Genomic DNA, 109784 nt, shown 5'->3' on the forward strand with positions numbered 1-109784 from the left:
AGATTTTATTTTTTTTTTAATGCAACATGCTTCCATTGTGTTATATATTGCAGATGACAAACTTCCCAGCTGGTAATTTCCAATCATTTATAACACTGTCGTGAGAGTCCATATTTTTATATCATACCATATATCTGAAATACGTTGGAAAATATAAAATTATATGTAACTGATAATAAATACATCTCTACAGACAGACCCACGCATGAGAAAACTTTCAGATTTTCTTCTCTGCCATATTATCTATTCTCCACATATCACTCTCCAAGGCTCTTGCTGGGAGATTGCCACTGGGAAGCCAGCAAAATGAGCAGCCTACGTTAGGTTACAGAAGCTGTTCTGCCTTCAACTCAGAAAACCTCAAGCTTTCATGAAGCAAGTCATAAAAAAAACTCTGATCTTCAATTGACATTGTCTAGGAAAAGAGAGATATATCCAACGTGCTCTGGTTAGAGGGGCAGCAAGAGGAAGAATCAGAGCAAAAGGCAGTGCTGGAGCACTCCTACCAGCTGGGGTAAAGCTTGTTCTGTAAAAGTGTCACCATTAAATGACCATATTTATGTCTTGCAAAAAAACATTGCACCCAGGACTGGTTGAATGGCAAGCTGTGTGTTTGCAAGCAGGAAAGGGAAGAGCAGCATGCTGAGAGCTGTTTATGGCATACATAAGTGCCAAATCACGTAGCATCCATCACTCCCGTGGTCCCCAGGCCCCACACAGACTCTAAGAAGCATATCCTTAAGGTAAGGGAAGTCTTAATATTCCCCCAGGAAACTGAAATACGGAAAGATGAAGCAATCAGACCCAACTCTTGTAGAAAACCTGTGTCAGAACATGGCAGCTGTTCTTGTGTGCAGTCCTACCAGCTCCAATCCTGTAACGGCAAATTTCCTGTAGTTTCATTATAGGGGGGGGGGGGGAATCCATCTATGAGACACACCAACGTTGTCCTAGCCATTGTTTCAGCAGGATCTTATCCTCTTTGAGAATTGGTCACAGTCAACTGACTGCCTCCTGCAATGATCATCACAAAAATGACATCACTGCAAATGGACTCAATCATCAGCTAAAAACCTGGGGTTCCCTCCAGCCCCACCCAGGAGACCTGCTAACATTGGGAAGCATCCCCATCACAGGAGGTTCAACAGACTGAGCTTAGCCCCTCATCAGAGCGTTCGCATTGCAAAGGGCACGGGGACAGCTGGAAACAAAATCTGTGTGACCCATTACAGACTTAAAAGGCTTCTCCGGGTCAGTGATGTTGCATTCACAGCAGGATAAATCAACATCATCACAGGATGCCCACTGCTCCCTAATGTCCAGCCCTGGTTTCCACCACCTGCTGCCACACCACCCATAGGAAAACATCCTAGCTGAGTTTCTTTCTCCCCACATTTTTTCTCTTTTTTTTTTTTTTTTGGTGTGTGTGTGTACTACAAAACATTCCCAGCAGGAGTCACCAGCCTGTGCTTGGGGTGGGAAATATTTCCAGATGCTCTTGGAAGCACCTTTTATTCACAGCATGCTCCTTTTTACAGCTAAGCGGGGGAAGAGAAAAAGCACCACCCTTCTACGGGTGTTTTTGTGAAATGGAAAAGCTATTCCGACTCCAGGGTGGAGATAAAATCTACCAAAGCATTATAGCTTTCTTGGATTTTACCCCGTTCCAGCTGCTTGCAGGTCCTCTGCCATCAGTTGTTGCTACCTCCTCCTCTCCTGCTGTGATGGAAAAACATTCGTGTTTAATACTGAAGTACCAAAAACTGACCATTGTGTTGCAGCTTGTTCTAATTCCTCCTTGAAAGACCCCCCCCAAAAAAAGAAAAAGAAAGAAAGTGGGCTTTATAACCATATTTAATGCATTTACAAACGTTTTTTTTTACAAAGAGAAGCCAGCAGAAAGACCTTCTAGAACCACTGGACTATTTTAGGGGTCTTCACATGAGCAACTTGGCACATGCCAACTGGACCAAAGCATGGGCTATGCCCCATGAGGACATTGCAAGCTTGGTATGCAAAACCAGAATTATCCATATGAATTCTGGAAAATCCTGGCTCTATTTTTTCCTGGTGCTCTGTTTGACTTGACTCAATGCCTTCAAATCACACTTCCCATTACAGACAAGAGATATTAGAGAAGCAGGAGACACTTTTGGTGGCTTCTTTGAGGTAGTCAGATATTGTTCCCATTGTATAGAAACTGGCCCAGGACTCAGGAGGATTTCCAGTAGTCACAGGCCATGTCACGCTGTCAAGTGAGCAACATAGCTTGGAAATGCTGGGGTTAAAAAACATATTAATAAAAATAAAAAGAAATTCCTAACTTTGCAGAAATAAACAGATTTTGAAGATACGGGGAAGACGTTTCACATCCACATGCACATGCAAACCAATATCTGTGATTTCCAAGTCAGCCTGGATGACTGGAGATGGCTGGGTCACAGCTGCTTCCCTGAAAATCCAGCACTGCATCTGTTCCTTTCCTAGGAAAAGGCCTCTTCCCTTTCTCCTACATGCATTAACCCATGAAGCTCAGCCATAGTCTTTTCCTGAACAGATGTGTCATGAGTGCCTATGGGAATTCAGAGATCAGCTTGTAGTTACTTTCCATGATGCTTAAACCCAGACCACTGGGGCTTTTCCAAAAAAATGCCTTCATGAACCATGTGGTTTCTACTGCGATTCAGTTAAGGATGAAAGTCTGTTCCTATAAGAGCTCATTGTTTGTAAGTAAAGCAGACATTACGGTTGTGAGAGTACGTTAATATCAAATAGAGCATATAATATTACTATTGTTTTGTAACTGGTGCACAGAGAAAAGTCTGGATTGGGGCAGCGCAGGTGATGGCAGCAATGCTGATGCAGATGCAGCCTCTGGGCCATATCCCAGCCTTGACTATGTTGGTAGCAAGCCAAAGAAACTTAATGAGTTTTATTGAATTACTTTACGTAGCAGAAAAAAAAAATTGGCCCATTGATTCTTTTAAAAATGTATTTGTGTGTGTATGCATATGTATGTTTCAGATGGCTTGATAAATCCACAGCTATCTGGATTTGGATCTAATCTTACCCTGTATGTTAACCAACATGCTGGAAAAATTACTTTATGGGCAGAAAGAGTAATTCTTCTTAGTCATAAATCAGAGCTCCTTAGGAGGGAAAGACGCATCATGGAATTTTTTTTGGTTCCTCTTACCAGAAAGCCTTACACGCATGGCCACATTAAAAGAGGTTTTCAAATGAAAACTGAAAATAGTTTCAGAAAATAAGGCAGCACAAAGCACATGGGGCTTGGTTTGATACTAAGGAAATATAGGCTGAGGGAGAATATTACCAGCTGTGATTCATCTGATGCAAGAGACTTTCAAAAATAAGCTCAGTACGGCGGAAGGGTCAAAATTGTACCTGGGATTTAGGATTATGTTATCTGCTGTTCTGCAACATGGTGGCAGAGAGAAAAGTCTCTCTGATAGTGCTGATAGTGGGAATTGGAGACTGAGGATTAAGCAACAGCACAGATAGCAACCAGCTTTCTTCTGTTTGCCTTTCACAGATTGCAAAAAAAAAAAAAAAAAAAAAAAAGAAGAAAAAAAAAAGAAAGGGTGCCAGGCCTTGTGAAGCAGAAATAAGCTCCGTGCCCTGTTGATGAGGCACTGGGCAGCAGACAGATAACTACCAAACTGGTCGCTTTATTATTTAAAAAGGAATGGTGGAGAGTTTCTGAGAAGAAAGGTGCAGGCTGGAGGAAAAGTTTCAAAAGCTCAGGAAACACAGATCTGAGGAAGAGAGTAAGGCTACGGCCGCTTCATATGCGGCCATATGGCTTCCATCATGGCCATCATATGGCTACGATCCGCTCAGCCTCAGCCACCCAAAAGGGTGAGGCCTGCATTGTGTTGGAGATGAGGTTGGGGTGGGCTGACATTTGGTTGTTGGTGTTACCCCCTTCAGCTGCTCAGCCCCATCCTTCTGGTGGTACAGCAGGGATATCTGAGGTACCTCTGCCCAACCTGTTGATAGCACAGGGCTTCATGGCAATCCAGATGGTGGCATCTGCCCCAGAGTAGGAGCTTGTCCTCACGTCCCTCAGCCATCTCTGCTCGATGCTGTGCGCATCAGAGCCCTCAGACAAAAACCTTGTCCTGCTGAGGATCCGCAGCCTTGAAATCTGCTCTGAATCAAATCGTTTTCCAGGCAGTTTTCCGTGGAGCAAAGGGGTGCAGATGAAAAGAAAGGAAAGGCCTTACTCTGCAGTTTGGCACCATTCAGCCCAATCAGCTGCTTGAAACTCAGAAGATACGCGGATGAGACAGACACTGGAAGGCATTTTGCAAGGAAACAATATCAAAAATTCAAAATGCACTTAACTGTCATGCCCAGTAAAGAAAGCTCTGCAAACTTGCAGCACAAACACCATTCTGAGCGGGAGGGGGTGGAAAAATGATCTTCAGAAGTCCCTTCCAACAACAGTTACTCTATGAATTCATGTTGTAATAATGCTTCAGTTAAGGTTCCCTTCATGGGTAAACCAGTCTTACATGACATTCCAAACTCTAAGCTGCACCACATCCCGTAGGATCATAGAATCACAAAACCATCAAACAGCTTGGGTTGGAAGGGACCTCAAATAGCATCTAGCTCCAACCCCCTGCTGCAGGCAGGGTTGCCAGCCACTAGATCAAGCACCAGATCAGCCTGTGCAGGGCCCCATTCAACCTGGCCTTGAGCACATCTGGAGACAGGGCATTCACAAGATCCAGCAAGACCAATTTGTGCATTTTAACAACTGCAGAAAAGAGCTTAAGGCTCTGCAGGGCTCAAGCAACAAATCCAAATCACACAGGTTAGGGACACAGACCAATTAAACAGTTCAGTGCTTACGCCTAACAATGCCATGCCTACCAGAACTTGAAGGGAGCTTACATGAAGGAGGTAGACCAACATTTTACATGGTCTGTGTAAAGTGAAAAGGACAAGGGGGAGTGGTTTTAAACTAAAAGAGGGAAGAAAGCACAGGTTGCCCAGGGAAGCTATGGGTGCCGCATCCCTGACAGTGCATAAGGCCAGGCTGGCTGGGCCCTGGGCAGCCTGAGCTGGTGAGTGGCAACTGGCCCATGACAGGAGGTTGAAAGTGAGTGATCTTTAAGGTCCCCTGCAACCTAAACCATTCTGTGACTCTATCATTCTATGTTTAAACACCACTGCCTCACTGGTTGCAATCCCAGCCATGACCATGCACCCCTTGGATACAGGTAGTCCTTGCTCCCTAGTCCTTCTCTCCTTGCAATCAGTTGAGAATTCCTCACCAGACCCCTGGAACCAACTGTGATGGAACACAGATGCAGAGCCACTCCCAACATTCTGCTCTACCACATCACCACCTAAATTGTTTCCAGCATCATCCTTGCTGATGATGAGGTGCGAAGCAGACACAACGCAGCTAAACTTCCCCGTGCCAGCTGGAAGAGGTGAGCTATGGTATACAGCAACATGCTCAATTCAAAAGGGCTCCATCAGTCAAGTTGAACGCCAGAAGTTCAAAATGCTTCTTCACAACATGGGAATTGTTTGGGTCTTGGATTTATCCTCTGTGCTATATAACATTATTCATTACCTTTACAGCAATAGATAGGAATTTCCAGGTTGAGCAAAAAAAAATTGCTTGAACAGCTGCCAACAAACCCAGAGCAACTTGTTTAGAAAGCTGACCTCCATCTATCTTGTGTGCCAGACCTACATCCATCTGCAACCTGCCCTGGTGCACTGGGGCCAACATGAAGGTGTGTGCTGACCACAGACTGGCAATGAGAAAGCCAATGGAAGCCAAGAAATGAAGAGTTTGGGGCATGCAGTGAAAAACTCAAGTGAAGGAAAGAAGTTTGTAGGCTCTTTTCCTGAAGCAAGACAACAGGAGCTGCTTTGGGACCAACATGAGTTGGAGGAGAGTGCTGGCACTAGCTCCTGTGTTGGTTAAGGGATCATAGGGAGGGAGCCCATGAAGTACTGCTCCAAGTAAGGATAAGCACGTGCAAGAAGTAGATGGGAAACAGGCATAAGAGAGAGCCAGGAACTCAAGGGGTAGATTTTGGCTGCTTGCAATGGGGTTACAAAGTAGAGGAGGGGCTGAGCTTGGGCCAGGACTTTCTGCAAGCTTTAGTCCCCTATGTAAACGTTGTTGACAGCCTCACAAACTAAGCTGTATGACAGGGTTGAAGGCCTGTTGGGAAGCCATTGGGTTTATCTAATTATTTTGGCAATGAACTGCAGTAGAGGGAAGCTGAGCTGTAAGAAAACACTGTGTCCCAGTTCTGTGCTCAACCAAAATGAGAATCGGAGGGAGGGTGCCCAGAGACATGACAGCACCCTGCACGTCATGCTACCATGCATGGTCTGGTATGGAAGAGCATCTCTTACTCTGACATCAGCCAACGGGTATTTGTGTGCCTTGAGAACAGTCTGCAGAGGGTGCATTTGTTGCAGTGGGCCAGATGATTGGATTAAGCTGGATGAAGTTCTCCAAGAGCAGGTGGTACGGCAGAATAAAGCAGACAGGACATGATCTCAGTGTTCCTAATGACTTGGCCTCCTCTGTGGAGACTGAATTTCTGATCCTGTCCAGGCTCATGTTTCATCAGTCTTATCCAAAGTATTCACCCACACATTATCTGCTCAAGCATCAGCTACAGCTGCTACTCCACTGGATACAACTTTGCTTGGTGAGAGTTTGCATACCTTCCAAAGTGGGTCTTGGCTGACCAGGACCATGAAAAGACAGAAAGGGATTTACAATTAATTAAGCACACATGCCTGTTCCGGGGTGCTTAGAAACACAACAATAGTGTAAGTGACTTTTGGAGCACTGCTATGACAGCCAGCAAATACCTCTGTACTGTCCCTTCTGTCTCATCTTCATAGGCAGTCACAGCATTGTGCAGAAAAACCATGAAGTGGTACCTCTGGCTTAGCTGGACATCAGTGCAGAACAAAACAAATACCCACATACCTACTAATTTATTGTATTATCTGAAGTTCTGAACACACACACACACGCCACGAGCAATAAGGCAGGGTGCAGATTATCTATAATCCACTGACAGCTATCGATCCACAAGGCTATCAACAAACCAGAATGATACATATGTCTTATTCAATGTGCAGACGCATGCCCACGATAGCACTGGCAGCAAGAAGACACAGATAAATTCTGTGAATAACACAGTATTCTAAATAAGACATCAAGACTCCTTCTATATGTCCTTAAACAGAATTAAGAAGAATAAGGTGCTTTCCCTGCACTAAGACTCAAAAGCCCTTCCCTCCACAAACTGGTTTTTCTACACACAGACACAGCCTTGTGCATGAAGGCAGGATGAACTATGGTGAGACAGCAACACAATAGTGAAGGAGTGTTCTTTCACATCCTTTTGTGTGTCTCCTTTGCAGCCATTCTACGTGCCAAGGAAGAAGTCTTTAATCAGGGAGGTACATCACAGCCATAATCTATAAAGCACTGGCACAGGTTGCCCAGGGAAGTGGTGGAGTCACTGTTCCTGGAGGCTTTCAGGAATCGTGGAGATGGGGCACTGAAGGATGTGATAAATGGTTATGGTGGAGAGTGGATTGGTGGTATCAGAGGTCTTTGCCAGCCTTAATGATTCTATGATTCTCTACAAGTCAATCTGCACTTGCATGGCTGAAGTTTCTGGTAGCAACTTTAATCTGGGACTTCTCCCCTCCAAAGTGCAGGCCCTCCTCTGCTGCTTGGCTCTGCAAAACCTCTTACTTCAAGTCCACAATTATATTTTATCAGCAAATTATTTCCTAGTGCAAACTACAGCCCTGAACTCACAGCCTTCATCAGCCATATCTGTTGTCCAAGCAGACACACTAAAAATCAATGGGACTGGTGCTATGAGAGATGACTGCAAAATGCAATAGAACTACAAAAATTGGTCTCTTTCTAGACACTTCCTTCAAGTTTAACTAGTTCCAGGGATGAAATTTTGGCATATGCAGTCAGAAGCAAGAAGGTTTGAATTTCATAATCCAGAGAGCCTGGCAGGAAGGCTACTAGGTCTCCCATAATACTCAAGTTTCAGATCTCAGACATCTCAAATCTGTACTGAACTTCCTGCCTGACAGGGCAGATGTGGAAGAAGTGCCACTTGCTGGTGAAATCTTTGTTGAATTCTCTTCATTCGAAGATATTAATGTGAATAAACAGCAATCCATAGGGCAGACAGGCTGTTGATATTTGTTTCCAGAAGAAATTTTTCTGTCCCTGTAAGAAACACTGTGCTCAATCTCCTCTGCTCTAGACTTCTGGCTAAGAACAGTTCCTCCACAGTATGTGGGATATTTTCTTCCCATTAAGTCTCTGTTTCAGCTGCCTCAGAATATTAGGCTTTTCACACTGGGATTTGCAGAACTTCTTCAGAAACAGATTCTTTGGACTCTCTCTTCCTGTTCTTTGGCTGTTCCAGTTCCTACAGTCGTATTTTTATTTTACTGGATGAGCTACCATAGCTTTTCCAGAATGTGGCTCAGTTTTCTGAGATCCAGAAACACCCCTTTAAGCTCAGAACACTGCAGAGTCTATACCTTCAAAATAAGTGAGACAAAGCAGAACTTCAGCCTATGTAACTTTGGGATTTTGCTTGACAGATGGACACGGTGCTCTTCAGTACGTGGCTCTTCATGACACCAAATACATTCTGGAAAATGTCCCTCCATTTCAGGTGTTCAAAGTGTCGGGTGGTCCTTGGATGACCAGATCAAGTGCCAGATTTAGTGTCTGGCAATGCAGCATTTTGTAACTAGTTGATCTTTGTGGTCCTTCCCAACCCAAGCTATTCTATAATTCCACAATTCTGTGATTTCTGAATCTGTAATTGCACATCCATAGGAAACTAGCACTCCTCACCATACAGCACACAGAGATGGTGCTTAGCAAACATCTCCTCCTTAACCACAGGGAAGGACAACAGAGAGAAGAAAAAGAGCCCAATCACCCACGTTCCTTTTGCAGTATCTAAAACAGTCAGTATCCCAAAGCAGAAAATTTTCCTTGTATAGAATCACAGAATCGTTTGAGTTGGAAGGGACCCTTAAAGGCTGATCCAACTCCCCTGCAATGCAGAGACACCCACAGCTCCGTCAGATGCTCAGACCCCATCCAGCTTGACCTTCAATGTCTCCATAGATGGAGCATCCATCACCTCTCTGGGCAATGTGTGCCAGTCTCACCACCCTCATTGTAAAAAACTTCTTCCTTATATCCGATCTAAATCTCCCCTCTGTTAGTTTGAAACCATTTCTCCTTGTCCTATCATAACAGATCCCACTAAAGAGTCAGTCCCCTTCTTTCTTATAGCCTCCCTTTTTTATATTACTGATATGTAATGCTGCAGTAAAGAAAGCAATGAATGTGGTGTCATGCTGCAACAGAATAGTGTCTAAACTGGGACAAAAAAGAGGTTTTCCTTTGTAAAGGAGTGGCTGCATCCCACCTAGAGAACTGTACATGTGATTCATGACCTTGTCTCAGATGACCTGTAATTACCCTGGAGGGACAGGGCTTTGGAGAATGATACAAAGCATTCAGGAATTCCTGGCTGTTGGTATGACAGAAAGTAAAGGAAGTGGGAGTTTATTTTCCCTGCAAGAGGCAGTTTGGAGGCAGTGATCTAATTGCCACCTTTGGAAATTATGAAAAGGCTTGAAATTCCTCCTTGCAAACTGCTGCTCGCTGGGAAAACACTGCAAGGTAGAAGCATGTGGTGTGAAGGCTGGTGTCACTTTCACTTGAAGGGTAATAAACATATGGACCATATTACCGAGGAGATCTAAGCACAGTAAAAAAAATAAAGGCATGAATGAGATCAAGAGGGAACAGGTGAAAAAAACCAACTCTGCTTGGGACACCAGCAGTTTCCTTTCTCCGGGGACAGGCTGCACCATCTTACATAAATGTTTTGCTCAGCTTTTCAAAAGCATTTCAGAGCTTTCCTGCCAGCTTGAATTTTAAGCATGATTTGCAACGGTGCTTCCTTCTCTTGCATGTAAGGAACAAGAAACTCTTGCCAATGGATTTTGCATCTAGTGCCAGATGAAAGGAGTGGGTCTTCACAGTCTGAGGCTGGAGCTACCCCAGTGTAGATCTGAAGTCCAGATCAGACTTGGCTGATTCCAAGTTTGCATTGAAAATTAGACTCGAGAGATGAAAGAGTATCCAACCCTTCAGATGTGTGTTTCATGAAGGAAAGCAATACGCAGCACTACACACAGATTACAGCCAGCTCTCTGCAGAACCAAGCAGCCAAAAAGAGCTTATTCTGCACCAGGCCATTTGGGAATTTGGAGGAGAAATAGCCAAGGAAAAAATGGGCTGGTGGAGAAACATGTCCCTAGAAACATTGGATCAATGGTGGAGTCTAGCCAGGAGCTCCCAGGACCCCATGCTACACAACCCAACACGAGCAGGGTGCCCAAGGAGAAGGCAGCAAGCAGAGCTGGAACCAGTGCTATGGGATGCATGCAAAAATGCCTCTCTTGAACCAACACTGGCTGCAGGAGGCCAAGCCCCAAGCACGGCTGTGGCCTGGCTCTTCTCCAGAAACCCGTTTGCCAATTCAGAGCCTGCTAACAGCCTGCTGACACGGGAGTAAGAAACTAATGAGGCTTTAACTCCTGGATAACTACAGACCAGTGCTTGGCTCCCAGTGTAGCCTGGAGCCTAGCCAGGCTGTGAGGGCAATCAGGAGCAGGGTGGTTGCGGTCACAGCATAGCAAGGCTGCTCCATGGAATGCTGAAGAAGTCCCCATGGTCATCTTCAGGCACTGGGGTACAAGCATCCCTCTACTGCTGCCCAAAACTGAGAGCCCAGCAGTGACATTCCACATTTTCCCTTCATTCCTCTCAATTTCTATCAATTTACAGCCTAATTTTCAACTGGCAGTGAATTAACAGCAATCTTTATTTTAAATGAGGGAAAGGAAGTGCTGTTTCTACACAGAGACCTCCTGCCAAAATCCCACTATTGCAAAGAAAGCAAAGCAAAAGGCTTGATTTTGCCCATCAAGCACTGCCTGACTAGTTCTGCTGAGTGTAAGGAAAGAACCGATGCAGTGTGACCGTAATCTGCTGTATCTTCACCATCAATCACATTTTAATGAGAGTAAATTGAAATTCCAGGCACACATTAATAATGAATGCATGAATTAACTCTGAGGAACCATCTGATGATGCTTTCACTGGGCTGTGAGGGTTACAGGCTAACATCACATTAGGTTACTTTCTGGACATGGATATGGAAAGCTTTGAAGAGAAACGTAGACCCAGATCTGCAAAGAGACTTATGTATCTGCACTTCAGCTGAACTAGAACTTAGGAAACCACAAAAACACAGTGATTGAGAAAAGAAACAACCGCCTGCCCAAACATCTCAGCACTCACAAGCATCGGAGTCATTGCCATAAAAGTTCCTGGAATCTCTAAATTTTCAACAGAAAGTCTCACCAAAGACACATTGCCCCTTAGGTCACATTGCTCAGGACTTACTTCTGGTATTTCTCACAGCAGTGCTGCATATCCACATCTCCAGCAGCCCACAGTTAACATCACAGAGCAGCTCCTACCTGTTTGGCCCAACATGAGATCCAACACAAGATCTTATTCCATCAGGCAATGGCTTCTCTGCACTCCACTGCAGCTGGAGATTTGTGGAGGTAGTGGAGGACACTGTGCTTTGGCATCACTTCCCAAAACCAAGCTCCTTCCCTTTGTGCCCTCACTGCTAACATCAGGAAGCCTTGTAGGAGATTTCCTCACCTTGCAAACACATTTCCAAGTACACAAGCCTCCAAAAATGCACTTCCATCCCTTAGAGCTACTCCAACATCTCATAACACTCCATTTCTTACACCATGAGAGAATGGCTCTCTTCAACACCCTCCAATTTTAGGGGCAAAATCTGATCTGCCATTTACTTCACTGGCTGTATCACCACAGTTACATCCACAACAGCCAGAAACAGTTTTCCTCTAACTCACAGCTGGAAACAGAAGAAGCCAAACATCCTTTCTCTCTCATTTTCCCTTTATCATAAACTTCCCTTTTGGGTCTCTCCACCTCCATCTTCATATCCTCAATATCCCTTCCTTCCCAACAGCTTTTTTTTTCTTCCCCAGCAGCCCGTTGACATGCCTCTTGAACTTATTTATAGCCTTATTTATAGCACAGCTTCAGCCACCTCACTTGTTAACCTGTTCCATATGTTTATTCCCTTTTGTGTGAAACAGAGCTGCACCAGCTCTCCTTTATCCCTGGACCTTTTTATTTTCAGACAGTGGCCCCAGCTGCCCTGTCCCTCACAGGAGATCTGCTTTTTGCTCCAGCAGCCAAAAGAACAGCCCGGATGTGGCCAAGAGTGAGAGGGACACGCCAGCTCCATGCCAGCCACAGCAAAAACAGATACCCAGCAGAAAGCCAGGTCATTCCTCACAAGCAATGTAGCAAGCTTTGCTCACAGGAACATGCCAAAGGGCTCACCTGTATCCAGAGGGATACAGAGACTGGGGAGAAAGGTCTCACCTTATTCTCTGCTTTTCCTTCAGTCAATCTCCAGAACTGTTTGCAAACTCTGTTCTTAATTTTTCCCATCCTCTGCTGGCTCATTCCAGAGGCTGATGCAATCCAACCTCCTAATCCGCTTGGAAGCCTCTGCTATTTCCACTATTTCTGGTGCCCTACAACTGACCAGTCTCCATAGAGCATTTCTTGCTATCTAGATCTCCTCAAAGCGGCCAGATTTGGCTGGCATTTCCTACTGTTGCAACTGCAAGTGTCTGAATCTCCAGACAACACCACCCCCATGACCAGCAGCAATTCATGCAATGAATGAGGACATTATTTCCCAGCTCCCTGTTTCACGTAGCTTGTCAACAGAGATGGTTGCTAAATTTTTCACTTTTCTTCTTCATGCTTAGGGTCTGGTGGCTGTGTGCCAGAGTTTGTTGGCACACAGGACCTCACTGAATGTCCATGTGCAGGCACAGCCATCCTTCCAACTTGTGGTCAAGTCCAAGTGCAGCCCGACTCAGAGAATCACAGAATCACTTAGGGTGGAAAAGACCTCCAAGATCATCTAGTCCAACTGTCCACCTACCACCAGTATTTCCCCACCAAAACATGTCCCTGCCAGAGCTCTGCTCTGCAGGGCAGATCCCAAGCCATGTCATACCATAAAGGCACGAGATACAGGCTTTCCTCAAGGACTGTGGTGAAAGCAGCCAGCAGCGCTAGCCTAAGAAGCAATGTGGAATACACAGCAAGTCTATGTTCAGCACTGGGGCAGCTTTAGAGGTAAACAAGCTAACACGGTGTTGAATCTATCTCTATTGACTGCAGCTCAGTTCTCACCGCAGCCAACAAATCCCAGAAAATCCCAGCCAGACTCTGGAAGCACACATTCTGGTTTGCAGCAGTTTTTTCCAGTCCTTTTCATAGGGTCCTTTGGTTTTCCTCTTTTAGATCTGCAAGGAATAGAGCAGTATGTCTTTATCTAGCACCTCCTCAATACTGGCAATTCTGCTTCACAGCCATCTTTGGCGTTACCACAAAGCCCAGCATCTCCCAGCCTGCCCTCACTGCTCCAGCAGCTCCTCTCTCTTTTCATCAGACTAGTTTTCATTCTTTTCAGTACATGACTGCAAACACCCTGTGCTTTTCCAATCTTATGCCCAAACACTCACTTCCCACTGATCTCGGGTGCCTTCAGAGCAAGCTGTGAGCAGTCCCGTTTCTCTACTCATTTCCAAAGGCTTTGTTAGCAAACTCAATAGTTGTGGTTCTTTTTTATGCAAAACAAACAAACGAACAGCCCCTCCAGAAGTGAACAGCTGACATATGTATCATTTTTTGCCCACCAGAAAATGTGGAAACAGCCACATATTTCCTCTTCTGTCTTCTTAACCCTTTTTTGAGGTCAGTTTTGGACCAGAAAAACTCAGGCCAGCAGTGGTGTCTCTAAGAGTCTCCCCCAGGACATTCATTATTTCATGCATGCCCCATCCCTGGAGGCATTCAGTGCCAGGCTGGATGTGGCTCTGGGCAGCCTGGTCTGCTGGTTGGCGACCCTGCACATAGCAGGGGTTTGAAACTAGATGATCATTGTGGTCTTTTTCAACCCAGACCATTCTATGATGCTATATGATTCTGTATCCTCTTGGACAGAATACTAAATCTGGGGAAAAGCCAGTCCCAGCCTTAGCAGTAAGGAACTTCCTAAATTGCTCTCCAGTGCCCTTGGATTCCTCTTCCATGACCGCAATGCAAGCGTCCCAGGCATCTTTTCTAATCCCTGTTCATCAACATAACCAAGGCCTGGCAAGTTTATAGCTAAAAGTTTGGTTCAATATTACAAGCAAACCATAATATAAGCAGGGGAAAGGGAGAATACACACTCTGCAAATTTACTTTACCTTTTCTATTGTAAAACACACTGGATTTTAATGATTTCTATTTACCAGGAGCCTCGAATCAGCTTTAAAGCATTTACTAGTAATTCATTTTCTACTTTTTTTTTTTTTTTCTACTGTGAGAGAAAAAAAAAAACAAAAACACCAACTACAACAAACCTGCAGGCTTTAAGTCAGAAAGTAGACAAGAATGCAAGGTCTCATTTTTCTGGAAAACCGCTGTGCAGGCAAAGCTAGAAAGAGATCGTTCAGATACAAAGAGGGGGAAAAAAAAATCAGATCCAAATATATCTGCAGATAAATATTTCATGCTCTTTCTGAATTGCTGGGTGGGATGAAGCCAGTCCTGCGCTGTGCAAGGCTGCCACCTCCTGGGATGGGCTGCCAGGCACTGGGCTGTCAGTGGGAGATTGGGTTGGATTTGATGTGTTTCACCTCAGAAATAATCACCTTGCAGGGAAAGTGAATGGACATCTCTATCTCTGGCTTTGACAGAGAGTGGGGAGGTTTCTTACGAAGTGGATTCAGAGTTTAATTTTATGGAGATGGTGTTTCCCCTTGTTATGACTCCACAAGATTATTGTCAGCCATGTCTGCTTTATCTTTTCCACCAGAGCCACCCAATTGCACAGAAGTTGACATCAAGTGTACAGCAGGTTTGGCTGGAAGAGCAATGGATTATGGAGGAAAGAGATGAGAGGTGATGGTGCTTTTGGAGCAAGTCCAGAGGATACAAGGATGCTCAGATGTTGGAGCACTTCTACTATGGAAAAAGGTTGTTTAGCCTGTAGAAAGCTCTGGGGAGATCTCACTGTGGCATTCCAATGCCAAAAGGAGCCTACAGGAAAAGTGGAGATGGACTCTTTGTCAGGAAGTGTGATGAGTGTGATGATGGGACAAGGGGTAACGGCTTTAAACTGTAAGATTTAGATTAGATGTTAGGAGGAAGTTCTTTACTCATACTCAGAGGTGATGAGGCAGTGGCACAGGCTGCCCAGAGAAGCTGTGGGTGCCCCATCCCCAGCAGTGCTCTGTGCCAGGCTGGGTGGAGCTTTGAGCAGTCTGATCTGGTGGGAGGTGTCCCTGTTCATTACAGGAGATGGGACTAGATGGGCTTTAAGATCTCTTTGCATCCAAACCATCCTGTGATTTTATGTCCTCATTACCTGCCATGAATACATAGCTCATGGTGTTCTCTGGGAGCCTTGGCTCCATCTACACGTATCTGTGATGAGGTTGGCTGTAGCCACTGCTTACAAGGACAGGAGCAGTCTGGGACCTCTTGCCATGGATCTATGCATCAGGCTAGGAAAGTAAGGGCACTATTTTAGTGCAGGAGCAGACTCCCCATTTTCTGCACAAAGAGAAATATTAAAAGGTGAAGATCTTCTCTTCACCTTGAGAATGAAGGACATGCAGGTTCAAGATGACAGGATGACCATTTGATGAAATAGTTTTCCCTCCTGTACATCACAGGTGCATCACCTCCCTATACATCACATACACGAAGTTGGATGACTTTAATTAAAGCTGAACATTTAGTCCTACTGTGTGCTGCAGAGGACAGGGTAGATGAATCTGCTGCCAGCCTGTGTTAGGAGGTCAAAACCAACCAGAGCCCTTATTACAAAGGACAGAAAAGCTCATCATCCCCCATTTTCCTGATAAACTAGGGAAATGATTGACATGTTCATGTGTAGGGTGTTGGCTGCCACCAATCAATCTTGCACAGCCACTATCTGGATGGGATGCTGCAAGGAGACAGCTTGAACACAGTGGCGTGAAATGGCCCCACATCCTGCTGATAGGTTTCTGCCTCCTTCCAAGGATCTTTGTTTACCAGGAATAGTCCCTGTAATCACTCAGAGACTGCTAGCAGCTCGCTGGGTTTCAGTGAAAAGAATTAAAAACAAATTAGAGGTAATGAGCTCTTAAATTGCTTCTGAATCCACTGTGTGGCTGAGAGCTTTGGTGAATTTGGACAATCAAATCAAGCAGGGCCCATGGCTTGTAGAAGAGTTTGAGAATACTTCCAAGCTTCCTACTAAATATTGGCTGCAACTCAACTGCCCTTTGTCGTTGAAAATAATAGTAAGAAATTCACTTGACGCTAAAGAGAAGAACAGGCTCAGCCAGAAGAAATTGTTTTCTCCCATCAAAAAATGCACCAAAACAGCTTTAATTGGCTTCTGTTATTAATTACTTCTTCTATTCTTCTAGAATAACTATGAACAGTTACTCATCTATTATTAGTTACTCTGGACCAAAACATTTACAAAGGATCTGCAGACCCGGGTGATGGGAACTAAAGGGCTCTTTGGATCTCTTCATCCTTTGCTGCACAATCATTGTATATTGGTTTTCAAGCAAAATTTTACTGTGGACTTTGGGTTTTACCTTTTCTTTACCTTTTACTTTTTCAGTTTTACCTTTCAGGAGCTCTTCTATATAGCCTGGGTGTTAACTGTCATAGAATTATTTCTTCCATGCCTGTTGGCTTCAAAGAAATTTCCTTGTGCAGTAAGGAAATGCTGAAGGACTGGAAGTGCCTCCCCTAGCTGTGAAGTTTCTGAAGCCTGGTAAGCAAGAATAGTCATGTTAATTTTGAGGTTAACTCAGAGACAACGGGTGGGGAACAGCATGAGCAGTGAAGATGGTGCAACAGGTAAAGCTGTTGAACAGGGAGCAGGGAAGCTGCCTCCAGCCTCCGAGGACTCCTGATGCATAGGGGAGCTCTGCCTCCTTTCTGGGGTTTCTCTCCGGCTTCCTTCACACTTAGGAAACAAAACACAGCCTGTCCCTGCAGAACAGAGAGCAAAAATTCATGGATCCTGCCCTCTCTGCTCCTGCTATTAACAGCTCTAAACACAGCTGGTCTGGAAATTGCTCAACCACACAGCTGGGTGCCACCACACATCCCCACCGCAATGTCTTCTGCAACATAGCTGGGGGCCTATTGCATAGTTGTTTATGAGGCTGATTTATGGAACTCGGGACAGACTTTCAGAGAGAGGATGTGCTATGCATGCTTGTACCACGGAGGGTACACCCAGGGATGGGGCTGTGCTGGATGGTTTGGATTCATGTCAGCATGGATACCCCACAGTCCTCCCCCTGCACCAAAACCACACAAGTTCTGAATGTCAAAGGACGAGGTGGGGGGACACGTCTTGCTGTTAGCAGATGGCTAAAAGCTTATCTGGATAAATTCATTTACTAATCAAAATCAACAGTTTATGTGCTTTGGAAGGTGAAAACAGCAGAAATCAGTATTTAAAAGCTGGACAGGATGAACCCTAAGCCACTTAGCACAAACTTGTTTGCAATGCATTACTATTCCTCTCCCATCCAGCCTTTATTCACCTTGTGTACACTGTACCTGTGCAACTGATAACGCAGCGGTGTTTGGAAAGCAGATTTTAGACTGCCCCACTTCCCCACCAATTGAGCCCATCTGGATTTAAAGCATTTTGTATCTCATTGCAAGTTTGGGGTTTTTCTTTGCCGAGAACTCTTAGAGAAACAGAGGTGGCCACCCCCTTGGGAAACACTGCCTTTGACATCTCCAAGGGTCACCTCTGCACAGCAGCTGAAATGTCCCTCTCTTGACCAAGCCCTGTCCTGATGCATGGTGGTTGCCCTCATCACCCTCCTGGTGGCAGCTCTGGGTGCTTACTCCCACAAGTGGATATACCCAGTTGAAAAAGCAGCAAGAAGGGATCTCTGCTGTTTTAATGAGCTTTGCTGCCTGTGGTGCAGTCTCATCAGCAGAGAACCCAGAACAAGGCTGGGAGCAGGAGGAAGATGCTTCACACTGCCTTGCAGCACTCAAATGTGCACAATGGATTTAGAATCATAGAGTCACCAAGGTTGGAAAAGACCTACAAGATCATCCAGTCCAGCCATCCACCAACCAGCAATAGTTCTCACTGAATCACATCCCTCTAGGCAACATCTAAATGTTCCTTGAACACCTCCAGGGTCGGTGACTCCGTCACCTCCCTGGGCAGCCCATTCCAGACCATTCGGCAAAGATCAGGCTCTGATCTGCATTCTTTTGAAGCCCAAGGCCACCTTGAACCTCAATTTAACATGTACTCATTCATCTGAGCCATACTGCTTGTGCAGGATCAGACCTGTGGGTGAGTACTGAGGCAGGTGAAAAGGCACAGTGAGTCCTGTATGCCCAGCTGGGGTGGAAACAGGCACGTCCCTAATAGTTCTCATATGAAAATAAGAGTTGCATCATCCCTACCCATGCCCAGACTCCCTCTCTCATTAACAAAAATGATCGCAATATTCAGGCTTTCTTTTAGCAAAGAATCTGTCACAGCCATAACATCCTCCCTCTGCCTTTGCAGGCTGAGTAATGGGAAACAGCTTGAGACACATACACATGCACACCTGACCTGTGCTGTCAAGCATTCAGGACTGATCCAGAATACCTTGCTATAAAGCACAAATGCAATACGATTTGGTTACCATGCTCTGCCTCCTAGGGAGAAGTCCTGGTGGGTCAAACACTCTATCAGACCTCCAGTCCTCTACTCCAGACCCACCTCCTGCTGCAGCCCATGAAATTTGCTTCTCCATCACAAGGGAATGCATGCCAGGCCGTCTCAGCAATGCTGGAAAAGGAAATTTCCCCCAGGACCTTACCCTCCTACATCCTATTTCCTCCTTTAAAACTACTTTTCCCATTCACTGGAACCAGGGCACTGGAGCTTTGTGCTCCCTGCAGTGTGGGCAAGGATTTTGTGGATCCAGTCCTTTGGCAGAAGTATAGCACTCACTCTGTTTGGGCCAGGATTAATATGAAGCAGTTAACTTAACTAGCAACATATGTCTGCATCTTTTCTCACACCGCCATTTAATCTCTCTTATCCACTGACCATGCAAGTCTCCTGTAATCACTGCAGAGTAATTATGTGATTATTCCAGCCCTTTAAATTACAGCTGCAGCTTGGACCCTAGCAATTGCAGGTGACACTGCAAGCCTGACTTTCTCAACTGTTAATTACAATTAAAAGGAAAAAAAAAAAGAAAGAAAAAGAAAAACAAAACAAAACAACAAAAAAAAAACCATAATAATTATAATTAAAAAACTGCCAGAAAATGAAACTTCTGTTGAGAATTTTCACCTCAATCTTTTTTATCACAAGGAAGATTAGAGCAGGAGCCATTAATAAGATGGCAATTCACATTAATTCATCAGCACCTAAGACTGAGAGTCTTAATAAAATCAGCTAAGGGGAAATTAATAACGAACAAAGGCGATTATCCTGTCACTATTATTACACTAGCTTTTTGAATCCTGTTGTGCTGGCTATTTTTTCTTGAACCATCTGGGCCATGGAGGAGAAGGATGGAGCATGCATCTCAAAGGTCTCGCTTAAGGAGGATCTGTAAGGTCTGTAACAAGACCAACCTGCAGTCCATCACATTCACCATCTATTTATTCCTGGGTGTTTCTCCAGTCTTGGGGTCTTTCTGGTGTTGTTTTGCTGGGGCTCAGATGTCCCCTCAGGGCAGGGAAAGGAACGAAGATCTCAGGGCAGGACAGAGCATGAAGGGAAGGAAACATCCCAAAAGAGTCATAGGCCTTTATTAATAGCACTGGAGCTTTCTGATGGGAATATTTAAAGCACAAATAGCTCTGCAACTAGTGGAAGAAATAGGGAACCATTAGAAATCAGCCTTTTGTTTCTCTCATTTTTATGACTGTTGACCAAGTGAGGAGTTTGTATGAACATTCTTCCTGAAACATCGCAATCTGGATATTTTCAGCCAACTCTGGCAGGCTGAAGCACCCTGGACTCCCTTCTTCTGCACACTAACTGAACTCCTCTTCTCTTCTCTTCTCTTCTCTTCTCTTCTCTTCTCTTCTCTTCTCTTCTCTTCTCTTCTCTTCTCTTCTCTTCTCTTCTCTTCTCTTCTCTTCTCTTCTCTTCTCTTCTCTTCTCTTCCCTTCCCTTCCCTTCCCTTCCCTTCCCTTCCCTTCCCTTCCCTTCCCTTCCCTTCCCTTCCCTTCCCTTCCCTTCCCTTCCCTTCCCTTCCCTTCCCTTCCCTTCCCTTCCCTTCCCTTCCCTTCCCTTCCCTTCCCTTCCCTTCCCTTCCCTTCCCTTCCCTTCCCTTCCCTTCCCTTCCCTTCCCTTCCCTTCCCTTCCCTTCCCTTCCCTTCCCTTCCCTTCCCTTCCCTTCCCTTCCCTTCCCTTCCCTTCCCTTCCCTTCCCTTCCCTTCCCTTCCCTTCCCTTCCCTTCCCTTCCCTTCCCTTCCCTTCCCTTCCCTTCCCTTCCCTTCCCTTCCCTTCCCTTCCCTTCCCTTCCCTTCCCTTCCCTTCCCTTCCCTTTTCTCTAAAATCCACTGAAATCAATGAAAAGAACCTCAAGGATTCAGATAATATCTGTACTCTGCCGCAGAAGCACATGTTCCTCCTCAAATCTAAATCCTCATCACCTGCAAAGCTTGATCCAGCATTTCTGTCTGGTTTCTGCTTTCCTCCTTTCCATTCAAGCTCACTGCCCTGCTCTGCAGAATTACAGAATGCAGGTCCTCCATCACACTTACATTTAGTTACTGGGCACATCGCATCGTCCGGTTGCTCCTGGGTTCCTTGAAGACTCACAGATGGGCAATGAAGTGAAAGCGTGGCCCAATCTGTAAGTGTAATTGATGGCATCAGCAAATTCAGTGCCACGTTTGAGGCTGAAATACTGCAAGGGGCCATGTGAAGAAGGAAATTGTGTTGAGGCAAATGCTTTATGGTGGTAACAAGTGGAGCCCTGCAGAACAGCAAATACATCTGTATGCACAAATACCCATGGGTCGCTTAGATTTTCCCCACGGTGACTCCAACAGACAATGTTATGGTTTTGTGACGTGACATCACAAGGCAATAAAAGGAAAGGCAGAAAAAAATCTGGTGATGAACTGCAAAATAAACTGACCTTCCAGCAGCCCAATAAAGGGAGAAGAATATCCTCCATTTCCAGAGGGAGGATGGAGAGTGGCAAAGATGCATTTTACAACCCCTTCTGCTGCTAGAAACTAGGGGTCTGCTGCAGAAAATGTTACGCATTCCTTTCTCTTCCCTCAAAAGAAAATTGAGCAAACCACTATGATTTAAGAAATGATAGCTCGATGGTCTTTCACTGCAGGCAACCTTCATCAAACATTAGCCTCTTGGCTGCACTGCAGAGCATCCAGTTGTCATCTGATTTAGAAGATCCTTATTTCATCCCTTGATGTTTATGATCAGAATATTTCAACTATTTTCACAAAAGCCTTCTGTCAAACTCGCCATTTAAGTGGGAATAGCAGGAGTCTCTCAGTGATATTTGGAGAATATTCATGAAACTTCAGAACACTCTGCTATTGACATGTTTTAAGAAGAGATTAGAATACATTTTTCTGAACGACAATTCAAAATAATAAGAGAGGAAAAGCTTCAGCTGTTTTTTTTAATCTGGTTTCACATTCTTAGTACTAATATGCAAAGTGTTTCTGTCTGAATTCATTCTAAGCAACCAGAGCAGTTAATGATTTTGTGTATAGAGTGCATTCGGGCTGTAGAGTTCAAGGACCTGAGGAAACAGAGGAACACCAAAATGCTCCCATCAGCCAAAGGTAACATGACTCACTGGTGCAAATGGGAATGCAAGGCAAGTCTTCTCATTTACCAAGACTCCTCTGAGCTACTGGCAATGTCTTCACTGGTGGCTACAGCCAAGATATATTCACAAGACGACCAAGTATCTCAGAAATGCTCCTGGCTTTATAATCAGATAAAAAGTGAGCAAGGAAACACCAGACACCTTCAAGACTTTACCTTTCTCATGAAATTAAATATTTCCAGACATGCCAAGCCTGACTGTATTTAGTTCAGCCCAAGTCTAACTGTCCACCTGTAGACCTTATGCACAATACCACAGTGCTGGCAGAAGATGTCATGCTCTTCTTAGAGCATAATACAGTGGTGGGACTATTCAGCCAGCATGTGGGTAACACAATTTCTGTTCTGGGTTGGTACAATTTTTAAGTACCTAGATGGTTTTTCTAAGCACCTGTTTGTAGATGGAGAGAATGTCAACTCTGACTTCTGCCAAAGGATGACCAAAAAGAGGCTTGTGAAGATCATGGCCACCTGCAAAAAGAGAAGCCACCAAGCAGGACAGGAGGAGGATCTCCATTTTTCACTCTGTTGCCTGCAGGGCAATTGCGCCCTTCTGTAAGCATAGCCTGCAGTATTTTAAGCACCTGCAGAAAATGATGCCTCCACCTAAGTGATTTGTTTAATCAGGCCTGAAAACAACCAGTCCTTGTCCTAAGGGCACAGTGAGGATGCTGCTACGGCCTCCATTATCCTTCCTTGCTCAGCTCACGCTGTTCTGTTTAAAAGATTAATGAGACATATATTCTCAATCAAGAAGCTATTTCAGAAGCTCTTACTTCCAATCAGTTGTACAGTTCAGTTAGTAGCATTATCTGCCTTTATTTTGGTTGGGAGTTTTAGCAAAATGATTTATGGATATTTATTTCCCTGAGTAGCATTTGCACGTTGATGGACTGAATATCGATGGTGCTAAAGCCACATAATCAATGCACATCTAATGGCGTGTGGAGTGTGCTAAATTGCCCAGCAGTAATCTGGGGAGGGAAGGTGCACAGATGAGGATACCTACGCTCCTTCTTTGAGTGACATGTGTGTTCTGCAGTTGAAGAACACGTGCGTGTTTCCAAGACACAACAAAATAAATGATATGTGAGTATCCTACTACCTACAGCTGTAAATAAGGGAAGATCCACAGATGGTGAATCTCACACTGGCTGAGGTCACCTGTCTGGTTTGAAGAGGACTTCTCCTGCTCTGTATTTATCTTGTTTCAATAACTCATAATTTTAGTCTAGTAGGTCTGATCCCACGCCTAGTAGTGCTTATTTCCCTTTATAATTTAGCATTATATCTGGCTTCAGCACAAATCTTTCTGCCACCATCAAGCCATGGCAACAAGATGTGCATGGGAACACCATTAGAGCTGTATATTTTTCTTTTCTGACTGTAGAGGAAGCAAAAACTGCCAGTTCAAATGTAAACATTGAGACTTTAGACTCCAAAAGTTGGGTTATGTGAATTGCAGCCAGAAGACTGGAAGCCATATGCCATGTCATGCTCTGTCACAAGTGTGGAATGCTCAAAGGGAAAACTTTGGAAGGAAGAACCAAGGCACCAATAAAGAGTCCAATCAGGAAAAGAACATGTCAGGCTTTCACAGAAAAGGCAAGATACAGTAAAACATTTACCAGAGTCCAGAAACCTCACAGCTGCTTTGTTGCCATCTCTGGTCAGTGTCACCTTGTTCCTTGTTCTAAGAATAGTCAACATCCTAAGTTATTCAACAGCAAATTAGCTCACATCGCAATTTGAAGCTAGAAATAAAACACATCCAGCTCCACTTTAACTGTTTTAACAGCACTCAGTAAGTTTCCTTGGAGCTCCCAGAAGCACAGTGTGTGCTGGTTGCTCTTCTTAGAGGCCCATCCATCTCTGTCTCTCTGCTCATTCCTTTACAGCTCTGCAACATTCTCGTTTTTTTTCTTTACTTTTAGGACTATTTCAGCAAGTTTCATAACCCTATTCTTCTTACTCAGAACGGCTTGCAAGTACACTCTGATTCTTCCACAAATCTTCCTCAGGAGTTTGTATCTTCCTTATCCTCTGCAGTAATCTGTGCCTCTGCAATACCAGCACAAACCCTAGGTTCCCCTCTCTTGACTTTGGTGTCCAGAGTGCGGACACCTCTGCCTTACAGATATCCTCCACCAGGCTTTGCATAGCTTTGCACAGAAAGGAGTGCTCTGAAGATGCAATTAATCCCTTCCTACTCGAGATACCTACAAAAGCTCAGATGAACCGTTTCTATTAATGCCTCTGTCACTGCCAGTGAAACCCAGAGTAGCTACTTGAGATGCTGTACCTACATCTACATTTTTAACGTTAGACAAAAGATCCCCCTGCTAGGCTTCAGAGTAGAATCATAGGATCACTAAGGTTGTGAAAGACCTCTAAGATCATCTAGCCCTCCCCCACCATGCCCACTGATCATGTCCCTCATTGCCACGTCTCCATGGTTCTTGAACACCTCCAGAGATGGTGACCACCACCTCCTTCAGCAGCCTGTGCCAATGTGTTACCACTTTTCCTGAGAAGAAATTGTTCCTAATAACCAAGTCAGACCTCCTCCTGAAACAATGGAAGACTGCCCCACTCCTTGTTCCCCAGGTGGGGACAATGTATGCCTTTCCTTTGGAACAACCAGATCAGATCTACTTTCAAGGTAGTTTTATCTAAAGTAGTCAACCTGGTTGTAAATTTTGCACTAAAGAGCATTTCTGCTTGTGAGAGCCCTGATTTTTCCAGTTATTTCTTTAGAGTCCACCATAGGCAGGCACAGATTGGTGTCAGACTCCACAGCCCCTTTAGCTGCCTTTTCATCTGGTCTTCTCTTTGCCTGCACCACTGGACTTTGGAGATAAATGAAACTGAATGTGACACTCTCAAATCTGTGACATTTCACGCATTTAAATCTTTCCTCCATCCATTTTGAGTATTTTGGCCTGAATTGTTCATTTTAAACATGCTTTTAGGTTCTTATAAGTGCATCTTCTTAGAATTCTTATATTTTTCTGAGGAATTTAAAAGAGCACAATACCTCTGATCCAGCGTTATCTTCAGTCTACCACAAATTGCACAAAGCTTTGGTTAGAACTGCAAATACAGGTTATGTATAATTCCTTGGCCCATCACAGTCACTGCCTTAATGGCCTTCTGTGTTGTCTGATCCCTTGCTACAGCTTCTGTAAATTTATTCCACATTGTTTTTGAAACAAGATAATTCTTTTTGATCAAATATGCATGTATTGCACTGTTCTCTGTACCAGTTTCAAGCATGGCCTCATCAAATGCTCTCAAGAGCATATCTACTATCAGTAATTGTTTTCTTCACTGACTCTCTATCTCCAGTCCTACAACAGAAATTGGAAAAGCAACATCTGTGTTATGGGAGTGATATCAGTCAGTACTTTTGGAGCTGCGAATATAAGGTATTTTTGCATTGAGGATTTTGCTACAGCCTGTCACATGAGAATTAAAATGTAAAATTTCTCATCTGAAGTCTCAGTGTCAAACTCTCTTTCTTGCATAGTGACATTCCAGTACAATAAGTTCAAGAAAGTAAGACTTTTTCCCCAAATTCCAGTGTTCATCTAAGAAATGCCTTATCAGGGCAGATGTTAGGTCTAGCTGAACCATCTTTTATTCCAACTTTTTTGGGCCACCCATGTTTTGTGGCAAGCACTTCAGGAACTCACAACATAGAATCATAGAATCATTAAGGTTGGAAAAGACCTCTAAGATCCCCAAGTCCAACCCTAGCCCATCCCACCATGCCCGCTGACCACATCCCTCAGTGCCACATCTCCACAGTTCTTGAACACCTCTAGAGATGGAGACTCCACCACTACCTGGGCAGCCTGATCCAATGTTAGCTCTCATCCTAGGTTTTTCTGAGTATATCACTTCGTAGTTTTCTGGGGTTTTTTCTTTCTTTCTTTCTTTCTTTTTTTTTTTTTTTTGGCACAATATTGTCCCATGTCCCCAAAAGATCTTCCCAAAACTCAGGTGAATCACAGAATCACAGAAACACCAAGGTTGGAAAAGACCTACCAGATCATCCAGCCCAACCATCTACCAAGAGACACAGAGCAAGAGGAATCACAAAAGCTCTGCTCTCTGGTTGAGAGATGGACTTCAGAAGGAAGCTTTGCAGGAGAGCCCTCTCCAGTCTACAACTTCAAGTACCTTTTCTGGGGCTCTGATGTTCAACTGGGTCAGCCATTCCCTCCTGGCTGGTGCTGCTGAGCAATCCTTGCTTTCACTTTGAGAAATCCTGCAGGGTGAAATTACACTCTTGAAGGTAAGTCTTGTGCAGCTGCAAAGAGAGAATGAACACCCATGAAAGTGTCTCCTGCTGTTGCGTCTTCTAAAACAAACATCTGCAAAAGCGGTGACAAAACCCTTTCTATCCTCCCACATCTCTCCTCCCATTTGCCTCTTTTGCAGGTCACTCATGTTTGTACTTCAGTCCTTTCTGTAGTGCCCTTTTTTCTCCTTGCTGTAACCTGTGCTCAATTGCTGATGTTTTCCATCCCCTTGTGGCAAATCATAGAATCATGTCATAGAATCATAGAATGGCCTGGGTTGAAAAGGACCACAATGATCATCTAGTTTCAACCCCCTGCTATGTGCAGGGTCGCCAACCAGCAGACCAGGCTGCCAGAGCCACATCCAGCCTGGCCTTGAATGCCTCCAAGAATGGGGCATCCACAGCCTCCTTGGGCAACTTGTTAAAATCTCTGTTTAGTTTTTTGTTTGTTTGTTTGTTTGTTTTTCAGCCCAGGATTGCTGAGCAAAAAATTAAATTCCAAACATCCATACATTTATTTCTGAAACGTTCCCTTGGGATTTCAAACAAGTAAATCTGTAATGTAAAAAGTAAACTTATCTTACTGAAACTGATCATTATTGATTTATTATGAACAATATATTATCATTATATATCACATAAAAATTTTGATTGAACTATTTGATTCCATTTTTTACTTCCAAATTGTGACAACTTCGCACTACGCATACAACAGTACTGCATATTAAAATGCTTCTATGTATGTTTTCTGCTTATAAGTAGTCCTAAAAAAAGATAGGGAAATTACAGACTTGCAAATAAAAAGTATTAAAATTGTTGACTCGACAAAAAAAAAAAAGAAAAAAAAGGTGACATCCTCTAATATTGTTATGTAAATGGAGAAGAAAATCATCGCTTAGGAGGAAAGCTTGGGAGAAATTATATGCATATATATTCAGAATGATGTAGTTAACAAAGCACTGAAGTATCAGTAGTAAAGTGTAAAACCTGTGGAAATCATTATTATTATTAAGCATTTTGATACGTGATGACATGGTTGGCAATATTTATTACTACAAGGCAGAAGTGCAGTAGAAGTAATATAATAGTTACTCTAAGAATTTCCAGCTAGCATTCTGAAGGTTATATTTCATATAAAGTGTTTTTTCTCTATTTCCCTAAATTTTCAAGTTTTCGGCATTAGATTCCAGATGGAAAAAAAAGTGGCACAGAGGAGGAGAAACTGCACAAGTCAGACTTTTTTTCCAGGCCTTGCCATCTCTTCTGACAATTCAGTACAGCTCTGGGAAATCAGTGCAGCCAAGTGCTCATGCATCTTTGTCCACGCTGGTGCAATGTGACTTTTGCCACAGATGGGCTGTGCAATGGTGCACCCATAGGGCATGTCTGATCAATCTGGTGGGCTTCTGTGAAGGAGTGACTGCATTGGTGGACAAAAGAAGGGCGACTGATGTTGCCTGGACTTGTGCAAGGCTTTTGACATAGTCCCCCAGCACATTCTTATCTCTAAATTGGAAAGACATGGATTTGAAGGCTGGACTATTAGGTGGATAAAGAATTGGCTAGATGGTCATAGCCAGAGGACTGTGGTCAATGGCTCCACATCCAGGTAAAGGTGAATCATGAATGATATTCCTCCAGGGCCCATCCTGGGGCTGGTGCTTTCAGCATCTTTATCATTGATACAGACAGCAACACTGAGCAGACCCTCAGCAGGTTTGCTGATGGCACCAAGCCGAGTGGTGCAGCTGACACAATAGAAGGAAGGGACACCTTCCAGAAGGATATGGACAGGCTTGAAAAGTGGGCACAGGAGAATATCATCATGAGGTTTAACAAGGTCATCTGCAAAGCGTTGCACTCGGATCAGGGCAATCACAGATATGAATATAGACTGGAAGAACATCTTGGGAGCAACCCTGCAGAGAAGGACTTTGAGGATCCTGGTGGATAAAAAGCTGGAGATGAGCTGTTGGTGTGCACTTGCATCCAGGAAGGCCAAATGTATCCTGAACTACATTAACAGAGGGCTGACAGAGGGCAGGGAGGGGATTCTCTTCCTCTACTCTGCCCTTGTGATGCCCCATCTGGAGTACTATGTCCCATCCTGGGGCCACCAATACAGGAGAAATTAGAGCTGCTGGAGCAGGTCCAGAAGAGGGCCACAAAGATACTCAGAGTGCAGGAACACTTCTTCTATGAAGAAAGGCTGAGGGAGTGGGGTTTGTTCATCCTGGACAAGAGAAGGCTCCAGGGAAACCTCACTGCAACCTTCCAGTATTGAAGGGAGCTTACAAGCAGATGGAGGAGTGACTTCTTACATAGACCAATAGTGGCAGGACAAGGAGGGATGGCTTTAAATTAAAAGAAAGGAGGTTTAGATCAGATGTTAAGGAGAAATTTGTTACTTAAATGGTGCTGAGACCCTGGCACAGGCTGCCAAGACACCATGGATGCCCCATCTCTGAAGGTGCCCAAGGCCACATCCATGGCAGGGATTGGAACTGGGTGGGCTTTAAGGTCCCCTACAACCCAATGATTCTGTGGTTCTATGATTCTGTGATATCTGTTTAGGGTCAACAGTTAGAGTTGATGACCTTGCTGGTCTTTTCCAACCCTAACAATTCTCTGATTTTATTCTTAATTCTAACCAGTGAAAAATTAGACAGCTGGTCATCATTAGAAAATAGTCCAGAATGGTGACCACCAGGTGGCACTCCCTAACACTGTACACAAAAATGCTCCTATCTCTTTGCAGCAGAGATTTTTAAAACAGTTTGCACATTGCACACAGTGCAGTTAATTTCTCATCTTGAGCCAGCAACACAAGATTTCATGGCACAGCCAGTGAATTCAAACTCATTTGAAGTAAATTCTCAGAATAATTTGCCAAGTCAACTGATTTTTTACTGGATATCCTTTAGACCTCCACTGTTTTTTTTTATTAACACATCTTAAGTAAAATACATAATTAATTACAGATAAAACCACGGCTCATTGTAACTTTTATTGCAAATCAAATTAAAATGTCATACATCCTCACACTGTTTTTAAAAAGGACTTGAAAAGCTTTTAATGATCTCCTCCAACCAAGATTAAGTATCCTTCAGGAAAATATGCTTTAGTCAACACCAGGTTTGGGGCTTCAAAGAGGATTAAATGGGTAGAACTCACTACTCTGTTCTACATCCAACCACGTCAAACAGTCCTTAAAATCTACAAATATAAAACTTCCCCTTCCCTTTCCCCTCCCATCTCCAAATCAGTAGTTAAAAGATGGAAAGCCACACAGTCTAAGTCTTGTACATTAATTACTTGTCTTATGTTTACGTATGAACCAAGTAGTTCAGTGTTGAATGTGCAGTAATTCAAGTATTTCCAGATGTGTGCAGTGATCCTACCGTGTTTTCACAGCCTGCAGTTATCGGGTGTTTTCTTTTGGCGGCTGCATTAGGCACAAAAGCTAACAATTTTATTTTAAATTGTGGTTTTTGAGTAAGAAATATCCCCGGATATCAGAGTAGTGCCCCGATAACGAGGGCTCTGATCCAGCAAAGCTCTCCAAGCCGATCTTAACGTTTAGTGTTTGAATCCCTCCGTGCTGACTGAAATCTCCAGAATAACCACAATCAGAGAATTCCAAACGCAATGTGAATCACGTTGCCAAATTAAAACTGCAGTAATAAAGCATTTCCAGTAAGATCTGCTAAGGTAAAGTTCTCATTTTTTCTTTTAAAATGGACTGGTTTTGCTTTTTTTTCCCACCTATCAGGCTATATATTATGATTATTTCTCATGCTTGTGTTTCACAACACAAACGAAATACTGAGGACTGTTGATTTCCAGACTTACTTTGCAGATGAAACACCAATAACGGCATTTTCAGCACATGAGTAAAATGTTCTCAGCCTGCAAAAAAGTGCAAAGTGAAAATCCAATCTCCACCCTGGCAACGCCTGAGCGCTCCTGCCCACCCCAGCAGGAAAATTGCCAATTGAGCAAGCGGCAAAAATGATAGAAGAGGTCTGTCATGCAGAGAGATGTGCTGTAAGCAAGGGAGCACGGCCGTAAAATCCTTAGGATGAATAAATTGGTGCATAATGCAAAAAAAAAAAAACCCACTAACTTCAGAAAGCTTAGCAGCAGCTAACAACTTGACAAACCCTTTCCTTTTCCTGATTTCGTTTTGATAGGCACTAATTAAAGTCCTGCCTGGCAACTTCCTGCCAAATCAGAAGAGCTTGAGAGAGTCATCACTCATGTTTTCAGACTTTTGAGCCATTCTCCCCCTTGCACACCTACCTCCATCCACATGTGAGATTAAACAGTCCAGACAAGATGAAATGCAGCGCTCATACAGTTTTATTTGATTTATTAAAAGGAGAGAAGTCACCAAGTGGGAGGAGGATAGGTCAAACATTATAGATCCTTACGAAAATCTACAAGCTTCGCTCTTGATTTTCAAACGTCCCTTTCAGATTGGCGCTGTGGTTGTTTTCAAGAAGATATGAAGGTAAAGAAGGGGGCTCGATTCATGCGAGGAAGCCCAGGAAACCTAAGGATGTTGATAAGCAAAGGAGAAAGCAAGAAGAAGTTGGCAAACCGAGCATCCCAGAGCTCGGAGTCACAGCACAGACACTCTTGGCCAAGAGGCAGGACAGCACCTTGAGGCTTTTTTAGTATATTCATTCTTCTGGGCATTATAAGGGATGTACTGAAAAAGAAAAAGCTCCATCTCCCTCCTTTATCCCTCTGGCTTCAGTGGGCCTCAGCCCCAGCTCTGTGACTTGTCACCATGCTCCTTAATTCCATTTATTTCCATAAAAACCTTGAGCTGTCTCAGAAATCTCTCTTTGCCATTTGCTTCTGTGGCCTCACTGGTTCTATTACTCCACTTAGTGTCACAAGCTGGTTCCCTAAGGAGCATGTCCTTTTCCTTCCAGGTGTAGACCTTGATGTAATGAGTGCTGGGATGTCCTGTAGGTAACATTGTCCTCTTAATTGATAACTGGTAGAAAATAGCTGGGGACCACAGATAGCTACTGAACGTGCATTCTGTGATTAGGGCTAGCAGAGTGCCTCTGTTTGAGCATGTATTTAATTCAGCTTTTGTGCCTGGGAGAAAGGAGCAATGACATCTGGTGGTTAGACACTGCAGCCAGGCTAGAAAGAAATTTCTGATGGAAATATGGAATAATTTCCTAAACATTTTCTACCTAAAAATACAACAGTATCTCTGTGACTGGGAGACATTAAATCATGATTTGGTGTGTGCTGGTGGCTTCAGAAAGGTCACCAAAGAATTAAATCTTGTAAATCCCTTGTAAGTCCTTTCCCAGCACCTTTGGTCAGGATTACAGCCAGTCCTCCTTGCTCTGGATCCTTGGGGCAGATGCTCAGATACAATCTGTGCATCTTATGTTCTCCTCCAATGCAACTCTACCCTTCTCCAGTTTCCCATCCCACTCAGCCTCCCCTCCTGCTTTCACCCTTCGGAGGACACAATGATAAATAAGCAAAAAGACATCAACAACAACAACAAAATCACAAATGAACATTTTAACCATATTTCTTCACTTTTAAAGAGCACTACAGATTCATTATCTTCATAAAATCACTGAAGGCTTAAGAGGATGCCTCCCCCTGGGCCCAATCTTTGCAGTATTTCCGAGGTCAGCAAGCTTCTTTGTCTTCAGATTAACCTTCTTGAATATGTTAAAGGATAAACTTCTTTACAGAGCCTTACACCCTCCACAGGTCCTTTGGTAAGCACATCCCTTCATCCCATGTAAGGTAGGGGAGAAAAATGTCCTCAAATTCATGGCAGTGATTTTCACGTTGAGCCAAATAAGAAAAATAAATCTAGGCCATGCTTTTGTTGGTGTCAAATACAAGCAAAATACTGTGATGGAAGACAACGTGTTAGTGCCTATCACATCACAAAGTACAAATCACAATTTCCTTTGAAGAACAACAAGTTAAAATGATTTTTCAAATTAGTGAGATTTTTCAACATTTGTGAACAATTTTAATTCAAGAGAGATTTTTCACCAAGTTTATTCTTGTCATCCATTATATTAGACTAACAGATACACGGGCATGCATTCCCTGTAGATTCTGTTTTGCCCCATACATACATATTTTTACAAAGAGATGCCAGTCAGTATCACTTTCATCCAGGTCATCACTGAACGATTATCTTGTCTTACTTGGGAACAACAAAAATTAAGACTACCACCCTTCAAAATCTGGTACATGAACAGAAGGCAAATGATGACATAGGCGAGCTAAACCCATTGACCCATCCAGTGGCTAAAAGTAATATTTCCTGGTGGCATTTGCATCCCAAAATGTAACATTTCTGGCAGCATCCTGAGCTGACATCAGGGTCATACAATGGTGTAGCAAAGATTGCTCTATGACCATCTCTCAGATATGTCGCAGCCTATTTGTTCCATCAGATTACTGACTGGGTGACATTATTCTGACCTTGTAGTGAATAGAGTGTAAGTATAATATAAACAGAAAACAATTTTAGTCCAAAGCTGAATTCATAAATGGAAATTGCAGTACAGTATTTAAGTCAACACAGAAACTGGGGTTTGTGATTTGATGCATCTACATTCAGGTTTGTCATATGAATGAATTTCTAAGAGATGTGCTACAAATGCAAGCAAAAATTATAAACTCAACACAGACATTAATGGCTGATGGTCTTTGCCCTCTGTTATGCCGAAGGTGAGACTGTATAATCATAGTGGTATCTTTAAAATCTCTAAATAAAGAACTCCCCTTATGATTAAAACATCACAGACCTCCAGGAGGAAAGGAAGTTATTGTCTCCCCTTTATGGAGTCAGAAATTAGGCACAGCTTTACACCAGCCATAATTATCCTCTCCACCTATTTGTTCCTAATGGCTCACTGTGTGGAAAACCTCCACTGTGCAAATAACTCGTGAAAACAACCATTTTTAGTCTTGACCCCATGACAAAATAGCCTCGAATGTGCAGTTGCAGGCGTGTCCTTTCAGATATCAGTGGGAAGCTCCCAAGATGGGGATGGAAGGAGAGAGTTCCAGGGTGTTCCAGGCGCTGCAAGCAAGCAGGCAGGTGGTTCTGCCATTGGCACTCTGTAGTGCTCTGAAACATGCAGGAGATGGGCTGTCCGTGAGCCAGAAGGACCATAGGATGGTCAGGTAGCTCCTGGGCCACCTCTTCTGCAGGACTTCATCCCAAGGCATGCTGAGAGCGGAGGTCTGAACACAAGGAGCTGCCTCTTATCACCGGGGGAAATTTCAGAGGGATTTGGTGCTTCACATAGCTGCTTTCTAAAGAGGAGAATGTGAGCTGTATAATTTGGATTTTGTATGCCAGACCTCTGCAGAGACTCTGGATTCTCATCAGAAATGCCTCGTAGAAAGAAAGCCTGCAGGGAAGGGCTATTTTATTTGCTTTTGAATTCTAATAGCAGTCTATTTTGTGCTGTTACCAAGCGCATGGAAAGCATCTAGATTCTCTAGAGAAAAAGATCCCTGGGAGATGCATTGTATTTACTTCTTGTGTAATATTCTGCGTGGCAATGGTGGCCTATAAACATCAATGTGTTCCAGCGTGGGAATGACCAAAAGCTGCTGTAGCTGGATTGGACTTCACCCATGTTAAATGGCACTGGTGATTGTAGCATTCTATTGTGAGACTGATGCACATGTTTTCATGGCAAAAAAGAAGGGTAGAGCAAGTATGAGGCAATAGGTCTTGGGAATATCTGGAATAGAGGTTTCAGTTCTGCATTAGATTTGAGATGGGGAGGATGTAGGGTTGGATGAAGAGAAATCTAGGGAATTAGAGCAGAAAGTGCTTTGGGCAGATGGGATTAAGCATTCCTTAGCACCCCTAATCTGGAAATTTCCAAGTGGAGGCAAGAGCAAACTCCCAAGGAACTCCGTTCCCACCTGCTTTTGCTATGGGAAATTTGGTCACCTCCAGAGCAGATCTTTCTTTAATTCTGTGGAGGAAGATGTTCACTCTGGCCATCATGCAGTCATATTGCTTTCTGGATTGCCTTTTCTCCGCCATGACCGTGATGGATGTCTCCATGCCCCCTGGTGGCCTCTACACAGCCTTCATACTTTCCACGCTTGTAACCCATCTGACCCAAATGAATAACCCACCCCAAGGATGGTGTCAGCATCCCAAGAAATGACAGCTCTTCCACTGGAATGGGATCCCAAGGAGTGAGATCGCTGCCAGTCTTCTGAAGTGCCATTTTCTTTTCCTACCAGCACAAAGCAGCAAAAGGAATCAGTCCCTATGTGATCAGAAATATAAGTAGGAAATAATAACAGCAGCATTCTGGTCACATTCTGCCCTGCATGGCTGACTCCTAGGAACTCAAGTGAATCTAGCAAAGGGTGTACCTGAAGCCTTAATGCTCGCAAAGCTTTCCCGTCTCCAACAAATGGCCCTATCTAACTAATCCTCATCTCCTATGTGGAAGATGGAAAGAAAACATCATGGACTAGGAAACGGGAACAACAAAAAAAGTTAAACATAATGCTTGAAGCTACCTGGTGAGTTATGATCCGACTCAGGACTGGAATTCTAGGACTCATGACTCCCAGCCAGTTGCTAACTCAACTTTGCAGCTGCGAGGCCATTTTACTGGAAATTAAACAGCACTGCTTCCTGACTTCTGTGAGTTTTGCTACCAGCTAGAGGAGCACAGCCTCCAGGGTTGCCTAAGTACCTTTTGCCAAAACTGAATCGTAATGTGGCTTATGCAGTTTTGCTTGATTTACTTTGTTCCTTTGATGTGCAAGGATTTAGTGACATGCTTAGTAATACAGTAGCATGAGAGACATTGCATAAAATCAAATCACTGCTGGGGCAGATGCTTCCAGATTTAAAGGCCCGATTGGTACCACAGACACGTAGCTGTCTAACTGCAGGCTGTTTCGCCTGAAACTCAGGTTGTAAGGGCTTCTCAGGACCCCTTTTAGTCCCCAAACTGCTGTAACAAGGCTTAGGAGTCATTACTTGAGCTTCAAGGTGACTGTTTAGATCAGCAGTAGCTGCTCTGTGACATTCAGGCTGTACCAGTGTCTCTAAAGGTCTGCTTTCAGCTCTGATTCATCAGCCAGTGTCACCCTTCTCCCCTCCCTTCCCTGCTTTGCCAGCTGTGGACATGGCCAGGGTGACCTACATGCTTGTCACCTCCAGGCTGGGTTTTACCTTCATTCACAGTTTCTAAAAGAGGACATGAAGCAGATGGACAGATCCTGGATGATTCACAGAGGAGCCACTTCATGGCCTGGGACATGTCAAGTGACACTGAAGTGCCAGTGATGCATCAGTTCCCAAACACAGCCAGGCTTTCCCTGTGATGCATCAACCCCATCTCGTAGGAACAGGGCAGCTCCCACATCTGAGGATGAAGCATGTGTCATCGGGAAAAATCTTAATCTGTAGGATGAGGTGGGGGTTTGTGACTATATAGCTTTCTCAATCTATCTTTCCCATCCTGTTCTACCCGAATCCATCCTACTCTCTTCCATGGGATTCAAGTGGATACACACTGGGATGCTCAGGGTACAGAACAAATGGTGTCTGAGTTTTCCTTCCCAGAGATGGGATTCATCTCATGGGGATCAGGATTTACTCTAAGTGAATTATCCAACTTGTCACTTAGCAGGAACAGTTAGAGCACAACACCAAGGAAACAATGTCATCTTCACTCCTTAATCCAGATGGAAAAGGAATGATCAGAAATGAAAAAGACAACTTTTATTTGTTTTAGTTTCCCTTCATAATGCATTACAGCAGTTCCTCAGACTGTGATCCTCCACAATTCAATAGGAGCACAAGGTCAAGGGCTGCAAGCCTGCACTGTACTGATAAGAAGGGATGCCCCAATCTATAGGTTATCACTGCCTTTGAGAGTAAAAATTATACTGCTGGGAAAACAAAGGCAACACACAATCTCTGCAATAAACAATGTGGAAGCTTCTTCAAGTTACTGGCAAGAAGCTTGAAATACTTCCAGTTTGGCAGTATCTGAAGGATTCAAGCAGTCTCAGTATCTCCTCTGCTCTGGTTTTGACAAGAACAAAATCCTGGGCCATGCCCAAGAGCTGCACGCACTGTAGATTGCTATTGGGGATTTAGGTTGGAAAATTTGGTACTGAAAATCCTCCTTGTGAAATATTGTCCCAGAATCTCCCATGAAACTACGAATAAATCACACGCAATGTTTCCTAAAGTGTCCTGGCCTCTGCTAAGAGCATAGCCAATATCCTCCCACAGAGTACCTTTGTGCAGATCGGAGACCTGATCCAGTGAATCATCAGACAAGGTCCATGTGCTACTGCAGAGCTTGTTGCAGGAGCACAGCCAGATGCAGACCCCTTGGTAGCAGGTAGAGAAACCAGCTATTAGATTGACTCATGTTTCTAACCCCTAGCATTTTCCTCCTTGTTACCTGCACCTGGTAAAGGCTTTTCTGGTAATGGGATCATTTATAATGAAACACATATTTTTTAATCCACTGTTCCACCTCTTATCTAGTTCTCAAATTAAGGTACCAATCCCCAGTTATCACAGAAAAGCCCCCCAGCCCAGAAGCCATCTCTGTGTCAGCAGGTGGTGCAGGAGCAGGTCTTATAGAGCTGGAGGGCGTTGCAGCTTCCATCTCTGCCTGCCTGCATCTCTGAGTGCTCCCACTGAATTCAGTGAGATGGGTAGAGTCCATCTTGGGAGCACGAGTTTAGAGCAAAATACATGTAAGAGAAATTCTTAAAGATACAATGCAAAGGGCAGAGGTGACGAGGCAGGAAATGAGATCCAGGTAGTTCCACACAAAAAGGTGGGAGATTTGAGTTATAGCATAGATTTGTATTTAGTCTGCCGGTGAAACAAAGAGATAAGGAGGTGTTAGAAGTTATCAGGGTGACTTGGAGCACCCAAAACTCTGTCCCAGCCCTAAAAAGAAGCGATATCAGCCCTGGTTCAGTGCAGTCCTTGGTGGTGTGATGTTATGAGACCTCTGCTGCCACCTAGTGACAAAAAGGAAGAAGTACCTGGAAAAAAAAAACTAAAGGGGAAAGGAGAAAGGGGAAAGGAGAAAGGGGAAGGGAAATCTTGGGATGAAAGAAATGCCAGAACAGGTTATGACAGGGGAAAGAATAAAACTGAGCAGCTGGAGCTCGCTAGCAGCCTCACCTGTACACACAGAGCCAGCTGAGATGGTTTTTAAGACATCCTCCTGCAAATAGAACAATTAGATTGCTCTAATTCTTCAAGCAGTGCCCATGGCCAACTCATCTCAAATGGGTGCCTCCCTTCTCCCCATGGAGGTTCTCTATTCGAGGCTGACACCACAAGCACCCCCTGTGAGCATTCACTTGGGCTATTTTAGGTGTCTGCTTCAAGATGGGATATCTTGCTCCGTAAGAGAGCTTATATGTATCCATGAGCTGTAAGGGGAACTGTGAACAGCATCCCAGATGTAGACACCTACATGGCAGGTGGCAGAAGGCTGCTGTCCCTTATGACAACTGGGAGGTGACATTCAACTGGAGAAGAGTCAGAATTTCTCCAGAAACCTTGTTATCTTTATCCTCATCCCCACTAGTTTTTCAAAGAGACGCTCAAACTGGCCGCACCACTGACGAGCAAGATGCAGCTTTGTCCTTCAGGTGGAGCAAGGAGCTCCTCCAGAGATTTGGGGACGTATTTGGTAGGGTGACATGTCCCCTGTGGTGACACACTGGAGGCATCAACGAGCATGGCTGGCAGCTGCGAGAGGTTGAGAGTGGCAGAAACTCCCTGGGCAGAAGGAGATGGAGGGAAACGAAGCGTGAGAAAAACAAGAGCCAATGGTGCATGCACAGAATGAGACATCAGGAGGTCGGAGTTCAAATCCCACGTGTGACCTTGGCCCTTTGTGTGATTTAGGACAAGCTGTTTCATCATTGTAGCTCAGCGGCACAAGAAGATACCGGTTTCCCATGGGATATCTCCAAAGGCATTAAAGATGATCAGCAATAAAACACTGCAGTGATGCTGGGCACAATAGTCTGCAAATAGTTCAGTTTCAAAGAAAGTTCAGGTTTGGCTTCAGCCACGCAGTTACTGTTTGGGTTCCTCTCCTTGCTCTTCAACTGCAGAGTAGTTAGAAAGGTTTGGTTTTTCCCCTTCTTAGCAGGGCTGAAGAAATTGAATCTGAATTTTGCCCTTGTTTGCCTGTCCCACACAGTATTCCTGAGCCATGCTGCAGAAGGAAGCCTATCAATGCTGCCCTGCTCTGCTGGTTCCAGGCTCTCAGTTTCCTCTGAATAACTTCATTAAGTTCACTGACCTGTCAAAAGATATTTCAGAGATTTTCTTTTAAGTCTTGCAAATAAAATATTAAGCACAATCAATCATTCCCCGCGACAGCTTCTTTGTCCATAAACTGTTTCCATTCATTAGAAACCATCTATTTAAACGTCACAGTGTGTGGGAGAGGGGTGGGCATTCCAAAAAAAGAAAGACAAAAAATAAAAACCACCACTTCTTAATCCTAATGCCGAACTGTTTTCGTGCTGGTGTCACATATTTGAGGGATAGCTGTGCCTTGAATAAAGCCAGAGCATTACGGGTGCTTAACAGCTGGAAGCTTAACCTTTAGTGGTGTGAAGAGCATGAATCTCCTCAAGATCGGCCAAGGTTGGAAGCCAGGTTGGGTATTAGCAGTGATACACCTTCACGCATCCAAGCAAATTCCTCCTGCTCCCTGAAAAACAGCAGAAAACCAGCTGCCTTCTCTGTATTTCAGGATAAGTGGGATATTTCTGAACAGGATTAAGAGTTCTTATATTCTCCTGCCAGTAAAAGCAAGCTGAGGATGAAGGCAGAGGCAGCATCTAAGCTCGCCTTAGGTTGGCTTGAACACTCCTCCACAGCAAGAAGCCATGTCTCTTGGCTAGGAGGAGGTTTTCCTCTACAAAGAAAGGGATGACATATGCTGATACCCCTCTGCCTGCACAGGGAAGGTGGCACACAGTAAACAAAGGCAACATTTCACCGCAGCATACAGTACAGCTCACCTCAGGTAAATATGCCATAGATTACTAATAAAAAGAGCCCAGGCTGTTATAAGGAGAGGCTGTCATGGAAACCCTGGCAGCAAGTGGTGGCATTTAGAGGACTCACTTAGGAGTGATAGAAAAAAGGGCATAGTTCCTTGGAAGGCAGCAGAACTCTGGGATTAAATACTGAGCGAGGCTGAAGTATGGGCAGTTCTACAGGTTGCCCATCAACCCAGACTTTCATTGCCTTCCTTGTAAACCAGGGGGATTTTCACCTGCTATGAGTCATTGAAAGGGTCTACATTTTCCAGAACAAGGAACATCTCTATGTGTTGGCAAAGAAATTGTACACAGGCTACCATAGGGAACCTCTCTGTAACCAGAAAGCTTTGGTGTGGGTATCCACCAAGAGGTTTGGCAACAGAGCCTGAAGGAATAGCAGCAGGATGACTGAATTCCCTCTGCACCACGGTCCAGAAGCCCATGGGTGATCCTGCAGTCTTGCAAATCAACTGGAGCACAGAGCAACTCCATGCTGCTCGTTTGATCTGAATTAATACTAACACTTTCAAAATGAACCGCACATTTTCCAAACTTGGTTTCATCAGGTGTGGGAAGATCACCACACACAATGCTGCTTTTGCTCCAGTGGTGTGCAAGCATCTTGTTCCTGGCATTCATATTGGGCTTTATGTCTTAATTGGCATCCCCCAGACCACTCCAGCACGAAGGCAGACAGTGTGATAAATGCAAGAACTTGCCCTCTTTGTGGTGCCTTTTCCATAGCAATTCCCCTTGCAGGCAGCCTGAGCTGCCTTTATCCCTGTCTGAAAAGGAACATGCAGCTGAGCCCCCAAACCTCACAGCAGCAGGGTGCTGGAGATAAGGCAGGGAAAATATTTCACTTGCAAGGAAACTGTGCTCATCTCACACTAACGTCTCCATCCTCTGGAATCCAAGGCAATAATTACAGCAATTTGTAGATAATTATTTGTTAATTAAAAACAGGCTTGCTGGGTACAGTTACCAATTTCTGCTGGCTGCATAGGGCTGCACAAGGAGACACTGGGGGATTGGTGATTTCGTAAAAGCATTCGTCTGTTCAGCTCAGAAAAAAAAGCCCCCAGTGGGTCGCCTTCCTCTCCCCCCACATCCTGGCAGGTCTGATTCATTCTCTGAAGACATCCCAGAGAAATCCATGCCTGGCTTCCCCTTAGAGATTTCCAGTGATGGTGACGGCTGCATCTCTCCATAGCAGCCTGTTTTCCTGGCTAATTTAATGACCCAGGTTCACACATGCATTTCCATCCACACTTGACTTAGTAGTTCCTAAAGGAGTTGTAGCCCTATATTGAGGCCATAAGGATGAGAAAAGCTCACTTCCATCCCATATTTATACTAGCAGTAATAAATGAATAATCCATAGATGATGTTAAAGCTGGGAGCAAAATGAAACCTCTGACTTACATAGTGCTGTTGGGCAGACTGTTGTTTTGGGTAGCTGCCTGAGCACAGTTTCCATGCCAGCCACAAGATAAAGCAATGAAAGGATTTCAGATGTCTTCCAAGAAATACAGCACGTGTATCTTGGAATGATTATCCTGACAATGTGCCAGGATTTGGGATCTATTTTGTCCTTTGCCTTACTTTCTCCAATGGAGCACATGTTCTCCAGGGCCCACCACCAGCCAGAAACCTCCTTCAGGGTTCCCCATTTCTCAAAAGGCTGGAGGAATTATTCAGCCTGGAAGCAGGGAGGTCACTGCTCCTCATCCGCTGCTGGACTGAGCTGGATCTCATCAGTCATTTTCATAGAATCATAGAATCATTTGAGTTGGAAGACACCTCTGAAGATTGTCTAGTCCAATTAGAATGCAATGAACAGGGACACCTACAGCTCGATCAGGTTGCTCAGAGGCCCATCCAGTCTGATCTTGAGTGTCATTTTGGATGTCCCTTCTTCAAGGGCACAGAGGAACCAGCTCATGTAGAAAAGTGCGTTGGATGTGTGGGCTGTGCACCAAAACAGCACCAGGAGCACCGGCCTCAACCCTCATAAATAAATCCTCCTGGCTGTAGCAGAGCTGCTCAGTGCCCTGGTGACAAGGACAGGACCAAGGAGTGACACAACCATTTTGTCATTTTGTCCAGAAACAGATGCTTCTCATTCCCCTTAGCAAAACAGCAGTGAGGAAAACAAGCCAGTGCTAATGGCAGGGAGCAAATTAGACTGTCAATATCCTCTTCATGGAAATAATCTCATGGATTGTTAGTCACACAGAGCTGCCTTCGCCCCTCTAATTTTCTCCTGTATGTGGGCTTTCGTGTTCCTCTCATCACCTTAGCAGCTGAGTGCCAGCACCATGTGCCAAGGAATCACAATTAAGCAAAGTGGTTCGATGTCATGATGTATGGGGTGACACCTCAGCTTCAGCAGCACAGAAAACTAGAGAAGAACTAAGATTAAACACTGGGTTAATTAGTACATTTAATTAGCTCTCAGTTATTAAGTCCTTTCAGACCCTCAGATAAATTGCTCAAAACATTCCTGAGAAATGCTGTTATTTATTCCGCTCTTCTTTCTCCAGGTGTGTGCAGGGCTGGGAAGCTTTAGCTTTCTTCCTACATCTTCATGCATCATGAGCTTCATGAGCATGGTGGTCCCTTGCTCACCCACCCTCTTTCTCTCTACTCACAGAGCTTCAGAGATCATCACAGCAGTATTGACAGAGGGGTTTTAGTTGCAGCAGGAGAATCCAGTTTCTCAGACAACACTGGAGGACCACCTAAAGTATCTATCATGGGGGTACTGTGAGGCCCTGAAAAACACAGGCTCTGGAAAGGCTGTGAAACTCCATTTCCACGGAGTCAAATCTGTAGGCTGTGCTCATAGAATCATAGAATCATAGAATCACTAAGGTTGGAAAAGACCTAAAAGATCACCCAGTCCAACCGTTCACCTATTCCCAATAGCTCCTACTAAACCATGTCCCTCAACGCAACATCCAGTCTTTCCTTGAACACCCCCAGGGTCGGTGATTCCACCACCTCCCTGGGCATCCATTCCAGTGCCTGACCACCCTTTCTGAAAAGTAATACTTCCTCATGTCCAGCCTGAATCTCCCCTGCCGTAGCTTGAAACCATTCCCCCTGGTCCTATCACTGATGACACGAGAGAAGAGGCCGACCCCCAGCTCACTACAACCTCCCTTCAGGAAGTTATAGAGAGCAATGAGGTCTCCCCTGAGCCTCCTCTTCTCCAGACTGAACATTCCCAGCTCCTTCAGCCTCTCCTCATAAGCCCTGTGTTCCAGACCCCTCACCAGCTTTGTTGCCCTTCTTTGAACACGTTCCAGGGCCTCAATATCTTTCTTGCAGTGAGGGGCCCAAAACTGGACACAGTACTTGAGGTGCGGCCTCACTAGTGCTGAATATAGGGGAACAATCACCTCTCTGCTCCTGCTTGCAACACTGTTTCTGATGCAAGCCAGGATGCCATTGGCCTTCTTGGCCACCTGGGCACAGTCGGCTCATGTTCAGCCGAGCATCAATCAATACCCCCAGGTCCATTTCCTCTACGCAGTCCTCCAGCCACACCGCCCCAAGCCTGTAGCGTCGCCTGGGGTTGTTGTGGCCGAAGTGCAGGACCCGGCATTTGGCCTTGTTGAAACTCATCCCATTGGCTCCAGCCCAGCTCTCCAGCCTGTCCAAATCCCTCTGTAGGGCCTCGCTACCCCCAGGCAGATCCACACTTCCAGCCAATTTGGTGTCATCTGCGAATTTACTGAGGGTGCACTCGATGCCCTCATCCAGGTCATCAATAAAGATATTGAAGAGGACAGGCCCCAGCACCGACCCCTGCGGAACACCACTCACGACCGGTCGCCAGCTGGATTTGACTCCATTCACCACCACTCTCTGTGCCCGGCCCTCCAGCCAGCTCCTTACCCAGCCAAGAGTGTACCCATCCAAGCCTCTGGCTGCCAGCTTCTGCAGGAGAATGCTGTGGGAGACAGTGTCAAAGGCTTTGCTGAAGTCTAGGTAGACCACATCAACAGCAGTTCATTGGGAAATAGATGTTTGGGTCTAAGAAAGGGAGTTTCAGCATCTTCAGCATCAAGCTTCCCTGTTCCTGCTTATTCACAACTGCGATGATGGGCACAGAATTCAGGTCCTCCTCTTGTTGGTGACCTCAACCCTTACAATGAGAATTAATAGGACAGAGGACTATCTTGGCCATGACATGCTTAGAAAAAAATAACAGTACAGGATTAAGCTGAAGGATATTTCCCACTGCACCATGGAAGTTATCCCACAGCAAGGATTCACCTAGTATTTGTCTGTGGTTCTAATAATTCTAAACAATTAGTAAGGAGAAAACAAAGCCTATGGGAAGGCATTGTTACACAGCAGACTAACATTTTGGGAACAAGAATGCAGCTTTACGGAAGATAATGCTCCTTCTTTTTTGACCCTGCACAGCTTTGAAAGAGAAGTATTTAATCTTTTTATAAATAAGTAGAATGAATTTGCTTCCGGAGTCTACAAAATATGTCTGCAATGAGGCAATGTGGAAACATTTGGGAATTAAGCAGCTAATTTGATTCTCATAAGAAACCATAACCATAGCTGAGGACTGTATCTCAGAGGACAGGGCTGACCTTTCAGCAGCTGATGCTAGTTCTAAAATGGCTTCTCATCACTGAAAGCCCAATCTAACTTCAGTTAAAATAAATTAAAAGCTATCAGTGGCTTCTGCAGATATTGGATTAGACCACATAAAACCCACTTGAATGCTGGGAACCCAAGGAAATTATCATGGTAAATCTAACTTCTAGTGAAGTCTTACAGGCTTTAAAACATCTCTCTGCAGTCTCATTAAGAATAGGTTTCCACTTAGCTCATGAATAATTCACCTTTCTTTTTCTTCTGATAGATGATGAGTCCCACAAGGAAGCCTAACTCCAGCACAAAGTCCAGCATTCCAGTTTCCATCTTCCCCACAGCAGATCCAGAATTCATTTTAATTGGAAGAGCAGTTCAGAGAGTTAAGGTCCAAGTTAGACATTGTGTCTTCCTAAAATCTTTTCCAGTTTCCTGCTGTTCCCATATTGCTGGGAGTGACCTTTCCCAAGATTTTCTGAACCCTCAATTTTCAGTCTCTTTCTCCAGGCCATGGTGATGGGCAACTTTGTTTATTGTGTTGTGCTCATTTCTGAAGCAATGGATCTTGATTTCAGAAGGATAAAAGCCTGTTACTGAACAGACCACCTTCTTGGTATATAGATCCATGCTTTTATTTGCACAGCAGAAATTTTCACTTTAGTTTTAACTGAAAAAAAGAGAGACAGAACCCTGGCAGATAGGCTGCGCCTCTCCTGCATCATCCTCCCTGAAAACTGTTCTTAGCAATGGGATCTATGGACATCATACGCATTCCTCATCCAAAACCATTTCTCAGGATGCCCTTTAGTCGAGACCAGCTGTCTTTAAAATGATCTCATTCTACAGCCATAATAATCTTTAATCCCCTTTTAAACCTCCCTTGGTGAAAGACCATCATGGAAGATGCACCTAGTAAAAGCATTTCATGACTTCTCCACCTCTGAGGTGAGTTCACTGCTCTAGAAATTGGCAGGAGGGTGCTTGCACTGGTTAATTTTCAGAGTCCTTCCCCACTATTTTCTGCAAGGTTCCTGTAGGTCGTTTCCTTCAGTCTTCGACTCATAGTAAAGATGTTAACTTCTCCAATCCATTTCACTCCTTCTCCCCCTGCCTCACTGCATTCACACCTACCTCCCACCATCCACTCAACTTCTGACGTCAAGTGGCTGCCAAACAGAGAGGTGGCAGAGGGGGACAAATATTATCCCAGCCTGCATATTTCTCCCTTGAATCATACCAGTAACAGAGCCACTCCATTCTGTTCTAGTGCTTTGTGACTGTCTCAGATCCACACTGGACACATAGAAACCCACATCACTGTCATGGGAACAGATCTGCTGGTCCCAGAGGAATCTGTCCAGGTGCCTTGCTTGCTGAGTGCCATTCATGTAGTAACACTCCTGTTTTGGATGTAGTAGGAAATGCTCTAGGGAAAGACACACAGAACAGGTTCAGAGTGGACACCTTGCTGCAGTTTTCTCCTATTCTCCAATAGCCAGGATCTCTGCTCACCTGGAGGATCTGTGCAAAGAGCCAGTTTTCTTTTCAGTGTATCACTGCCAGAGCCCCAGCACAGAAAGATCTTGAAGCTAGAAATTGCCACAGAGGTCACTGTTGCTCAGGTGGGTAAAATAAAACAGTTTTAAGAGAGAGATGGCTGGTAATAACCATATCTTTCCACAGTATGAAGTTCTCAGTGGAGGAAATCAAAGGACCCCTGAATGCTGAGGGAACTGCGCAGTCCCTCAGTGCAAATCCACTCAATAGCAGAAGTGGCAACATCACTGATAACCAAGCAGGAACGGGTTTAATTTCTTCCTTTCACCTTTCTTCTGGAGGAAGGCAGGTCGTTCCATCAACAGACACCAGAAACAAGCAGCATCAGAGAAGGACAGTTATCAGAGGTGCTCACATACCGCTGTGATCTCCCTGGCTCCATCCCTGAAGTGATATCTTCTGTCTGCCCCTTCCTGGGATGAAGGGGTAATCTCAGAGGACCATGATAAACCTTAAGCTCAGCACAGGGAACTTGCAGCATCTCTGGGTATTTACTCACTCATCAACCTGTCAGGAGCATGGTACCACCAGTACAACCCCAAAGTCATCCATATCAAGCCACGTATTATCCTCTGACAGAAGGATGTGTTCTTTCCTTTTCTTCCTCTGCTGGGAAATGTAAAGGAAAAAAAAAAACAAAGGATGGTCTAGGAAGCAGCTTTTGTGTCTGCTTTTGTTTCTTTTCAGTGAAGGGTTAAGAAAAAGAAAAGGAAAAGGAAAGCTGAGATAGAAAGAATGAATTATCTAAACCAGTGATTTGTTTAGGAAAATCATCTTTATTTATTGGAAAAAATGTTCTTTTTATTGTATCTCGTTTCATTGGAAAGTTACTGCTGTGAAACAGAGAAATACAAATTCTTTACTTTGGAATAAAGACAAATGTGCTTCATTTTGGGTTACCAGGATACTACTGGGAAGGAAAGGGAAAAAAAAAAGAAAAGAAAAAAAAGAAAGAAAGGGTAAAGAACAGCATTTTCTGATCACTGTGTCCCCTCTGCTCTTTCTGAAGCATTAGCAGGATGCTACCTATCTGGTGCATCTCGGTTTCATGCTAAGTAAGACCTTTAGGGGGACCAGGGGGCATCTGCTGATACAGTGAAATATCTCCATAAAGTGGGAAGTGTGTCAGGTTGAAGGACTGCATATTAACCACAGGTTAACAAGGATATTTATCTGCCTTACTCCTCTTCTTCTGGGGAGAGCATGCTTATGCCTTGCACACAGTCTTTTACCTGTTCAGAAAACACGATACTGACCTGCAACTAGAAAGCACAGGCTGATCTGATGACACAGTGAAAGGGATGCAAGACTTTCTTAGGGTTAGGATCAGGGATCTGCAAACAGTGGACACTCCTGATGACAAACACCCTCACTGAAATCAGAAAGAGAGGCCACTGCTGGGAAATACATGCTCTGGGCTGACAGAAGTAAAAAGATGGAAAAGATTTCCATAAAGCCAGATCTGAGGGCAGAGTTTTGCTATAATGGCATCTCCAGTTCCTAACTATGCCAAGAAAACATGTTCAGTTATCAGCTACTAGAAAGACAAGAGCCTTCTTGAAGGAGTCAGGGTTTGATTTTTTGCTTCACATCACTCCCACTCTGTTCCTTGTTATCAGTTCCACTTCCCAGCCAGATCTGGATGGCTTCCCTAGATGTTCTTGCTTGGGAATGCTCCATTTCTTTAATGGACTCTCTGGTACCTTGACTGAGAAATCCTCTCTCCCAGTTGCTCTTCTTGAGGCCTGAAAGAGGTCACAATTCCAGACAATTATCATGGGAATGTGCTAGCTAAAACCTCAGCATCAAAAGGAAACAGGGACAGGTTTACTTCAAAAGCAGAACTGCATGGAGCTATTCCTCCTCTACTCAGTAGACAAAATGAAGTGGGGGAACAGAAAGCTGTAGAGTGCATGGATGAGGAGGCTGAACTTTGAGATGGAGTAAAAGCACCAGGATGAAACATGCATAGAGGAGGCTTTTCAGAGCATTTCTCCTGCCAGGTGATGATGCCAACAAGGTGATGACTTACAAGCACATCACTAATTGTCCACTCCCATCCAAAAACTGATGCTCCTTGTTTGGAAGTTCTTCACCACCATCGTTTCAAACTTTCTCAGCAAACCCTACAACCAGCTGGGAGTGTAAGAGAATGATCATTACTCACCATTCTTTAAGCTTCTCTCCCTGCAGACATCCTGACAATTGGCTTTCTGCCTCTCAGCTCAGACTTACATTATTAAACTGGTGCAAAAACAACACTAGTGTCCTCTGGAGACCTTTTAGAACTCTTTTCTGCGGGAAGGAAGAAGAGCACAAATTTAGACACTGCTACATCCTTTTTAGATACCCAAACTGGCTCCAGGACACCCAGTTCAGGTACCAGAAAGGGAACAGACACGTGGGCTAGCTCTAGCACTGTATAGGCCCATGAGGATGAACTGAAACAACCTGCAACCTCTGTTTGTTACTGGGACTGTTATTCATGTTATCAACACTACAGAATATCTGTCCAGTAAGGACAGCAGCCAGCAGTGACAGGAGGATGGTCAGCTTTGAGAGGAACAAACTGATGTTTGTTGGAGAGCTTTGGGAATATTCTAACACCTGTCTGTCCCTGTGTCCTCTTAAAAAGCTTGCTTGGAACTGTATTCATTAGCACACAAATGTTATTTGCAGTCCAGGAGCCTGGAGCAGCTCACAGCAAAATGACTAATGCTTCATCCTCATTTTCTTTCAGGGATGATGGACCAAAGTCCTGCTCTCTCCAGTGAAACTATTTCATCTTCAGAAGGAAAGTTATTCAGATGGATGGGACAAGATCATAACAAGTGTTAGAAATCTGAGGCCAGATTTGCCAAGTTATTTACTTCTCTCAAAGACCCATAGTTGGCCCTGGTGCTGGCATAGGTGTTACTCCCAAGTTTTTCTGAAATAAATAGTTCATCCAGGCTGGAGATAGTTCTATGAGTCAAGCTATCCTGGAGAAAAATGTTCTGGAACACAATGAGCCAAATACTAGAGGCAAAATCTACAGATGAAAAGTAATAAATGTAGTACCATCTGTGACCTGGTAGAGAGAAGACCTAACATACACTGAACACTTATTACATACTCATTTAATTCTCACATAAGCCAGCAGCTTCCTGAACAGTAGGGAACTAATTTCCTACCAGTTTCTGTATTTCTGTCTCTCACCACAGCAGTACCAGCTCCTTCCTGCACTGTGATTCCCTAAGAAGCCACATCATGTCACTGTGTTAACACTTAGCAAAGCTCAGTACTGGCCCATATAGAATGGGGAAGTGGCTGGCAATAAAAGAAAACTAATTCTACCAAGTAAGAAGCACCAGCATATGTAAGGCTGTGAGTTTCTATCCAGTACTACCGCATGTGTATCCAGGCAGTCTGCCTGATCCCTTGCAAGAGGACAGAGGACAGATGAAACCAGCTATCAAGTTCTCCACATTGGTTCTAGCCTAACTCCCACCCACCCTTTCTGCGTCCCTTTCTGTGGTCTCCTGTCCTTATTGTGACTTTCTTTCTCTTCCACAGAGATATGCCTGTGCCCCTGATCACACCTCTAATTCCTCGGGATGGCCTTCTAAGGGAGCTCAGAGCTCAGGTCTAGACTGAGAGCCGTGGGTGGGGACATCACTGACTAGAAGAAAAAAGAGAGGTGAAGGAAGGCCCCAGCAAGCTGTGTGAGGACTTCGAGGACAAGCTTCTTATTCATAGATAAAAAGCACCACAGGGGAAAGTAAAAACCAAGTATCTACAAAGCTTTCCTCTTCTCTTTCCCGTGAGCTCAGCTTATTTCTTTTAAATGAGGTCTCTGGCCATTTTTTCTTACCCAAGACCATGCAGTGAGGCAGCGGTTTGTCTTCCTGCAAGCAGTGCTGCTAACAAAGCTGCTTCCCAGCATCTCCTGGCCTGAGGGCAGATGCTGCTGCCACTTGGGAGGGGAAGGAAATTGGGAGCATGAAGCTGAATGGCAATGTTTCACATTTCTTCATTCTGTTAGCACCGTGTGTGGGAAAGCAAGACAGTCACCCAGGACGGGAGAGTGGGACGATGGCAGACAGGTGCTACAGGTGCCATTCCCAAAACCCACTGCAGCATGCTCCACATCACCATACTGAACTGCTGCTGAGGAGAGTGGCCTCTCCCTTCAATTCTTTCCTACCAGAGTCCCTGGTGCCATGTCACAAGTAGGGCCTGCAACCTGCTCCAAAGGAGCATCAGGAGTTGTGTTTTCACTCAGCCAGCCCCATTCCCAGCTTCCCTCATGCAGCAGAGAAAATGGGAGCCTTCTTGGGGCTCCCGGGACAGTGGAGATGGTGACTGCTGCCAAGATCTTGGAAAGCTGCAGAACACTTAGTCTTCTCCATGGGGACCCCTTGTCCCCACCATATCATAGACTCATAGAATCATAGAGTGGCTTGGGTTGGAAGGGATCTTAAAAATCATCTGGTTTCAACATCCCTGCCATGAGCAGGGTTGTTCTTTGCTAGATCAAACAGCAGATCAGGTTGCCCAGGGCCTCATCCATCCTGGCCTTGTATACCTCCAGGGACAGGGCAACCATATCATGGGATCCTTTGTCTGCCATTGTCCTGCTCTGCAATGCTATGGCCCCACTGGGAGCAGATTTGGGCACCGCAATATTAGGATATAAAACTACTTGAGAGCATGCAAAGAAGGGCTACAAAGATGGAAAAGGGTCTGGAGGGCCCTTATAGATTCTTATAGAAGTCATAGAATGATAGAATCATAGAATTGCTCAGGTTGGAAAAGACCTTTAAGTTCATTAAGTCTAACTGCAACCTGACCGTACTATCCTAACTAACAACCCTCCTCTAAACCATGTCCCTGAGCACCACATCCAAATGGTTTTAAATACATCCTGGGATGGTGACTCAACCACCTCCCTTGGGAGCCTATTCCAGTGCTTAACCACACTTTCTGCAAAGTTTTTCCTGATATCCAACCTAAACCTCCCGTGGTTTAGCTTAAGGCCATTTCCCCTCATTCTTTCACCTGTTACCAGTGAGAGCAGCCCCGCTCTTGCTCCAATCACCTTTCAGGTATTTGAAGAGAGCAATAAGGTCTCCCCTCAGCCTCCTCTTCCCCAGACTAAACAGCCCCAATTCCTTCAGTCTCTCCTCATAGGCCATATTCTCCAAGCCCTTCACAAGCCTTGCTGCCCTTCTTTGGACCTGCTCCAGCACGTCCATGTCCTTTCTGTACTGAGGTGCCCAAAACTGATCACAATACTCGAGATGGGGCCTCACCAGTGCCAAGTACAGGGGCAGGATGACGTCCCTAGTCCTGCTCACCACAGCATTCCTCATACAAGCCAGGATGCATTGGCCTTCTTGGCCACCTGGACACACTGCTGACTCATATTCAGCCAACCATCCATCAGTGTACCAAGATCCCTTTCTGTCAGGCAGCTTTCCAGCCATTCATCCCCAAGCCTGTAAGACTGCCTGGAGTTGTTGTGACCAAAATGCAGGACCTGACACTTGGCCCTATTGAAACTCACACTGTGGTGCCTTTCTCCCCTCTGACAGATCAACACTCTCTCCCAGCTTGGTATCTTCTGCAAACTTACTGAAGGTACACTCAGTAAGTGTGGAGCAGCACACAGTTCCCTGCAGCCCAGAAGATGCCCATGGTGAAGCAGGCTGTCTGCCTGCAGCCCATAGGCAGCACACATAGCAGATGTCCACATGCAGCAGTGGAAGAGCTGATGTTGCAGCAGTAGATGTGGCCTGGAGGAATCCGCAGACCATGGAGAGCCAGCAAAAGTTGACTGTGGGCCAGAGCTGCAGCCCAAGGAGAGGAGTAGGTGGAACCAGGGTGGAGCAGAGGCACAGAGTGATCACAGAGGAGCAGCAGATATGAAATGTTATGGATTGATCACAGCTCCCATTCTCCATTTCCCTATGCTGCTTGAAGGGGAGAAGAAGGGGCTAGGAAGAAGGTGTTTGTAGTTTGCTTTTAGTTCTTGCTGCTCCAGTCTGTTAGCAGTAGGCAATAAATCACACTGATTTCCCTATGCTCAAGTCTGTTCTGCCTGCTGTGGTCATAGGTGAGTCACCTCCCTGTCCTCATCTCAGCCCTTGAGCCCACAGTAGAGGGCTGGAACTCAGAGAGATCTGGACAGGCTGGATAGCTGGGCTGAAGCCAATGGGATGAGTTTCAACAAGGCCAAATGACAGGTCCTGCACTTTGGCCACAAGAACCCCAGACAATGCTACAGGCTTGGGGCAGAGTGGCTGGAAGACTGTGTAGAGGAAATGAACCTTAGGGTATTGATTGATGCTCGGCTGCACATGAGCCAGCAGCGTGCCCAGGTGGCCAAGAAGGCCAATGGCATCCTGGCCTGCATCAGGACAGTGTTGCCAGCAGGAACAGGGCAGAGATCATTCCCCTGTACTCAGCTCTGGTGAGGCCGCACCTCAAGTACTGTGTCCAGTTTTGGGCCCCTCACTGCAAGAAAGACATTGAGGCCCTGGAGCAGGTTCAAAGGAGGGCAACAAAGCTGGTGAGGGGTCTGGAACACAGACCTGATGAGGAGCAGCTGAAGGAGCTGGGATTGTTCAGTCTGGAGAAGAGGAGGCTCAGGGGAGACCTCATTGCTCTCTATAACTTCCTGAAGGGAGGCTGTAGTGAGCTGGGGGTCAGCCGATTCTCTCGTGTAACTGGTGATAGAACTAGAGGGAATGGCTTCAAGCTGCGCCAGGGGAGATTCAGGCTGGACGTTAGGAAATACTACTTCTCTGAAAGAGTGGTCAGGCACTGGAATGGGCTGCCCAGGGAGGTGGTGGAGTCACCGACCCTGGAGGTGTTCAAGGAACGTTTGAATTTTGTGTTGAGGGACATGGTTTAGTGAGAGCTATTGGTGATAGGTGGATGGTTGGACTGGATGATCCTATAGGTCTCTTCCAACCTTGGTGATTCTATGAAAGATCTTTAAAGTCCCTTCCAATCCCAGCTGTTCTATGAGCCTACAATATTTACTCCCTCTCTTCCTTAAAGAGTGGCAGTGAAAGAGCCTCCCACAAGCATTAAGCTGCCACAACCCCACCCTCTGCGAACTACATTTCCCAGAAGGCCTTGCGCCCGATCGGCGGAAAACGCAGTCCTTGCGAGCTGGCGCTCTCCCTTCCGATTGGTGCGCTGGGGGAGTCCGCCGAGCGGCCATTGGCTGCGGGGGTCACGTGAGGCGGGGAAGCTCGGAGGGCACCAGGCGTGCCCGGCCGCTGCCATGCTGGGGACCCGGGGCGGGTGGAGAGCTCTCCGCCGCTGCTTCTCTTCTCTGCCGCGGGAGCAGCGGGTTCCGGCGGCTCGGCTGCGGGTCCGGGAGGCGTTGGGGGCCCGGGAAGCAGCGGGCAAAGTGAAGGTGCAGGTGTGTGGCGGCGGCGTAGCGACTCCCAGGCGGTAACGCGACCTGCGGCCGGAAAGAAAGGGAGCGGAGCCACCAGGTCCTCAGCTTCGGAGTTGAGGGCTGAGGGCTTTAGTTTTAGCGTTTTGTAAAACTGTCTGGTCCCCTTCGCCGTCCGGCTCTGCCGTCCCTGATCGCTTGGTGTTCGTTAGATCGGATGCGAAGCTTTGCGATTACCCCGCAGGTGTGCAGAGAACGGCAGTTCCTATAGCAGATTACACTGACGAATAGCAGCACGTCCACGTGTCCCCACACACCTGGATGCTAGGAAGACATTCCTTGCTGTGAGGGTGGTGAGACACTGGCACGGGTTGCCCAGGGAGGTTGTGGATGCCCCACCATAGAGGCATTCATAGCCAGGCTGGATGGGGCTGCAAGCAGCCTGGTCTACCACGAGACCAGGTCTACCTACGAGAGGTGCCTTGTCTATGGCAGGGGAGTTGGAACTCTATCATCTTCAAGGTCCCTTCCAATCCAAACCATTCTATGATTATGTACAGTCTAATAGAGAAGGAAGGAGCTTAATACAGGTGCTTCTCATATGTAGTTTTATGAATTATGCATTCTAGAATAAGATGCTGCTAATATTGGCAGTACTCCCTTTTTGTTTCCTTGATACTTTGTTGTCTTTCCCTTGTGTTGACACGCATGCTTTTGCATTAAGCTGGGCCGGAAAACTGATCTGGCTTAAAATGATCCTTATTGTGAGTAGTTTTAGTTACTGGAAGTTGCAGTCTGATCTGAATTGAGACTGGCACTTAGCGGTGCTTCTGATAGGGTATGAATTGGTCCAAAAACTTCTGCTACAGCCTCTGCTGCTTTGTTGTAAGCCTGAGGGCACATTGATATTTTCCTATGGGAGGCTGGAAGACTCATCTTGTTTAACAAATCCTGGTGCTGCTTGAGGTAGAAAAAAGCCATCAAGAACGTTTCTTTGTTTGGGGTTTTATTATGTCCTTGCAAGGAAGGAAACTAAGGAAAACATCTACCATTATGCATCATGTACCTGTTCTGGGGGTTTTACTGGAATACACGAGACAGGCACAGCAGCCTCAGGAATGTTATTGTACAAAACACCTTTTAAACACCTGTTGCTTTAGCTATAAGAATATGAGGACGCCATGCCAGATAATCAAACTTTTGTTTTGGACTTAGTTTTCTTTTTTTTTTTTTTTTTTTTTGCATTAACACTGCTTCAAGTGGAACCACCTGCAGAGGATGCTCAAGTAAACATGTATCTGAATTTGTGAGGCTGAAAGAAAGGCTCAATTTTTGGTAACCATTAGTTTTATGGCGTAAACTTCTTTCACTTTTCTTACATGCACCTGCCCTGCACACTTTGGCAGGTGTTTCCTGTGCAGGAGATTTGAGGGTTCTGCAGAATTATCATAACGTGAGCTGGAAACTTCCCAGTGGACAGGTTTTGTTGTAAGAGCAGCTTTGTCTTAGCTCTGGTGAGGAGCTGCTAGGGGAGTTGCATTTTGGATGCCTTGCATATCATAGAATCACAGAATGGCCCGGGTCAGAAGGAACCTCAAGGATCGTGAAGCTCCAACTCCCTGCCACATGCAGGGCCACCAACCTCCACATTTAATCCTAGGCCAGGCTGCCCAGGGTCCCATGCAATCTGGCCTTGAACACCTCCAGGGACGGGGCATCCACAACCTCTCTGGGCAGCTGTTCCAGCACCTCAGCACTCTCATAGTAAAGAACTTCTCCCTGGCATCCAGCCTAAATCTTCTTTCCTTCAACTTAAAACCATTTCCCCTTGTTCTGCTGTTATCTACCCTTTCTAAGTGCTGATTCCCCTCCTGTTTGTAGGCTCCCTTTAGGTACTGTAAGACTGCAATGAGGTCACTCCACAGCCTTCTTCAAGCCCAGTTCCCCCAGCCTGTCTTTGTATGAGAGGTGCTTCAGCCTTCTGATCATCTTTGTGGCTCTCCTCTGGACCCTCTCCAACAGCTCCCTGTCCTTCTTGTACTGGGGGCCCCAGACCTGGACACAGTGCTCCAGATGGTGCCTCACAAAGGCAGAGTAGTGAGGGACAATCACCTCCCTGTCCTGCTGGCCACCCCTCTTTGATGGAGCCCAGGATCCCATTTGCTTTCCGAGCTGCAAGTGCTCACTGCTGGCTCACGCTGTTTTTTCATCCATCAGGACCCCCAGGTCCTTCTCTGCAAGGCTGTTCTCAAGGATTGCTACTTCCAGTCTGTATACATGCCTGGGATTCCTCCTGCCTAAGTGCAGAACGTTGCATTTAGTTGTGTTTTGCTTGGTGTCTTGGTACATTTTAGATTATTTTATTTCATATTTCATTTCCTAAAATGCATCATAGAATTGCAGACTGATTTGGGCTGGAAGGGGCCTTCAGCCCATCTGTTCCTGGCCTCTGCTACAGACAGGATTCCTTCCACCAGATCAAGCTACCCACAGCCCCATCCAGCCTGTCCTCGGGCACTCCCAGGGATGGGGCAGTCAGAATTTCTTCCTTATACCCAATCTAAATCTCTCTTCTTTCAGTCTACATCTGGTTGCCCCTTGTCCTGTCACTCTTTCTTATGAGCCCCTTTTATATATTGGAAGGCCGCAGAAAGATCCCCTTGGAGCCTTCTCCAGGTGGAACAATCCTCATTCCCACAACCTCTATTCATCTCTCACTGAACCACTTACTTAATTCTTTGGTTCAAAATGGCTAAGAATGTTTTTTTTTGCTTTTTTTTCAATGGGGGCAGCATGGCAATGTTGATTTTTAAGGCATAAAGAGAAACATGAAGAAGTGTCAGAGTGAATTGGCTGTAGTGTCATTGTTTCAGTAGTCCAGTGGCTATGGGCATATAATCAAAAACAACTAGTGAACCATTTCCAATTGGAACCTAAATACAGGCGCTGCTGCAACAAAGATTGGTACTAACTTTGTCAAAATAGCCTGGAGTATTTTCACTTAAAGCACTGTGCATTCCTGCACAGCTGCAATAAAAATGCTCATGAGGGAAATAACTAATAGAAATGTGTACGTTGCTAAAATGCTTTTCATCTTCAAAGCACTCTGCCAGTTTCGTTATTCTAAGCTGCACAGAGATGCAGGTAGATCTTAGTTATGCTTGCTTTACTCCTGGGGAGAGCTGATGTCTCTGCCTAAGGTTTTGTTGCTATTTGCTTTGAAGTGAATAGAAAAAAATGATATTGTTGGGTTGTTGTTGTTTTTTTTCCAACTTCCTCATAGAGAAATATTTCCTTTGATTTCAATGAAAAGCTGAAATAGGCCTGCTGTGGCGTGTCCAGCTCTTCGGGGGAGGGGAAGAAAACAACAAAAAGAAACATGATTATATGGAACTGATGACAAGAAATAACGAATTTCTTTTTCTTTTACCTTTAGGGCTGGGTCCGCTCCGTCCGATCCCAGAAGGAGGTTTTGTTCCTGCATGTAAATGATGGGAGCTCTCTGGAAAGCCTCCAGGTGGTTGCTGATCCCAGTCTGGAGTGTAGGTGAGTCAGTTTGTGATACCTGGGGAAATATGTGTGTTGATCAATGCTCACAGGGGTCTCCTGAGACCTCCTTTCTTGGGCCACAGTGCTGGAGGAGCCTCCAGCAGCTGGCACCTGATCATAGGAAAGAAACAGCTGCAGTTTGAGGTCCCTGGTTGTGTTTTTTCAGATAGAGCAGTGGCTTTGGGGTTCAGCTGCTTGTCCTGTCAGGTTAATTTGGATCTCACTTTCTTGGTAGCTGTAGTAGTGAGGGTGTTCTGGACTACTGTTGGACCTGCTTGGAAATTGCACTCTGTTTTTGAGGATGACTGTTCTCCAGGTTTTTGATGACCACTGTTGTTCTTACTGTGCTGATTGAGAGATGGCTGGGTAGGCATACTTCCTAGATGGGCATGCCTGTTCTGTTGTCAGACGATAATAGAATAATGCACTTGATTTTCAGCTTCATTTTGTTACTGTCAGTTGTACTTTGGGGGTTTCATGACAGTCCAGGAACCTTCTGTGCATTACTTGATGTGTTTTATTTTTGTTACAAGCTTCATTTGTCCACATCAATGTGTTCTTATAAAAACCCATGTTCCTCTCTCTTGTCCAACACTCCAGTGTCCTAAATTGTTCTAGTGTGAATTTATTCTCATTTCATAGAATCATAGAATAGCCTGGGTTGAAAAGAACCTCAAAGATCATTTAGTTTCAATCCCCTGCTATGTGCAGGGTCACCAACTATCAGACTAGGCTGCCCAGAGGCACATCCAGCCTGGCCTTGAATGCCTCCAGGTTTGGGGCATCCACAGCCTCCTTGAGCAACCTGTTTCAGTGTGTCACCACCCTCTGTGTGAAAAACTTCCTCCTGATATCTAACCTAAACCAAATCTAACTTGCTGTTAAATTGTAGTTGCCTTTGTATTAACAGCTGGTGAATTGTTGCTTCTGTTTTCATAGAGACCTGACTTTTGGAAGTGCAGTGGAAGTGCAAGGGAAACTGGTGAAAAGCCCTCACAAGATGCAAGATGTGGAGCTGCAAGCTGAAGCCATTCATGTGGTGGGACCTTGTGATACTTTGGTATGTCACTGCAGCAGGGAGTCCAACTGGTAGGAGCACTTTGGGAATGAAAGCCAAAATGCCCAACTGTCCAGTAGAGTGTGCTTCCAACTGTGCTGTTTGTTTGTTTTCCAACTCAGTATGCCTGCAGACTTTGATTTGGCTGCAGTGTATGTAGGGTGCATCATTTGAGGAAAAAAATTGATAGGAATGCCTTGAATGCTCTCCTCTGGGGCAGTGCTGTTCCTGTGTGGAAACAGGTGCAAATGTTGGCAGCTGAATGAGTGCATTTGTCCCACCCTGAAGCAGTTTTCTGGGCTACGTGGTTTACCTGGTAACTCTAGCCAAGAATCAGGGAAGCAATGAATCTGGCTAACTGCTCCAGATTGTGAAGGCAGAAGAATCTGCTGCAAGCATGTTTGGGAACAGCTCACTATTGCAGCAGTGAGTTGAACAGTTGACTTTCAAGGGGCTCAACTTCCAAAAGATGAAGCATTTCAGAGTGCTGCTACTTTTCTTCTGTTCATGGCGTAGAAAAATTAAAAAAATAAGATGTACATCCACAAAGTATTAGAGAAGATGAGGAAAAAATGCTTTTCCCCTCTCTTTGCTCTGTAATGGTGATTGAGTTTTAGAATGCGGAGATTGCTATTCTATGCATGGCAATAAAGATGTACTGACTCCATATTCTCATCGTCTTGTGTTTTTTGGCTTGTTGCTTGTAGTCATTCCCCTTCAAAATAAAGGAGAGGCACCCACTGGAGTATGTCCGACAGTTCCCACACTTGCGATGCAGAAGCAATGCACTTGGAGCCCTCCTGAGAATCCGCAGTGAAGCCACGGCAGCAATCCACTCATTCTTCCAGGTAGTCCTCACTGTCCTGAGCTTTATATGTAGACCACTACCTGGGCTAGGCCTCACAGGAACATGTCAAGAGGAAAGGGCCATCATGTGTTTGCTGCATGGAGGTGTTTTTTCAGGTCTGGCCAGACTGAGACCTTGACCAGGGTATTGCTGATGGTGAGGTTTGCACATTGGTGGTCTTTTCAGTGTCTTTCCACCTGTTTTCCTGTTATTTTTATCCCTTTTGCTTAGTTGCAGTATAATTGCCTGCAACTGTGTGTGGTCTGTAAAACACAGCATAATAAGGAATTATTTAACTCACTCTCAGCAGTGACCTTGGGCAGTAGCCTCCTCCTACGTGGAAATATCTATGATACTGGAAAGCAACAGACAAACAGACTCAAATCTTCATGTTATTGCTGTCAATTCTTTTTATCTCTCTATGCAAGTCTGTGTGGATACTGTTAGCTGAGATTAAGAAGCTTCTGTTTTAATGCTTTTCAAACTGATGGAGCGTAAATACCTATATTTAATGAAAATGTCCCCATCCTCAAACTGTGGGCAGGGTGTAGGCAGTGAATTAACTCTAATTCCAGATGCTGTACAGAGACCATGTGAGTACGTAAAGTCAGAAAGCAAGTCCTCTAGCAAACTGGAGGTCTTCCTTTTACAGCTATTCTTTATGTTTCAGTTGAAATAAACTGGCTTTAGCTGGTGTAGAATCATATGCACAGCACTCCTATTATTATAGAAAGTCTGAAAGAACAGATTGGAATTGTTGAGGTTGAATTTCTGGTCCACAGTGTGCGCCTACTTTCTGCTTGTAGTGACAAAGAAAGCGTGCTTGCTCACTCAGAGACTTGTCTGTATGAAATTGTGTGGTATTTTAAAGATTGTGTTTTAAGAGCTTAATAGTTAAATCGTGTCAGTTAAAGCTGCTGTTAGTTTCAGCATTGTGCCTACTCATAACACAGAACGTGACTTTGCTGGGAGTTGGTCTCTGATGGTATCGAGCCACTAGGTGGCAATACCTACAAAACTTTGTCATTTCAAACCTGCAAGGAAGCCAGCTGATACCAAAAAGCATCATATTCTGATAAAGGCTTTACTTCTCCAACTTAATCCCAGCTCAGGCTGATGTATTTCTGTTTAAACTGCTCAGAATTATTGCAAAATGTGAAGTATTTTATCATCAGCAGCTACAGTAAAGTTAAGAGATGAGGAGAAGATGAGGAGTACTGCTATTTGCAAATGCTGGTGTCACGACTCCTAGCACCAAGGATGGCAGTAGCTTTTTTCAGTTCTGATGGAAGGAAAACATTCCCTTTAAATTGCCACCTACGTCGTCCCAAAAATGCTGCAGTTTCAAACTCGATGTTGTCAGGTTGTATGATTGCTGGGAAGTACAGCCACAGCCTTTTTGCTCTGCAGGGCTGTAGGGAGGTTTTCTGACCTTTGCAGGTCACGCAGAAGATCCCTTAGGTGCTTTGGAAAGGAGTTTGAAACATGTATCATCTCTCATGTGGTATAAACAGTTGCTGTAAAAAAGAAAAAGAAGAAAAAAGGAGGGGGTATTCTGAAGTCTTAAGGGGCAGTGAGAGGACCCATGACCAGCAGGTCTCCGGAATATGCATGGGGATACAGGAGGGAGCTGCACTTTGTATTGATAGGCTAAAAGTTCCTTCCCAGGCAAAGCAAATAGTTCTGCACAGAAAGATGTGTGAAAACCAGTAAGTGGATCTCTGTGAGGAGCACCTGGGCAAGCTAAGGTCTTTGCACCTGTAACCAAGGTAGCTTGGAGCTGACTGTGGGGACTTTGCTCTCTCTTGGTTGTGTTACATTACTTCTACAAAATACACCTCATGTCCATATGAGTTCTTCGGTCCTAATTCATTTTAGTTTGATTCTCAGTTTGAACATTAAGTCCTATTCCTGTTTTCCTAGTCATTTAACTAGTTGATGATAAGAGTCAGAACTTGTGGTGTGAACTGAATTGTATTACCCTGGCAAAATCTGTGATTCTTAGCTTTTATGAGCACTCTTTATTTGTTTGGTGGTTTTTAGTGTTTTGTGTAAGTAAGATAATGGGTTATGCTTCATCATTGCCTGTATCGTGGTAATGCTGGCACACCCTCATTTTTAGAAGGGTTCCCTTTTACTGGGCATTACAATGATGCAAGAGAAAACAAGTCCTTCTTGTATTGGAGGCCCTAGAGCTGTATGCAGTACTGCAGGTGTGGCCTCACAGGAGTAAGGTAGAGGGAGACAATCACCTTGCTTGACTTGCTGCCACCCTGATCTTGATGCAGACAAGGACACAGTTGGCTTTCTGAGCCACGATCACACTTTGACAGCTCATTTTGAACTTCTCGTCAGCCAGCACCCCTAAGGCCTTCTTCACAGGATTGCTCTCAATACATTCTCTGCCCAGGTTGTATTTGTGCTTGGACTTGCCTCAACCAAAGTGCAGGACCTTGCATTTGGCCTTTTTCAATTTCAGGGTTCAGGCAGACCCACCTTCTAAGCCTGTCTGGGTCTCTTTGGATAGCATCTCTTCCTCCAACGTGTTGACTGCAACGCTCAGCTTGGTGTCTGAGGTGCAAACTTTCTGAGGGTGCAATCAGTCCCAGTGACAAAGATGTTAAACAGCTCTGGGTCCCAGTAATGACCCCTGGGAATGCCACTTATCACTGATCTCTATCTGGGAATCGAGCCATTGACCACAGCTCTTTGTGACCATCCACCCTTTCCTTATCCAGTAAGTGGTCCATCCATCAGATCCATGTCTTTCCAATTTAGAGGGAGTGTTGTGGAGATGAGCAGTTGCAAATCATGTAGTAGTTGCATAAATCTTTAGGAAATATGGGTGTAAAGCACAAGTAGCATGCTTGGATTTGTAGTCCTCTTGTTTTTGTCCATGAGAGGCAGAAGTTGCCTAAAAGGCTGCACATACTGTCCTGGTTGGGGTCTGATAGCTGAGTCATGATTTGTTCTGGTTGAGATCATCTTTGAAGTTGATACTTAATATCTTCAGCTAGTTAACTTTGCATGTTCTGTCTGTTCCAGGATAATGGCTATGTGCATATTCATACTCCCATAATTACATCAAACGACTGTGAAGGTGCTGGGGAACTCTTTCAAATTGGGGTAAGTTGGAATGGGTAGAGTTTCTTGATCTATTTATTTATTTTACTTGCAGAGCAATTTTGGGATCATTGAAGGTTAGGTGGAGTGTTTGAATAACACCTTTACTTTATATTCTCCTGTGATTATTATTATTTTTTTTTAATATAGCAGTCCTTCAGCGAATAACTGGGTCAGAATTAAACAGTTGGATTGCTTTTAAAGTCCAGTTTAGTGCGTTAATCAGTACTTTTTGTACTGAGGAGTTACTTTATCCTTGGTGCCCTGAGATAGATTAGTGAGCAGGAAGACATGATAGAGATGTAATGGAACGTTCAGGACAGCCCAATATACAAAAATATTTGTAAGCTCTGAAATTAGGAATGTAATTCACCTTGATTCTTCTTTGCAACCGTGAGATTACTCCTTAAAAGAATGTCAGCAATATCCCAAACTGGTTTTCACACATATATTCCTCCCTACAAATTACTCTTATTGCGTATTGGAATTCTTCCTACTGAAATTGCCTTGTCTCCTGATATTGCTAAGTCTCTCTGTTTGTCCACCAGGCTTCTGCCACAATCTGTCATTTTCTTAAGTACTTGACATCTTGGGTCAAAAGTGCCTGTGAAACTTGTATACAGCTATAAACACTACAGATTCCTCATGATTCCTAACCCCCCCGCGTTCATGAATCACAGGAGGTTCCATCTGCTTTTTATACTTCTATATTTGAAATGTACTTTTCTATCTCAAACAATTACATCCATTGCCACTTATGCTCATTGACTCCAGCCTTGCTGGTGAATCATCTGTAAGCAAAAGTAAAACTGTTGAGGTAGCAGTTGCTTGCTGCAGGATCACGTCTTCCACTCTGCATAGCCTCATGGCAAACAGCCTCCATGTACTCATTCTCCAGGATGTCACTGTCTAACCTGTGCTACTAGAGATTCCCTTCCATATGTGTGCCTCAGCTTTTTGTTTGCTGTGACAATAGAGTTGATTAGCTAAACTAAGTTGTTACTGTTTAATTGAGATCCCTTAACGCTACCAGAGGTTTCCTCCAGGCTGTTGCATGCAAATTAAGATGTGAAAACAAGTGACACTTAATGATGAGAACATTATACAGTGTGCAGCTGTACAGTATATTACGTCTTTGGTACAAATTGTATCCACTTGAAAGCAGGACTGGAGCGTAGGTGGCTGGTAGTAGCAGAAGCACTCATGCAAATGTAGGTTGAGGTGGTAAAATATGAATCTGAAACTTGTATCAACTGGATCTTAACAGTTCAAGATAAAAACTGCTAATCTCTCTCTAGCATGATTGCTCAGGTGTGAAATAGTACCAGTCCTGGGGAAACTGGGCTTGAAAGGAATGGAGTAAGTACTGAGTAATATACCATTGAGTGGTCTGCCCCACAAAGAAGAGCCTTCAGAGAAGTTTTCCCTGATTTATTTCTTCTTTGAGCACTGTTTTATCATTTAGCCTAATTTAGTTAGGGCTTGGTTTCCTTTCTGCAGAGCTCTGCTCAAAGTTGGTCTTGGCTAGCAGAGATCCAAGACAACTGGCTGTACTGCTGTGACTGCTGCACTCTGCAGGAACAGCAAGACTGTTCCTTGGCAGTGGAAATCTTGGGGGCATGAATCCTTCCTTGGGAGATGGACAAGTAAATCATGGACATAAGATTATAAGACCAGTCCTCCAGTTGTGAACAGAACATAAATTGATGTCCTATTGTTCCTGAATTAGTAGTAGTAAAATGTACCTGTGCTGACAGTCTGCAAGCAGACAAGGCTGGCTTTTTTGCACTTCTTTTTAATTAATTCCATTGAGCAGATGGGTAGTATCACCAGTTTAGTTATGCTGCTTTGGTTGAAATAAGCTGAAAGCTTTGAGTAGCCTTTAAGACCACAGTAGTTTTAATCCTCTAACTAATGTCTGACCACTGTTCAGACTGCTGTGTTCTTTAGAGATGGTGGAAAGTGAAGAAAGGAAGAGTCTATTTTCACATGAGACTTGGAGAGATGGGAAAGCATTATTGTGAGTTAGAAAGGAAAAGCTTTTTGAAGGCATATGATCTTTGATTCCTAGACCTCTTAATCCTGCAAGATTCATGTTTGTTTATATATTTGGCTTCCTCATCATCTTTGTTTGGTTTTGAGTGAACTGATTAGTCTACGTAGTTTTGGTTGGGATGTTCTCATACTAGGATTTAAAGTGAGGGGGAATCCCTTTCTCCTCTACTGGGCAAGTCAATTCAAGAAAATATTTTTAAAATGAAATACTGTAAAATTGAAAAGAGAGTGGTAAACAGAGGAAATCTTAAAAAATAAGTCAGAAAATGGTAAGAACTTCAGAGAAATCCTTTGTATTTGAGGGTTTTTTTCTGCAGCTCAAAGAAAACAAATTGAGGAGAAACTGCTGGAAGTTTGAAAACAGCTAGGCAAATCTTAACCTGCACAGAGAACATCAGCAACAGCAACCTGCAGATTTCTGCACCTTTGGTAGTGTCATCTTTCTTTGGAACCCTGAAGGCAGGAAGCCTCTTGGCTGTGCCATCTTCCTTGAAGGAAACTTACTGAGAAGTCCAGAAGAGCTTTGAATATTGAGAGCTGTGTTTTAGTGAAATGCAAAGTAGGACAAGGTAATCCTCCAATTGGGGAGAGTTAGGATTAACAAGGTGAGACAGCCCTTCTTATTTTTAATTTAATCACAGAATAATTTCTTTCAGAACCTTAGGGGAGATCCTTTCCTTGTCTTTTTTTTTTTTTCTTTTCTACTGAAGTCTAAAATCCTTTAAAAGCTTTGTATATCGCAATAAACTTGACCCAGTCTACTTCTGGGGCTGCTCCCTAGGAAATCTGCCTGCCTTTTGTCTTTGTGACCCAGCTGCGTGTCTGTTCCCTGCTATTTTCAGCAGCCTCCCACTCTGTCTGCAATGTTGAAGACTCTGTACATTCTGGGTCTCTTTCTGTCTTTTTGACTTTGCTCTCTGGAAAGTTGCCTTGTTTGACTGTCCTCAGCTGCTGTGGGGAAGTTGCAGTCTCCTTTCCCCTCTGCAAGAGCTTTCCTGACATGGAATGCTCCGGTAAAACCCTGGGCAGCCATATTCCTTGCCACTCAGCCTGTTAAAAGAGCTTTGCAGTCACTTAGCATGACAGTTCAATTGGCATCCACAGCTCTTTGAAGTGTATCTCACCTGTGTCTGGTGTTGCCTGCAGACTTATTCTTTTCTGGAGCAATGTTCTACTGAGAAGAGGTGCAGTCTACATAGTGGCTTCAGTGGAGGTAATATGTTCTCTGTATCAGATTTATCTCTTCCCACACACATACCTCATTGCAGTTGACATCAGTGCTTGACTGATCAGACTAATTCATTAAATGAAGGAATATTTATTTTACTCCAAAACTTGAGAACCATCCAAGTATTGTTCTTCTCCAAAATGTATCCAGAGAGAGTACAGTGTTTGGTTTTCTTACCACTTGCTCATAGAGAAGAAGTAACTCTGGATCCCTGAAGAGTGAAGTTCATGGCTGCGTGTCCTGTGGAACCAGAAATGTGTGTCTGCTACTGAAATTTACTCCTACCGTACTTTCAGTACTTCTGAAAAATAACCCTGTCAGCACCAAGAAAGGCTGGGATCTGCTGGGAAGAGAAGCACAGTTAAATGCAACAGGATTAGCATCCGTCAGGTGTTTCCCCTTCAGAGATGTGTCACAGTCTGGGAGGCAGCCAGTACCTGGGAGCCTGGGACTTCAAGAGAGCTGCTCAGCAGGGCTCAGCATAAGCTGGAACTGAGCTGAGGGAGAGCTTGCTGTCATCTTCCCTGGCTCTCCTGGTTTATGTTTTTCTTTACCTGGCTCTTCACTGTCTGTAATTCCAGTGCAGTTTGTGTGAGATGTTTCTTGCAGTAGAAATAGCTGATGCTGGACTCCCACTGGGCCATAGCAGAATTAGGGCTGGAACTGAAGGAAGGACTTCCTTGAAGTTAAAAATTCTGCAGTTTATCTAAAGAGGAAAACCCACACATGTTTGTAATAGGGCATCACAGAGGGTAGGCTGGATTGAAGTTGTGTTACTGTGAAGCTTCAGCAGTGTGCTGTTGTGGGCCTGCTCTAGAGCTAGAGCAGTGATTTCTATGAGCTTTAAAGTCATCTCCTATCCCCTCATGCTTATGTAGAGTAGAAGAATCAAATGGTTTGTACTCTCCTAAAGCAAATTGCCTCAAGTAGAAGTTAATACAAGACTGACATCAAAGTGAATAATTTTAAATTAAACTGTTAGGCATTTGAGAAGGAGAACAAAACAGGTACTAAATCCAGTTGTTCTCGTACTTAGAATGAAAATAAAAAGCCTTTGATGTTGATGTCAAATCCTAGCATGTTTATAGTGCATTTACTCTGAAACACCAAGATGTTTCATACAAATCCCCCCTCCCTCTCTCTTCACTGTAAGTAGAGGAGTTTTTGATTAGGAAATGGAGAGAACTTTAAAGCAAACACATTATTTCCCCTCCCTGACTTGTAACAGGTAGGTTTGGTTTTGTATTGTTTTATTTTTTTTTTTAGTGGAAATGGGAAATAAAGCCATCTAATTGAAATAAAAGCACAAGGTTGTAGCTTCATTTTCCTCATCATGAACATGAAAAAACAACCTTGCTCTGTATCTGCAAAGAGATGACACTGTGAATGGGGTTATTTATTATATGGAAGCAGGCTGAGCATAAATCTGGGCCATAAATGCTTCAGAACGTTGGCCTTAGCCTGTTTGTATGTATAGAGTGGAGGAACCACTTCTGGTGGGTTTGTCAATATTTGCATGTGTGAAATGGGAAGTAGTTAATTACAGGACACCTCCTTGCTGAAGGTGTCCCTTCTGCCCTTTTCCAAAGGAGAAGGGAGTCATCTCCAGATAGCAAGTGGATTGATTTGGTGATTCATGTATTTTTTTTTCCAAGTTCACAGCACCCATTCGTCAAGATTGTGCTTCAAAGTGGGGGAAAGTGAACACTTGGGAAGGGGGACTAAAATTGTATTTAAGTTGCCATATTCACTCTCCACCTTTTGTTGGAAATAGCCTAGCAGCTTCTTGCAGTGCACACTTACATCTCAGGACATGAAGGATGTACCAAGCTGGTTTGTGTAGGTCTAGTTTAGCTGTAGTGTCTCAGTTTTCCTTCAGTCACTTGCTGTTGTGTCTGTTTTCCCTTTGCCTCACTGTAATTACATCTGATATGAAGAATGAAAAATGACACAAAGTCATCAAAAATAAACCAGGGCCCAGCTCCTGGAGGCAGCTGTATCCTGTTTGTGGCTTTGGGGGAAGTATTGAGATTTCATGGCTGATTTCTTCTGTTCTTTTCCTGCTTCTAGTCTGTCTTTTTCTCATTGTTTAGAAGTCGCATCCTACAGGATTAGGTGGGATTTTTCACTGGTGGGATAAGGAATGTTACTGAACTAAACTTCCAGTAGGATGAGCTGGGGTGGTACATGGCTCTTCTCTCTGGTTCTATGGGCATGGCTCTGGGACTGTGGTATGTGGATGCTTGAATGTTTATTAATATCCATATTGTTTTTGAATAAATACACTGGATTTATTTGAAGAAAACAATAGGGGCCTGCTTCTGCATCCTTGTTTTCTTTTTTAGAACTACAAAACCTATGAAACAAAGGAAGCCGTCCTGGGGTTGCAGCAACAAATTGTCTTACTTCCATTGATCTTTGTGTATCAAGGCAGGCTTGCTCTTTTCTTTAGCTTGATGATGTAAAGAGATAAAACTGCTCTATGATCTGAGGCCTTTGACAGTCTCCTTTTTTTCTTTTTAATCTTTGTGATGAGCAGCGAAGCTTTTTAAGAACAAAAAAGCAACATCTTCCAACTCATTGAGAAAAATGGCATGTTGTAGAATATCAAAGGCTGGCAGGCAAGCCTGAGCTGAGCAACATCCCCATGACAAAGCAAGCTGAGGAGCAGGGTGGCTAGAGGCAGTAGTGCGCTTTGTTGAGCTGGTAGCACTTAGCTTAAAATTCTAGGACCTACTCTTTGAAAAGTATTCCAAATTTATCTCAGAAGAAAGTACTCATTTTGAAGTGAACATAGATCAACAAAGCCTCAAATTATCTTCAGAGTTTCTTTCATTTTCCTGAACCACTGACTCCTCTAAAGCTTAGGGATGATGTTGAGATACAGAAGATGCTGCTGTGATCTCATTTATCTTACTGTTTTTTGTTTAAAAAATAAATAAATAAAGAATAAATGACAGAATTGTTACCTTTAGACATAGTCCAACTGCTGCTCAGGCAGAGCCAGGTGGAACAAGCTGTCTGGGGCTGAGTCCACTTGAATTCTGGACATCTCTGCAGCCGGAGCTTCCTTAGTCCATGCCACTGTTTGAAAAAAAAGTAAAACTTCTTCAGATCGAATGACACGGTGTTTTTATCTTCTCTTTTCTTGTGGTTGGGCACCACTTGCAAGAGGACCTGGCACTGTCTTCTTTGCACTCTCCTTTCTGGTATTTGTGGACAATGATGCGCTCCCCCTGAGCTTCTTGTTCTCCAAGGTGAGCAGTCACAGCTCTCTGTCTCTGCTCATCTGAAAGATGCTCCAGTTCCTTCATCACCTTTGCTGGACTCACTGCATTATCATCTATCATGAGTACTCCTGCATCTTTCTTCGCTCCAAGGGCTCATTGCTGTTACTTGGTGTTCAGGAAAATAGTGAAGCATAATTTTTAAATGATTTATGAAGGTATCATTGCAAAGGTCTTTCAGTTTCTCTTTCATACCTGGAAATTAAAACCTGAAAATATGCCTCACTTGAATGGAATTTATTTCAGGCTTCTTTCATAATTGCTGAACTTGCTAAATTTTCCATTACATGTAGTTTTTTATACTGAAATATCTGGAGACCAGAACTAATGGGCAAAAGCTGAAATGAAACGTTTTTCAGTGCCTATACAATGTCTGTGCTGTGATGTTTCCAAATCCAGGTTGTTGTAGTTCTTTTCTGAAGACTGAAAAACAATGAAGCCTTAAGAGGATATTCCATTGCTTTTCTTTTGCTGTTGGTTTTTGTTTTACTAGTGAGGAAAAAAATCACTTGTCTATGAACAAGAAATAGCACTGATTGTAACTGTTATTAAAAGAGTGTACCAGCATGGAAAATACTCATCTGCTTTTTCAATAGGCTTGAAATTGAATTTTGAAAGAAATGCTATTGACCGTTGTAATGGTAGAGATTCTTCCCATTCATTATTCTTCTTGGTAGGAAAGAATGAAAAATAGAGTTTTCTGTTTAGAGACAAGGTTGATACACTGCTGTCACTCTTTTGAATGTTGCTGAGCAAATTGTCCCTCATGGAATCACAGAATGGCTTGGAAGGGAGCTCAAAGATCTTCAAGCTCCAACCCCCTGCCACAGGCAGGGCCACCAACCTACACATTTAATCCTAGATCAGAGCCCCATCCAACCTACCTTGAACATCTCCGGGGACGGGGCATCCACAGCCTCTCTGGGCAGCTGTTCCAGCACCTCACCGCTCTCTCTGTAAAGAACTTCCCCCTGACATCCAGCCTAAATCTTCCCTCCTTCAAATTAAAACCATTTTCCCTTGTCTTGCTATTATCTACCCTTGCAAAGAATTGACTCCGCTCCTGTTTGTAGGCTCCTTTTAGGTACTAAAAGGCTGCAATGAGGTCACCCTGCAGCCTCCTCTTCTCCAGGCTGGACGAGCCCATCTCCCTCAGCCTGTCTTCATAGGGGAGCTGCTCAACAGATGATCCAGTTTGTACACTTTTCATGGTGTGTTTTTATTTCCTATAAACACGGTACATCATTTCTCCACCTTCTCCCAAGTTCCTGGATGGGCAGAGCCTTTAGCTACGATATGTTTTACTCTGCCTTGGAGCTAAAACCTAGAGGCGATCCTAGAGAATCTGATCTTCCACCGCCTGTATTCTCTGATTTGCTTTTTAAATGGTGCAGATGTCCTTCTTGTCACTTTATTTTCCTTTGCTTTATCATCTCCTTCTTTTCTGCAATACCGTTTCTGTTTCAACTCACCCATACTTAAATACATACGTTACATAGTTGTTTACTTAGTAGAATTCAGAGCTCCTGATGTATATATCCAACATACGAGGGCAAGAGTGAGAAGGGAAGAGTCATGAATTTTTTTAGTTGGTAAGAACTCTCCACTGCCCTTGAAAGGTTTTGGGCTGATGGTCAAACCCTGTGAAGCTGTGTCACTTCAGCGAGTTGCTTCTCTGCAGCTGAACTGATAAAACTAATTGTTCTGCATCTAATTTACAATCCCTGTCATTCTGAGAAATATCTGAAAGAACTGTTTGTTTTTCCTCTGTGTTGACATGTCTAAACTTTCTTGGTGATGCAGGTGGAATGTGCAACACTTCACTTGTTCTGTTAGTTGTGATACCTCCAACCCACATCTTCATAAATCACTGAAAGTGGAAGTGGGGAGCTGTGCTGTTTCCAGCTTAGAGTTTGACTTTTTACTATGCAGCCACTTCAGGTGCTTCAAAGCCCTGCAAAGAGAAGTCTCCGAGAGTACTTTATCATGTGGGTTATTTTTGTTCTCCTGTCTTTTGTTTGAATTGTTTATAGAGCCTCTTAGTTGTCTGAGCAAAGATGGGTAACATCATCTACAACTGTTGGGTTCCTTCTCAGAGGTGTTTGGGTGGACTGTGATGTAAGTTGTTAGGAGGGAAAAAAAAAAAAGAAATGGGGTGCTTTATTCAAACACTGATAGACCAACTGTGGATTTTTTATTTGCAGACATCACAGGAGGCAAAAGAATCTGTGGAAAAGAACCACTTCTTTGATGTGCCCACCTTCCTTACAGTTTCTGGCCAGCTCCATTTGGAAGCAATGGCAGGGTGAGCAAAACTACACGTTTTTGGTTTGATCTGTGATATCCTTTCATTTGGCAGTTGTGCCCCATTGTTACCCATTAGATATCTGCAACGTGCACCAGAAAGAAAATGAGCAGCAGTGCCTGGATGATGATGTGAAAGGTCAATGTATGTAGGTGAAAGAAGCTGAACTTTTGGTTCTGGACTGTGAACTAGATTTTGTTGCTACGTATCTGGTGTGGATTGGGAATACTGGATGCATCCTTATAGGAATGACAAGAGGTTTTTAATCAACAGTTGTAATATCTTAAATGTCTGTTTGTTGTTCTTCACATTTACTGTGTCTCAGAAATTCTTTTTAACTTGAGCAATCACATTACTTTCTTCTTTTTTTCTTTTCATTCCAACCTACATTTGTGTCTACAGTCTTTCTGTTGTGTTTCTTCCCCCTGCCAGTTTTCAATTCTCATGTTTCATCGCTTTCACACTTAATGCTATGTTCAGTCTGGCCACCAAAGTGATCACAATTGAATAGTTAATACTGACTTTAATTCAAAAATCTAAAAATCCCTAAGCTTTTGATATTAATGTTTCACTGAGACTGCAAGGGGTGAAAGTGTCATAATCTGTCAGAGACACATTTGTGTTTGTTGAGGGAATGTTATGCTCATCTACACCAAATTCTCCAAGTAAATTAAAATAGTTTGTCAAGCAGAAGGAGTCAGAAAGCAAAGTTCTCTGAACACTTAAAATGTGGGTTATCCTCAGATGTGGTGCTTCAGCCAAGTTGCTGTCAGCCAGCTGAATTGCTGGTAAAGCCTATCACAGGTCACGTAGGTCTGTGTCTTTTTCTCAGTTGCTGAGGGGGTTTGACATGCACTTACAGGGGATACAGAGCTCTTTCTGAAGTGATTAGTTACTGTTAGGTAACTAATTAGATGCAAGTCTCCTGAAAACGAGAGGAATAAAACCCTAGCTTTAGAAAACATGGTTAGAAGTTGAACAGCCTGCCTTTTCGTGTAGACTCTGAATATTTCTGACAGTCACAGCGTAAGTTGTTGTCCACGCCATTCCAGTGTTGAGAACCAAATCATAAATGTTTAGCTGCTTTCTGTTTAATCAGTGTTGCAGAGTGCATTTGACTGCTGGTAAGTAAATAGTTGCAGTGAAGTTGTTAAAGTTTTGCCTGCAAATAAAAATAGCAATTTCTTCAGAAATCTGTTTTCTGCCTTGTTTATTCTGTCTGTGAGACTGTATCTCAGACCACCTAGACAGCTGGGATCTGCTAAAATACTCAAGCCAGAGGTTCTCAATGGACAGGATGTTTTTGACTTGCTCTCATGTGGTGCCCTGGCTGTTGTGACAGAAGCACAGGTCACTTGGCAGCCAAAGGCTGATGCGTCATCTCAGACATTATCTGAGGCAAGATAATGAGGTTTGTTTAACCATAGAGTTTTGCATCCCTGAAAGAAGATGGGATGACATCCACTCGTACGTGTCAGACTTAATTGGCTTTCATGCCTTGTGACCTTTATTGAAAGACGTAATTCCACGAATCAAATAAGTGCAAAGAAAAGTATGGATTGTAATGATTAACTTGAAATACAATCTCGCCCTCGTACATCAGTCTGTTCCCTTTAAATAGTACACAGCCTGCCCTGGGATTGAGCAGAAGGCTCAATTGGGCAGATGCAGGACCTGTCTGCTAACTATTTTTTCCATTGCTGTCATTCACGTGCACCTTGCTCTGCAAAGATGGGCAAAAAAAATCAATGCTCTTCTGAATGCAGTACATTGTATTACAGCTTTGTGTTCTTGTTTGACAGTAGCATGCTGTTCTTACAGGCATTTAAATGGATCCAGTGCTGTCTAAATTTAGATAAGTGGTTTTTGTTCGTAATGGGGCATAGCTGCTCTGTGAACCCACTCTTCGTGTTTTTATTTTATTTAGTGGGTTTTTGAGGCCTAGAACTCAAGTGCTTTGCATCCCTTCAGCCTTCAAAAATAGATCATGCTCTTCTAGATGCAGAAATGTGATGCTTTGCTGTGGAATTGGGATATTAGCTATCTTAAAGCTGGGAAACCCTTCAGGTACTGAGAAGATCTTTATTTCTGGTTTCTTGTGTGAAGAAAGTTGGATATTAGTCTGTGATAGGATTCTTACACAATCAAATAATTCAAGTGCATAGTAGTAACGAAATCTGCTTGGCAAACAAACTTGTTCTCATGATGCTTTCAAAGCATGAAAACGCCAGTCCTTTTCCCAAAAGTGGAAATACATTGGTCCTCTTAGTAAACAAAGCAGTCAAAACAGTGTAGAATTATGTGTTTTAGATTTGATCCAATGAAATTTACCCTTTCTGTCAGTTGTGTTTTAACCGAATTTATTTTTCTTTGTGCCCCAAAAATGAACTATTCTTCAGTAATTCCCTTTTGCTTATATAAGTGTTGACTTGCATCAGTCATACCATTTTCAGGAACAACTGGTCTATGAGAATCTGCGAGAATCTCATGAGACTAAGGTAGAAATATTTGGGAGACAGACCTTCCTCATCTGATCTTGGCTTGTTTCCTGCTCTGACTTGCTGTGGGAAATGGAAGTGCAGAGGCAGATCCTGAGCAAATCCATTACAAACCAGGGGTGGTGCAAGACAGGTATGAGAGGAATTTTTCCATGGGGTTTTCTAGGGGACAGAAAGTCAACTGGGCAGACAGTCATGTTTGCATGGAGCTTGCTTTTAGCTTTTCAGAGCTCATGAGCAGGCTGCAAGCTGTGGTTGGAAAAGTCTGGGCAGGGGCCGTATGGGAAGACTTACCAGATGTGTCTGGATCCAAGCCTTCTGCTGTCCTTGCTGAGAGTTCATTTGCAGTCTGTGGGGTGTCACTGTTAGGACATGATGTCTGTGTTGTCCAGAGACCTGGGCTCTATTTTACAGTGTGCTATTTCTGATGATGGAAGTAGAGCAGTTGAGCAGTTATGACTTAGGAGTTTTGAATCTTTGTCTCTGAAGAAAAAGGAGAAAAGAGGAGTTCCTGTATTTATTGACTATCTACTAAGCTGTGTGTGCTTGTTATTGAAAGCAAGGTCAGAGGAGTTCGTCTTGTCTCTCGGCGTGACACCAATGGCCTAGTTGGCACAACTTCTCATTTCATTTGTAGTGACGGCATCTAGGTTGACTGCTCAGCGTGTCTGAATCACTGTCAGCTGCTATAAATCTAGAGGCTGACTGAGGTCTCCAAAAAAAGTCTTCATTCAGTAATACAGCTCTGTAGCCTTCTAAATCCTAAATGAGTCAGTAAACACTGTGGGTAGAGGTTTGTAGGACTGTGTGCGCCCCAATATCTGGTTTAAAATGTCACTGGTTAGCTGTGAGGTCACTGGTCCTTGTGGTATTTCCTCCAACCCTCCTGTGAGCATAAAGGCCCTTTTGGGGATTTGAACTAGGCTGGAGGGTCTGTGAGAGTTGATGATTCAAAGTCATGCTGCAGACAGCCAAAACCAACTGTTGCCAAGAAGTAAAGCTCACTGGGCTTATTTACTCATTTATTTCTCCTTTCGCCCATCTGAACTTCCCACAAGATCTACCTGCTCCTCTCTTTTCAGCCTTGTTGCTAATAGCTTACATCATTGTTTTGCTCTGGTTGTCCTGGCCTCTCATTCCATGTCAGGCACTGTCTGTTCTGCCTTTTGCATCATTAGTTTCACTGGAGCTGCTCTTGTAGATAACTCTGGAGCCTATCCCTTCCCTAAATCACAGAAGTTTTCTCTTTTCTCGCCCTCCCTAGCTCTATTTCTTCCCTCTCTTCAGTCCCCCAATAGGCTTCTCATCTCCTATTAATCTCATGTTTTCCTACAAATGAGCAAAAAGCTTAGGTGCAACATTCTAGGAGCCTGCTAATACCTGCATAGAGGTTGTCGAGAAGACAGTCACAGAATCTTTGCAGTGGTGAGTGACAGAATGGCAGGAGAAAATGGGCATAGGTAGCAGTGAGAACTTCTGAATATTTACAGGGGAAAAAGTTCATGAAGAGATCAGTCAAGCATCAGAGAAGATTACTGAGGGAGCTTGTGCAGTTTGTATCCTCAGAGGTTTTCTAAGACAAGAGCTGGAGAAAGCCCAGATAACCCTGTTCTAATCTTCTTGCTGACCCTGCTTTGAGCAGCAGGTTGGGCTAGCAACCTCTCAAAATCCCTGCCAGCTTGAATTGTTCTGCCATTCTAAGTTTATTCTTGACTTCTTTCCCATTTCTGTCTTTGCTGATCTCATGCACAGAACCATCTGAATGAACCATCTCTAGTTCAGCATCTCTCCCTAGCACTTGTATTTTTCTGCCTAAACTACATTCTCAGCCTTTTGCACTGACATCTGCCTGTTAATGTCTAATTATCAAACTTGGTTTAGTTGAAACATAATTGATTTTGCTCTCATCTCCTTAAGCACATCCTCTTGGTTTCTAAGAGATTGTGGATTTTACTGGTTTCCTTCTAATTCCAGATATTATCTGCAATCATGCAACTGGCTTTTCTGGTTTTAGAGAGACTCTAAAAAAAATCTCTGTCATTCAGACCATGTTAGCTGTGTCTACCCTGAGTTTGCAGAGAGCTAAAAGCGTGAATTTCCTGTTGGTTTCAGAAGAATGCACAGATTTCATTTCACTGCTTTTCAAAGCAGTGGTGAAAGAGAGCTGTCTGTTTGGATTGATGTTCAAGAAGATATTGCAGAGCTGCACAAAGATGCGTGTGAGGCCTTCTTCTGTAAAAGTGGCTTTTCTTCTGGCAGTCTGGCAAATGCAGCCTTAAAATTTGACTCTGAAATGACTTGATAATTATGGAAAAAATTGCATTGACCTCAAGCAAATATTTGCTCTACATTGTACTATTTCAAATACTTTCAGATGCAGCTGCAAGAATGATGTCCAGTTGTATAGCATTCCTGTTGCTAAAAATTAACAAATAGAAGTGTAATTATTTATATTGGATCCCTAAAAAAATCTCTGACATTTCTTGTGCAACAGTTGAGTCTGACTCACAACACAGACTCTTATAATTAGCACGCTAACTTCCATTAATTAAGCTGCCACTTAACTGGAGCTATAAAAAGCATCTGTGACATGTCTGGTTTTAATCAATTACTGCATGCTTCAGCCTGGTACATGACTGCAGCAGTTAACGACTTTGTATCACTGGGAAGCCCAGTTCAAAAGCTCTGTGGAGTGCCTGGGGCTGCTTGGCTGGTTGGGGCTTTACATAGATACCCACTTGGTCTTTTCTACATCTTCACATTTTTGGGAGAGGAAGCAAAGGGAATGTGCTGACCGTACCCATCCATACATGTAGGGCTGAGTGTAGTCCCAGCAATGTCTTGAACTGTGCTCTTTACTTTCTCATGTGGCTGTAAAACATGTGCAGGTAGAGTCAGAACAGGTTTTATGTTGATCTGGTGAAAAGTATCATCATCCAAAACTCCAGGTCCTCCTAGCTAAGCAAAGGTAAGCTATTCTGTGTCTCTCCTAAATCCTTTACCCTTTCTTGTCATCCCTGTTCAAAGCACTAGTAGATGCTTCAGGATCCAGGTCAGCAGATCTAAACGTCCAGACTTGTCTAGGGCCTCATACAGCTTCAAGTGTGCCAAGCCAAACCTTCATGTCTGATGAAGGGAAGGATCTGTGGCTTTGTGAGTTGTGACAGGGCCATTACAGCCATCTCCATGTCCCATTGTAGCCACATTCATGGTGGTTTCCATAAACTTGTTCTTTGTGAGAGAGGCAAGCAAGAGGCTGCGGGTGCTCTGTGCTGCAGCTTACCTGATGCACAGTTGCTGATGTGGCAAACTTGATTGCTTTGAAGGGGATAAACATAGTGGTCTTTTCCAACCTTGATGATTCTAAGTTAATTCTAAGTCTCCCACAGTATTCTCCTGGAGAAGCTGGCTGCCCATGACTTGGACAGATAAAAGAGCTGGCTGGCAGGCCAGAGAGGGTGGTGATGAATGGAGTTAAGTCCAGTTGGCAACCAATGATGAACCAGTGGTGTTCCCCAGGGGTTGGTATTCTGACCTGTTCTGTTCAGTATCTTGATTGCTGACCTGGATGAGGGCATTGAGTGCACCCTCAGTAGGTTTGGAAATGACACCAAGTTGGCAGGACATGTCAATCTGCCTGGGAGGTAGGAAGGCCCTACAGAGAGACGTGGACGGACTGGATTGCTAGACTGAGACCAATAGGATGAACTTTGACATGACCAAGTGATCCTGCACTTAGGCCACAACAACCCTAGGCATTGTTACAGGTGTGGGGCAGAGTGGAAGAAGGGGGTTGTTTGGTCTGGGGAAGAGGTGGCCTTATTGCTCTTGTTGACCTTATTTAACAATGGGACGAGAGGGAATGGCCTCAAGTTGTGTCAGGGGAGATTCAGGTTGGATGTTAGGAAAAATTTCTTCTCTGAAGGAGTGGTCAGCTTCTGGAATGGGCTGCCTGTGAAGGTGGTGGAGTTACCATCCCTAGAGGTGTTCAAGAAGCATATAGATGTTGCACTGAGGGGCGTAGTTTAGTGAGGAAATACTGGTGATTGGTGTACAGTTGGACTGGATGATCTTGAGGTCTTTTCCCACCTTGGTGATTCTATGATTCTGTGATAATCTAGTCCAGCCATCAACCCATCATCTCCATGCCCACTAAATCACATCCCTCATGGCACATATCCACGGGTCCTTGAGCACCTCCAGGGATGGGACTCCACCACTTCCTTGGACAGCCTGTCCCAGTGCACTACTGCTCTTTTGGAGAAGAGATTTTTCTTAATATCTAGCCTGAATATGCCTTGTGTTCCAGCAGCTCCTGCTTCCCAGGGTGGCTTTATGGCCCAGGAAATGGCTGCAGTATTAGGCATTAAGGCAGGCAGCTCCATCTCCTTTTGCTCCTTTTGCAGTTATTGCACCGAGGTAGAATATATAGAGATGGATATTTTATAATCAACTAGAGTGTGTTGCATTGAATATAACCTTTTAAAACTATACTTAAAATAATTATTTACTTATCACTGTAGATCTCGGGGCCTTGCAAATTTTAAACAGCCTCACCCAAACTTTCAAGTGGGGCTCCAACTATGCTACTCTTTATGCAATGGTGCACCCACCAATGTGGTTTTGGGCTGCCATTCATATTTGTGGAGCTGGGAGAGCCAGTGTCCATTTGAAAAAAAGCTGACAAAAAAAAAATCCTTCTTAAAGTTATTAAAATGCAGCTTATGGAGAACATGTGATTTTTCCACTCTGGAAGAAAAAGGATTTATCACAGTTGCTTTCTTTTTTTCTTTTTTTTCTCCCATGGTGGTAATGTATTTTTATTGCTTAGAGTTGGAGTCACTGGAATGAATAAATTTTGAAAGAGACCTTTGGACCTTGCTTTATTTAAATGCATGATACATTTTGTATCACTTCTTTGTGGAAGTTCTCTTTTATCTGGGGCATGGAAAATTATTTGAATAAATGCTGAAGTGCTTTGGTGGCTCTCATCAGCCCATCTCGAGTTATCATTGCTAATTGGTTGCTTTATTGACTCAAATTAGAAATCATAATAACAGAATTAAAACAAAACAAGAATCCAAAGAGAATAAAGTACTACAGAGACTCATAAAAGGGCAGAGGGCACATGCTGATGAGATCTTTGAGCCTCGAGCAGAAGAGGTTGTATGGCTCCAAATAACTCTTTGTGTCTCCCCTGTTCTCCTGCCACCTGTAAACTCACAATAGGAAGCCTAGGTGTGCAGTGAGGCTTCATAAGGAAAGTGTGGGGTGCTTTACCAGATAGTTGGAGAGTATGGATCACATTGCTATTCATTCATTTGTGCCTGGATCTTTGTCAAGCAGAGATGGGTGGCCTGGAGAGGAGCCTTGCTGCTGAAGCCAGAGAATATGATGTGGTTGGGGAGAAGCTGCTGGTAGGACTCTGCCCTTTGGAAGTCACAGCAAGGGAAACTGCTGCGTTGCTGCTGGCTGGCTGGGGTGGAAGTCTGGCACTTCCCAATCCCCGTCTGGGAACTTAGACAATATAATTTTTTTTAATATGTGTGTTTATTTTTGACTGCCTACAGAAGGAAATACAGTCCCATCTTGTCACAGCATGAATTGGAACCGGAGCACTCAGCATCTCAGCTCTGCTGCCCAGGCCTGAGCCTCACAGGCTGCTGTAAAAGGCCCTGTCAAGATGCAGCTTTTCCTCACGGGCAGGTGGAAGTGACACATTCTGTGAGGAATCCTTTAAAACTCCTTTTTCTGCTTCTTTTTCTAGATAAAATGCATGTCTCCTCTCGCTGACTTTTCAGCAAAACCATGAACATTTTGATTGCACAAAATCCAAACCACCAAACAACAGTCATGGGAATGTTAGTTTTACATTGAGGTTAAAAAACAGATACTTCTGTCCAACTCTTAGGTTTCTCTTTAACATAGTCCACTCAGATCAAAGATGTAAAACACTGTCCCACAACCACAGGTTCTTCAAACTGCTGAGCACCTATACCTACCTTCCCAGCATCTTTAGGAGCTCAGTGTTTCCAGCCCCTCTGAAAACAAGAAGCTGGAGATATTGGATTGATAGGTTTGAATGGTCATGTTTGTGCATACAGCTTCTTGTATTGGGCCACAACATCTTTCAACATACATATTTCAACATGCCTGAATATCCCAGTTGTGTTTGGGTCAAGCGTTGCAGCCAAGTGATGGCTCCTGGCAGCAGAGCAAATCTGCTCATCAGCTTGCTTTAGTGATTTCTTCCCTTTCCAAAGGAAAGGACAGTGTAGTTGACAAAGCTGCACTCCTGATCTTTACGGTCACCTTGCTCTTCTCTCTCCTCCTCTGCTGATGTTACATGTTGTTTTACCCTTCAAGTACAACCTATTGCTTCTAGATTTTCTTGCAATCAGGATTTTAATGTATATCAAGGGGTGGGTCCTGTGGAAGAATACGAGGTGGAATACATTGTTTTGAAGGGTCATTCACTGTGGCCAAAGATAAGAATTGGCACAAATCACCTTCCAGCTGAATTCCTGCCCATAGACCTGGTATGTCATTGCTGTATTCTGGGTTAAGCAGGCACCTGTAGTATTTTGGGATGAGAATGAGAGCTCTGAAGAAATAAACAGCTGCACGCTGGTGTGGTTTAGTGCTTAGCCCTGAGTCACAACAACCAGCTTCTGTCTCCAGCTGTGTCACCAGTGTGTGGTGTGACCTTGGCATAGGCTGTAAGCTGACTGTGCAGGAATTGCATCTTTTTGATTAATTGCCTTGCTCAGAGTTAGATCCCCTTGGTTCGACAGCACAAATAAGTCTTTATTACTGCAGTAACAGCATGAAGTCCTGGCTCAGAAAAAGCAGCTCAATCCACTTCTGGCTTGGGAACCATCAGCACAATTAATTATATTTGAATTGCAGTGTAAAAATTGCCAGGAAGGCAGAGATGCTCAGGCCCACAAACATTGTGTGAGTTTAATTAAAAGGACAATTTCAAGCAGCTTTGGGCACAGATACTTTATACTTCTCCGTTGATTTCTATCAGTGCTTTACTAATGAATTATCAACCAGTTTGAATGAAATGAGTTTTCATTCTGCATGCTGTAAAGTTCTTTGCATGGGAGACAAGACTGTAGATTGTTTTAGTAATGTGTAAGCTTGCAGGAGGAAGAAGTTTCTCCCTTCCTGGATATTTTACAGGTGGAGATCACAAACACAGCCTCCCCTAGGTGTCTTTCAGTGCAGAGGAGGGCAGTACTCCAGCAGTGCACCCAAGCAGTGATTTCTGCTTTCAGAGGGACTCCTGTGAGCCTGCACCTTGAAGATACCTGAGCTCTTGGCTGGATTGCAAGCTCAGCTTTCTGCAGGATGGGGCCCTGTATTTTGTTGGGGAATGCAGTGGGTATTCTCTTGGCCTCCTGCTTAAATTCTCAGGCATGCCCAGGAAACTGTATAGGGAATATACTGTCCCAGAAGGGGAGCGATTAATTAAGCAACTCTGTGCTACCTTCTTGTTTTTAACCCCAGCAGCATCTGGGAACTGAATAAATGCACTCGGACTTGCTGACCAGAGAGCTCTGATCTGGAGCTCTGGGTCAAGTTGGCTGCAAAGGGAATCATTTCAAAACCTCTCTTCTGTACTGTTATAGCAGATGAAAGGACAGCTAGCATTCCAGACATTATACTGCTCTGCCTGTAGTGGATAAAGCAAAGGGCTCAACAGATTGTTGTTCATTTTGTTGTTGTTGTTGTTTTGGTTTTTTTTTTTTTACCTAGGCACATTTTGGAGTCTGAGCCAATATTTTCAAGCCATTTTTAAATGCTGGAGAAAATCTCGCAGAGGTTTGGGAATGTAAATGATATTGGCATAGGAGATACAGCCCTGGACTGAGGCTCCATTGTGCTAGGTGTCAAATGCATACAGAACAAATGCATACAGAACAAAATGCCCTTGGTACCGTAACATTGAAGCAGAACCAGCTCCAGTGTCTGCTTTCTAATGTATTTATACATGCTCGGTATGATACTGCAGACATGCAGCTGAAGAACAATTTGAGGTGAGATTTGTACAGCCTGCATTTGTGTAAAGTCTTACATCCTTATTGTTGCTGTTGTTGAGCACCTTGAATAGTCCATGAAGCTTCAGGGCTGATGTTTTTTATCCATGTAGGTGCTACTCTGTGTACTTGTCCCAGATTGGTCCCAGCAGGGTGGCTTGAGCTGAGAAGAAGCTGGAATCAGTGTTCTGAGAGAGCTGTTCTGTACTTGTCCTCCCCAAAATGTCTGGCACAGAGAGGCTTTATTCTAGCAGTGCAAAATCCATCTGTGGCTGTGAAGTGTTTGACCACACTTGACATCTTGGAGCAATAGTTGTTCTTATTTTTTATTTTTTCAGATGGCCTGCAGTCAGCGAGCCCCTTGGAAGATAAATAACTAGCCATCATGTTTGAGCTGCTGTCGAGTAAGAAATAAGGACAGTTCAGAGTACTCACAATAGTCTTTATTGCTGGAGTCTGTAATCTGCTACAATGTCCTGCACCAAATTACATGTCAGTGATTTGTGCCTTGAGAAATGTGTGTCTAGCTCCTGCTTCCCACTGCAGGCCAGCCTCTGTGTCCTGTGAAGCTCCATAGCAAGTTTTTGACCAGCTCAGCCTTAAGCATTAAACCATTTTGGCCGAGTGAGTCATTGTTTTATGTTTGTTGTTTGTATTGCTATAGCAGTTGAGACTTTTAAGCTTTGGATCCAAGACCTTGTTGTGCCAGGTGCTGTAGGAACATGGAGAGGAAAAAAAAAAGTGGTGTGAGGAAGAACATGCATTTCTCTAGAACCTGAGACAACAGATGGCTCCAGATGGGAGAGGACAAGGAACCGATGAGGTAATACTGACCAGTGTTGTGAGCAATGGTGTTGGAATATCACTTATCCAAACATCACTGAGGTTTTTATAGGCACTGTAGCATAGGACAGTTTGAAGGAGGACGATCAAGGCAGGGCAGAAGTTCACAATAATGTCCTATCAAGCACAGGGGAAAGAAGCATGCTGAAAGGGATCCTGGATAAAAGGATTTGCTGCAAAATCTGGTGTTAGCAGCAGAGATGTTGTGGTCATGTATGGAGTCAGAGCTCAGGAGCGGGAGCTGTGGTTTCTGAAAGCAGACAAACTGTATTTGTTTGAATGGAGAAAGCACAGCCAGTAGGGAGAATAAGCCTACAGGCAGGCTGTGTACTTGAAATCTTGGCCAGGAACTGTTTTCTAATGTGTATACAACTAACAGCTCAAGGAAGAAGAAAGTGCTGCTGTTTTTGATCATAGCATTTATCTGTCATGTGATATGAGAGAACAGATGAGTGAACCAAAACATGCATGCGTCTTTGTTTGCCACACAGATGCCTCCTTAAAGGGTATAGGAAAAACATAGCTTTTTGGTAGCATTTTTTTGTTTAAATTTCAATTTAAAAATTTAATTTGTGCAAAAATCCCTAGTAAACATCCTCACTGAGCAGAAAGCTTGCAGAAGATACAAGTCAAATGCCAAACCCTGCAGATAACACACATCCTTTCATGGGTGTTAAACTGTGCCTGATCTCCACTGATTGTGTCCTTTTTCCCCTAAACATTGTCAACTCTTAAAAATAATGACAAATTAGTTGTGTACTGAAGGGACCTGCTGCCCAGTCCATGTTTTTTTTCTGAAACAGCTCTATCTCTACCCTATTCGTGGTTTGCCTCCCCTGCAGTGTGGCAGAAAAGACAGCTGCCATGGGATCTGATGGGGGAGCAGAAGATGTCCAGGAGCCCACCTTCTTGTAGCCTGCAGTATAAAAACGTTGCTTGGAGTGCAATTTCCCCACAGTTAAAGTAAGATTTGAAAGGAGCATTGCTCTTTGTTAAGAAGAATTTTTAGGAAGGGATCATCAAAAAGGCCTTGTATCCTTTGTCGTGCAACTCAGCGTGGCTGGAGGGGAGACACTTAGGCTTCCCAGAAGGTTGCTGGAGGAAAAACTTCATAATAGGAAATGCACTGATTGCGTCAGTGTAAGATGCTATCCCAGATGTGTTCTGTAGGAACTGCATTTAGCTGAACCATTCTCAGCTGGTTGGAAGGAGCTCCATCCATTCTCCTAAAAGGCCTTTCAGGGATAAACTTTAATCCTGTCACTGCGAGCTGTACAGCATACATTCATCCTGCTAACACCAGTCCTATAGCATCAGCAGCAGGACTCTCTCTTCTCTGCTGTGCTTTGGGATGTCATAGCACCTAGAGATGTCAGACCTTGCAGTGTGAAGAGGTATGGATGAGGGGAGCGTGGCTGGTGTCTTCGTGCTTCTCCCTTCACCTGGTACTGCAGAATGGACCGTGGGTGTAAATGTTGTTCAGTGAAAACTGCACAGGGTTTATGCAACCTTGCTTAGTCATAGGGCTGCGGATAACCCCCCTTCCCACCACACTGAAGGAATGTAGCTGCAACGTACACAGTAGCATCATTAAGCTGGTCAAAGGTAAAATGGAAGCGTGAGTATTTCTAGATCCTGCAAGAAAAGTGAGCTTGTGGATAGGGTTTTTTTGCTTGTTTTGTTGGGCCTGACCTAGCTGGTTCTTGCCTTTCAGGGCCTTTACTCGTGTGTTCACCTTTGGCCCCACATTTCGAGCTGAGAACTCACAGAGTCGCCGGCACCTGGCAGAGTTCTACATGGTGGAGGCTGAGCTGTCCTTCACTGAAAGCCTCCAAGACATCATGCAGGTAGGCACCTCCAAGGGTTTATGCAGAACCAGTGTCCAAACTTCCTCCTCCCTCAGCTGTGCTTCCTGCCCTCACCTTGAGGTCACAGCTTCTCTCTCCGTGCGTGAGCCAAGGAGGGGTTGCACAGGCACATCCCAAGGTTCAGGGTTTGATCAGCAGAGTTGGGGCCACCGAAGGGATTGGGAAGGGAAGGTATAAGAAAGAACAGAGGGAAAAGCAGAAATTTCCTCTGAATGGGAGGCTGCGTACAGCCAGAAGATGGATAAATGCATGTGACTGGTGCTAATGAAAGTGGCACTCTCCTCTTCAAAGCCTTCTGCATCTCTCCAGTGAATCTGAGCAGTATTTACGCAGTGGGCCCCTTGTTATGCTCTTTGAAAAGAGTTCCTTGAAAACTGCATTGAAATCAAAAGTAGAAACAACTGCTGACTTACACTACTCACTGAGACTTTAGTACAGACTGAAATCCCTACAGTAGCTAGCTTTATATATTCCAGGTTAGATCTCTTAATCACATGATGGATGCTTATGCATCTCACTACTTTCAGCATATGAGCCATTTTGTACTCAGTAGGACTTGTGAGCAAATATCCACAAATGCTCTCATATAGCAGATGAGCTCCTCGGAAGGCTGTTGAGGAAATATCCTTATTAATATAATTAAAGCTTGAAGCCCTGGTTATGCATGCATGAAGTAACATCCAAGTCATGTTTTTTTTCATCCTGAATCATGTGCAGTCTTCAGAGTTGGTCTGACCTAACAGCAAAACTGAATTCCAGTCTGGAGAAGAGAAGGCTCCTGGGAGACCTTGTTGTAGCCTTTCAGTAGTTAAAGGGTGCTCATTAACAGCAGGGAGACCGACTTTTTTAATGGTCTGATAGTGACAAGGGGGAATGGTTTTAAACTAAAAGAGGAGAGATTTAGGTTAGATGCAAGGAGGAACTTCTTTACACAGAGTGTGGTAATGCGCTGGCTCAGGCTGCCCTGATTGCTGTGGGTGCCCCAGCCCTGGAGGTGCTCAAGACCAGCCTGCTTTAGAGTGTGCCAGCTCTGCTGACAGGAAGAGATTGGAACTGGGTGTTCATTCATCCCTACCTGCTGTAGGGAACCTGCTTTGGCAGGGGGGTTGGACTCGATGATCTCTGGAGGTCCCTTCCAACCCCTACAATTCTGTGATTCTGTGATTAAGGACCCTTACAACCCAAGCCATTCTGTGGTTTTGTCCTGTACAGAACTGTGCTGTTGCTTTATCTTGTATGTCTCGTTGGCACTGGGCTGTGCAGAATGACCCACTGGGAATCTCTGTGCTCCATTAACAATAACCCAATCTTTCTTTTCTCTTGTTTGTTTTCTCCAAAATGCCTTAGTATACTCTTAGAATATAACATACATGTCTGTTTCCACCCTACTTAGAATCACAGAATCATAGAATGGATTCTAAAGGACCACAATGATCATCCAGTTCCAACTCCCCTGCTGTGTGCAGGGTCACCAACCACCAGACCAGGCTGCCCAGAGCCACATCCAGCCTGGCCTTGAATGCCTCCAGGGATGGGGCATCCACAACTTCCTTGGGCAACCTGTTCCAGTGCTTCACCACCCTCTGTGTGAAAAACTTCCTCCTAATATCTAATCTAAACCTCTCCTTGTCCTATCACTATCCACCCTTGTAAACAGTCATATCCCTTCCTGTTTATACGCTCCCTTCAAATATTGGAAGGCCACAATGAAGGCCTCCCTGGAGCCTTCTCTTCTCCAACCTAAACAAGCCCTGTTCCCTCAGCCTTTCCATTTCTTAAGGTAATTAGGTGCTGATTGAACCCTTCGCTGGTTTTGTCATACAATAAGCAAGTTCTTCTGCAAAGTGGTCTTTAAGCCTTTGAACACAGCACGAACATGTACTGTTGCAGTGAGAACTCGGCTTCAAAACTATATATGGCCAGTAGGCTTCAGATAATTAGATTTGAGAACTGTCTTGGAATGCGTAGGACCTTCGCTTTGTAGGAAAAGAAAGAATTCCTTCCTTGGCTTATTTTTTATTGCTGCTAAACATCTTACAAAGTCTCAGCTTGTTCTCTCCTTTTTCTTTTGCCTCAAAGTCTATGAGAATCATCCTTTCTTATACCAGAAATTATCCTAACAGTAATGGTTTTGCATTCCCCATAGCAAGTCCACATTGCAACATGTGCTTACTTTAGTGAAGTTCTCACTTGCAGAAGTGGAGTTCCTGTTTTGTTTATTTTTAGATCATTGGGCAATCTCTTTAAGAGAAAAACACCCACACTAAAACAAACAAAAAAGAAAAGACAGCTGCTGTAAAGTCTAAGTTAAGTTTCTTTTTCCCCATTTAATTGACCTAAATTCAGTGTTCTCTCACATATTTGCCCACTGGGCAGTTTGGCTGTTTGTCATCATCTGCAAGTTCTTTGTTTGGTGCAGAACACTCAGTTGAAAGCCTTGGGGGCTATTGACAAGAGTTAGCGTCTGAACTTTACCCTTAGATAAATAGCTGGATTGTTTAAAAATTATTTTTGAAATTGGCATTCAAGATTTGGAATGAATACCTCTAACTTTAGCAAGTTGGGGTGCTGGGAATGCTCAGCTTCTTCAGGGACGTCTTGAAGTATTTGCTTATACACCATTAAAAGGTACAGAAAAACCTCGCTACAAAGAAACGCATGTTTACCATTCTCTGATGAGGCTTCAGATTTTTGCTCCCAAAGAAAAGCAGCTCTCTTTACAAAATAAAAGGAAGAACAATATTTAATAACAAAGGCGCATGTACTTAGGAGCAAAGGGCCTTTTTTCCCCACTGTAATTGCACAGAGCAATGCTCAGTTATTCCTAAATTAGTAACCCAGTTCTTATGAAGTCTTAAGTGCCTTGATCACACAGTCTAAATTTCTGCTTTGTGCCAAGATGTGTTTTAGTGCTCCAAATAAACTTAAACTCTTGTAATACTGGTTTCACAATACTTTCTATGGAAAGTCCCACTATGCTCAGTGTTTGGTGCCACACTGTGTGCTGAGTGTTTGGGTGATACTATTACAATTTAGAGTACTGGGTGTATGCAAGAGTTTCTATGGAGAGGCCTTTGTGGCCACTTCCCAAAAGAGTCTAATCAAGAGGTTGAGTCAAACTGCCCCAAGGCACTCCTCCTCCAAAGCGAGTGAGAGAGAATGAGAGTTAGAGGGTCAAGTTAGAAGGTGGAAGAGGTCCAGCTTGTATTGAAGTGTCTGGTCTCACCAGTCACCTCTCTTCCAGTTCCCAAATGAGAAATCCAAGATCTCTTCTTATCTGTGCTCTGGGATGCCTGCTGCCATCTTTTCCCATTCTATTCAGTGCTGCGTCCATCGTGTCTGTAGGTTTCTGTTTTTCCTTTCTGCTGTCTTGACAGTGAAGTGGATTTTGAAGGGTCCCACTTTACTCGTGGAGCCTCAAAGAGCTCATGTGATGCCATCATCATTGAATTATATCAAACGTGCATACAAAACCATGCTAAAATAACATTATTTAGACTGTAAAGATAGGAAATGCCAGGAGGAAAAATTTTTTAGGACACTTTGGGAAGTCTATGCATAGTGATAGTCTTAATAAAATTGGGTCTTGTAAAATTGGATCTTAAAACCACTGTCTCTCACTGCCAAAGATGGAAGATATAATTTAACACTGTATTTGTGCTCTGTTCTGGGTGCAGAAATGTCATCTTCCTCTGGTTATGTACTTCATCAAAACATTCATTGCTACAGCCCAGTGACATGAAGTATTGTTATCTGCCTTTTATAGAAAGGAATTCAGGCACAAAATGAAATCAGTAGTAGCACTGATTTTGGGCACCAGTTGGAGGCTGTATCTTCAGGGTGATAGTTTCCCTTTCTAAAGTGGCATCCAACTGTCATAGCTGAACCTTTTTCTGTTTCCTGGGTTCCATCAGCAGTTACTGTTTAAGTTCTATGGTCAGAGAAGCAGTGGTCCAACAGACAAGTCTCCTTCCTTCCATAACAACAGCATCTCCGCAGGGTGGGACTAGTCTAAGAAAACCAGTACATGACCATGTAATTATGAACAGTGGGCAAGAATGCTCACTTGGAGCTGCATGCAAGATCTTCTGAAGTTCCTAACTGAAGTGAGCGATCTCACGTTTCTAATGCTTCTCTTCTACAAACTTGTTTGGAGAACTAATAGGTTAAAAAATGATCAGTATATCATAGCAGATGTGAAAAGGATATCCCTTGCAAGGTGCTACAGTCCTCATAAATGCTTTCTTTGCTATTGAAGTTCAGCTTGCTTTCCAAAGTGATGATTTTTCAAGACTGGTGAGGGCAGCAACACTGTACAGGTATATTTTGCCTTTGCAGCAAGCGTACACTGAGCACAGGTGGAGCTTTTTTTTCACCAGGTGACAGTGAAGAGTGATCTTCAGCCTATAGAAATCTAGCTCTTGGGCTGTTCAGAATGTAGATGAGAGAGGAGTCTTCACAACAAGGTCAGCTGTGAGTCTGCCCTCTGTGTGTGTGTATACGTACATGCATGTGGTGTGTGTGAGAGCAAGCATGAGGGCAACAAATAACGATCAGGTTGATAAATGTATGTATATTAACTGTGATCTGCGTTTGCATCAATACTCACGGCCTGGGAAAATGTGGAAGCAAAAATCCTACTGTTACTGTGATTTTCTGGTAGTATGGTTGCATGACCTAATAAAAATCAGAGAGATGGTTGTTAAGTTCCACAACAGCACTGGGACAGGTCAGGACTGATGCTGCTGAACTTCTTTGAAAGGTGAGGATTAAGAGGAAAAGTGGGGAGAGGTGAGAGAAGAGAAATTTTTACCTCACCTACACTTCTACCAGCACATTTCCTGTATTTTCCTTGTGAAGCAAGCAAACAAACAGGCTTTTGAAATCAAGAGTCCCACCTCTAAGACAGATGGCCATCTGTGAGTCCTCTGCTGTTTCTCATGTATAAGCCTCCTATCAAACATGCTTAATGCAGGATATATTCACACACAACCACTTGATCTATCCCTCCAGCTCACGTGCTCCCTCAACTAGCAAGCCAGTGGCTACGGTTCTCCACTCACTTTTCATGCATCCTGCTTTCTAGTCCTTCATTATGTTATCTGCTTAAAGCCATAACTTCTGCATTGGAGCTTTTCTTTGCCTTTATTTTTCCTGTTCCCTGTTTGTGCCTGGTACACATTTGGCATAAATAAGAGTGGTGAGAAAGCCAATGCATGACCCACGTGTCTGCCTTCTTTGCCAGGATAAAACCTCACGCTCAAACCTGGAAATATTTCTCAGATTGTTTTTCCCATACCACCCACATCTTTTTTCCACAAGAGGAAACCGCTTATGTTGAATGCTGTGGGAACCTAATTGTTACTTTATCGCACAGCGAGGAAAAAAAAGTGCTAATGAAACAACATGCTTTTCTAAAAACAGATGATACTTTCATTTTCTAGAAAGAGGAAGCTTAATGTAAAATCCCTTTGTCTCTGCCTCGGTGAAACCAGATGAATTGCCAAGAAGTTCTCTAATTTCATTTGCATAAGCCTTTTTCTAGCTACTTTGAAAAAAGTTCAAAGCTGCGTGTTTGGTTATTTGCCAGCAGGAATGCTGGCTTTTCATTTCCTCTGCATTTGAGTACTAGTAGGGGTAAAATTGTTTATCTGCATATGATAATGCTGTGCCTTTATTTGGACCTTCCTTTTTTAGCATAGGGCTCTGACTGATGCAGAGTATGAAGGTTCTGAAGGAGCGAAGATGGTCTGTTAAACAAGCTTCTCCTGGCAGGTGGGATGCAGTGACTGTTCATCAGTCAGTGTTTCAAGCAGTTTAGAACAAGTGATCAAACATGAAAGTCTGAGCAAGATGCCTAAAAGCTAATCTTAGCTGTGTCAGTCACCGAGCTGCTTCTCCCTGTGTTTTGTTCCTCTTGCCCAGTATAAGGTTCCTTATGGGGCAGTGACTTGCTTCTTCCTCAGACCTGCTGACAGTAAGGTTCATCTTTTCACACTTTGCCTCCCCTGGGCTTAGCAGTGTGGAGAGCACACTGTTCATCTAGGTATCACGGGTGGATTCTTTGCTTTTGTCAGCTCTGCAGTTAATGACACAAATTGTTACGCTTACAGAAAACACAGAGACCTGCCAGGACTTCCAAAAGTGCTTTTTGTTGCAAAAACAAAACCACCTCCATCTCAGGCCAGGGTGATGAAATGCAGCCCAGCTGCATTGCTTGTTGCTTACAAAGGTGAGAATAAAGAAAGTGATTCTAAAGAAAAGTTGGGAGTGTCAGTTATCCACAGGTATCCCTGCTTTGTGCAGGCATGGGGCTACAAGTAGTTATGGGAACTCTCACTGGCCAGCATGACAGCGAGTGTTCTGGATAGACTGCTTTGCTTAACCAAGCATGAAACTGACTCTTACAGCAGGTTGATCAAAAAGCACTGAAATCCAGTGTGGGAGCTTTTTTTTTTTGTTAAGAATCAAAATAGCATTTGTTTCATTTAATTTCTTCATAGGTGAAGCCCTTTTTAATGGGTAAGTATATCAGTGTTGTTTAGATTACCCACAGTAGTTCAGGGGAATTAAAGCAGGTTGTTTTTTTGTCTCAGGCATCTCTGAATTGATGTGTACTCAGCTTTAGCTCACTGCTCATCTCTACAGATGTTCTCTTTGAGTTACTGTGCCGGGTCTCTCTAACTGGAATTTGTTGAATAGTCTGATTCCACACAGTGTGCATTTATTCTCTTCTCCTTTACTTCTATCTGTTGTGACAATAAAGCAGAAGGACAGAATTGCTCATTACAGGAAAGGCATCTCACTAGTGATTTATCTGGGACCAGTCACCACAAATGGTTGTATTGTGTTCATTTGTGGCTGACCTGGGCTGCTCGTTGTATATTTTAGTGTTTGGTTCTTGTTTTTTTTCCACTGGAAATAGTTGACTGAAGATACTAAGGCCATCAGCAGACACTGAGACTCAAAACCTGTAGCAGAAAAGCAAGTTCTAATCCACTTCAGCCAGTGAGCAAGCCTGCTAATTAGGAGCATTAGCAAGCTGGTACTCTCTTATGCAGTCTGACCATGCAAAAGCTCCTTTTGTACCCTTTGGTTGATGTGTACTGTGTTTTATTTATAGTCTGGGACGTCTAAGCAGTGTTAATTTTCCATGCACTTCTGTTTTCTCTGTTAGGTTATGGAACATCTTTTCAAGACAGCAACAAGCACTGTGTTCTCCAAATGCCCTCGTGATGTTGAGCTTTTTCATAAATATGTAGCTCCTGCACAGAAGGTAATAAATGTGACAGGAAAGAGCTGCAACACTTTTATGCATTTGGGGGGGCTCTTGACAATAGAGAGGCTTGATTTTATTGTGTTCTCCTGTTAATCATAGAATCATAGAATGGCCTGGGTTGAAAAGGAGCACAATGCTCATCCAGCTCCAAGCCCCTGCTGTGTGCAGGTCACCAGCCACCAGACCAGGCTGCCCAGAGCCACATCCAGCCTGGCCTTGAATGCCTTCAGGGATGGGGCATCCACAGCCTCCTTGGGCAACCTGTTCCAGTGCTTCACCACCCTCTGTGTGAAAAACTCCCTCCTAAAATCTAACCTAAACCTCCCTTGTCTCGGTTTAAAACCTTAGGAACCTTAAGCCTGACCTTAAGTTATTTTTCAGACCAACACAGGGAGGACTCACAACTTTCTGTAGGTGTTGGCATTTGTGGTGGAGCTTTAGCTGTCACATCACCTTTTAGTACAGAATGACATGAAGTGGATTTTGACATATATTTAGAGCACAACACAGATCTGTAAATGGGAACTTGGAGGGGGCGGTAACTTTTGTCTTTATTCTGGACCTGTGAACTCTTAGGAGTAGCTTTACCATTTTGTTTTTCTTGTTTTGAACAAGGGCAGGTTGGAACAAATGCTGAAGAACAAATTTGTAATGTGAGTATTTTAATTTCAAAATGAACTGGAGGAGGGAGGCCTTTTGGGAAAAGCATTCCTATTTTGTGTGTATATATATATATATGTATATATATATATATATATATTTCCCCCAACTCAATTCTTCTGAATTAATATGATGTCACCTAAAGAGCATGAACTTAAATTTCCCTTGTTCTGTTCCCTAGCTGCCCTTTCACTCCTGCATGAGACTGACATCGAATCTACTGTCCTTTCACTTTTGCTTACTTAGACAGGATTGTCTTTCTACCAAGGCATCCTCTTTCCAGCATGCACCTGATGAGTTGGTTTCGCTCTCCTCTGTTTCAGCTTTGGTGCTTGCTCTGTTTTCCCTCACATTTTCATACAATCATAAAATCATTTGAGTTGGAATGGACTTTTAAAGGCCATCCAACCCAACTCCCTTGCAATGAACAGGGGCATCTCCAGTTTGATCAAATGCTCAGAGCCCCATCCAGTCGGACCTCGAGTGTCTCCAGGGATAAGGAATCCAGCACCTCTCTGAATAACAGGTCCCTTTTTATAAAAATATTTTTGACAGAAAAACAAATTGGGTTTTAAAATATTTCCAATTACTTATAATTGTATAAGTTGCACATACTTATAATATGTGCAACTCATATTTTTTCAGTTTCTGTGTCCTAAAGAACTGAAAGATTTTTGTTTCTTTCCTTGCTGCTCAGAATATCTCCTCTCCTCTTCTCTTGCCAGTCTCTACAGATAGTGGTGCTCTCTCTTCATCCAACAGAATATTTCAGTTACTCAGCCCAGCACTGGTTTTCCTGTTAAGCAGCTCAGCTTCTTTTTGCATCAAGATCATGAAAGATGCTCCTTGTGCATCTTATTTGCACAGACACCACAGAGGGCTTCTGTGAAGTGAATCTTTCTCCCCATTTTGATCCTTCTCTCTTTGTACCTAACTTATATTTCCAGGAGGACAGAGTTACTCTCAGCTTCTCCCATGAAAAAAGAAATTGAGTCAGCCCATCTCTCCCTCCATTTCTGCCTCTCTTCCATTACTGGCAGATCTGAGGCATTCTTAGCTTACACATCCCAGCAGTGTGGGTTAAACCTATGCCTTACTTTGCCCAAACATATAGAGCAATGCATTCCTGATGTATTTTCTCCAGAATCTTCCATGTGTCAGTGAATCCTTGTAGCTGGATGTAAAGAGCTCATGTTCTTTACGTAATTTGGTTTATAATTGGGTTTGGATAATGATAAAGAGAGAGGAAATTACTGTGAGCAAGTTACCCTTTCTGCCTGCAGCACTTGCTTGGCATGTGGAAAACCTGTCAGCAAAACTATCTGCCATTGAGACTTGATTTCCAGTTACCAAACTTGCAGTATCTTTAACTGCCCTTTTTTTTTTCTGTTGGCATGATTCTGTTTATCAGTTCTGGTGAAAATTAGTGGGAATTCTGATTTCAGCACTGTCACAGGAGTAGAGAAACATTGCTGCAAATGAATATTGTGATATTTGCAAAATGAAATGAAAACACTCGAGGTGCAAGTCCTTTGCACACTGGGCTGTTATTCTTCCTTAATACTGGAACAGTGGAGCTGTGTTGGATCTACGCCAGTGAAGGCATTAAAAAAAAATCCTCCAATTTGTATAAAGTTGGTTTTGTGCAAAACTCCCTTCTGACTGAAACGCAGTGTTGCAACAATGCAGAAGTGCTTTGAGAGCTCAGCATTTTCACTTTGCATGTAGCTGAAGCACAGGAAAACATAGGGTTCTTGCCATACCAAATGTAAGTTTTTGGTTTCTATTCCAAGCAGCATTACTGGGAAGTCTGACATCACACTACACGTTGGCATGGTCTTGGGGAAATGCTTCCTTAATTTTCCAGTGCAACACTTGGCCAGAACATTTAATTGTTATTCCTTTCACAGTTATCTCAAAGGCTTTTTTTTTTCTCTTGCAGAATTTCCTACAATGAAGCAGTGGAAATTTTGAAACAGGCTTCTCAAACTTTCACTTTTAAGCCAGAGGTTGGTAGTTGTCTGGGTGTTTGTCCCTATGCCTGTTGGTGCACACAGCCAGTCTGAGCACTTCAGGTCTCAGGGACCTTTCCCTCTTTATGCAAGCAGTGCTAAGTGTGTTCTAGTTTCATTAATGGTCATCTTAAGAAGCTTATTTCAATAGTCTTCAAATAAAGGAATTGTATTTAGGTAGCACCAAAACTTTTTTTAAGTACCAAAACTTTTACAAGGGTTGATAAGTCAAAACCACGTCAAAATACCATGCATCATACATGTAGGCAAAGGGAATCCCTTGTCTTTCCAAAGGCTAGTTGTCATCTGGGAAAGAGAATCATGTGATAGTCTTACAAACAGTGTTAGATTATGACTTTCTGCAAACTGTATTTTGCCCAATTTCAAACATACATGGCAGCGTTGAGAGCATTTGTGTTTGTGCTTATCTCCAGTGTAACAATTAGTCTTAACCTCACTCTGCTATTTTAAGGAAAATAATCCTCTGCCTGAAGACATCTTCATAGCTGGTTGGGTAGCTGTCTGGTCTCTGTGAGCAAGTGGGTGTCAAACCTTGAATCCTGTGTGTGAATATAGCTACAAATCGTGCTAGCAGTGCTGTTGCACAAATCATTACCGTTTTTTTCTGATGCAAAGGAGATTTATCAGCTGACTACATAAGAACAGAGATTTGGAAGGAACCACCTCAGTCAAATCTGTACTATCTAAATCTGAAACAGCAAACTCAGCATATTTTCAGATGAGGAGAGCCTGCAGAATGTATTTCCCTTCTTCTTTTCCATTCCCTCTGCATACTTTGCACATCCTGTGGTGGGCTGGAGATCTCTAGTCAAAAGCCACAGCATTTATAACATGGAAGAAAGCAGGAAAAGCAAAGGACATTGCAAATGTCCAAAGCTTCCAATAAAAAATTGTTTGATAGGATGCTGAGTTTTTTTTAAATGAGAATGCTGAAGTCAGTCTGGCTGAGTAAGCCAATTTTGGATAGGTTCCTATTTCCCTGAAGCTATGTGGTGAGAACTCCAAGTGGTTGGTTTGTTTGTTTTGGTTTTGTATTGTTTTCTGTTTTGATATCAGATATTTGGGCTTGATGCAAGGACGATCAGGCCCTGTTCCATGGAAGTTAAGCTGTGTTATTTTCATTACTTTGCTCTGCCCTAAAACCTGTGGAACATTGTGTACTTAGCATATTTTCCCAGTAGGTTGTGTGAGCTCAGAAGTTAATGTTCATGTTTTTGTGTTAGTCAAAAATGTGCCACTCTATGCAGGGATTTTGCTTGGTGTCTTGCTGCAGGTGAGGTACACAAAAGCAAGATACTAGGTTGCTTTTGTTCTTGTTACAGTGGGGCTGTGACCTCCGAACAGAACATGAGAAGTACCTGGTGAAGCACTGTGGTGAGGTTCCTGTATTTGTGATTAACTACCCCTACGACCTCAAACCTTTCTACATGCGGGACAATGAAGATGGACCTCAACGTACAGTGAGTCCATGGGTCACACTTCCCCTTCCTTTTCATTGAGGTGTGTGTCTTAGCTTAAAAGTAAGTAGAACCATAGAATGTCCCGAATTGGAAGGGACCCATAAAGATCATCTTGTCCAACTCAAAGATGGCTTTCTGCTGGTCCTCTAGTCTTGAAGGCCAAGGTAAGACATGGCCATCATGTAGGTAATCCTGCCCAGTCTTCTTTCTGTTACAGAAGAAATCCCAGAGCAGGAGTAGCAGGAGGAAGATACAGGAGATAGGTAGCATGAAGTATTTGTTTAAAACCTTTAAGGCATATTTGCCATTGTTTTTTTGTTTTTTTTTCCCAAGTGTGTATCTGTACTACTAGTTAAGTGCCTAGAATTGTATGGGTTCAGGCAACCCATGATTCCCCAGTCATCCAGATCTACCATGAAATCCTCAAATAGCAGATGGACACTAGAAATAAACTTCTTCCACAAGTCTTTTGCTTTGAAAGTATGATTTTTCCAATTAAACCGAGACCAGTCTGAATCAGTGCTTCTACTAAAAAGTGTGACTTCTACTGCCATTTACTGCTCTTGCTTCACTTGCTTTAATTTCGGTATCTGACAAGCTGTGGAAAAGTAACCCTGCAGAACAAAACGGGGAAGAAAATCAACCCAAACCAATAGCACAGATGATAGCACTGTGTTCCTAATGCAACTTCAATACTGCCAGCTGTATTTCTGCTATAAACTGTATGGCCTAACTTAAATTAGTTTTCTCCTTTTTAAGGTTGCAGCTGTTGATCTTCTAGTACCAGGAATAGGGGAGTTGTGTGGAGGCAGCTTGAGAGAGGAGCGACTTCCCTTCTTGGAATCACGCTTACAGAGGTACAGAAAACCTGCAGGTGCCAGGTGACCAGCCTGGCCACAAGTGTGTTCAGGCAGCCCTCGGTGCCTGCAAGGCAGGACTGGAAGGGCAACTGTTTGTCTGTTGTCTTTTGAGATACCTATTTATCTGAGTAAGCAATTGCTAACCAGTGGAGGAGGTCTTGTCCTTCTGCTGTAGGCATATGAAGTGCCACTCGGCTTCAGCTCACTGCAGAAGAGGGGAGGGGAGCAGCCTTAGCTCTATGGGGACTGTCTGAGACAGATTCTCATCAAGGCACTTCATTCTTGGGCCCTTCCTTCACAACTTTTGTGTCTGAGAGTTGACTGTGAAGGTGAAAGTTGTGTAGCCAGATCTTACGTAATTTTGTTACCATGTTGTGCAACGGAAGGACTGCAGCTGGGAAGCTTTGCCTTGCTGTGGTACAGTTGACTTCAGTAACTGTATTTCATAGAATACTGTTCTTTGCTAAGAGTTTTGTGGAAAGCTTCATTGGAAAGAGCTGAGACTTGCACTGAAGTCATATGGCCTCGTTGGCAGTCCTTTTCCCTACTGCATTGTTCTGACTCGTGAGGCTTAGGGTAATTTTAGGCTAAATTCAGTGTCAGAACATCAGAGCTGTTATTTCGTTAACAGCAATTGACTTTAGAGATGGGGTGAATCTCCATCTCTAGATGGAGACAATCTAGACAATTACTCCCTGGATCCGGTCTGGGTTTTCAAAATAACTTTTTGTAACTCATCTGAGTCCATTTGTACTATTTGTACACTTGTTACAAAGCAGTTTTGGAGGAGAATTAATCCCAGAGTAACGTAATTTATACATCGGGAATGAATCCATCACTTGAATCAGCCAGTTGGTCACGGTGATGTATCTGATCAGTGGAGAAATGCAAAATCCATTTCAGCATAATGAAAAACGATAGGGCAATTAAAATCACTGCAAGATTGGTTCACAGTTTGTGGTGTAGGATGGTGTCACACCCTGCAAGGCCTCACTGTGCATGCTGTTACTCTCATTGTGAACTCTCCAGACAGAACCATGCTTCAGCTGAAGCAAAGTGCACTTGACATTTCTACCCATAGAATCCACAGTCCACAGCCTTCCAGGTGTGGGACTGGAGGAGGGATCTTTGTAAAGGTCAAAGCCAGACTTTTTTTGTGTGACAGGAAAGACACAGGAAGTGTTTTGAGCTACAAATGATGTATCTTCAGTGACCTCAGACTATAGCTCTGCACTTAAGATGAACTGGAAAAATAACACCACGTGTTTCTCTGTTTTGAGTCCTCAGGATCTGATCTGCTGAACCAAAATATTTTGTTAATGCCTTTAAATTCTACTTCCTGCAGTCCCAGCACAAACAAGAGAGAGATAACTGGATTCTTGTCTCCTTATGCACGCTTCTTACAGTAAATCTAAAAGTTCTGGTCAAGGATTGCTGCAGTGTGCTGGAGATCAGAGGAATGGTCTCATTTTGCCTACAGAAATTTTTGTTTGTGTTGAGAGGAATGGGAAGAAAAAAATCAACTTTGTGCTGTTTCTGCTAGGGTTGGAAAAGGGTGGAGGATCTACTGGTGGCAATTAAGAAAAGATGTCTTCATTAAATTGCTTTACAGAAGCTACTTTTATTTAATAGTTGAGTATGTTATTAAATCCATGGCCATTTAATGGTTTTGTGAACTAAGAAAGGGGAGATTTCACGTATGGGGAGATTTTGCCTCATTCATAAATGAGATTGCTGCATGTTGTAAGTTTAATATTTGGGCCTATACTCTCCAAAATTTTGAAAGAGGGTTTTACTCATTTCCCTGAAGTGAAGCATTTACACAAGTCTTGGTATGAAGCTGTGTGTTTCCAAAACAAACTTTGCATTTTGAGAAGCATGTTGGGAATCTGTTCGAGATTCTCTACCAAGTGCCAGAGCTGACAGCCATTGATCATGTCTTCCCTTTATTTCCTGCCTTTCCTTTTTCAACTCAGTTTAGTTGTTTTCCAGGCAAGTGCTGCATATGCAGCTCCATGTTCCCTTATTTATGAGGTTTTTTCTTCTTGTTCCACAGATTAGGACTCACAGATGCCTACCAATGGTAAGACTGTTTCTTATTTTGCAAGCTATATTTCTTCTGAGGTTCTTTAAACAACTGTTTCATTTTTTCATGCAGTTCTTGAGGGGGACGTTTCTTGGCCCAGCTGCATGGCCATCACTGCCAGTCTCAATGGAACAGCCAGTTCACTTCAACAAAGTTAATCTAATGCTACTTACTTTATCTTCCCAATTTGTCTGTGGACAGCACAGGTCATTCCTTTCAGGATTGCATAAAGTGGATTAATTTACAACTCATCAGTGATACTAAGTCATCAAATTGTGTTCCAAATTGAATAGATTCTGGCCACCATCGCATGAGATAAACAGGTTGCAGAACCACAAGCAATTTGTGACCTTTAACAGCTCTGTGAATGACTCCCTTTGCAATTGACAGAGCAACTGGGTTGAAAAATCTTCCCTAACAAAGCTGTTGAAGCAATTAAAACTGTCCTGCTAAGGAGACAGAACAACCTTTGAATTAACGATTTAGCCCATTAAAATGACAAGATTTTAGTGCTCCTCTTGACAAGTGTTTCTTGGTATGTGCTTTGTCAAAGCTACTGAGAGGTTGATAGTGTGGAGAATTTTAAATTTAGAAGAGTGTATTCAAATGCTCTTTAGTATTTGGATTGACCATTAGGGAGACCGCCTTGAAGAATGTAGTACAGGATTCTTACGCTCTCCCCTGAGTATGAACTCACTTTGAAACAGGCCAGTGCCTGGCAGTTCTTTATATCATCCATTTGCAAACAAGGTGAATGAAATGTCTTCCTTTATTATTTGCATTTATGGGTCAGAATGCACTGTATCACTTCATCTAACCCAAAGCAGAGGGTCAGAATTTCTTTCTGTGATTTCTCTGAGCCTGTAGCTTCTGTTTATAGGAAATACTTTTAGACAGGCATACAGGTTAACTGTCTGTGTTCCCAGGTAAAGCTGCTGGTAGAAAGCTGTTAACATGCCCAGTGTATCTTATAGACCAAGCAGCCTGTGTAAGGGAGTAGCAGTCGAGTTGAACCTTTTTAGCCTACTCTGTTTCTTAGTTGTCCCTTTGAAGCTTATGTGGAATACTCAGAAGAATCCCAGGGCCCTTTGTGGTACTTGTGATGGTTGTTTTTACTCCTGACTCTGACCAGCACCTGATATCCTAGGTGAGCATAGTCAGCAACCCTTACACACATAGATAATTAAATATTGGGTCTTCTGGAGAGGAAAGCGTGACCAAGGCTGATCAGGTGTATGGTTAGGTGTTGAGATAAAGCCTTAGGAAGTCTGATGCTCAGTAGCAGGGAGCCTTTCAGCATTGCTAAAATAGCTCAGCCCTGCCTTATGCCCCCCATGAGAAACACTGCCCATCACCCATTTTCGGTTTCATGTCATATGTAGCTGTCCTGTAATCTCATTTGGGAGACTCTCTTCTCCCCTTTTTCCTCCATTCCACTGAAGTGATGCAGCTTCCCATAGGAGACTGAAACTGTTTTTGCCCCTTGCACAGTTTGATGTGCTGGGAAGCTGCAGGATTAGAATATCCCAGGTAACTTCTGGAATCCAGTCCACATTCTGCCAGTGAAGAGGTAGTTACGTTGCCAGCATCCTTCTCAGAGGAGGTGGCAGGAGAGACTGAAATTAATCTCCTCCATTTTAATGAACGAATTTAGTCTCCAAAGCTGGCACACAAACTCTTTGGAGAACAGCTGAGTCATTTCTTTTGAAGTATATTTGCTAACTTTTGAATGGACAGCTATATGAGATGTCCCTTTGGAAATCCCTTAGATAATGCCCTATCTCCACTTCTGATTGTTTTCTTCTGTGTTTTGGGACACACTGTTTCTTCAATGGCTTGAAGAGTTCCTTACATGTGGAGGAGTCATGGATCAAAGAGGCAACCAACAATCTGTAGATAAAGGAATATGGCCAACCTCCTCTCAGTCTTCTTCAGTTCAATACAGCTTTCCTGTTGTGCAGGTTCCTTTCCATAAATAGTAAGAGGTGGGGAAGTACTTGGCTTGACTTTGGAGTAATTTTATCTTATTTTCACACTCCTTCCTTTGAACTGTAGACAGAGCTCAGTGCTGTAGATGCTGATTTTGGCTAGACTGAGAGACATCTATGAAATTGAGGTGGGAAAGTCAGGAGATCAGAGTTTACTCTGGGAAATCACTTGCTGCCTTTGTGCCTCTTTCCTGCTGTTCTCTGCCAGTGTAGGCTGTTAGCTCCAGAGGGCAGACTGTGAATTCTGTGACCATGGGGTACTGAATATATTGTGTTATAAATGGACTGTAAATCCAGCTCCTATCAGTGGTTTCCACTGAACACTCTGAATGCCTTCTTTTGTGGATTACCAAAACATTGCAGCAGAGCAGAATTTGCATGATACCAAAGACAGCATTTTACCCAGCATTAGAACCCAGAATCATGGAGTTGTTTGAGTTGGAAGGGACCTTTAAAGGTCATCTAGTCCAACTCCCTGCAGAGAGCAGGGGACACCTACAGCTCAGTCATTTCCACAGAGCCTGTTACAGACTGATCTTGTGTGTCTCCAAGGATGGGGATTCACCACATCTCTGGACAAGCACTTCCGGTGCCTCACTAGTGGTACTTGCATGTTTATTTCCTAAAACATTCAATAAAACTGATCCTTCATATGCTAACCCATTTCACTGCCAGTATTTTGTTACCTATATTTTTTCCTTAGTATATTTCTTTTCTTCCAGTAAAATATTCAGCTCTGGGGATGACAGTGTCTTTGTTCTCCCAGCCTTACTTTTTTCTGACTGGCAGCAGAGGCTTCAGTATTACAAGATGGTTATATGACAGATCAAGATTATATTTGTTTTGAAAGGAGACTAAAAAGCATACGTTCTGTTTTACAAACGATCACTGAGAATGCACTGATCTTCACAGTGCCTTGCTGTGCATCACAGGATTTGGTGATGGTGACACAAGGATATAGGTTTTGAAAAGGATGAAAGGAAATGCTTTTCTAACTTGGCACGTAACAAGCTCATGCAATTCACTGCCAGGGGATGTTGTTGCAGCACATATTTTAGTAAGATTCAAATCTCAGAACTACCAGTCCTCCAAGTCCAGAACATGAACAATGAAGATAGCAGGGGTCATGGAAACTTACTTCCCCCATTGGAATAACGTTGCACATTCCCTCAGTTGCCAATGGAAGTCTCAGCCATCCTCTGAAGCACAAGCTGCTGGGAGAAATAGCTAGACTAGTTTGAGAGTGTTTTCTGAGGTGAGAAACATACAATGTGTGGAGATTATTGAATGAAGGAAACCTCAGGAAACATTTTCCAGCCTAAAGGGATTTTTCTGTTAATCTGCAGGAAGTTATTCTTTCTTTCATCTGAGAAGAACGGAAAATTTCTCAATTCCTTCATTTTTTCTAAGTGCAGACATCAGGAAGGATTCACAGGCTTGATCCTCAGCACGTTTAATTCAATGGACTTTTTCTATTAACTTTAATGGGCTTTGTTTTGGTTCTTTTGCCAGAATGGCTTCTCAGAGTGCTCTGAGATCCGTAGATGAAAGCCTTGGATAAGCAAGGGTAGAATTTATTATTATTGTCCATCTGGAAGCAGCAGAGTTATTTAATCTTTATGATGACTTTATAAACTGCATTGCCACCAAAGAGGAATGAAAGTGCTAGGCAGAGTCTGACTGACGTCTCCTGCAATATCTGGGCTGTTATTTCAACTCCCAGTTGCTGCTAGAGTTGCCACCAGCTGGTTTGCCAATTCTTCTCAGAACTGCTGAGTCGGTGCAGGTTAACCTGCCACGGGCAGCACCCATATCACCCACATCCCTCAGCTTTATGAGGCCCTTTATATTTTACAAGTCACCACCCTCAGCATTAGATTTGCTCATCATCTTCACAAAGCTGCTAAGCAGGGTTTTCTGGAGGCAGTTCCCAGTATGTAAGTGGAAACTCAGTGCTAGGAAGAGGTAAGAAGTTCTGCTTTTGATTTTACTTGTTAGGCAGTGGAGTGGAGGAAGAAAATCTCTTGAGGAAAAACAAAAAAAAAAGAAGAAAAAACCCCAAAACATTGTACTGCTTGTAATAAGTGGCTTCCCAAATTTCAACTCTTGTTAATGAACCACCAACCAAAGAAAAAAAATGGTATGGTACATACTGTCAAACTGTGTGAACAAGTGTATGGTTCAAGATGTGTGTTTATATGCATTGATATCTATATGCTTTCACATATATATTTCAGCATAATTTTGTATTTGTATCGAGGTTTAGTTGCTTTTTTTGTAAACTGGGCTGATGAAACACTCATACATGGGGATGAGAAGCATGTAGTGTATGTGCAGTCACACAGACCCTTTGTAGTGCATTCATACATCACAACTTTGTGGTCTCAGGAGGCTCAGGAGTGCCCCCATGAAAGAGCAGACCCACTGAGCTGATTTTCACTCCTGTTAAAACATAACTGTTGGTGACAGTTTATATCTGTAAACACAGTTCTTGCATATCATGTCACATGAAATCAGGAGGGGAGAGGGGGAGCTGAGCCGTCTTAATGTTGTTGACACCCACATAGTTGGAATAGCTGCTCCAAACTAGGCAGCTGGCTTTTCTGTACACAACAGGTACCGTTCTCCAAACTGCGATGTCTCGATGCAGATCTCATTTTTGGAGAAGAAATGTACAGGATTTTTTGCTGACTTGCTGTGGGAGTGAATAAATCAGTCTGTGAAAATGATTCGGGAGGGCTGGGAAGGGGGGAAAAGGTGACCAAAAAGCCATTATAATTACCCTAAGAGAAAAATAACACTCAGGAGGAATCTTCAGCAGACAAGAAGATGTATTTGAGCCAAGAAATTGACTTCTTAAGGAATTACTGGAAATGAAATGACTCGGCCTATTGAAAAGATGACTGGACAGAAGATGAAAATTTATTGTAGGGCAGATTTCAGCCTGGCAAGAGCTGAACAAACCCAAGCAGGGGACTCTGACAGTGGGAATGTTTTGTGTTGCTGTAGGAACCTGGGCTTGTGCTTCTATTAGGGATATATTTAAAAACTTTGGTGCTCTCAGTGCATGTAGAGCTATTGATGTTAAAGTTGTACTTTGTACCCAAATGAGTTCTTGCTCCTAAACAAAGCAGGCTGTAGCATATTGGCAAGGCACAGCTCTGCTGGTTTACATTTGCACCTGGGGCTTCTTGCTAATACAGTTCTGCCTGTCAGGGAGCCCCACCACTTCGTGCCCCTCTTCAATGCTGGCTGTGTTGGCAGGAATCCACAGTGGTTAGGGTCAAAGGGATGTAATTAAGATGGAAAGCAAAACGCCAGATAAAAAGCTCTCTCTAATTACATCAGCATAAATGTGCTGCAAATGTAACTGTCTGTTTAAATTACAGGTACCTAGACCTGCGAAAATTTGGCTCTGTTCCTCATGGAGGCTTCGGGATGGGGTTTGAACGCTACCTGCAGTACATCCTGGGTGTTGACAATATCAAAGATGTTATTCCTTTCCCCAGGTTTCCTCACTCCTGTCTGCTGTAGCTCAGCAGTGTGAAAACAGCCCGTGTGAGCACGTGTATATAATATTGGCGTATGACTGAGTGCATTGTAGAGGAAAATTGAGAGAAACATTGTATTGGGGAAGCTCTCAGTAAATTGGATGCTGCCTTACTGAAAATAATATATGTTCTTGTGAGATAATAGAAGCATGCTTGCAGTTAATGTGATAGCAGTTCACATCTTTGGTGCATTTTGGGAGCATTAATAAATCCCACTTAACCAAAGAGTTAAGATTCCCATGAGCACAAACGATGGGAGTCCCGAATAAGTATTGCTCAGAGGTAGTGGGGGTTTGATGTGAAATATTCATAAGGAGGTGTGACCTGAAATGGACTGAGAGCCAGGTCTGTTGTGAGGCTTTAGTAGGCTTTAATTAAATGCCTGCGCAGTGCTTTGAAGGTTGAGGATTGTAAAATTGCAGAGTATTGTCCCTGCTGTGATGTACTTGCTCTTACGAAATGACAACTGTCTAAAGCGTGGTTCTCCCCACCCTGAGTTAAAAGCAAATATTGTTTACGTTGGAAAAATCAGCCAAACCTAGCAAGGAGAAATGTCACCCTGGAACTGCTGGAGTGAATTAGCTGAACGATGTTTGATTTTGTGAATCATCAATAAAGATGTACACTGGGTTGTTTTGTAACTCTTCATGCTTCCTTATATTGTTATAAAACCGTGGCACTCGGCATCATAGCGTTTCCTCTGGTCTCCAGTAGATGTTTCTTTCTGCATATACACAAATTACTTACACAACTTCTGCAGGAGATACCTGTTCTGTGTGCTCACACAACCACATTTTCATAGCAGAAACGTTCAGTCACATCCCTGTCTCTGAAGGCAACGTGCAGTTTTCTGGTGTTCATCTTTGTTGCTTTGCTTTTTGTTTTTTGGTGTTAAATATAAATATGTGATGTGTTCATCTGGCCCAAACAGTTTTGTGTGTATTTTGAAACAACCACCATCCACTGCCAGCCATTGCATGTGTATTAAGTAATTGCTTATCTCTGTAGGATCTGAACTCCATGCAGTCTTTAATGGGTTTGTGCTCTCAGCCTCCCTGCCAGGTAAAGAAATACTCATTTCTGTTTTGAAAACAGGATTAAGGGCAGATCAAGTGACTTGCCCAAGGCAATTGGAAACCAGTGGTTTATTTGGGACTTGGACTGAGGGTTTCCAGCATCCCTTTTCCCTTCTAAATTATCACAATCCAGCAAATTGTCATTTGCATAGTGCTTACTACTCTGTAGTCCAAGATGTCTGCAGTAAAAACAGTTTATATAAAGAGAAAAAGCAAGGTAACAGCCTTATTGCTAATGAACCCCATGTAAACTGGCACACTGAACGTGAAGTGGCTGCAGAACAGCCCCAAAGACTTTTCCTCCAAGCAAATGAAAGAGATTTAAAGATAGTAATCAAATAGCATTGCGCTGGTAACGTTGCAGGCACATTTTCTCCGCAGTAGGGCTCTGTAATGCTGCACCTGCAGTATCTAAAAATACATGTTTATGTTATGTGGCACCTGCCACGTTTTGGTTTGGTTCATGGCTGAGACTCTTCCTTATCACGATCATACACCACAAGGTCATTGCTTTGGGGTGCTTGGTGCATGCGCTGGGACATCTGCATATCAAGATTGTTGTCATATTTCTTTTTGGTTAGGCAGGCGTTAGCTGCGCACTTGCTGGTTTGTATCTCCTGGTGCTGCCTCAGTTCACAGAATCATCATAGAATCCTTAGAGTTGTTAATTGTGATTCCATGAGTGGGTTCCAGCTCCTGCCTTCCCTTTGAAACCACCACTTCCTACATAGGGCACCCAAATATCTTCATGCATTCGAACTATCTCCTCCTTTAATGAGTTATCTTAAATGCCATCGCTGGAACACTCGCAGCAGAAAGATATAGAAAGAATACATGTGCCAATAGCCCCATCCAGTATGATGTTCCTAAATAACATGCAGTCAGCAATTGTGCCCATTGAGATCTCTAGTCCTTGAGTCTGTCACAGTCGCCATAAACGAGTGTTTGAACCAGAAGCTCACATGCTGACAGCAAAACCATCTCCTGTCCACTCAGCATTTGTCCCCACAGCAGCTGCAGGGTGGCAGTGTTGATTTTGGCATCAGCAGGCTGTTGTCAGCAGGAGGTGGGTGATCAGGCAGCGAAATGCCAGATCTGATGGGCAGGGTGGGGCTAATGAGCGACAGGTGAAAAACAAGGTGTGGAAAAGAAGACAATGGAAGGTGCCAGTAAGTCAGAAGGTGATGTGGGACGATGCACAAGTCAGGGCAGGGATGGAAGGAGTGTTTTAAATAGGCTTGTGGAGTGGTTATCGAGGCCTTATATGAGCTGACAGCTTGTGAGAACTAAAGACTGATGTGATCCACCCTTCGTTCTTTGTCTTGAAAAAGGTTGTTGCAGGACAGATCAAGGTTGAACCTTTCATTCTGTTGATAGGTAAGCATGTGAAGTGATGTCAGGGGGGTTTGTTGTTGTTGTTGTTGTTGTTGTTGTTGTTGTTGTTGTTGTTGTTGTTGTTGTTGTTGTTGTTGTTGTTGTCCTTGTCCTGGTTGTAGCCCTTGCAGAAAGGCAGAACTTGAAGAGAAGCATAGCAAGAGTGAAGTGTGGATGGTGATTCTTGTGATTGCAACTACGTGTCCAAGACGAGCAGCTTCCCTAGTTGTGTGTGTGTGCTTCTGTTTGATTCAAGGCTCTTGGTGAGTTGGCAGAGCTGACCTGGTGGGCATTGCCCTTGGATCAAAAAGCTCATTCCAGGTGCAGAACTCATTCCAGTTTAGCAGAATGGCAGGAGAGCAGGGTTGTCCCCACCAGAGCTGATTGGTCAGGCTCAAAAAGGGGGGAAAAAAGGGTTGTGCAGGCTTGGAAGCAGCCTGCAACGTGCACCATTTTGCCTAGAGGGGAGACAGAGAAGGTAGATTCTAAGACCTGTGTGCAATGATACCTTTTAGGCTTAACACCCCAGTGGGTGTTCTTGTAAGAAGCCTGTTTAATGGGTACCCAGCAAGGGTGGGAGCCACTCGTTCCCTCAAGTCTGGCATACTTCACCTCGAGTTACGTATAAATAGCACTGGCTGGTATTGCTAAGGAATGCAATGTGTGTTCTCTGGGATTTCCATGTGGAATGTCATGTATTTCCTTCGAGTCTTCTCTCCAGAATGAAAAGGAAGTTAATCAGGAGGATGGAGAGGTCGTTCCTCTTGGAGATGCAGGCAGGGAAACAGAGCTTTTTTAGATTTAAGCCATTTCCTTGCTTCATCTTTGCTTAGAATCTACAGTCTGGCAAGAGTTGAAGCCGGATAAAAACTTCTTTAAACAAAAAGCTGTTATTCTTTGCACACGGGAGCACAATAGCTCACATAAGGGTATTTTTAGTGCTGTAAGCAGTCCACTCTCAAGGCCAGGTAACCATCATGGTACTTTGGGTAAGTCTTTTTTTTGACATTTCCCTTCCTTGGTGACCAGCACTGTCTCTTTTCAGCTTTGTCCTCACTTTGGATTTCAGAGGAAAGAATCGCTGTCATCAAAGGCTGCATCTCTGGGTTTGTAACATTAGGACAGAACGATGGGAGGGCAGCAGCCCTGGGAATAAAACAGTGACCCTGTAAACTCAGAGAAACGTTTAAAGGATGGCTGTTCTCTCCCGTATGATTTATGTTGTGTTACTCAGGCAGTGTGGAATCTTGGACTGTTGTACCACCTTCCATACAGTCACAGAAATAAAAGTCCATTCCCTGGGCCAAATGTTCAGTCAGCAGACTGGCACAGGGTTTCTAGCTGGCTTACTTGCATTGAAGCCCTCAGACACAAGGGAGAAACATCAAGGTGCTCAGCTCAGCAGTCCTCTTTCCAGTTCATTCGGTAGTAGGTCTAAATTATAGAGCATCCCTTGAGGAAATGCCAGGAATTTGATGGGAAACGTAACGGACAGTTTTGTTTGCTGGACTAATATTGGCTGTTTTGGAAATAGCTTATAGTTGTGTTTTTCTTAAAGGGAAGAAGGGGACTAATTTGCCAAGAAACACTTTGGTCATTGTTCCGATTAAATGTGTGTATAGAGATAAATGAGACTTTGCTGCTGGATGCAGTGCCGCTCGTTAGTGCTGTTGTTTCAGCCTCTGTCTCACGCTTAGGGGGAGATGGGTCCAAAGGAGAAGTAACATGAAGATTGTCAAAGTCTCAGTTTCCTCAGATCTAAGCAAAGCTACGGAAGCCATAAAATGGTGGTCTCAGGGGTGAATTTATTGTTTTATCATATAGTTTGTTGCAGAGCCGTGACCTTCGGAAGGATCGTAAAGTTTTATTTTACGATCCTGCTGGTAAAGAGACGTATATAATTTACTGTATGAGATCTTACAGGCTTGGCTAACAAGAAGTTTGACCCAGAGTTCAAAGAAATTATGGCTCCCATTGTTTTATGGCTGCTGCAAAATGTGTGATTAGCTGTCCTACAGCTGTGTCTCAATGTCTGCTGCATGAGGTGTTGCACAAAGATGCTTTCACATAAAAGGCAGCACCAGGCGAAGCTGTGTGGCCATTTAAAAGACAAATAGCAGAAATTGTAGGCTCAGTTATGGGTGAAATGTGGGTGAAACGACTTCAGAATCCTCGTTGCTTTTAGTGCTGACGCTGTTTTACTGTGCAAGGTTGAGGCACGGAGCAATTAAGCAGCTTGCCCAAGGTTATGGAAGATATATGGCAGAACCATGGAACAGGCCAAAATCCCTACTTGTTGCTTCCCCGTGAGAATTCCCTCCACCTTTGGGTGCACCCACACCAGAATATTTGCAGCTGATCCGGTTTCAAATGCATTTTTGGCATTTCTAAGATCCCAGACAGCACTTCAGTGATTTTTATCTATCCCTATGTGTCCCGGGGCCTTTCAGATCTGCCAATGCAGATTTCACAGCGCTGCTATTTATTTTTATTACTCTTACAATTGATTTTTTTCTTTTTTTTTTTTCTCTGAATGATTTGAGGCAGCCAACAGGGTGTATTTTTAATTTTCTTTGCAAAGCTTTTTGCTTTTCACCAAGAGCTGTGTATCTCACTGTCTTCAGCAGCTTCATGCACTGATACTCCTATGTAATAATGTATTTTTTTGTAACAGCAGAGGCCTGGATTCTCAGAAGCAGCCAGCCAGGGGGCTCGCTGGCAAACAATACACAAATGGCTCAGAAAAAATCTCGGTGTGTTCTGGGAGGTGGCCTTGACAAACATTGCACACATTTCTTTATTGGATCGTTCTGTGCTGCCACGTCTTCCGAGAGATGCCAGATTTCCAGCCACTGGGGGAAAATAGTTCTATTTCATGGACACGATGGCTTTATCGTTGTAGTTCTATGGTGTCTTTACTCCCAGAGTCATTTTGAGCATTGATTCAGTGCTATCAAGGGGGAATGGTTTTTAACTAAGACAGGGGAGGTTTAGGTTGGATATTAGGAGGAAGTTTTTCACACAGAGGGTGTGAAGCACTGGAACAGGTTGCCCAAGGAGGCTGTGGATGCCCCATCCCTGGAGGCATTCAAGGCCAGGCTGGATGTGGCTCTGGGCAGCCTGGTCTGGTGGTGCACATAGCAGGGGGGTTGAAATTGGATGATCGTTGTGGTCCTTTTCAACCCAGACCATTCTGTGATTCCATCCTTTTAACCCTTTGAAGACCTCAGGCTCTAGGAGGTTCTGGCATTGCTTTAATCCTGAGGCCTTGTTCTTGCCAGGCTGGAGGCTCAGGGCAGCATCTCCTCGAAGCACCTGGGGTGACTTCTCCACTTGTGTACTGTAAATAAACCACCAGTGTGTCCTGGCATTCCCAACAGCCCCTACTGCATCACAGCCACTGAGGAGGGGCCGTGCACAGCAGTTCAAGTCTGTGCTTTGGGTTCCTCTTTGTAAACATACAGAGGTGCTGTTTTCTCTATAGCCCCACATTTGAACTTGCTGAACCCAAATAACAACGCAGATGGAATCTGAGGGCTTCTACAATGGCTTAAAAACACTTCCAAAAG

The 109784-nt window shown here is 43.7% G+C and overlaps 1 protein-coding gene across 1 annotated transcript; it reads left to right on the forward strand.

Annotated features, from left to right (window-relative positions):
* The first annotated feature begins 53001 nt into the window (after nt 1-53001).
* Nucleotides 53002-104406, forward strand: NARS2 (asparaginyl-tRNA synthetase 2, mitochondrial). Its single transcript, XM_048933796.1, has 14 exons — nt 53002-53167; nt 56580-56689; nt 57632-57752; nt 58457-58597; nt 61642-61722; nt 70494-70594; nt 83695-83827; nt 91026-91124; nt 91743-91780; nt 93730-93796; nt 95143-95280; nt 96040-96137; nt 98197-98223; nt 103604-104406. Exons 1-14 carry the CDS (start codon nt 53027-53029, stop codon nt 103746-103748), a joined length of 1440 nt encoding a protein of 479 aa, XP_048789753.1. The 5' UTR covers nt 53002-53026; the 3' UTR covers nt 103749-104406.
* The last annotated feature ends 5378 nt before the right edge of the window (nt 104407-109784 follow it).

The sequence above is a fragment of the Lagopus muta genome, chromosome 1 (assembly GCF_023343835.1).
Source record: "Lagopus muta isolate bLagMut1 chromosome 1, bLagMut1 primary, whole genome shotgun sequence".
Taxonomy (NCBI): domain Eukaryota; kingdom Metazoa; phylum Chordata; class Aves; order Galliformes; family Phasianidae; genus Lagopus; species Lagopus muta.

Excerpts from the sequence above, each read along its gene's own strand:
- NARS2 (XM_048933796.1), top strand. The coding sequence starts at position 53,027 with ATGCTGGGGACCCGGGGCGGGTGGAGAGCTCTCCGCCGCTGCTTCTCT. Across the intron at positions 53,168-56,579 it reads CGGGCAAAGTGAAGGTGCAG|GGCTGGGTCCGCTCCGTCCG; the intron begins GTGTGTGGCGGC and ends TTTTACCTTTAG. Across the intron at positions 61,723-70,493 it reads GGGAACTCTTTCAAATTGGG|ACATCACAGGAGGCAAAAGA; the intron begins GTAAGTTGGAAT and ends TTTTATTTGCAG.